At 38.5% G+C, this 144,179-nt stretch overlaps 1 protein-coding gene across 10 annotated transcripts; it reads left to right on the forward strand.

Annotated features, from left to right (window-relative positions):
• The first annotated feature begins 25,468 nt into the window (after positions 1 to 25,468).
• LOC149224924 (uncharacterized) lies at positions 25,469 to 99,646 on the forward strand. Of its 10 annotated transcripts, none has more exons than XM_089386339.1 (10): positions 25,472 to 25,758; positions 26,300 to 26,591; positions 27,068 to 27,816; positions 28,785 to 30,060; positions 30,190 to 30,298; positions 30,649 to 30,731; positions 45,832 to 45,903; positions 46,022 to 46,111; positions 46,427 to 46,603; positions 99,246 to 99,646. In XM_089386339.1, exons 3-10 carry the CDS (start codon positions 27,326 to 27,328, stop codon positions 99,282 to 99,284), a joined length of 2,337 nt encoding a protein of 778 aa, XP_089242465.1. In that variant the 5' UTR covers positions 25,472 to 25,758; positions 26,300 to 26,591; positions 27,068 to 27,325; the 3' UTR covers positions 99,285 to 99,646. The 10 variants fall into 10 exon arrangements, with proteins under 10 accessions (XP_089242463.1, XP_089242462.1, XP_089242464.1 ...); XM_089386340.1 differs by having other exon boundaries at positions 25,473 to 25,758; positions 45,838 to 45,903; XM_089386337.1 differs by lacking the exons at positions 45,832 to 45,903; positions 46,022 to 46,111; positions 46,427 to 46,603; positions 99,246 to 99,646 and adding exons at positions 36,237 to 36,378; positions 36,495 to 37,016 and having other exon boundaries at positions 25,469 to 25,758; positions 26,300 to 26,643; positions 30,649 to 30,747.
• Positions 99,647 to 144,179: the final 44,533 nt, after the last annotated feature.

Consider the following 144,179-nt stretch of genomic DNA (forward strand, 5'->3'; position numbering starts at 1 on the left):
TCAGTTTGTAGGCCCCACTTCCTTAATTGGATCTTGAAGGTCAGGTCATATCATAATTACACTCCTCGCATGTTTACCCTGACAAGCTTGTCAATTGGGTAAATGTGGGAGCGGTGGTTTCATAGCTTTCAAGTTCAAACACTTAGATTGGATGGGCTAGGTGTGATTGTTATGCGTGCTTGTTAGTTGTCGATATGTTTGTTATGCATGCATGGTGATGGTCATTGTTGTAGTATTGTGTCATCACGTTGATATTGAGATGATTGATATGTTGATGTCATTATATATGCATATATTGTGCTAATTTGGATTGATTTTGCAGACGAGATAACCTCCCCTGAACATCACTAAGGTATGATTTTGATTATGTTTATATTTGGTTTATCTAACATGGTATGTTTACAGGAAATAGAAGATCAGATGATGAGCAGAATGGTGGATTACAGTTCACATGAATCTCCTTATAGATCAACTGAGTAACAAGGAGATGAGTACTCTCCTAATATAACAAATACACAGAGAATTTTAAAGGCAAAAATTAGAAGTAATAAGGCAGATAATGACAGGATCATTCAGTCACAAGAAAGACTTGCCAGAGCTAAAAAAAAACAAGTAGAGTTCAATGCAGTGATCCTTCAGATTTTATCAAATTTTCAAAGACATGATAACCACGGATTAGTTATGGATGGGAGGAAAGGACTAATGGGGTGTATGGTAGTAGGTCTCATGGAGGACACAAGTTGGATAGGGATGACATGGTTAGAGGTGGAAGATGATTGGATACACCTAACATGAGAGGTAGTGGTTATGGGGTCTATTCTAGTTCTGGATTAGAGAGACATCATGGTCATCACCTCTATCATCCTTATAGGAGGAGTGAGAATCAATATTTGCCTAATGGGTTGAAGAAATCCAAGCCTTATACATTTGACAGAGAGTTGAAGAAACCAAAAGATGTAGAAGCATGGTTGCTTGGGATGAAGAAGTTCTTCGAGCTACATGGTTATTCATAGAATATGAAAGCCAAGATAGTTATTTTTTGTCTCAAGGGAAAAACATATATCTGGTGGGAAGATGTGAAGCATGTCAAAGGCATCAAGATAGAGGAGTTGAGTTGGAATGAGTTTAAGAGACTCTTCAGAAAGAAGTGCTTATACGAGAGGCATTACGATGGAAAGGCTAAGGCGTTATATGAGCTTGAGATGGGGTCTATTACAGATGAAGAGTACACAACTAAGTTTCTAGAGTTGTTGATGTATTTACCCTACCTCAAGGATGAGAAGACAAAGGTTCAAATATTCATCAGTGGGTTGCATATAACATTCAAGGATCAGATCGAGTATGATGAGCCTCCATCAATGGAGGAATTCATTGGAAATTTGAAGCATTCTTGTGAGCAGTCTAAGCATAAGTATGAGCCGAAATGTGATTGGAAGGGGAATGCCAAGACTAAAGGAAAATGTGATAAGAAGCGAGGAATACCTCAAGATGTAAGTAACAAGGAGAATGCAATTTCATATAGTAAGTTCAATGCAGTTGACATAGGACATGGGTCTCAACCTAAGGAGCATTGCATGAGAGATTGTCCACAACATCATGGTGGAAAACCTCAGATTTATAGTGCCTAGGAGGCACAAACAGTTGGAGATGTTGGGTAGAGTATTCCTCGGATCTATGCAACACTTGATAACAGCGAGGCAGTCCATCAATCATCCATTATTGAGATGGAAGGTAAGATTTGTGACCAATTTGTTTCTATTTTGATTGGCATTGGATCAAACAATAGTTATATCAGTCCTGACTTGGTGGATAAGTGTTGCTTGAATAAAAACATGCATGCAGAATCTTGGTTGGTATAGTTGGGTACCGGGACCAAGAAAATAGTTCATCATTGAGTGAGAGATTATGCATTTGAGTTTAATGTATGTCTACTTATTGTCGCTATGACAAACACGCTCCAAAAATTTTCCTACACTCAAATTTTAGATCCTACTGTGGATATTGCAATCGATCATTCTGTGGTCACTTCTTAGTCAGCTAATGCTTTTAAGCTCCCTTCTTGGATTAGTTGTGTCGAAGTCACTTGCTCACACCTACTCAGTCAGCAACAAGTCCATGAACACATTATTTTACGCAAGCTTGAACAAGTATAACACGTTCCATCAAGACTGTGCCTGTGCGATGTCCAATCCATGTCGATAGTTAGTCGCACTGACGTTGACAGTTTATCACTTCTAGTTGCATTTGTACTTCTATTTCATTGTTTTGAAAACTGTCGCTTTCCCACAAGTTAGTTTTCATGAGCATCGTTTTCATGTTTTCAGTTGTCTCTTTTGCTTGTTTTCACTCTAATTAGTGTCGTTTTCATGTTATCTTCGCTCTTGCATGTGTTGTTTTCATTGTTGTTCACAATTTATCACTTGTCATCTTCTGTCATGTTAAGCATCTCACAATGTACATAAGTTTATTTTGGTGCTTTCAAGAGGTTCCCTTACGTAAATGACTCAATATTACCATGTAAACCTCAGTCGAATTCATTTCCAAAGTTTTAAGCATTGTCGTACAAGTGTCGTCACAGTTGTCACAAAGTGTATCTTTAGAGTCACACTTGTCATAAGTTGTTGTAAATGTTGTCGCACTCAGGGAAGTATGTTGTTAATGTGTTATGGATGATTTGTGTTGTTTCTCCAAGCAATCTAAGTTTGTGATCACAATCAGGTCATATCACTATTCACATCAGTTTCACTGATCCCACACATAGATAAATTTCAAAAAAATCCCAACAACTTAGCCTCATTTGGCCTTCCTAAACTGCGCATTCCCAACCCTCAAGTTGCAACCCTGCCTCTTAACACTGTGCAATGTGCAATTCTTGGCTTCCAAGACTGCGCACTGTGTAGTTTCAATGCTCAATCCTGAGCCTTGGCATCCAAAATTGCGTACTTTATCCCTCCAGCCTAGCCTAACTGCACACTGCGTAGTCTCTAAGCTAAAACCCATACCCTGAGCTCTTGAACTACGCAACTGTGCAATCACCAGGCTTTTTGTGCCTCCCAGAAACACACAGTTGATAGAAACAGTGTAAAACTCTACAACTTGACTTATTGAACCTCAAAATTGTGCAATCTTCCTGCATAGTCCAACTTGAACTACACATTGCGCAATCTCAAGGCTCAAGCTTTAGCCCTTAGCTCTTAAACTGCGGAATCACCTCGGCTTCTTTGTCTTCCAAAACTACGCAATGGGAAAAATCAGTGTTCAAGCCCTCAACCTGGCTCCCTGAGCTCCCCAACTATGCAATATTTTTGCTCAATCCAAGCCTGAACTTCTCATTGCGAAGTCTGAAGAGTCAAGCCTGAACCTTGACTGCCTGAGCTATGTAGTTGTGCAGTCACTGAGCCTCTCCCTTAGCCTACCACCCAGTTCTGGTTCATTCAGTGGATCATCATGCAACATCTTAGACTAGGGGTTTATTGGGTTGATGTCGTCTTGTCATGAGTGGATTGAAAATGCAGGAACTCTATCATGCTATGGAAAGATGATGGAGAAGGAGGAAATGCTAGAAGACACCTAAGGAGATGAGGAGATAACATGATCATTAGACAAGAAGACGAAGGAACGCTAGATTGCAACAAAATACCAAAGATCATGATTGCATGAAGACTCCATCCGATTCACAACCCTTTGGACGGTAGATAAGAACAACAAAGCATCTCTCATGAAGATGAAGCATTGGATACATCTCTTATTGAAGACAAAAAGAAAGAATCAACAAGAAGGACACCTTTGCACTGCCACCTCATCATGTAGTCCATGTCATCCGTCTCATGTCATGTCCTCTCACAAGTCATCGTATGCCACATCATTATTGTGGATTATGTAATTACCTATTCAAAATGTATTGTAAAGTGGAAGTCCAAAGGACACATTTTGAATTTTAAGAGTCATGGAAAGTTGAAAAGTCATAGGAAGTCAAAGAGTCATGAGGGTAGTCAAAGAGTCACAAGGAAGGTGAAACATCACCTTAGGATTTTTTCACCTTTGCTCCTCTAGCAAGGCATTAGAGAGACAAGCTAGTTCTTTTAGGGAGAAAGGAGTGGCTCCAATGCTCCACTATCGGGGCTAGTTATGTTCATTGTATACATGTGTCTTGTGACTTAATACTTGAACCCTGATGGCCAACACATTTTCATGCATGGATTGTGAATATTTATAACACTATTATGTGAATATTTATGATTCATGTTTGCTTTCACTTGTACTAAAGTAGCTAAACTATTTCGACTATTTTAGTGCTTATCTAATTGAGAATGTATTATAATGGTTGTTATAACTCTCGCATCCTTGTGGACTATTCCGCTGGATGTTAGACAAATCTTTCTTGTTTATAATGGTTGTAATGACCGTCGCATCTTTGTGGACTATCCCATTGGATATTAGACGAATCTTTTTATGTGTGTGTGTGTTTCTTTACTAGGGTGGTACTATTACGTCTCTCTTAGAGGCTCACCTTCCTTTCCCTCCAAGGTAGAAGAATCTTAACACACATACAACCGAACACGCACCAGGCATACTCACTTATTGATCCGCGATTACCTGTGCATAACTCTCTTGTTTTGAACTTTGTAGCCAAGGAAAACCTATAAGAATATATGGTAGTCAGGTTAATATCTTGGATGGGGCTCCTATTCCAAATATTGTGAAGTCTAATTGGGACTTCAGATCGGGGAGACCCCCTTGGTTAATGGATTTCAAGAACCTTCAACAAAATGGCACTAAAAGGAGGGCCAAATGACAAGTTGTGCCTATTGAGTTTGTTTTGAATCTCTTATCATAAATGGATCATCCTCAAATCATACTCTCGGGATGTTTTTCCAACCTATCTTCTGGTAAACTGTTAATCCTCGATGAGCCTCTTTACCACTTGTCTCAATTTAAATTTAATTGCGAGGATGGAATAGCATAATCGAGCACATTTCTAATTTTCTTAAATTTTGTAAACATTACGAAATCAATAATGAAGATTTTTCTTGTGTGGCTCTCTTCCTCACCCTTGAAGGTCGTGTTAATCGATGGCATCATACCTTACCATATTCTTCCATCCATTCTTTTCATCATTTGCTTAAGGAAATTTATCAATCCTTCAATAGGTATGATTACCGAGATGTTCTTAAAAGAATCAATCAGTTAAAAATGAAGCCTAATGAATCAGTTAAGGATTTGTTTGATCGATTCCTTCACCTTTGTTATGAATTTCCTGAAGAAGACACAGATTGGGATTTATTTAAGCAAAATTTTGAGTGTTTGGTTCACATCTCTTTGCACGGTGAATCTGAACCTCGTGATGTTTCTACTTCCCAAACCATTGTAAATCACGAGACATCTCTAATTTCAGAGGATGAATCTATAATGCCTTTTGTTCCTTGTCCTCCTCCCTTTTCAGTTCGAATGTGGGTGCCTCCTTGTGATGATAATAAATTTGGGAGATTCACAAATCAAATTCCTAAGCCATATCTTCATCCTCCTACTTCTCATGATTTAGATTTAATAAAAGAAACCCCGAAGTGGCTCATGGAGCCTAGGATGAAGGCTAATCCTTTCATTCCTCAAGATGACATTGACACTCTTAACATCAATCTTGAATTTGGTTCCATTGAAAGTGTTACTTCTTCAAGGTACATATTTCATTCTCTATCATCTACATGTCATGAATTTGCATGTCCTAATCTGCATGATCAATTTGCTCCACCAATTAGCTCTTCATGCTCTCCTGATTTTTGAGTTGTTGGTTCAAATTGCGATCAAATACAAGGTAGTCACATTACACTGATAGAGGAGGAGGAATGTGAAGAGACTTTTGATCTCTCTTCTCTTTTTCAAAGTCCCCCGTGTTAAGATGATGCAATTCCATTTTTTGATGATTTTCAACCTGATAATATGTCTAGTGAATCAAATGCAATCAATTATTCCAATAAATCCATAGCCTAGGGCAAAAAACATTCTAATGGTGATAATTTGGTTGAGGTAAGCGATGACTAATTCCCAAGTGCACCAGTTTATCTTTCGATTTCTCATGAAGATTTTAATTTAGATCTAGAATTTCATTATGTCAAAGAATATTGTTTTATCGAAACTTCCTCTTCCTCTCACTATCCCTTGTGCTCTACAGTTTTCAATGCATCTACTTGTGACAGATATAATCCAGGCTCTTCAAATTATTCATATGATGAGTTAACTTTTCAATCAACAAAAGGTGGGGAGATTATATATGATGAAAATGAAAATAATCAAATCGTTGAGTACTAGTTCCATCGCTCGTCATCTCTTCTCTAGCATGAAGACAAACCTTCAAATTAACTTGCTCATGAAATTTCTCCAATTCATACATCTTCAGATTTGCGATCAAAATAATCTTTCAACTTGAGTAATCTCGTTGTTGAAGTTGAGAAATCGGGTCAAATGAGTGACATAGATTGTTTCCATTCAGTGAGTAGTGGTCTTATTGAAACCAGTGGTAGCAACTATCCTCACACCATACACGATCTATTTCAATTTTCAAAATGTGATTTTACAATCTTTAAAAGTTCTGGAACTTGTTAGGAAGTCGAGGCACTTCAAATTTCGTTGATGGTTATGTGAGGATCTCGCAACTTTGGTGATCCCCCTGAACTAAGCCAGATTTGGTTTCTCTTGCACCATCGTTCTCTTTGCATGGTTTCACTCGATGCAAATTTATTTTTAAAAGATGCTTGGTATTCCAGATGTATTCTTTCAAATTTTCAAGATTTTACTTATGATCAAATTCAATATGTTCTTCGGTTGATTCATCTTCATGCAAATCTCTTGCATGAAACTTGGGCTTGGAAAATGTTTCTCTCATAGAGTCATGGAATTGCGAAGTTGATCATTTCAAAGACTATCTTTGATTCAAGGAATCATTCCTATTAGATTCATTTCTCCATAGTTAGCTCCTGGTTTCTCTTGCGAATGTTATATTGCAAGCCTTTCCCTTCATCGTACCTGAAATTCTCTTGAGTGCGAATGAATGCATGAGTTATTGTGCAAATCAAATTCTTCTTCGTTCACTATGTCATGACTTGTCTCATATGTTTGTTGTGATGGCATCCCTTTTAAATTCTTTCGATGATTACAACGCTTGTACAATTTGTCATCAGTTACAGGGAAATGGTTTGTCGCATCTGACATGCGAGGAAGTTGGTTCTATTATTCAGATCATTTGCAAAGCTGATCATTTTGATATGTCTATGTTAACTACAAATTGGGAATCTCATGTTTTAATCAATCCATCTGATCGTGATTCTGGGTCTAATCACTGTCATTCATCTTACCATTTTTCATCACAACCAATGACAATTATTTTACATTCTTTGATCTTCATGGTTTCACATCTCATCCTTTGAGTACTTGTCAAATGGTTGAGGCACTTCAACCTTCGTTGATGGTCATGTCGGGCCTCACTATCTTGACAAGTCTGTTGAATATGATCAGGTCAACTGTATCTCACAAGATTCTCATCCTGATATCATGCTTTTAATTGCAAATTCATATTTTCAGATATTTCAAAATTTTCAAGAGGATTGTTTGAAGTTTGATGATCTTATCTATCATTACCTAGAAGCATCTTACTTAACAATTCCTTTTGTAATAACAAGTTTCAGTCTTTTCTCGTGCTTGCTAAAATGGATGACATAGATGATGTTGCATTCACAAGAAGTTTCCAAGGTTTGTTTAGTTATGATATTCATCAGAAAGGTAAGAATATGAATTGCTTAAAAGTAGTAACTTTGACATATCTTTCTGATGACAGGAAATACCTTCATTTTTTTGTGCAAGTTATACAAGCTCTTATCTTTTCCATTGCACATTGTTTTATATTTGTTTTAATCGATCACATCTTTGTGATTTCAAGTTGGGAACAATTACGGTGGCTACATTGGAAATTCCATTATACATGACCCCGACCTTCTAGCTAGTTAGGTTAGGAGTAGGTTTAGTTGCATTTTAGTTTACCTGCACATTCATCCTGCATTCATTTCCTGTAGTTTGTCTTGTGTTTTCTGGTTTTGGTTTCACATCATGTTTGGTTTAGCCACTTTCTGTCTTGTCTTTTGGTTTTGTTTCCTTGTTATGTGTTGTCTTTCCTTTCGTTTTGTGAGACCTTGCATGAAGGTGTTTTGTTGGCTCAAGAAGGCAATGTGTAAAAATAGAAAAGGACTTTGTGAAACTACAACATTTGGCTAACTCTATGTCCTTCTTCCTTGTCTTGGTTACATCTTTTGATTAATGATGTTCTGACGTAAAATATGATCCTTCCGTTAAGAAATCCTTATGTCAAACCATGATCTCCATGTCTATTATGGAAACCTCATGCCTACACTCGGCCTTTAGAGAAGGGAAAGGGGAAAATCTAAACAAGTAAACCAATATTAGAGGTCTTATATATGATGCTCGGAAGGGACAACCTCTCGTGCTCTCAATACATCGGGATACCTATCCCGCCCATGAATTAAATACATTTCAATGCACAATCCTATATAAATAAATAAATAAAGGTGAAAGAAGAGAAAGCCTTCCTGCGCAAAGAGGTGAAGCAAGCAACTCTGCTGGTGTAATGTTCAGGATCGCTAACAATGGAGCAGTGTTTGTGTTCCTGAAGTGACTTCGTTGGGGTACTGTCCAATCCTGTTAGCAACAGAGCAACACCAAGGATGAAAAACTACACTCTGAAAATATGAAGCTCACAAACTTCATTACCCTTTCCTTATTTGAAACATTGTGTGATCATTGACCTTATGTTTATGTATAACTGAGTAAAGGAGTGAAGGGGACTATGTTTATGCATGGGGAAAATGGGGAAGCCATGATAATCTCAACAATGAACCAATACGCCCTAAAGAAATAGACCCTACACAAAATAATTAACTAAGGTAGAGAAGTTGGAGTTCTACCAGTGTGTCACCAAGTGTTGTCGCTACAACAAACACCCTCTAAAATTTTGCCTACACTTGAAGTTTGGAGCCTACTGTGGATCTTGCGATCGATCGTTCTATAGTCACTTCTTGTTCAGTTGATGCTTTTCAGATCCCTTCTTGGATTAGAAGTGTCGAAGTCACTTTCTCACACCTGCTCAGTCTGCAACAAGTCCATGAGCACATTCTTTTATGAAGCTTGAACAAGCATAACACGTTCCATCAAGATTGTGCTTGTGCGATGTCCAATCCACGTTGACAGTCAATGCGCACTCACATCGACAATTTCTCACTTCTAGCTGCGTTTGTACTTCTATTTCGGTGAGTTTTGCAAATTATTGCTTTCACACACCTTTGTTTTCATGAGTGTCGTTATCATGTTTTCGATTGTTTCTTCTGCTTTCTTTCACTCTAATTAGGGTCATTTTCATGTTACCTTCACTCTGGCACGAGTTGCTTTCACTGTCATTCACATATCACAGGTGTTGTTTGCACTTTAGTACTTGTTGTCTTCTGGCATGTTAAGTGTTGCACAATGCACATAATCTTGTTTTGGTGGTTTCAACAGGTTCTCCTTGTGTAAATGAGTTGATATTACCATGTAAACCTTCATCGCATTCATTTACGAAGTTATAAGCATTGTCGCACAAGTGTTGTCATGGTCGTCACAAAGTGTATCTTTAGTGTCACACTTGTTGTAAGTTGTCGCACCGAGGTAAGTATGTTGTTAATGTGTTTTGAATGATCTATGTTGTGTCGTCAAGCACTCTAAGTGTGTGATCACAGTCAAGTCCTATCACTATTCACATCAGTTTCACTAATCCCACACTTAGCCAAATTTCAAAAAATTCCCAATAACTTAGCCTCATCCGACCTTCCTGAACTACGCATTATGCAGTCCTAGCCCTCAAGCTGCAACCCTACCTCTTGACACTTTACAATGCATAGTTCCTGCCTTCCAGGACTACACAATTTTAGTGCTCAACCCCGAGCCTTGGCCTCCAAAATTGTGTAATTCAGCCTTCCAACCTGGCCCAACTACACACTGCGCTGTCTCTAAGCTCAAGCCCAAACCTTAAGCTATTGAACTGTGCAATCACTAGATCTACTTTGCCTCCCATAACTACACAATTGACAGAAATAGTGCAAAACCTTGCAGCCTGAATCACTGAGCCTCAAAACTACACAATCTTCCTGCACAATCCAACTTGAACTACATATGTCGCAGTCTCAAGGCTCAAGCTTCATCCCTAAGCTCTTGAACTGCGCGATCACCTGGGCTCCTCTATCTTCCAGAACTATGTAATGGGAAAAATGTTGGAAATAATACTGAGAGGGGGGGTGAATCAGTATTATCAGATCAATCAAACTTTTCAATTTCATACTCAGAAACATATACGCTACTTCAATTAAGTGAACCCGCGTGTACACGCCACTGTGTCTAATGAAACTCGCGTATATCCAGAGATCTTATAATTCAGTTAGCTTAATCTTCAGTAAATGCATCAGATCATTATTAAGCATATTAACAGTAAACAGGTGCAGAATAACAGAACAGAACATCACACAAGAGCCACACACATGAACACAAAGATATAAGGTGGAAACCCAATGTGGGTGAAAACCACCTGCTGCAAGTCATCTCAATCTTCTTCTTAATAAGAAAATCCTTTTACAATATTTGTACTGGTGCAGTCTTATACCAGTACGGGAGCTACAACCCCCTTTTCTCTTGTACTAGCCGATTCATTTACTAGTACGCAGGCTGCTACCTGCTACAATGCTCCAAAGATCTCCTTTAGCTTTTGTACTAGCTTAGATACTAGTACGTAGGTGCTTGCCTACAATCTTCTCACCTCCAGGTACCACGTTTCATCAATTTTCAGACTGGATACACTGAAGCACAACACATAATCTGAAAGGCCACATTTCATCCAATTTTCATACTGGACCCATAAATATCATTGAAGCTCAAAACAATCATCAAACTCTGAATCACTGAAACCCTGTTAACAACACCGTCACCAGAACACAGAGCAGACACAGAACTCTGTAATAACCATCAGACCCATCTGCAACTTCAAGTATCAAGCTTTACAATGTATACGCTACTTTGATGAATCAAACCCGCGTGTATACGCGCTTTCGCCAAAGACAACCCGCGTACAGATCTAAAAATAATTTCTCATAACTTGCAGCTGTACCAGACATCAATCATACTCATAATACTTATAGAACAATACATGCGTCAGTATGTAGATCTAGAATAAGCATCATAAAGATAGTTCATTTCAAACCATTTGATCCCGATCTCTCCTTAGATCTAGTTCTCCATCAACAGGTGAGATCTCTCCTTAGCTCAGATCAAGCAATGCATCATCAACCCATAACCCTACATACTGGATCTAATGCTTCATCAGATATTCAAGACATTTCAGATACACTTGCCTAATGATTTCCTTCTCCTTATATAGCCTTAGGCCTTGCTCAATACCAAGAGCCAAAACCATAGTAACACAATACCATCAACTTCAAAACTAGGGATCGACACGCCCGTCGAGACACAATGGTCCGAAACCATAGGCACAACTTCCAAGGACTAACCGCCATGGACCAAAGGTACTTTTCCACATACACGCGCTTTTGATGAAGCCAACCTGCGTGTACACGCGACTTGGGCTTAACGAACCTGCATGTATGAACTTTCTCTTCTTCTTATAGTCTGATCATCAATTCCTTGTTGCTGACCTTCTGTACTATGATTTGTCATCAGTGAGGTTTGCCATCAAGGACAACACTTATCTCATAATGCCAACAAAAAATTATTGTTAAAGCCCTCAGCCTGGCTCCCTGAGCTCCCCAACTGCGCAATCGTTTTTCCTAGTCCAAGCCTGAACTGCGCATTGCGCAATATCAAGTCTCAAGCTTGACCCTTAACTGCCTAAGCTGTGTAGTTGTGCAGTCACTGAGCCTCTCCCTCAGCCTGCTACTCAGTTCCGACTCATTCAGTGGATCATCATGCAACATCTTAGACTAGGGGTTTATCAGACTAATGTCGTCTTGTCATGAGTGGATTGCAAATGCATGAACTCTATCATGTTATGGGAGGACGATGAAGAAGGAGATGGAGAAGGAGGACATACTAGAAGACACCTAAGGAGTTGAGGAGATATGGTGATCATCAGACAAGAAGAAGAAGGAACACTAGATTACAACAAAAGACTAAAGATCATGACCGCATGAAGACTCCATATGATTCACAACCCTTTGGAGGGTAGATATGAAGAACAAAGCATATCTCTCATGAAGAAGAAGCATTAGATACATCTCTTATTGAAGACAAAAAGAAAGAAGCAACAAGAAGGACAATTTGGCACTGCCACATCATCATGTAGTCCATGTCATCAGTCTCATGTCATCACCTATCACAAGTCATCACTACTTCAACACATCTAAATGTGCTCCTTTGGGATCATATAGTATGCTTTTGTGCATTGAATGGTTGTACATTCACATGACTAAGGTAGAATGCTATGACAAGGCTACTGAGTGCCTGGATGATGATGGGGAAAGAAGACTCTTGCAGGGAAAGAAGAAGCCTACATTAGTGAGAATGGTTATAGCTATTAAGGCAAAGCGCAGTTGCAGGAAGGGATGTGTATTATTTTCAGTTCATATTTCCAGTGATGAAGGGAAGGATGTCGAGGATGCTGAAGTCTTGAAGAGGTATCATGTTTTGCAGCAATTTCAGGATGTGTTTCTTGCAAATATTTTAGAGTTACTACCTCATAGGGAAGTGGACTTTTCTATTGAAATGGTGCTAGAAGCAACACCATCATCAAAGGCACCTTACAGGATGAGCACTACAGAGTTGGTGGAATTGAAGTTGCAACTTAAGGAAATGCTTGATAAGGGATACAGAAGGCCAAGTGTGTCATCTTGGGGTGCACCAGTATTGTTTGTGAAGAAGAAGGACGATACTCTTAGGTTATGCACTAATTACAGGCAGGGTAACAAGGTGACAATCAAGAACAAGTATCCTTTGTCATGGATTGATGATTTGTTTGATCAATTGAAGGGAGCAACAATGTTCTTGAAGATTGATCTAAGATCAAGATATCATCAAGTGCACATCAAATAAGAAGATATTTACAAGGCCACATTCTGTACTAGGTACGGGAATTATGAGTTTGTGGTGGTTCCTTTTGGTCTTACAAATTCTCCAACTACCTTCATGTGTTTGATGAACAATGTGTTGCATACTTATCTGGACAAGTTTGTGACAATGTTTACTAATGACATATTGATATATTCTAAGAATGAGGACGAGCATGCAGAGCACCTGGAAACAATGTTAAGAGTGTTAAGAGAGCATCAGGTGTATGCCAAGCTCAACAAGTGTAGTTTATTTTAGGCTGAAGTTCATTACTTGGGCATGTTGTTTCCAAGGAAGGTATAATAGTGGGCCCGAAAAAGATCAGAGCTATCATGGAGTGGCCAACTCCTAGGAATGTGGATGACGTAAAATCATTCATGGGATTAGCAGGTTACTATAGGAGGTTCGTCATGAACTTCTCACAGATTTCCTATCCTATTACATCCTTGGAGATGAAGGGAAGAAGTTTGAATGGACTAAGGAGTGTGCAACTAGTTTTGAGAAGTAGAAGCATTTGCTTACAAATTCTCCAGTTTTGAAGATTGCAGATCCTGATAAGGAGTTTATGGTTTGTACAGATGCTTGCAAGGAAGGACTTGGCAGGGTCCTGATGAAGGAAGGGCAGGTGGTATGCTATGAATCAAGGAAGTTGAATGATCACGAGCAGAACTATGTGACTCACGACTTTGAGTTGGTATCTATCGTTCATGCCTTGAAGATGTGGAGGAATTATCTTCTTGGCAGGAGGTTCGTCTTGATGAGTGATCATAGTGGATTGAGGTACTTGTTTGACCAACCCAATCTGAATGTTAGGCAAGATAGATGGTTGGCTACCCTTAGTGAGTTTGACTTCAAGATCAGGTACGTCAAGGGCAAGGAGAACAGGGTTGTATATGCTCTTAGTAGAAGAGTGAAGGTGAGTCATATAGCAACAGTGAGCTCTTATGGGACAAACTTGCAGAAGCGGATCTTGAAGGTAGGACATCATGATGACAGGTACTAGTAGTCAAGGCACAGGTTGTAGTAACAGGGTGAAGGTGATAGGGATGAGCAGTATCACCTCATGAAAGATGGCTTGGTCATATTCAAGAACAATATTTATGTGTCAAATAACAGTGATCTTAAGAAGCTTATCTTGAGGGAGTTTCATGTCAAGTCGTATTCAGGTCAACCAGGATATCAGAAGACCTTGACAGTAATTAAGAAGTTATATAATTAGCTGAACTTAATGAAAGAGGTGGTTCAGTCTGTTATGAGATATTTGGACAGTCAATAGGTAAAAGCAGAGTGTAAGCATCTAGGTGTTTTATTATAGCCTACTCCAATTCCAGAGTGGAAATGGGAGGTCATTTCCATGGATTTTATTATAGGTTTACCGAAGACATCGAGACAACATGATTCCATATTGGTTGTGGTTGACAAGTTAAGTAAGGTAGCTCACTTCATTACAGTTAAATCTATGAATTCAGCTAGTGAGGTAGCTCAGATCTTCATCAGGGAGATAGTGAGGTTACATGGTGTTCCTAAGAAGATTATATCATACAGAGATGCCAAGTTCACTTCCAGGTTTTGGAAGGATTTGTTTTCAGGATTGGGAACAAAGTTAGCTTTCAGTACAAGTTATGATCTGCAAACAGATGGACAAACACAAAAGGTTAACATTACTCTTGAGGATATGTTGAGGATGTATGTTATGCATTAGCATAGGAAGTGGAAAGAGTACCTTTCACTAGTGCAGTTTTCATATAACAGTGGATATCAAGAATCCTTGAGAATGAGTCCATTTGAGGCTCTTTACAGGTGGATTTGTAATACTCTTATCAGCTGGAGTGATCCAGTGAACAAGCTATTGATTGGACCAAATATGTTGGTAGAGATGGAACAAGAAATACATGTTATTAAGAGGAATTTGAAGGCAACGCGGGACAAGCAGAAGAGTTATGCAGACCAACATAGAGCATTCAAGGAGTTTTAGGTTGGGGAGCATGTGTACTTGTGCATCAAGCCCAAGAAGATCTCCTTGAGGATTGGGTCATGTGCCAACCTGGAAAATTGGTACTACGGGCCTTTTGAGATCCTCGAGAGAATTTGACCAGTGTCCTACTAAGCTTCACTGCCTCCGAAAATGAAAGTCCATGATGTTTTCCATGTTTTATTGCTTAAGAGATATGTCCAGGATGTTGATCATATGATTGACTAGTTTGTATTGCAGGTGCAACCAAAGGGAGAATTCCAGCAAGAACCATAATGCATATTGCAATGGGAACAACTCATGCTCTGCAATAGAGCAATCAAGCATGTCAAATTGCAGTGCAAGCACTTTGGGCCCGATGAAGCTACATGGAAGATGGCTAATCAGATGCAGGCTTTATATCCTTCAGTAGTTACTGGTTTAAGCAAATGAGTTTTGGTATATGTATATGTATATCTATATGGATGTTGTTGTAAATATTGCAATGAGTTGTGTTATAAAGCTCCAATAAGCGATATGTTTGTTTTTTATTTTCAGTAGAATGTCATTGTAAACACTACATCGAGCTATGTTCTAAAGATCCATGGGCAGTATGTTTTGTTTTCAATGGTTTGCTGGTCATAGGTGTCATAGAACACCGAGGATGGTGTTCCCCTATGGGGGAGGGGTTTGTAGCAGCCCCTGGTTGATTTTTCATGCAAGTAAAATAATATCAAGCTCATGGGACACATAGTCCAAGCTGAATGTTGGGAAAAACACTTTAATGGGCATAACTTGGATTAATTAATGGCTATGGAAATTGGGAAAGGCATTGGTAAAGGCAATGAGGAAATAATTGACATTTATTTATGAAAATACAGGAAAATAGGAGAAAAGGAAGGTGAAGAGACACATATTTGCATGCAAGGGAAATTAGAGGGAAAGTGAAGAAAATAGAGGTATCAATGATAAAAAGGCTTCAGAGAAACTATTTCTAGCTTTTTGATAGTTTTGGAATCGAATACACTCTCATCCTCTCATTCCCTCATACTCTTGCATACTTAGAGCATTATTGGAACATGCTTGGAGTACTCTAATATTCACTTGGATTTGGAGAAAGAAGGCAAAGGAAAGCAAGGAGCACAAGGAAACAATTGGATTAGCAGCTACAGTTGGATTGCTCTGTAGGTAATATGTTGCATGTATGATTTCCTTGTTGATTTTTGGATTCATGGTAAATGCATGTGATTCTTTGGTTGTGTGTTGTCATTAGCATGGAGATTTGCCTGGATTGACAGTGGTTTTAGCCTTGCCTTGCCATTTCCCTAATAGACATGGTGTTGTGGGTTTTCCACTTGTTGTTTTTCTGATTGGTGCTCATGTTCCCTATGGATGTGGGTTGGAACAAACGCTCTGGAGCCCTTAATGGGTTGAGTTACTAGTCTCTGGAGCCGTTGTTGGAACAAATGCTCCAGAGCCCTAGAAGGTTGTGGGTTGAGTTATTAGTTCTTGGAGCCCTAAACAACTTGGGTAGAGATCGACCTAGTTGATGTTAGTGATTTTTAGACTATAGAGGTGGAATCACTGTGGATGAGGGTTGAGATGGTTTGGCCTATGGAAGCCCTAGTTTGGTTTTGTTTGGGTTATTCCATGAGATCTCACATTCATGCTTGGAATATGGTGTGGGGGTGATTGGCTAAAAGAGAGATTTGGTTCAACCTAGTCTATGGTCGGGTGATACGTGGAAGTCCTTGACCTGGTTGGCATTTTCATATGTTAATAAGAGTTATTTTTCCTATTGTGATTTATGAGCACTTGTATCGGTTATCATGTTGACTCATGGTTGATTTGCCATGGTTTCTATGTTGGTTAATTGTTGGTTATTTGATGTATGTTATCTATGGCTCTTGTCATATTTGTTAATCTATCGAATGGTCAATGAATACATGGATTAACAAGTGTTGTTGTAGCTAGTTGGAGAAGGTTTAGAGCATTCTTATTGATTCTCACATGAAGACTATCAACTTATGATAATATATGCATTCACGACCTGTAACTTACATGTTTTCCATATGTTTGAAAAAATACCTGTTATGGATTAGGCATTTTTGGGTCAATTTCTTGCTTGAGTTTTGATTGAGTCGCCTTGTCATTACCTTTGATTGCACTTTGGAAAGTTTCAAGCAATTTTGGCTAGTGGTCTCGAGGTTGGCCTAAAAAGGTGGCATAGATTTTGGGACTGCATGCTCAGGTCTGAAGGATTTAGGCCATAACCGCATGGAAGGAGGCTTGTGCATGCGGTTGGAGGCCTATAACCACACCCTTACCTTGTTTTGTGTGCGGTTGGGGTGCTAGGTCAGAGAAAAATTGTTCTACCTCAGGGATTGATCACTTGGGGATGGTTGTTAAGCTCTTTAGTGATTTGTAGTCCCCATAGGATGTCAGTATGTGTTCAGTTTGTAGGCTGCACTTCCTTAACTAGATCTTGGAGGTTAGGTCATGTCATAGTGACACTCGTCTCATGTTTATCGTAGCGAGCTTGTGAAATTAGGTAAATGTGGGAGGGCTGGTTTCATTGTTTCATTGAATATCAAGGATTAAATTTCCCCTTTCGCCAAGCAAACTTACAACCTAGACCCAATATCCCCAATGCCTAAAGGGCATGAACGTACGAGAAAAATTGAACCAATATCTAGAAGGAATAGACACCAAATAACCTGCAAAGCATGAAAAGTAACACCTAATTCTAGAGCAAATATTTTCCACCACATAAATTATAGGCCAAATTATTGTGACGTGGCACACTCTACTCCCCTTCTAACTCACTAGAGGAAAAACAACAAAAATAGAATAACCTGCTTCCCCCAGAGAACCAAAAAAGAAAGAGGGTATTCCCCAAAAGGATTAGATAAACAACAACACACACATAGACAAAGTAGAAAGATTCCAAACATTAAAATGAAAGTGACCTTGAGAGATGGAATTTTGCCTCATTTTCCTATGTCGGCCATCCCTTTTCTCTTCTTATTCCCATATTTCACGTTCTAACTGCATCCCAAGGAAATCTCCCTCATTCACACATTCATTGTGAGGTTCAATTATCCAACTACAATCCCCCCACCAACGATAAACTCCATTCCTCCTTTGTGTAGGGGTCGTAGACAATGGGTGTCTCTGCTCTATGTTAAAATCCCTAATTTTATCCTTCACCCTTGCCGATAATCTCTTTATGTCACCCTCAACCAAACCTTCATTACATATTAATTCTAATGTGTGGTGGGTTGTGAACTCCCCCTTCTACATTAATTCTGTCATGATTGATTTCACAATCATCCTCCTCTCATGCTCAAAGCCACACTCCTTGATTAGTTGATGTCCCTTTATCTATCATGGAGCTGGCGACTTTCAATGATAATTGCATGTTATGCCATTTGCATGGGCTGTTTACCATGCCACCCTACCTACTAGTCAGGTGGGATAGTGGCAGACGTTCCGCTCCCCCCAACTAGTCACCCCATCCAAGGGCAACATACGATACATAGATGGATGAGAGATTAATTGTAAAATTGTATTTTTATAAATTTTTATAAATCACAATTTTTTTTACATAAATGATAAGGATTTTCCATTATTTTTGCGCCTCGTCGTAACGGAAAACTACAGGAGATTTACATTTTGAGTAGAAGTACAAAATCTTCAAGGCAAAAAGAGAGAGGAAATTTAAGTTTTACATTTAGACTTTTGCTAATAGCATATTTAGAACAAAAACAAAATTTATTGATAGTATAGACTTTGTAGTGTCGTCAGCATAACAAAATACATTTACTAGGAACCGTCATATCTTACGCTGGAGGGTCGATGGACATTTTGTCATAGGGTTCTTTGAGGGTTCTCGCAGGGTGATCCCATATACATCCCACCTGACTTGGTACAAATATTGATACTGGAGAACAAAGGAGTCCTATGTCAATCTGTGGCACATGTCAAACATAAATGTTCCCAATGCCATTATTAATGGAGCCCGCTACATCTCATGATTTGTTCAGCCAAGAGTGCCACCTATTGATCCTCAAAATGTACTTCAATTTTCCCAACATTGATGTCTTGTGTGGGAGGACGATACCATAGTTTATGCTTTGCTTATTAAAAAATCTATACAAACCAAATTCAAAATTTCCATATTATTTAGAAGAGAGGGACTATTATCTTTCTTTGAGACTATCATGGAATTATATTGCAATTAATGGAACCATTGACATCGGATTTCACTTCTTCCAGATGGCAGACATGGTTGGCTTGAGCATCTACCTCTTTGTTTTGCCCACGAAGAATATGGAAATAGGACTTGTGAGAGAAAGATTACAATAAGCAGTTGATTCTTCTAAGGAGGAGCATAAGGAGGTTATTCTTAGGAAGGGGGCCTAGATCAAGATAGGGGATTGTGATGAGAGAGTCCCTAGGGATGACAATGGAAGATGTACCCTTATTTATGGCCAAATGAAGTCTCATGTAGAGGCCATACATCTTAGCTAGATTATTCCATTTTCTACCCAAACCCCAAGCGAACTTGATTTTCATATTTCCATGAGGAGTTATCAAAATCCCTCCCCCTCCTGCCACCCTTGGATTCTTTTTAGACTTAATCGAAGAAAAATATCCACTTTATCTGCATGATTTGCCAATTTTTAAATTTTGCATCATTGAAACAAAGTTTCTAGTTTGCACATGTCGGTTGATAGGCAAGGGAAGAAAGAGGAAGTTGAGTCAACGGGTCACAAGCAAATCCATCTAATGTATTTCTTAGCCATCCAATAGAGTATCTATGTCTTTTATTTTCCCCATGTTAGTTTCCACACCTAGTGAGAGAGCTTTAGCTATTGTGATCTAGGGAGAGATAATGACATTCTTGAAGATTATATTGTTTCAAGAGAGCCAAATTTGCCAATAGACAAACTTCAGTAGGGAGGTCTAGATCCATTTGAAGCTAGGCATGCCAGAAAAGGATCGAGTAAAGAATTTTCGCCAATTTACAATAAGATAAGAAATTAAGAAAGTCTTTCGGTTGGTTCGAAACACGTTGGCCAATTTTTTTCTTCTGTTATGTGATTTCTACCAAAAGACTTTTCTCAATTCATTGTGGATCACAGAACGCTGAATTATGATAAGAAATGTCATTGGGCATGTTTAAGCGAGCAAACAAGGGGCCCAAAGCAACTTCCCAAACTTTAAGCAAATATGAGCATGATACAAATATATGAGGGATAGATTCTTCATGCATGCAACAAAGGGGGAAATTTGATGGTCCACTAATCTCTCTTCTTTTCAGATTTTCAGATTTTTTTTATAGAGAGTCCAACAAAAGGAATTAAGTTTGGGAATAACATTGCTTAGCCAAAGCTTTTTTCTAGATGGATGATTTGGATGGGATTTGCTGTGAGAACAATAATTCTTCGTACCCTACTTTCACTGAGTACTCATGTGATTTCTAGCCCAACTTATCTTCCATTTGGCGATCTGTTAGAGCACATCCTGACAATTTAATTTTGAGCAAATCCACTAGATTGGAAAGACCTAAGGGGATACCTTTGAGAAGCCATCTGGACCATACTCCATCATTGATCTAGTTACAAATTTGAGCTAATGAAGAGATCCCTTGATTAGTGAGATGGAGACGCAACGACTTGAGTATTTCACACTCTTGATGACGGGGTCGGTTCATGATTAAGTCTGACCAAAGATGAATGTTAGAGCCATTCCCTGGGGTCCACCTTAGATGGTTATTTATCAGATTCATTCTGGCATAAATGAGTCTCTAAGCAGGCGAGCGAGATCTTTGAATGGAGGGAGGTTCCAATCTATTCCCAATGCTCGAGTGAAAAAATTTGTTGGAGAGAACTTGAACCCATTAGGAGTTTTGGCTTGTTTTCATCTTCCAGGAAAGTTTAGCTCCCATAGCCTGATTCATTAGGGCTAGGTCCTTGATCCCTAATCCTCTGTGATATTGAGGAGCTCAAGTGGTAGCCCATTTAACCAAATGATTTTTTTTTAAGAGCCTTTGCTTCCTTCCCAAAGTAACTTGCGAATAATCTTCCCCAAAGCCAGAAGGGTATGTTGAGGTGCCAAAAGAGCATAAAACTTAAGAGAGGGATGGCAGATAACACAAATTTGATGACAATTACGTGGCTTGCCAAGTGAGCTATATAGGTCCCCAAGGTTCGAGCTTATTTTTAATCTTAGAGAGGACAAAGAGCCAAGCATGGGGAGAAAGAGGTTTTAAGTAGATAGGAATTCCTAGATACTTTAAATCTTTCCAACCTTCCACAGTGTTGAAGACAAAAATGCTACCAATTTGAAGACTTTTGGTCACCGTGATGTTCCATGTGTATATTTTTGATTTGGCTAAGTTAGCTAGTACTCCCAAGGCAAAAAGGCAGTAATTTAACACTAGTTTAAATTTGTGAGCTATGGTCGCTGAGGATCCTCAAGTAGGATAGTATCGTCAATAAATTGGGAATGGTTGGCACTTTTGATAGTTGGTGTGAATATGAGACCAGGGAGGTGCCATGAGCTTTGTTCATATTCAAGTATTTTTCTCAATGTGTCTATTGTTAAGATGTAAAGGAAGGGAGATAAAGGATAGCCTTGATGAAGTCGTCGATAAGCATGGAAGACGTTGGTGACTCTACCATTAACCAAATCCAGGGAGAGCTTATACAAATTGAAATCCACTAAATGAAGGTGTTGTTGAAGCCCAACTTGCTCAAAAAATTGAAGAGGAAGTTGTGCCTAACTCTATCGAAAGCATTGGCCATGTTCAACTTGATGGCGATTCCCTTATCCCGTCTCTCTCTACTGGAGAAAATTGCTTCCTAGACCAAAATAATATTGTTAAATATCTGCGTCCCGAGGATAGTGCCTCCTTGATTTATAGAAATAATATTGGGGAGGAGCTTTTTTAATCTTTTTGCAATAAGTTTGGAGATTATCTTATAAGAGACATTACATAAAGATATGGGCCATAATCCGAGTAAAGAGGAGGGATTGTTTTCTTTAGGAACCAAAGTAAAAAATGAGGAGTTTATTGCTCCTCCCATACATCCATTTTTCAAGGAGTAACTGATCAATTTGCATAAGTCTTGCTTAATTTATTCCCAAAAGTGTTGGTAGAAATGAGCTGAGAATCCATTTGGACCTAGGGCTTTATTAGGGTGGAAGGAATAGACAATGTTGCGAATCTCTTCTTCAAAAGGAGGTCGAGTTAATTGGTTGTTCATGCCTTTAGAGATAAAATGCGGAATGTGTTCCAACATGTGGTTCTCTGATTCCTCATAAGGAGGGTCACTTTGAGAGTAGAGGTTGTTGAAGAAATCAACTATCTCTTCCTTTATAATATGAACGTCATCAACCTTGGCCTCATTGATAAATATTTCTTGTATGTTTTTTTTTCCTTTCCCTATTCTTAGCTTAATTATGAAATTATTTTGTATTTTTGTCGCCTCCCTAAAGCCAAGTGCTTTGGGACTTCAACCTCCAATACTCTTCTTCCTCTTCCAGCTACACATGATATTTATCAAACAAGGTCTTTTCCTGGTGTAACATTTCCTCTAATACACGATCCTCTCCGATAGCGGAATGAATTTGGCTTAGAGTGCACTTCATATCTTGAATGACTCCCTAACTATCTGGCTTTAGAGATTGAGCCCAAGATTTGAGGCAACTTTTTAATCTTTGGATATTTTTCTCCAAGATCATTATAGGACTACTATCTACACAAGGGAGCCAAGACTGAGTTACGACCTCGTGGAAGTTTGGGTAATTGATTCAAATAGGATTTAATCTGAAAGGGATGGGGCCATAGTTCACCGGAGGAGAGAGATTAAGAGGAATAGGGGGATGGTCAAACCCATTCCATGGAAGAACTGAGGATTTTATTGAGGAATTATTATGAAGAACATCGTTAGAGATTAGGAATCAGTGCAATCTAGCAGTTATATGATGGGGGCCAACCCACTTGTTATTCTAGGAATATTTAAATCTTGTTGGTTTAATGTCTAGGACGTTAGCCCAGGACATCAAATCTTCCATTTGTTCTTGGAAGGGATCTTTGACATATGATCCCCTTTTTTTCTCCCACCTATTTAGGATGGTATTGAAGACCCCCCAAGAATACAAAAAGTTCCAATTTTAGAGGAGAAAAGACTGTGAAGAGAAGCTCAACACTCTTATTTTTCTCTAAAGTGAACCGACATATATACATTGACAACTAACGTACTTGATTTGAAGATAGATCAAGAAAAGATGTTGCGAACCAATGCACATTGGAGAAAGAGTTAATGAGACAAAATTGAGATGGATACCAAAGGGTATAGAGTCCCCCAAAAGCACCTTTTGCACTGACTAAAGAGATACCACTGCCATACCATAATTAGAACTGTTGTGCTATAATTTCATGTTCCTCTAATTTAGTCTCCTGGAGAAGGGCGATAGAGGGATTTTCCTTTATGATCAGAGATTTCATTTCAAATGTCCTTTTTAATGACCCTACTCCCCTATAATTCAAGGAGAGAACAATCATTATTTACTCTCGGGGAGGGGAGCCCTCTTAGACGAGGTTGTGTTTGTATTTTTTCCAGCGCCTTTGCTTCTCGCATATCCTACTCGTATGTGTTTAAGAGTTGTTTGATGGCTCGAGTCTTTCTCTTTTTTCAATTTACTCCTTAATTCTCTATTTGATTTCCTTCAAGATCTATGGGAGTGACACTCTTTCTCCATGGCTTTGTCAGCTTCAAATCTCTTGTCTGTATAACTTGTGAAAGGTCCCCCACAGTACCTTCTCTTGGTGAAAGGAAATCTTCATATTCTTCGGAAGATTCATCTTGAGTGGGCTCAGTCTCGTCCTTGGATCTTGACCCATAGATGTGTTCAGTGGTGCTTATGGGAGCATTTTGGTTGGAGGAAGATCAGGAATCAAAAAATTTGGATGTGGGATCTCACCTTTCTTAGGTTCATTGGATAGAGCGTCGAACTGATTGCTAGTGTTGCCATGAGAAATAGATTTACTTGATCCTTCTTTGTTCTTGTTCGAGATGGCCTTGGGGGAGGATGGGCCGAGTTCCTTTGATGGATCTTGATTCCGCTGTTGAGAAGGGAGAGCTTGTTACTTTTGAGTTCCTTTCCTTCTTTTGGCCCATTGTCATTGTTCTCTCGATTCGCCTTGCTTTTCAGGTTCCTCTGGCTTCTCCGGGTAGTTTATAGCGAAGTGACCATAGTCATGACAAATCTTGCATTTAAAGGGAAGCTGATCGTAATCCACCTCTTGGATGTGTGACCAACTATCCAAAATTAAATTGATTGTTGCAGGAAAACCCTTTTCTATATCTACCTGAACACATATTCTAGCACATGAAAAGAGCCCATCACGAGGCTCTGCACAATTCACATATTTCCCTAGGGCATTTATGTTCTTTCTAAAAGTAGCGTCATTCCAACAATGGAGAGGGAGAAAGGGAAGCTTAACCCACACTAGGACGAAGGTTGGAACGTCACGGTCCATATTGAAGTTAGGGCTCCAACGATCCGAGGAAAGCCCTTGGGATCCCATAAAATACGAACCCCTTTGGAATATTTTGTCTCGATCTGCTTTTTTCTTGAAGAAAAATGTGAAGAAACCCTTGCCACAAAATGAAGAAGTGACTTGCCCATGAATATTTTGAACAATTGAGCACAATTTTTCAATTGTTCAAAATCCATTGACAAATACATCTAGGGGAGGCCCACAAGCCCATCTATTGAGCTACCAGACCTCGATCTGTTAGTTGAAGTGCACAGACCCGGGCCTGTGGAGTAGAGATCTCAACCTTAGGGATCTCATCTAGTTTTTTTGACAAAACAAGAAGCCGATCCATTTGAGACAACGACGTTAAAGGCAACGATCAGAGGCCAGATTGGTCATGATTGATCACTCGGCTAGATCAAGATCCCGCAGGCAAGAGGCAACATAAGAAGGGAGCGAAGGCTAAAAGAGGGGAGGCAGAGTATAAGGAAGGGAAAGCACAACGAGAGAGAGGTTGGTAATGCAAAGGTCTGCAACATCTGCAACAAGGCTATCAGAGTGATTCAAAAGGGAGCTCTGGGTTGGGTTGTAGTGCTGCAAATGTGCAAGGATTTATTATTAATTTTTTTTCACAAATTTTAATCTTATGGAAATTTTGTTTTTAATTTAATTTAAGATAACTAAAATCATTAACATTAAAAAAAGAAAAGAGACAATGGTTTTATAAAATTAATAAATTAGAAATTAAAAAAACATTTTCAAAAACTTTATGTCGCTTGAAATAAGAACCTTAAAATAGTGAAGTTTATCACCTCGCTAGTTTGGCACGTCCAAGGAGACTGACCCCACTTCAAAAATTGAAAACCAAGAAATATTGGAGGTGTGCTCCAGACATGGGGATTCTGACCGTCTCCGACACGGATCCCCGCATAGACCCTCCAGAGTTCATGTAATAAGCGGGGATCGCAATAATGGAGGTCACAGGCGAACTCGTTGGTTCTGGGACTGCATTTTTGTGCCAATTTTAGGGCGAATGGCTGAATATAAGGTAAAAACTGGCATCTGAAAATTCTACCGGTGAAACGCTGCGGTTGGTGGTTCTTCCCTGGTATGGCATTCTGCTAGCGAGATCAATGTTTTCTGGCTTGAAATTTTTTATGCATTTTGAGCTCAATGTCTGAAAATTTTATGCTGTGGTAAGCCGTCTGTTTCTGGATGGATGAAAATTTGGGCCGATTTTACATATTTAGGAAAAAATTTAACGGAAAACTGTAGTTTAATGATTAGAATGTTAAAATTAAAAAGGAAGAGCGCCGATCGAAGATGTATCGTTAGTTTTGCATCAAAGCTTTTAGAATGGTTGCGAAAATGACAGTTTTCTTTACAGCTTTGGAAATTTAGAATTTTTTACAACCATTGCGTGCTTTTTTCCAGTGGATTATTTAAATGCTGAGGAAACACCTCGCTTTAAAAATGATTTTGTTGACCGAAATTGCCGGGGGTCTTCCCCGCACTTCCGAAGTCTGTCAGACGCTTAAAGAAACGCTTTTATTTTGCATTTCCTATCGTATTTAGTTTGTATGCTAAAGTAACCTGTCAGATAAACTCGAAGGAGTGGTTTTCTTTTATTAATAATCTGCATTCGACAGGCTTTTGCACAGAAACGGTTTAAGATTTCATCGAATGTGGGAAATCCTCACGGAATTGTTTCATATTTGTGGTTGGACGAGTGTTAGCTGTAGAGAATCGTTTTGTTTGGCGTATTCGTTGGGCGCAGTCGGATAATATTGCAACTCGTCCTTATATACTTCGCACAGAGCGGAATAATATTTCATTTTTCAAACTGAGCACAAAACATCAGTTCTGCTTTAGGAATGCGCTGAATAGAAGAGGTCGAGGCGAGTTTTGAACCGGAAAAGCTCTTTGATGTACTAAAGCACGGTAAAAACCCTTGAAGTTCAGTTTTAGATGGTCCGTTATTAGTTCATATCAGGTATTTGTTTCTTTTAGTGATAAAGAAATATGCTTGTTTTATTTGAAGGGTTTTCAGTAAAATATATTTTTGTTAAATGATGGCCGTGATAAATAACGAGAACGATGTCTGATGGCCAAGCATCCAAAAGGACTTGAGCGTTATTTTGCATTATTTTGGTGAATATTTGCAAATTTTTGCAAGTCGTCCTTTATGGTCCCAGAATATTTGCAGCTGGACAGTATTTCTTTAAACTGAATATCATTGCATTACCACAAAACCGATGATTATGCTTTGGTAATGCGCTGAGAATAGAGTTTAATAGGCGATTTATAAATGGATGGTCAAAGCCTAGTTTATTTTAGGCGTCTCTTTAATGGCGCAGGAACATTTTGTTTAATTTGTTGACATTTTAATGAGAGGAATGTTTTTGTACTATTTGAAGGGTTTTTAATGAAGTATAGCTCAGAGGCTGGCTGAGAAGGAAAGCGCTGACTGGAGATTGGATCGACCGGCATCCATGGGGCCCTTGATATCGTTTCCGTCGCGTTCTTCGTATTTACGACTCACTCTGACGGCTCTTCCTCCGATTATGCCATTGTGGCATCTTTGTATTATCCGTTAAATCCTTTTTTAGATGAATATTGGAGCTGGGCCAATCAGATAAGGACCTTCGGATCCTCAAAATCCAGCCATAGAAAAGATGGAAGATTACGAGTTTTCATATTCTGATAATAACAGAAGACTGAATTATAGTTTCCTGAAAAACTTCGGAGCAATGAATCTCGATCCAAATGTATCACCCAAGCTTTCGGCCCGTAATTCATACACAGGAGATTCGGCCGACGATTACAACGATGTGTTTGGAGGCCCCCCAAGGTATATCTCTTTTATGCAATCTCCCAAAGAGCATGGAGAAGGGCGTTTGTTGTTAGCACCTTCCAGTGGGTTTTCACGTTTACGACTATTTGATGAGATTCCTGTATTTGGAGAAACAAGGAGGAAATATGTTAACGATGAATTTTACAACGATATCTTCAATCCAGATCCAGTTTTTAGTGCAGGAGAAACATCTGATAAGTGTTCAGTAACTTCCAGATCGACGCCCAGAAATCTCAGCCCTCCTCGGACTCCTTTATCCAGAATTGCTGAGAACAAAGCCTTCGGTACTGGATCTCCATTTGTAAATCTCAGGTTTGAATCTCACCAGGCCTTTTATGGCCGCTCTGTTTTTAGCTCTGATTTGCATTAAATAGAATTGCTATGAAAAATAAAGAAAATTCTCGCTTAATATTACTTCATTGCCACAATTATGGCTGCGTATTACATTATTGATGCACTCGATAGCTCTGATGGGAGTGGGGTGATCCATCAATTGTCGTGCTCAGGTGTGCATGCGTGTAATGGTTTATTGGGTTAAACGGTGTATTGGGTGCATGGTTTCGTTGAATATGAACACCATTGTAGATCCATATAATCCTGCCTCTGATATATACCTCTAGATTGTAAAGGTCAGGGATGCCTATCCTAGTATCTTGATTATATCAATTTATAAGTTTATCCTAATATTTAAGTTCTACCGTTTGGATTGGGTGGGGATGATTATTTTTTGCGTGTATGTATAAAGGTAGATTAAACTTGAATAAAGAGGGCTCTGGTATATATCTGAAGAGGAAAGGTTGAGCATGCCTATCCGCTATCTTTATCGTATCAAATGTTTATATAAGTCTGTGTTTAATATTGCAACTTTACAGTTTGGATAGGTGGGAGTGATTCAATTTGTTTCTCGTGTACATATGTAAAGACGGACTGAATCTGGACAATATTTATATAAGTTTGTATTTAATATTACAATTTTACAGTTTGGATGGGTGGGGATGATTCATTTTGTTTCTCATGTATATATTGATACATTGAAAATACTTTTTTCCCAATTGTGGACTAGGGATTTTGAAGTTTCAGACTTCAAATTATAATTTAGAACCTGAGGTACACAAGTTCAACGTTCATAAAGAAATACAACACCTCGGTTTATACGGGTCTATGCCAATCAAGGCCTAAACTCAACCTTTCAGCAAGTTTATTTTACTCTTCTTTTAGCAAGTTTTTTTTACTCTTCTTGGATTCCTTGAATTAAGGTGATGAATACCTTGTCTGTACAGGCAGTCTGGAGTCTCTTCAAAGCAAACAGAGTATCCTCTCTTTGGCACCTCTCCTCACCATGGGCCGAACAAATGTTCGGATCTTACATTTGTATCTAGCGCTCAGTCGTCCCCACAGTCTGAGACTTCTCCACAAGCTCACTCTTCAGATTTACTGGAAATGCCTTTTGGAAGCTCTAGTAAAGCCAAAAAAATATTGCAGGGGCTTAAAAGGAATCAGGACCTTAGTGGGTTGCCTCCACGGACCTCTAATTCTCGTTTCCAATCGTTCCTGGAAACCAGGGAAACTATTTTACAAAGCCCAGTTCGATTGAACAATGAGAAGCTGTATTCTACTCCTCAAATTCCCTCTTGCAGCAATACGTCAGATGACGAATGGGGAAACAGCATCCACAGATTGCATACGCGTATAAACAGGGGAGCTTCTAAACCGGTTATAAAAAGGCATAGCTCCTCCGACACTGCCAAGTCGGTCAATTCAATAGAAATGGCGGATGATGGTTTCGAAAAGGCACGTTTGTCATCAGCTAGTGATGTGCCTTTTACGGAACACAGACGCCTAGTGGTTTCCTCTCCTTCTCGGGCTCTGCATGCACAAGCCAAGTTAAAGAGTTGGAGAGATTGGGTTCCAGAGTCCAAAGGTGGGTTGCATTCAAATCAGGGGAGCGAATCACCTTCCGTGGTTTCATCAGAGATTTCCTCAGCAAAGGAAATTCAGACTAATGCCGGGGCCTTCGTTGCACAGGAAGCAAGCCAAGACATTGGATCGGAACCACCTGTTGACAGTGGGGAAGAATCGGATGATCTTGGATCATATGTTATTGAAATTAATGCCCAGAAAGGGGAGACCTTTGCTTTTCTTCCAGAGAAGGACATTCAAGTAGATACTAGCAATGCATCTGATCCTGAAACAGTGGAATGGGCAAATGAGAAATTCTTAACAAGAAGGATAGCAGAAGGATTGGCTCATCATGCCAAAGGGGGTAAATTAAAAAGACAAGATAATGATGTTGATACTTTACGGTATGTAGAAGCCAGGATGCAAATTACTAAAGAAAGCGTCAAAAAGAAAGCGTCCAGTAAAAGGTCTACTGACCAACAGACTACTGAAAGATCTACAAGTTCAAATCCAGTTACAGAGGTCATTTGCAGCAAAATAACCATGGAACAAAATATTTATTCCGCCGCCTCTCCTACAGTTCCTAAGGAAAAGTTGATAAGTGACGTCCGAAGGGAAACTCTGGCGAATCCTTATTCAATTGACATACCAAGCATGGTATGCGTGAAATGAATCATCTCGTTGTTTAAAAAATTGCGTTTAGTTTTGTAAATACTGTTGTTTAGCTTTTAGCTTTTAGCGTTTTGCTTGAATTAATTTATTTGGTCTCTTCCATCAAATATGCAGGTTCAGGAAGTCTCTCAAAGGATAGAGAGATGGCAGTGTGAGAAACCTGTAGTTTTCCGTGAAATTTCAGTAGCACCGGAAAGGAAAAACAGCTTAGAATCATTTTCTGGTAATTTTTGTTTTTGGGTATTAAAATTGACGTGGAGGACTAATTAAATTTCCATGGGTACATTGTTCTTATCACCTAAATTCGATGTATCAGTATTACAACCCTTGTCATTCTTATTGTAAAGCAAACGTTTCTTTATCCCAAAAGGCTCAGGAAATATTGATTTTTCCTTCCATACAGTACAGTATTAGTTTGATGCCGTTAGAAAGAGCATAAAATATACAATCAGTACAGTACTAGAATCCAGTTTTTAATCAAAACACAGTTTTAACACTTTGGATACATTTCATGATCGTTATATCTGGGGAAAGTACTCTGTTTTCAAATTTATCATACTCTGTGCTTGGCAGATGGAGCAACTGCGAGGAAGACTCCTGAAATTATGAGAAAAGGACCGGAGATAGAACGCCGGCACCAAAGTGGTGAGCGTTTGGTACGTTATACAACCAGTAAGTGGAAGCACAATTTTGCATAATAAAGTTTCTTACAGGCTGTGATCCTTTAGGAGTTGATACGTCATCAGATCTTTGAATTTAAGGAAGAATAAAATGTGCTCTGGAAGAAGGCATATTTATAAAATTTCTTACAGGCTGTGATCCTTCAGGAGTTAATAGTTCATCAGATCTTTGAATTTAGGGAAGAATAGATCTGAATTTAGGGAAGAATAAAATGTGCTCTGGAAGAAGGCATAGCATATTTTTATTTAGTTGCAGTCAGAAAATAATCCAAATTTCCTTATTAATAAAGAACATAAAAATGATGAAAACTGCGTGCATTGAAATTAATATTAATTTATTGAATGCATTAAATAAAATTAATTATTTTATCTATCACGATATCTAGAGTCGTTTTACGACCCAGTAGGAAAGAGGTTGTTTATATAAAAAAATAAAAAAATCAATCCCAATTATAAATAAAATAATTTAAAATTTTATATGGATAAATAAAGTAATTGAAAGCTAAAAATGATATTGATTTTTTAAGAGGTTGTTTATATAAAAAAATAAAAAAATCAATCCCAATTATAAATAAAATAATTTAAAATTTTATATGGATAAATAAAGTGATTGAAAGCTAAAAATGATATTGATTTTTTAAGTTTAAAATAAATAGGGAATTGTTTTGGCTAGTCCTCCCGTAACTAACTCAAAAGTTATGGATAATAGAAGCTTGTATTCAAGCATTTTAAAAAATTTTAAATTTTTTTATAAAATAAGTAAAATTTTTAAAATGTTTTATAAAATAAGTAGAATTTATTTAAAATATTTTATGATGTTTTTCAAAATGAGCATTGATCCATTTTAATTTCAAACTTATAAAAACAAAAAAAAATCCATTCCAATTTTAAATTTATAAAAAAAAAAATCTAATTTCTCTCGATATAAACCTAAATTCTGCACTCCCGAAATTTAATCGGAGTTGTCTATAATGCGATTTTTTGGAGATTCCGGTGACGGAATCCGGCGGAAGAAATTGAGGTTAAATCTTGATTTGTCGCAGTTAAAATGGGTTTTTAACTGCTTATTTGGATTCAGCACCCTCGAAAACCCCTGGGACACTTTCATTGTGCAGAAACTAACTATCAAACTTGCGATTCCAATAAATTCCTGCCGGATTTCGACTGGAAAAACCCGCCAAAAAGACTTTCAAAAAGTCGCGTTATAGACTATTTCAATTTAATCCATCTATCCTACTATTATTTTAAAATTAAATATTTAAAAAATTAAAAAAATAGGGTTGAAGACCTTAATTATTTTATTTTAACGTCTCTTAAATCAAAATCAAATAACTTTCGAAGTCACCGGGTTCTTTGAACCAGAATTTGAAGTCGAATAAATTTATGATGAAATTAGCTGGAGTCACGTTCAAATTCGTTGACATTCATTTCAGGGGTTATTTGAAAGTTAAAAAAACAAACTTCTTGTTAGGCCTATCTTTCCTCCGCCCAGCCCGGCGTAGCATTAGCACTCCATCCAACCATACCATCTGATAACTAGTACTCTAGCATCAGCAGTCCGAGCCCCCAATAGTTCCTCACAGAGAGGCTCCAAAGTTCGACGACGAGTCATCGCGATTCCCAGGATGCCCTTCGTCAATATTCACAGACCTGACCCCTGCAGCCTAGGCCATGTCCACACTGCACGGTGTTAAAACTCAAAGGTTCGATGCCAGTTTGGAGTTCGACTCTCATATTTCACGTTTACGAGTTGAAATATATGTTTAATCATAGTGGAATGCTATATTGTTAAAGAGTATTTATGCTACTCTGGGCTCTGAGGCTTCCATTGTTGCGTTCTCGGTTTAGACAGTTCTCTGTTTGAATATGGTCTGTCTTTAAAGTGCTCCCTTGACATTGACGGGTTTTTTCAAAATATTTTATTTTAAGGAAAAAATTTATGTGTTTGTTTTGATTCCTGGTGAATAACAATTTTTTTTTTTTAAACTGAATTTAATCACATATATATATATTTATTTATCGTTTTTCTATAATTTATAATTTTCTATGGTTAAATATTTTTTAAACTTAATTTATAATATTATTATATTTGTAAGACAAGGATTTAATTAATGGTGGTTTATATCACAGAGTTCTTAAATAAGTAATTTATTCAAATTGTAAGAAAATAATTTCTGGAAAAAATATTTTGGAAATTATTCAAATTGTGTTTAGCAATTTTGATATTCTATTTCATGATTTTGATTTTTTTCAGTTTAATTCCAAAATGCGTTTAACGATTTTGAAATACAAATATTTGTAACGCAAATATTTAATTAATAGTGGTTTCTATCCAAGAGTTTTTAATTAAGTAATTTATTCAAATGGCAAGAAAATAATTTTTGGAGAAAAAAATTGTATTAGGAAATATTCAAATTGTGTTTTGGTTTTGATTTTTTAAAATAGAATTAATATAATTTTATCGTAATTTTGGATTTATTATAATTTAAGATAAACTAAAGTTTTCCAAGTTATATATTTTTATTAATTTTTTAAAATTAAAATTAAAAAAAAAAGCTTTAGTGTAAGAAATTTGAGAAGGAGGTTACAATATTTTATTTATATTTTTTAAAATTTAAAACAAATATTTTGAAAGATTTCATCATTTGGGTGTATGATAATTCCACAAATTAAAAATAGATTTACATTCTCTCTTTGTCACACACGCACTAGTTTTCATACAGGAAATGCCACCTCTAGAGTACACACGCACTAATTTTCATACAGGAAATGACGCCTCTAGAGTACACTTCCAATTTGTTTTAGGTAACGAAGAATTGGCGACAACAACTATATATATAAACTACTGTAAACATTAGCAATTGTTTCAAGCTTGTAAGTGAATATACTATATAGTGTTATGCAGTGTTGTTAAAAGCGCGATTAAATCGTGTTTTTTTCAAAAAAGTGCGTTTTTTTCCTAAGTCGATTTAATCGCGTTTTTTATGGGAAAAAAGTGTCTAATTTTTTTATTTTTTATTTTATTTTATTTTTTTTGTTTGAAAAAAGCGCGTTTTTTGTTGTTATTGAAAAAAGCGCGCGTTTTTTTTGAAAAAAGCGCGTTTTTTTCGCAAAAAAGCTCGGGGGCGCGGGGCAGCGAGTTTTATAATGAAAATTTAGATTTTTTTTTGGTCATTTGGACAGTGGGCGCGCGCGGAAGGAGGAGAAGGTGTTGGAGAAAGGAGCTGGAGGGTTTGTGAGCAAATCTAAGTGCTTGTAGGACAAATTCAAGAGGAGACCACCAATTTCACCATAAAAACGGTATGTAGATTAATTTTTTTTTGTTTTCCTTGTTTAAAAACTTTGTTTTTCATTGTTTTTTGTGGGGAAACTTCATAGGGGCACCATTTTCCTTTTGTTTTCATTGTTTTTAAAGAATTTTTTGTATTTTTCATTGATTTGGGATGGGTAAATTGGTATGACTATGGAAACCAATTTTTTATTTTTTATTTTTTCATTTTTTTAAAACATTGTTTATGTTTTTTCATTGTTTTTGGCATTTGCCATTTGATTGGGTAACTTGGGTTTGGAACTTTGGATTCTGGAAATTTGTAACTTGTAATTTAAATTTTGTAAATGCTAAATTGTAATCCTAAATTCCTATTTCCTAATCCTTATTTAATATTTTCCCATAGGTTTGCAAATTCAAAATTCAAAAACAAACATGCCAAGGAAATTGGATCCTTTCTGGGAATATGGTGAACCTCATGCTCCGAATGATAGACAAAACTTGAATTGCAAGTTGTGTGGAAAGGAGATACGCGGGTGGGTGTACAGGTTGAAGTTTCACCTTGCACAAATCCCTGGACATGATGTGGGGCCCTGTATAAATACAAATCCTGAACTTATCCAAAGAGCCATGAGAGCATTGAGAGAATTAGAGCACACTAGAGAGGCCAAAGAAGAACTCAAAAGGCAACTAAAAAGGTCAGCTGAAGGAAGTGGGCCAAATGGCACTGGTTCCACTGCAGCATAAGTCAATCCGGTAGCTGCATCATCATTTTTTGTTCCTCGAACCACACTTGGTTCACAACCATCTATCGGTTCAATGCTAAAAAGAACTGAAAAAGAACAAGCTGACAGGTTGATGACAAAATTTCTCCTCTGGAGTGATATTCCTTTCAGCATTGTAAGGAATAATCCATTTTTCCAACCTACTGTTGATGCTATTGCCAGTGTTGGCCCAGGGTACAAAATCCCTTCTTATCATGATTTCAGAGGCCGGCTTCTTCAAGATGAAAAGCGTGACTGCACCCAAAGATTGGAGGATTTTAGGGCATCATGGGCACAAATAGGATGCACTGTTATGTCAGATGGTTGGACTGACCAAAAGGGGAGAACCCTTATAAACTTCTTGGTTAGTTGTCCCAAGGGGACTATGTTTATCAAATCTGTTGATGCATCTCATCAAATCAAAGATGCAAAAACTTTATGTGATTTGCTGGATGTGTTTATTTTGGAGGTGGGTGAACAACATGTTGTCCAAGTCATAACGGACAATGCTGCAAATTATGTTGCTGCTGGTAGAATGCTGATGGACAGGCATCCTACTTTATTTTGGACACCTTGTGCTGCCCATTGTATTGATTTGATGTTAGAGGACATAGGGAAAATTCCCTTTGTCAAAGATATTGTTGACTCATCAAAAAGCATCACAAAATTTATATATAATCATACATCTGTGCTTAGCTTGATGAGAAAATGCACCAACAACAAAGAGTTGGTGCGCCCCGCCATTACACGGTTTGCCACGAGTTTCATATCTCTTCAATCCCTCTTGAATTCTATGTGGGATGTGAAGAGAATGTTTCTTTCAGAGGAGTGGCGTGCTTTGCCAATGAGTCGCAAACCAGAAGGAGAGGCCGTATGCAGACTAGTTTCATACCAGGAAGACTTCTGGGCGGGAGTGTAGGAGGTGTGCGTTGTTACTGAACCTTTGGTAAAGGTTCTTCGGTTGGTTGATGGTGAGAAGCCCGCAATGGGTTATTTGTATGAAGCCATGGACAGGGCCAAAGAAGCCATTCGGGCCTACTATGATGATAAGGGAGATGATGGGTTTCAGAAACAATTCCTTCTATGGGGAGTGATTGATGAGCGATGGAACAACACACTCCATCGTCCCATTCATGCTGCTGGGCTTTTCCTGAACCCTGCATTTTCTTATGCATGTGGATTTGATTTTGATGGTGAGATCATGGATGGATTCTTATCCTGTGTTCAGAAGATGGTGCGATCTCCAGAACAACGTATAGAGATCTCTAAACAAATTGAGACGTATAAGATGACAGGTGGCACATTTGGCTTTGAGATGGCTGTCACTGATAGGACGATTAAAATGCCAGGTATTTTTTAGTTTGTAACTTTGTTTCAAATTTCGTTGTCTCTTCAAATTCCATTTTTTTCTTATGTTTATTTAAAATTTTATTTGTAATTTTGTTGTAGATGCATGGTGGAAGATGTATGGTGGCAGAGTACCCCTTTTGCAAAAGCATGCCGTACGCATCCTCAGCCAAACATGCAGCTCCTCAGGATGTGAGCGCAACTGGAGTGTATTTGAAAAAATACACAACAAGAAGCGCAACAGGTTAACACTTAAACATTTAAAATATTGCAAATTTCCAAATAAATTTTTGAATTCATTAAACAATATTTTTTTTTTAATATTAATTATTTAATTATTAATTCATGATCTTTGTACAGGTTGGAGTCCCAACGACTTAATGACATGGTCTACGTCTACTACAATCTTCGATTGTGGGTGAGGCAACTTGAGAGGACACCTGATGTGGATGCCATCTCATTGGATGGGATTGACACCACTGCTGCATGGAGGGTTGAGGCCGAGAGGACTCTCATGGATTCTACTGATGATTGGTTAGTGCAGGATGAGGGGGAGGAGGAGGAGGAGGAGCAGCAGGTGGAGGAAGAGGAGCAGGAGGAGGAGGTGACATCGCCTACCCGGGCTACCACTAGGACCAGTAGAGGACGTGGTCTACCAGTACCTCCTGTAGCTCATACTTCTAGTTCTTCAGCTTCTAGAGCACATCAGACTCCATTGCCATTTCCACCAGCACAGGCACCAGCATCTACATCTAGAGAGAAAGAGAAAGCTGTGACATTTTCTCGCAAGAGGGGCAGAGGAAATCAATAGGATTAGACTTTCATTTTATTGTATATGAGTCTATGACATTATGACATGATGAGATACATTATCATATTTTTTGTTGATATTTTGAGGCTGAGCTGGGACTCAGGAGTCAGGACTTACTATTCAGGACATGATTCAATGTTATGTGTGATTTTAGCGCTAGAAATGATATTAAACATCTTATATATTAGTTTTCTTATCATATTTATGTGTCAATGTATTTATTTTATGTTGTAGATGGTTTAGATATTAAAAAAAATGAAAAAAAATGAAAAAAAAATGAATATTTTTGTACCAAACGCTTTTTTCCCGTTTTTTTCCGCTTCATTCCCGGCGCCGATTTAATCCCGTTCGCGCTTTTAACAACATTGGTGTTATGCACAATTTTTACATTTGCTAGTTCTTAAGAGCAATTACAAAAATGTTGAGTGACAATTTATTATGGACGGTTAAACCCACGCAAAATGCATTTTGGCTTTTAAAAAACTAAGTGTAACTATTTTGAATTTGCAATAAGGTCTATGAAGGGTTTATGAGAGAAAGAATTGTTTCTATAACAACACATTTCTTATTTTTTTTTTGTTATTTATGAAAGAATTCCCTTCTCAATAGGTTTTGCAGAATTTTATTCAAAATCACTATAGAACACTTTGATTATGTAAAGAGATTAAATTTCTACATTAGATTAAAAAGAATTTATTCAAATTATTTAGTACCCAATCCAAGTCACTATTACTATATGATTGTTTCACAATGTTTGAGGTTGGGATGGTGCAAGCACTCTTGAAAACCAAGTACAATATGTAAAAGTTGAGATGACCAAAAATTGTGAAGAACAAGAGCAATAGCCACAATGATAAGTCTTTTGAAATGTTGTATTTTTGGTTTTCTTAACATGGAGGCTTAGCTTGTTGTAATGTTGTTGCTGAAAATACAATGTATAAATCATCAAAAATTCAAACTTAATACCATCATACAAACTCATCTTTTGAGCAATATTTTGTACAACAAATTTAAATTCACTGAAATACAAAAATAATAGATGAGAAAAATTATCGTATGTCCAATCATCAATGTCTATGGTTGTCAAAATGGAAGCTAAATGACTAAAAACTCTCTAAAATCTTTGAAATCTCCATAAAATCTCTGAAATCTGCTAGAAACATCTTTGAGATCTGCCTATAACATTCCTGAAATTTGCTCGGAACGTCTTGGGGATGGCCAACAAATACTTGAGTCTCCAATGAAGTCTTGACGAAGTCCTTATCAATTTGGGGATATTTAATAAGGGTCCATAAGTCCCCAAAACACAAGAAGGTAGGTACAAGATTTTTTGGGGAGGGATGGGTCGTCATGCGACATAGTATATGTGTGTGTGGGTGTCACTTCTCAAATCCATATTGAGGATGGAAGGAATTATACATCTCAATCGGTGTTTTTTTTTTGTCTGTTTGTTTGTTAATGTGATGAGAACATTGTATTATATCAAAATCCACGCCTGGATCGTGGCTTGTACAATAGGTGAGTATAATGAAAGTCCTTCGAGACCAGCGATACATGTAACCTCAGGACAATCTTTATTTTCGATATCTATTAGCTGTTTTACTTTCCTAAAGGACCTAGTCTGTCTCCCAGGAAAGGATCTGAGACAACACTGCTGCTGAGATCTCATGTGGCAAGGTGAGGTCCCACGGATCCTCACTGATTTGGAGTCTGGATACGTACTTGTATCAATCGATCTCTTGGTGCTCTTGTCTAAAGGTAGTACCCTGAACAATGTCATGATCCTTTGTGTGGCGTCTGGTTTGATGGGGCTGAAGAATATGCGCTTGGAACCTAAGAGCCTCCTGCATATATAGGGCCATTTATCTCTGATCGGGATACTTGAAAAAGTCTGCGAGGGTTCGAGAATCTCTAAACAAGCAATCAAACCTTCCTTTGATCTCGTAGTAAACAGGTCATCCAAGAATGAAATGCACCTCGGTCTCCACTTCCTGTAAATGACATACTTGGCAGAATTTATCTAGTCTATCCACCTGGTGGTCTGTCTCTACCCGAAGTCTATGAGAACCTACTCTCACTGGCCTAGAGGAATGCGAAGAGCATGCATCTAGTGGTGAAACGTATACTGGGGTCGAACAATGACCCCATCTCTCAACTCCAAGAAGTGTTTAGCGTAGAAGGCCATCATTGGGCGCAATCCTCTTGGAGGATTGACCCAGGTGACTTGGACGAACTGCCTGTAGATGTCCTCCCTGATGATCTTGTTTAGCTCCTGTCTAGTAGGTAAAAGGTGACCAAGAGCATCTAAGGAATATCGGAAAGGAGGGAGACGATCCAACTGAATTCCCACTGACTCTAAGAGATTTGAAACTCCTGTAAACCAACATCTAGCTTGGCCTGAGGGAGTAGAACGGACAATAGTCTCAGAAGAGCAATATGCCAAGTAAGGATATCGGTCCCTACTCTTTATCGAGTCTACCAAGCCCTGGACACGATGCAAGAATGAAACCAATCTAAAGACCGTCTCAAGCCGAAAGGGCTGAGCTCCAAACTCTGCAAGGATGATGTGTTGTGGCACTATCAGTTTGCACCTAATGATGCGGCGGAGAAGAAGAATCTGGACTCTCTCAGCTGAAGCCTAATCTGACTCAAGTAAAGATGGTCCCCAAATCTCTGAGCCATATAGAACAATGGGACGGATCAAGGTGTCCATGAGGCTCATCTTGGATGAGATGTCCTGGAAGTGATGTCAAAAGCACTCTCTCAAGAAGGGATAAGGATCCATATCCTTTGTTGATCCGAGGCTGAAGTGCTGGTCACAAACTGAAGCGGGGACCTGAGAATTGCACCCCCAAGTAAGTATACGTGCTGGTGATCTCAATCTCCTCCCCTCTGAATAGAAAGTGAAGGTCTGAGGTTTTCTTCACCCCATTGAAGATCATAACCTTAGTTTTACCCAGGTTGACCGTCAGTTGTCGATGATCACAAAACAGAGCTAAGGCATCCAACTGCCTTTGTAATCCTTTTCGGGATGAGGAGAGGAGGACCACGTCGTTAGCAAAGAGTAGAATAGATATCAGAACCTGGTGAAGAAGGCAGCCATCAGTGTCCTGGATATGCTCGTGTAGAAATGCTTCCAACTCATCAATATAGATCCCAAACAGGGTAGGGGACAGTGGACAACCCTGTTTAACCCCAATAGTGCTTCGAATGAAATCAGACATCCCATGGGCGGTGTGAAGATAACCAAGAATGGACTCATATAAGCGCATAATAGCGGTCACTAGGGTTGTAGAGATGCCAATATCTTTGAGTCTCTGGAGCAAGGCTTCCCTCGGAACAGAGTCAAAAGCTTTCCGAAAATCTACGAAACAACAATAGACTTTCGAAGAGCGGTGTCGTGCCTCCTCAATCACGACGTGAAGGGTGAAGATGTGGTCAATGGTCTAATGAGCCAGTTGAAAACCTGCTTGTCCCCTAGCTCTGGGTTGTCTCTGCTCAAGGTCACTGGAGAGCTTCTTATGTAGAACAATAGCATAGAACTTCGAGAACGTGTGACCCACCATGATTGTTCTGTAGTTATTGGGATTTGAGCTGGAACTTGATTTGTGGATTGGATGGATGATGTGGTGTGACCATGTCGGTGGAAAACCTTCACGGACTACATGATTGAAGAGATCAACAAAGTAGCTAACCAAAGCACAGAAACCGTGCTTAATGAACTCTGCTTGGTAGCCTTCCTCATTGGCTGCTTTGCTGCTGTTCATCACCCAAATGGCCTCTCTAATATCTCTATCTGAGAATAGATAACAGGAAGAGGGTGGGGAGGTAACATGAATTTGGCCCTGCTTGGGAATATCATAAAGGTTGGAAGTGTGAGAGAACATGGATGTAGGGTCGAGGTCAGGTGGAAGAGGGGAGCGTCGGGGAAGGATTGTACGCAGAATTGTTTAGGGGAGTGGGCAAGGAGCACAAAAAGTTCTCATCTTCTATGGGAGACAAAGAGTCGTTTCTTGTGACGAAGGAGACGACGATAAGTAGCTTTGAGGCCGAAGTAGAAGGGTTGAGAGTGAGTGAAAGCATATCGAAGTTCTCAATGTAGAGTCTTGCATTCATCATCGTACCATTTGTTCATGGGGCAAGATCTAGCTTTAGGGGAGATGCAAGGGGAACGAGTGGAGTGGGGGAAGGATTTGAGTGCTGCTTCACAAATGGTAGCTGAAAGACAGGTGTATTTAGTAGAAGCATAATCAAGCAAGGAGAATTAGCTCTTCGATGGGAGCATCTTGCGTAGGGTAGAGGAGAAGATGTCAGGGTCTCCTTCGTCAAATTGGAAGGTAGTTCAGGGTGGGCGCCAAGGGGAGCGATGGGGTGATGGAAGGGGAGGGTCAAACCGGAGAGAGAAAGAAAGAAGTGCATGATCAGCAAGGGGGGTGGGGGAGACTGAGAAATAACGAATAAAAGGGAGCAAGTTATGGCTAGAGAGTACATAATCAACTACACTTGCACCCCCGCCATATGGCCGGCATGTGAAAAAGTGAGAGTCTGAGAAACAAGAGAGACCATTTAGAATCCACAACTCCTCGGATTCCCCCAACTGCAATAGATGCTTACCATAAATTGTAATGGGCCCTAAAGCATCATCTGACATCCAGTGAAGCCCTACTGAATCTGGATCTATGCCTTGGGTACAAAACACATCCTCTGATCGGTCGTGGAGAGGGATCTGGAGATATCTAGTGCGAGCATTGAAGTCACCTAGGAGGATGACTTCCCCAACAACACAGTACCGTGTGATGTCGGTGTACAAGTCGATAAAGGGGTCCCCATTTGAGCCATTATGGACAACAAATGGTGAAGAGGCTAGGGGGAAGTAACAAACTGCAATGTAGATGTCCCTCGGAGGAGAGATTTCGATGCTGATCCGAATCCACATAAACCTGAAAAACTCATCTTCGGCTACCAAAGATACCGTGTTCCGAAGTGAGTCACTAGTCAAATAAGCAACTCCAACTGATTCTCTTATCCCTCCTGAGCTCCTTGTTTCCTGCCTGCAAATTGAGATCCAATGGTAACCTGCAATATCTGGGAGGGGTAGAACAACGCTCGCATGAGTCTCGGTCACGAAGAGGATGTTCGTTGATTCGAGAGCATCATACAAGAGTCTCGACGATGACTAGAAAGATCCATTGCCATTCCAACAACAGATAGAAATGCTTGTACCCTGTTGCCTCCCCAAGCGGGCCCGTCATTTGGAGCCTCTAGTTCGGGGTTCCCACCTAGGTGGGAAGGAGTCCCGAATGACTGCTCGGGGATTCCTGATAACAACCCATTTCCTTGCCTATTGTGCTGCCATAACTTGTTCTCTGGATTGTTTAAGTTCCACAAGTTGTGCTCGAGTGAGGTCCTCGTCCAAGAAAATCATGTTGGGAAGAGAAAGCAACTTCCACTCAACCTTGAGGGCACAGAGTCGATTAGATGCAGTCCGAAACCTGAGGAAGAGAGTGGAGTCGTAGCCTAGCCAGGCTCTGTCCAAAGCTATATCGGGGAGGCTAAGGGTATCCCGAAAGAACCTTGCCCCCATTTCTATAGGATCTGGAGAGGGGTGGGGTAAGGGGAGACCTCTCACCTTGAGATTCAATTCTCTTGCCCGTCTGTTGCGTTCTTCCACAAGTTTTGCTTGCATCACCTCCTCAACTGCTGCAAGAGGGGTAGGAGTTTTATCCTTCCCTCGAACCACCTATACCCAAGAACGTCTTAGTTTCTTGTTTGAAAGTGGTTTGTTGGGATCGGATTTCTTCTTGCTTGCTTTTAAGGTCAATAATTTCTGCATGCAGTGCACTGTTTGGAGGATGGAGAATTTCCTTCCTTTTAGTTTCATGTAACATATTCTTAAGGGATAAATTATCCCCCTCCACCTCTGAAACTCTCGCAGAGAAGGTTTGTATCTCTGAATGGAGCTGCTTGTTTTCAGTTTCAAGAAATTCCATTTTCCGTAACATTTGTTTTACCAAGGCTGTCCAGAATGAGAAATCGGACTCTGGGCTGACTACCACTTGCTTTTGCTAGTTTTCAACCACTGATAATTCAGCAAGGCTAAACATGTAATCTTGGCACAACTCATCTTGTTGCACTGATCCAATCCCTGGATTTGGAACCCATTCTTTTATCTCTGTCTCTGTCTGTTCCTCTGCAGTAAAATTCATTTGTCTGTTCCTCCACAGGGAAATTCATCAAAAGATTTAGAGAAAACTCATCTACCGCCATCTTGGTATTAGAGCCACTGTCAAATTTAGTGGACAGATTCCGTCAAACGTGCAACGTGCCTTCTCGGACTGCCTGTTCTGTTTCAGTGATCTGCCCTGCTCTTCACTGCTGCTCTGCTGTTGCTATCCGCTGCTTGCTCGGGGAACTCTGCCTGCCTGCTATCAGCTGCCTCTGACTGCTGAGAGTGGTTTCACTGAGAAATCAAGGCACAGTAAACGTCGAAGCATCAATCTACCATACGAATCCCTTGTTTCGCTGTGCAACTACAGCTGGGCTGTTTTGTTCTTCGACAGCTTTGATCGACGTTTGCTGTATGATATAACAAATGAGATAAGATGTAGACTGAAAATTATTCCAACAGTGACGTGGAATATGAAGTATGTTGACCACTGCTACAAGGTTCTAAATTAGCGAAGCAAGTTTTGTGAAGCTACCCTTATGATAATTTCAAGAATCGTTGAGCGCCTGACAGTTGTGTGAACCCTCCCTGAAGGTTATTTAAAACCTGAGACGAATGCGAAACAAAGAACACAAAAAAATACCAGATCGGAACGGTTTTCCCTCTCTAAGTCCTCTACATACAGAATTCTCAAATTCCAGATAGATTTTCTTGCATTTGCGGTATCTTTTCTTGGGGCAACAACACTTGAAGGGATTGAAGCATTTTGATTCCCTTCAAACCTTTATCTTGAATCATCACCAGAGCCATTGACAAGCACAATTAAGCACAGACAGATCAGAGCCACCAGAAGGCCTTGCATTCCCAAACTTATTTTTCCCCATTTTCTTGCCTATTCTACTTTAATAGCGTAGTCGATGAAGACCATTTTTTCCCTGATTTTTACCAAGCTGTTAAACTGGTTTAGCTGGGCATCTTACCATCCCGTTGAATCCCTCTTTCCCTTTCCTTCCCCAATTACCCCATCATTTTCCTGTACAATACACTGATGCCAATATTTGTGATCTGTCAGGAAATGGATGCTTTGGATGCTTCCCTTTGAATGGAAAGCAAGTCTCTCAAGGCTTGATGGTTAGGAGGCAGAACTAGAAGCCATAGAGAAGAGCCAGCGAGGAGGTGATGCAAAAACAGGTCTCTGAGGACGTGTAGAAGAAAGAGGCAGGCAGTAAAGGAAAAAGTCAAGAGAAAAAACGAAGCCAAGAAAAGCACTTGCAGAAAAGCAAGTAGGATGCATCAGAACGTTGGCATGAAAAAATGACAGTGCGCCACTCTGCTCTCATTGGTACTACGAAATAACCATTCCCTTGTGCTGCAATATTCACCTAATAGAATGAATGACTGTCCCAGCCAGCAATGGCGATAATGCATGTGAGAGCTGGCCAAGACTGGCACTTCAGCGGTTGCCAACATCGAAACTCGCGCATCATTGCCATGATAAAACTCCATTGAAGCTGAGCATTAAATCGTTACAAACTAGTGTCAATCCATATCATGAATACATTAAATCGCCTGATCCGCCATGCAGGGGCATTGAAAGCATGGTAGTGGCCTTGGGCATGGTGTCTGGTCCCATCCACAGCGGAAGTATACATTGTAGGACGATGGCCATGCTCTCCCTTAATTGTCGTGACTTGGACACCCCATGGAAAAATCTGTGACGCCAGTTGTCTGAATGGCATGTACTTTAGTGTGTTTGGAGAGATGTATTATTGAGCGGAATTGGTTCAACTACAACACTATGAGAAATATACTTAGCTAAATGGTTTAGATTAATTTTAATGTCAGATTTATCGATTATTATTATTTTTTTTAATTTATTATTTTATTTTAAAAGAAGTTGGCATATCCAAAAAATATAAGTTTCTTCATTTTAAAAAGAAATTTGTATATTAAAAAATTAAAATTGGTATATCAAAAAATTTAATTTAATTTTTTATTTTTGATAAATTTAAAATTAAGATGAATTAAATTCTCTTTTAAATCAATTTTAAATTTTTAATACTATAAACTATTTTTATTTTATTTTATCAGTTTTAATTTTATTTTAATCCAATTAAATATTTATATTACATTACAACATTTCTATCCTATTAAATTGGAGAGCCTCTGGCTTTTATAAATTTAAAATATTTTGAGAGTGGACAGGTAAATAGTTAATAGCCCTTTAACAGCCATCTCCTATGAAAGGGGAGAGTAAATTATACCTCGAAAGGAAAGTGAGATATTTTGTCATTCACGGAGTAAGCCGTCTTGGCCTTCATATTATTTTTTGTCATGCGATAGGAGGATCGCGCATCGCCTTTAATTTGGCGAGCGAATTCCTAACTTAAATTTCGTCCCATCTTAGTTTCTCTTTGACTGAATCAAGAGTATCGAGGAGACTGTCATGCTAAAACTTCTAGATTTACACGAGGACACAATTCTACGGCTAATGGTTTGCAATATCTATTTTAATGTTGTCCTTGAATATGGTTTTCATGAGCAGTTGATCAGTGGTCGGGAATATATCGTGCTGCAGCTGCCCTGAAATCTGTCACAATTTCTTGTAACGTCAAAGAACTGGCATTTCAATGAAAGCTTGCTTTAATTTAGTAAATAAGTGATATATTAATTTTGATACCTTTCTGCAATGGTATCTCTTACCTTTTTGGTTCTTGTAGCTGCAGTCAAAAAGCGTGGTCGAAAAGAAGCAAAATGATTTAGAAGCAGAACGAGAACAAGCAGAGAAAATTGTACGTTAAGGGGTTCCTTTTCAACTATACAGTACTGTGTCATAACATGGCATAAAATTTTTCCATTGGAATTTCTTGTATTTGATAATATATAACAAAGTGTAAGGTTGGTTTGCAGAAAAGCCCAGAAACACTGGATAGCGAGATAAAACGTTGGTCAGCGGGCAAGGAAGGCAATATTCGTTCCTTGCTATCAACAATGCAATATGTAATGTTCTGTCCTTTCAGATTGGGATTCTAATGCTGTATAAAATTCTTAGGTTTTGAATTTGTTTAACAAGGCAATAATAATTTCTCTCATGGGTTTCTCAGGATTTTTTCCAAACTTCGATAGAATTCTATTTTTCCTGATGTAAACATGTCTTCTGGGTCTATGAAGCCAAATTGCTCTACAGAGAAATATAAATTTTCTTTTCCCAACATTATGTTTATAATGATATCATCTGGGATCATTATATGCATAATTTCTACAGCTTTGTGTTATCTCTGATCGCTTTGCCATCTTAATTGTCAATTGTGTTAGGTACTTTGGCCAGAGAGTGGATGGAAGCCAGTTCCCTTAATTGAGATTATTGAAGGGGTTGCTGTGAAGAAAGCCTATCAAAGGGCAAGGCTCTGTGTACATCCAGATAAATTGCAACAAAAAGGTGCAACCTTTCAGCAAAAGTACATTGCTAAGAGGGTCTTTGACATTCTACAGGTAACAGAGCCGGATTAGTTAACAGGCTGTTGTTTATGAGCATAAAAAGATAATAGTTGCAGTATTTCCTTTTAACGTATAATGATAGTTTTTTAAAAACCTGGCCAGCCTGCTCGATTTACCCAAGACCTTCTATTGTTTACTTATCATTAATAAGGTTATAAAACTAATGGAAAATTAGAAATAAAATTTCCGTTTTTTACTTATCATTAATAAGGTTATAAAACTAATGGAAAATTAGAAATAAAATTTTCGTTTTTATACAGAATATGCCTGCAAAAATATCAAGCCTTTTATTTTAAGTTGCGATAAATATCTCGGAAAGAAACAACATTGCTTCTGCATGGATCACTCCCTTATCATACAGCATATGCCTGCAAATCCCGCCTTTTAGGTGTGAACGATATCTCATCAATCAACCTTATGTGGAAACTTAGGGCCTATGTCAAACCTGGCCGAGTGCTCGATTTACTCTCAAGATCTTCTATTGTGTGCTTATCTGTATCATTAATAAGGTTATAAAACTAATGGAAAAATTTGTCTTTATACAGTAATTCCTCTGCAAAAATATCAAACCTTTTATTTTACGTTGAGACCAAGACTTCTGAAAGATTCAACACTATCTATGCATGGATCACCCCCTTACCATACAGCCTATGTCTGCAAATCCTGCCTTTTATGTGTGAACGATATCTCTTCAATCAACATTATGTGGAAACTTAGGGCCCAAGTCAACCCAGGCCTCTACAATTAGAGTGAGTATGGTACCTTTTCATTAGGATTTTGACAAAACAATTTGTAGCATTTCCATCAATTAGGGCATCTCCATTAACAAGACCAAGACCCATGAAACAAACAACATTGTTTATGTATTGGTCCTTCCCTTTCCATACAGCATATGCCCACAATTCCTGCCTTTTAGGTGTTAGGCATGCTATATATTCCTTGTCCAGGGTGCTTGATCTGCTCTCAAGACCTTCCGGTGTGTGCTTATAAAATCATAATGGTAAAATCAGAAATAAAAATACTGTCATTAAACAGTAATTTGTCTGCAAAAATATCGAACTTTTATTTTAAGTTGAGACCAAGGCCTGTGAAACAAACAACATTGTCTATACATTGACCACTCCCTTACCGTATAGCATGTCTAAAAATCCTGTCTTTAGGTGTTAATAATATCTCGGTATTCAACATCATGTGGTAACCTTAGGACCTATGTCAATCAATTCTTCTTCAACTAGAATACAACAGACCAAGACCTCTGAAACAAACAACATTGTCTTATGCATTGATCACTCCCTTACCGTATAGCATATGTCTAAAAATTCTGTTTTGTGGTAAACTTAGGGCCTATGTCAATCCATTCTTCTTCAACTAGAGTACAACAGGTTATCGTTAGGATTTTGCTAAAGCAAGTTCTAACATTTCCATCAATTAGGGCACCTCCATTAGCAAGACCAAGAACTCTCAAACAAACAACATTGTTTATACATTGATCACTTCCTTACCAGTGTTACCAAAACTGAACTAGACTGAACTGGCCGGTCCGACCATTTTCAAGGGAAAATCGGTCTGAACTAGTGTCACAGATTGGAAAAGGTATACAATGCTACCAAGGACCCGTTGCAGCAAATCTAGCAGGCCTTGGGGAGGGCTACCCTACAAGGCTATTACTAGACCAAGAGACAACAATGATGTTGTCGTCCACTGTCACCGCAACCAAAATCCCTTGCTCTTTATGGACTTTCACCAATGGGAGGAGTATCGGTATGTGTATGGTCCCTTAATAAGTATTCTAGGTTTGAGGTATGAGGTGACCTAAGGGCTTCTAAGGGAAAGACACAACTTAAATGCAAGGCTCCAAGCAAAGAGTTAGGGCAATTTGCTTTCATTAGATAGGTCAATTTTATGCACACAAGACCTAGGGCTTGATTAATAGGTTGAGAATTGGTGTGGCCAAAGGTCAAGGTGAAGAGAAAGGGTTTCCAATAATATCTATCAAGAAGTTCAAGGCACATGAAACCCTCAAGAAGCCCCCAAGTTGAATCTAAATTTAAGTCAGGGTTACCTAGGGCAAATGAATTTATGGACGAGATTGAAGTGGATGCTCACCAAAAGGAGAGATTTGTGGCAAATACTATCCTCTTGATGTTTAGGCTCTTCAATGTTGAAATACTTCCTCCCTAGAGATTCATACCAAGACCTAGCTTGGATGCTTGGCCTTAAAGGGGCTTAGGTCAAGAGAAAAAAGAGAAAATTTATGGATGAAAAATGAATTTGATCATCAACAAGATAGGCCAGTGCCTTACTCCTTGGGAGGATGGAGTCTTTGAGTTGATTGGATAGCTAAAAGTTTCTAAGGAGGAAGGATAATTGATGCCCTAACATAAAAAACCCTAGTGATTACCTATGTAATAGATCAAGAAGTTTTATGGGAGAGCTAATCAAAGTTCACCACTAGGATTATCATTCACATGTTATTCATGAGTAATGTATGCAACAATGATATCTAGATTCTATCAAATAAATTTTCAATAAATTAGGACACAATAGAAAACTCTAGATTCAAGATATTTCATACATTAGACATAAAGAAAAGATTGATCCAATAAAATGCTCACTTACAAGATAACATGCATGCAATTCCATTCGTTGATCCAATACAATAGCTCCAAAGATAAGCAAATAGCTTCAAATATCAAAATGCATTCATAGATCCAATTTCCTCCACAAGACAAAGAGGCTGAAATTCACAAGAGGCCGAAATATCCAAGTCCAAGTGATGATGAGAATTCAAGTGTCCTCTCCTCTATTTATATGAGTAGTAGATACAATTAAGCCTGAAAGCCCCTAATCAACAAGTAAAATCACAATGATGAGGTGGGTTACAAGCCAACCCACTAAGTTAGACAATAAACATAAGAATTTGCGCACATGTGTGAGTTGTAAGGCTAGAATTGCTTATGTCATCCATGCATAGGGCTATATGAGCCATGCGTTGAGGCTTCATGGTGGCAAGCTAGGTGTAGAAGCCTTCTAAAATCATCCTCTGAGGGTTGTCCCTCAAATCTCTGTCAATATCCCTCTGTGGACCCCAAATTTCATCTTGGGGCACAAAGGTTGTCTCATGGGTCTTGAAATGGCCACACTACATAGTGTCAATCATTGATCCAACATTGAGGGTTTCCAAGGCAATGCTAGCCCTTCCATGTCTCAAGGTGTGAGACCATCCTCATCCATGCCCTGGATCAACTGCCATCCCTCATCAATTGCTAAGTTGGCTGGGGGCTTGCTGGGTCTAGGTGTATCATCCCAAAAAGTGATCAAATGTAGGGCAAAGTGTCATAACATTGTGGGTGCTAGAGGTTGCCAAGGGTGTGTATGATGCTTTGCTATTGCTTGGAGTCCCATGGCTCTCAACGCTTCACTCGTGTGTGTCATTGACTCAATATGCTTCTTTGGAGGCGTGGGCCCTAATTAAGTTGCCTAGGTCATGGTTGTGGAACCACCTAACAATCACATCACAAAGTATAGCGAGTAACAAATCATTAGGTACAATGATCATTTTGCATCTAAGTGGACCAAGCTTGCGAGTAAAGGGCCATTTGACACTTCAAACAAGGTTGCCCTTCCAAATTTGGGGCTTTGAACTTGCAACAGTGTTTCCTCCCTAGGTAGGAGTGGCTAAAGGACCACCCTATGAGGTGTTTCCAACTCCCAAGGGGAAGTGACATTTCCTCAGTCCACTCTTCAATCAATAGGTGTTATGTGAACAATGATGGTAATGGAGTGGAGAAGACTTCATGGTCAAGTGCCATGGTCAAAGGGACCAACTTGATGGGGATCCACATTTTGAGTGTATATATGTGAGGAGGGAGCAATCGTGGATACATGGGTTACCGACTGACCTTTCTTTTCCCACCCCTCTTGTGTGCCTTTTAATTTTTTCTTGATTTTTCTTTGTATTACTGTTTGTAGCTCAAAGGGCTAGAGCTTGCTTTATATGATGTATAACTGTTGTATTACCTCTTAATGATGAGGCAACTCATTGCCATTTGGTGTTGGGACATGCAAGGGTTCCTTTCATGATATATAGGAGCAATATGGTGCTTAGGAATCGGTTGATGGCCATAATGGTTGAGGTAGAGCTCATGCTAGGCTTTTGCTCACTTGCTAATGTGTATGTCTCGACCATCTTTTGTATTTTGATATTCTTTTGATTTTTTTTTCTTTTGTGGCCATTATTTAATCTTTCCTTTTCTTTTAGTTGCATCAACCTCCTAGGACCAAGTTCTGGGCCCTATCAAGGTATGAGGATGTATGGGTGCCAAATCCTAGAGAACCATTGGTCAGTTGAACCCAAAGAATGGAGGTGGAATATATGGCTCATAATGTTAGATGGAAAGTGGTAAGTATGGAATCAAGATAAATGAAACACGTTATCTTAATGAGGGCTTCTTGAGTAGTGCCCCTCCTATACCCATTGGGCCATTAGGGGAGGTCCCACTGGACTAGGGTTGAATATTAACCCCCCATTTAAGGTGAGGGAACAAGATCACGGTCAAAACCCCTCCTTTTTCTAGGTCACCCCATAATCCATATCAAAATCCTAAAGTACAAATCAACATAAGCACTCTATTGCAAAATGAATAAAGTACCTTTTGATTGGAATCCCACCTTCATTCATGTGCTCTTGCGAGATGGGTGAGAGGCCTATGACTAATGTAGGTGGTGGAGATGAATAGTGGCATGTCATCGACTAGTGGTCGCTGTTAGGGGCTGTTGGCTAGCCGACTGGATCCGAAGTGTGGGAGAAAAAAATTCTCCTATGGGGTCACCCGCTTTTGGTGGGTAACAAGACCCTTTGAATGCATTTTTTTTTTTTAAAAAGCAATAATTTATGAGTGGGGAAGCCTAATATTTGACCATATTACCGTAATAATGCTATGCAATTAATTGTAATGTTTTTTTTTATATTCATTTTTATTCTTTTACTTAAATTTTTAACATTACCATTAATTGGCTCAGGATGTTTGAGAGTGGTTCTGACCTAATTAGATTTCATATGGAGAGTAGAATTTTAGATCCCACTCAAAATCCGATAGACTTAACGATTTTTCAGGATTTAAAGATTGGGGGAATTGCAACATTTCCATTGGATATTTCCATGTACGAGGGTATGGAACTAGCATTTAATCAAGAGCACCAAACTCTTTATATACTTTGATGTTAGTGGCATTGATTGTTGAACTCCTCTATCATGACCTTACTAAAAATATACCCATCACTCAAACAAAATCTTGACTTGACATGCTAAGCTTTTTCTATCTTATTTTAATGCTTAGAGGGTGATATTGATGACGAAGATCCCATTATAGGCAATGAATTTGATGATGTGTAGGTATTTGTTGTAGCGTGATTTTTTATTTGGATGCTAGAGGCTATCTAGTGCCTATTTGTTAATGTATTTTTGGTTCAGAGATGGATTGCACTCGGTTCTATTTTGGTTATGTGCACTCATACATGCTATATAAATGAGAACTTTTTTTTATTTGTGTATAAATGATTTGGATTCATATGGGTGCACATGAATATATATGTTTTTCTTTAAAATGTGAATATTTTATGTGTTTTTGGTTGATCGGTTTTGGGTCCAATTTTTTTATCGGCTTCTGGTTCAGTTCTAAAAACATTGTTCCTTATATTACAACATATGCACGCAAATCCTGCATTTTAGGTGTTAACAATATCTCATCAATCAACATTAGGTGGAAACCTTAGGGCCTAAGATCTAATCTTCTTCAATAAGGATATGATAGGATATTGTTTTCTCTAGCATAAGAGTTGCTAGTGCATGCATTGATTGCTACTGTTATGCATGGCCATATTGATGGTTGTTGTTGTGCATGCTCACATCAACATTTTGTAACACTACCTATAGTTAGCATTCATAGTTGCCACTTATTGAAAGATTGTAACTCATCTTTTCTTGTATTCCTGTAGTATGTAAATTGTATAAATATTGTATGTCACCCTCATTCAATGATATGTGAAACTGTTAATAGCTAATTTGTGTTCTATTGTTGCGACTCTCATTTTATATTCTTGTGTTTTTCATGTGCGATTGTTTATTATGTTTTTGCAAGTCATTTCTATATGGTATTAGAGTCAGGGTTGTCAACTTTTATTTCCGAGTGTTTGTGCATCTGCCCAATAGTGAGTTTGAAGGTTTTGTCGGATTTTTTTCATCCAAAGAGGATTGAGATCCTTTTTCCTTCAATCATTATTGAGAAGGAACTTGTCCAAAGAGGGATTTCTCCATTGCATAGCAGCAGAAGGCACAATTTACCATATTGTACTCACACTAGATGTATCTTTTAGTCCCATTTACTTACTTTTGTAGTCATTCATTGGAAATTAATACAATTATCTTATCTTATCTTTATCTTATTTATCAAGTTAGGAACATTGCATAAACTATCTTCCTTGGGTTGCTTTCTTTTTCTTCTTTTCTATATATTTGTTAGCAAAACCAGTAGTTTAAAACATCTGTTCCTTTATACTTTTTTTTGATAAAATGTTCTCTTCTATTATCGTTCATGAATATAAATTTAATAGGGAAAATTATGCACTTTAAAATTGAAACTGGAAGATTTGTGGCATAGCAGAGGTTTGTGGCAAATTGTGGTAGGTGATGAATAAGAACTATAGTGAATAGAAAAGAAAAATACTTCAATTGGAGGGGTCAACTCATTAAGCTTTCATCAAGTAACATGACATGTTCATACAGGGCCCATGTTTGGTATCCTACATGTCGGACATGTTTTTGGCACATGTCATATTCACAAGACACGAGCCAAACACGTGTCCTCATTGTGCCCCCCCTGTAAAAGAGGCCCACAACCCATAAAAAGTTAAAAACGCATTTTCCCGTTCTTTTGAGCTCATTTCACTCAATAGTTTGGAGGTGTGAGACATTTTTGGAGTGTAGCAGAGGGTTATTGTGTGGTGTTAGAAGGGATTTCAAGTGTTGGGCAAGTGTATTTATTTTCGAAATTCAAAAAAAAATGAATCTTCATTTGTATTTCATGTTTTTTTTTTTTCCAAGTAAAAAATCTTAATTTTATTCAACATAAAACAAGGAACAAAATTACATTCTCTAGATGCTTGTAAGCATTCAGTCATGTCAACTTGTTAGTTGATGCACAATAAGAAAAAGAAACTATGAAAATTACATAGTTTTGTCGAAGCTAAGTGTGATAAAAGTCACTTAACTTCCCCTTTTTTCATTTCTTTTTATCCTCCTTTCACCAAACTCCTTGATTGGCAACAATTGTTACTATTGCCATTTGATTGCCATCTACCTTCATGGGGTTTTCTATGTTTGAGTTCGAGCTCTAAGATACATGGGATCTCTTTATGCCCCCTGTTTCCTTTTCAATGGGTGTTTCCGCTTTATGTTGTTTTGATACTATGATATTTGCTAATTCAATACTCTTCTGGCTATGAACCACTGTTCCTGGCTGATTCCCAACTTCGCCATTTGTTTGGTTACCAGGTTCTGTTTGTGCTTCTATATTTGGAGTATTTTCCTTAGTCTCTCCAGTTGTTTCACTAGATCCATGCCCCAGATCCATCGGATAATGGCCTTCCCATTTAAATTCTTGACAAAGATATGGTAATTTTCTCTCTCTATCTGTCTTTTGTCCATAGAAGGGCATATTTGAAGATAAGAACTGAGATTTATCAATAGTGAAGGCTGGATCTGCATAGTGGTTCAAATCTGCTGTAAATTGGGCTTTTGACAAAACCTGACTTTGAGAAACTATTATACCTTGGAAACAACATGTCCTACATAATGAATTTCTGTCTGAAAGAAACTGCACTTACTAAGCTTGGCATACAATTGATGCTCTCTCAATAATCTTAACGCTATCGCCAGGTGTTTTGCATGCTCTTCCTCATTCTTAGAATATATCAATATATCGTCAACGAATACTATCACAAACTTGTCCAGATAAGGACGCAACACACTATTTATCAAACACATGAAAGTAGCTGGAGTGTTAGTCAAACCAAAAGGAACCACAATAAACTCTTAATGCCCATACCTGGTTTGGATTGCAGTTTTGTAGATGTCCTCTTCTTTGATGCATACCTGATGATATCCTGATCTCATGTCAATCTTCGAGAACATTGTTGCTCCCTTCAACTGATCGAACAAGTCATCAATCCGTAGCAAAGAATACTTATTCTTGATTGTCACCTTGTTCAACTGCTTGTAATCAATACATAGCCTGAGAGTACCATCCTTCTTTTTCACAAACAATAGTGGTGCACCCCAAGGCGACACACTTGGCCTAATGTACCCCTTATCGAACATTTCCTTAAGTTGCAACTTTAATTCCACTAACTCTAGAGTTCTCATCTTCTACGATGCCTTTCACGCTGGTGCTGCTCCTGACATCAACTCAATAGAAAAGTCCATTTCCCTATGAGGAGGTAACTTTGAAATCTCTGCTAGAAATACATTCTAAAACTGCTGCAAAACTGGATACCTCTTCAAGACTTCCGCATCCTCAACATCCTTCCCTTTGTCACTGGAAATATGAACTGCAAACAATACACACCCTTTCCTGCTATTGCGCTTTTCCTGCATAGCTGTAACCATTCTCACTGATGTAGGCTTCTTCTTTCCCTGCAAGATTCTCTTTTCTCCATCATCATCCAAGCACTCAATAGCCTTGTCATAGCAATCTACCTTAATCTTGTGAATGTATAACCAATCCATACCCAACAACATACTGTATGATCCCAACAGAAACACATTTAGATGTGTTGATGTAGACATACCGTTCAACTCAAATGCACAAGATCTCACCCAATGATGAACTCTTTTCTTAGTACCTGTAGCCAACTGCACCAACCAAGACTCTGCATGCACTTCTTTATTCAAGCAACACTTATCCACCAGGTCAAGATTGATATAACTATAGTTAGATCCAGGGTCAATCAAAATAGAAACAACTTGATCACAAAGCTTACCTTCCATCTCGATAATAGATGCCTGATGATCAACCTGCCTATTATCCAATGTTGCATAAAATCCGAGGAATGTTCTATCCAACATCCCCAACTGTTTGTGCCTCTTGAGCATTGTAAATCTACGGTTTGCCACCCTGATGTTGTGGATAATCTCTCCTGCAATGATACTTACCACAACCCTAACACTGCAAAGGCTTCTTGCCATCACCCTTGTTTTGCTTCAGACGCTGAAATCCTTGTTCTCTATCAATTGCATTAAATTTCTTGTACGACACTACATTCTCTTTATTACTTGCACCCTGAGGTCTTCCTCGTATCTTATCCCACACTCCCTTAGTCCTGTCATTATCTTTCCAACCTATCTTAGGTTCCGACTTACACTTAGACTGCTCATAACAATGTTTCAACTTCCCAATTACTTCCTCCAATGTCTGAGGCTCATCATACTCAATCTGATCCTTAAATTTTAAGGACAATCCACTAACGAATCTTTGAACCTTCATCTTCTCATCCTTAAGATATGGTACCTACCTCAATAGCTCGAAGAACTTAGTCGTATACTCTTTCTCTGTCGTCAATCCCATCTTCAACTCGTAGAACTCCTTAGCCTTACCATCATAGTATCTCTCGGATAACTACTTCTTTTGGAAAAGCCTTTTGAACTCATGCCAACTCAACTCCTTTGTCCTGATGCCTTTGACACGCTTTACGTCGTCCCACTAAATGTCCGCTTTCCCTTTGAGACTGAAAATGGCTATCCTGGCTTCCATATTCTTCGTATAATCATGTAGCACGAACTTCTTCATCCCAAGTAACCATGCTTCTGCATCTTCCGATTTCTTCAACTCTCCATCAAAGGTATGAAGTTTGGCTTTCTTGAACTCATTCGGAAAGTACTATTTCTCGTTCCTCCTGTAAGGATGATAACGATGATGACCATGTTGTCTCATTGATCCATAACTACACTAGAATCCATAACCACTACCTCTCCTCCAGGTGTATCCAAGAACCTACCATCTCTGTGTCATCCCTGTCTGACCTGTGCTCTCCATCAGACCTTCTACCATATGCACCATTAGTCCTTTCCTCCTATTCATAACTGATCCATGGATGTCCTTGTCTTTGCAAATTTGACAAACTCTGAAGGATCACTGCATTGACCTTTGCTTGCTTTACCTGGGCCCTGGCAAGTCTTTCTTGTGATTGAATGATTCTGTTGTTGTCTGCTTTGCAACTCCTAATGTATGCGTTTAAACTTCTCAAAGTATCTGCTATGTCGGGAGAGTGCTCATCTCTGTGCTGCTCATCTGATCTATAAGGAGAGTCACATGAACTATAATCCACCATTTTGCTTATGATCTTTGATCTTCTACTTCCTGCAAACGTACCATGTCAGAGAACCAAATATAAACATAATCAAGTGTATGCCAGTGAAATTCAGGGGAGGATATCTCGTCTGCATAGTCAATCCAGATTAGCACAACATATGTATATATAATGAAATCAACATATCAATCGTCTCAACATACCAACATCATCAAACTCTACATGATGACACAAAACCACAACAATGACCATCATAATACATGCATAACAAACACATAGACAATCAACATGCATGCAAGACAAACACATTCCGCCCATTCAGTCCAAGTGTTTGAACCTGAAAGCTCTGATACCACTCTATGGTATCATACATCACCCAAAGAGAATGAAACCTGCTTTGATACCACCTTGTAACCACCCCTCCCACATTTACCCAATTTCACTGGCCTGCTAGGGTAAACATGAGACGAAGAGTTACTATGACATGACTTGACCTCCAAGCTTCAATTATGGAAGTGGGGCCGACACTGACAACTCATAGACATCCCTTAAGGCTTACAGGACACTTAGGGGCCAAAGAACCACCCTAGGTGACCAAACCCTGAGCTGAAGCTACTTTTCTCACAACTTAACCCCAACTGCACGCACAAGCCTGCAAGGGTGCGGTTATAGGGCTCCAACCGCACACATGACACTGATTCCATGCGGTTATAGCCCAAAATTTCCAGTTCAGAGGGTGCGGTCCCGAGATTTGAGCCACAATTCCAGGCCAGCCTCTAGACCACTGCCTAGAATTGTCTGAGACTTTCCAGAATCATTATTGACATGAGGACAAAGCTAAACATTCAAACTCAAATCAAGAACTTGACCTAGACTGCTTAGAACACACTAGACATTTTGTCAAACACATGGCAAACATAGAAGCTACAGGTCATGAATGCATATCTGATCATAATAGTCTGAGATTCATCTGAGAATCACCAAGAAGGCTCTATGCCCTCTCCACATAGTTGCAACACTTATTAGTCCATACATTCATCAATCAATCAATAACTAAACGATTCATGACAAGAGCCATAGATGGTACACATCATATAACTAACATATAACCAAAAAATAACCAGCATAGAAACCATGGCAACTCAACCATAATATCACCAATATAATACTACAAATGCTCATAGATCACAATAAGGAAATGTCTCATATTAACATAGGAAAATACCAACCAAGTCAGGGACTTCCATGTACCACTCGACCATAGATTGGGCTGAACCAAATCTCTCTTTCAGCCAATCACCCCCGCACCATATTCTAAGCATGAATATGGGATCTCATGGAATAAATCAAGACAAAACCAAACTAGGGCTTCAAGAGGCCAATCGCCTCAACCCTCAACCAATGATTCCACCTCACGATTGGACATCATTAACACCAACCAGATCGATCTCTACCCAAGCTGTCCAGGGCTCCAGGAACTAGTAACTCAACCCACAACCTTCCAGGGCTCTAGAGTGTTTGTCCAACCCGGCTCCAGGGACTAGTAACTCAACCCACCAAGGGCTCCAGAGCGTTTGTCCCAACCTAGGCTCTAGGACTAGTAACTCAACCCAAGTTGTTCCAAGGCTTCTAGAGTGTTTATTCCAACCCACAACCATAAGGAACATGAGCACCAATCAGAAAACAATCAAGTGGAAAACCCACAACACCATGACTATACAAGAAATGGCAAGGCAAGGCTAAAACCACTGTCAATCTAGGCAATCCTCCATGCCAATGACAACACATAACCAAAAAATCACATGCATATACCATGCATCCATAAATCAGCAAGGAAATCACACATGCAACCTGTTACTTGCAAAGCAATCCAGTTGTAGCTGCTGATCCACCTGTTCCCTTGCACTTTCCTGCTTTCCTTTGCCTTCTTTCTCCAAATCCAAGTGAATACTAGAGTGCTCCAAGCATGCTCTAAGTGTGCAAGAGTATGAGAGAATGAATGAGAGAGCCAAAGACTGAATTGACAAAAGTTGTGAACTGATCCTCATAAGCCTTTTTATCATTGAGGCCTTTATTTTCTTCATTTTCTCATTTTTTGTTCAATTTCCCTCTCATGCAAATCTGTGACTCTTCACCTTCCTTTTCTCATATTTTCCTTTATTTTCATAAATATATGCCAATTATTGCCACTTTGCCTTTGCCAATTTCCATAGCCATTAATTAGTCACCAGTGATACTTATCAGTATGTTTTTCCCAACATTCAGCCTGGAATACATGTCCCATGACCTTGGTCTTATTTTTATTTACATGGAAAATCAATTAGGGGCTGTTACAAAACTACAATTGCATGCTAATGCATTCTAATCTTTCAATTTTATCTTGTCTCTGTGAAACGTGAATTTACATCTTGACAATGCCTTTGTTAAGATGTCAGCATCTTGCTCCTCTGTGGGAATGTAATCTAACAACATGATCCGCCTCAATACATAATCTCTGAGATGATACCGAATATCAATATGCTTGGACCGATCATGAAAGATTGGATTTTCAGAGAGTTTGATACAACTCTGATTATCACAATAAATCATTGTCGGATCCATCTGCTGACCAAACAAACCAACCAAGATCTTCCTCATCCAAATAGCCTCACATGCTTCCTGACTTGCATCCATGTACTCTGCCTCTGTCGAACTGAGTGCAACTGATCTCTGTTTCCTGCTGTACTAAGAAACTGTTGCTGACCCAATACTAAAGATCCCTCCTGATGTGCTCTTCCTGTCGGATGGACTCCCTGCCCAATCTGCATCGGTGAAGCCTTGAAGCTTCACTCCCTCTGTCTGTCTGTACCATAACCCAAATTGAGTAGTGCCTCTGAGGTATCTCAATACATGCTCTGCCACCTTCCAATACGACTTGGTAGGCCCAACCATCGCTTAACTAAGTTGGTTAACTGCATAGCACATATCCGGTCGTGTGTTCACCAAGTACATGAGTGAACCCACAAGCTGCCTGTAAACAGTAGCTTCCACTACTTCCCTTGAATTAGCATCCTCCTTCCTCCAGTTACCAGCTAGAGGAGTCTCCATGGGTTTACTGCTCTCCATGCAGAATCTCCTGAGTATCTCGTTGGCATACTTTCCCTGATATACTAACAACTCTCCATCTCTCTGCCATACCTCCATGCCAAGAAAGTAATGCATGAGTCCCATGTACTTCATCTCAAACTCTCTTGCAAGGTCCTCCTTGCAAGATTTGATGAGCTTCTCATCACCTATCGGTATGAGATCATCTACATAAAGTACAATGATTAACAACTTACGTTCCACCACTATGTGATACAGATTCGCATCCGCTTGACTCTTCGTGAAGCCCAACCTAGTGAAGTAGCTATCTATCCTAGTGTACCAAGCACAGAGTGCTTGCTTCAGCCCATACAACGCTCTCTTGAGTCGGCACACATGCGACTCACGGTCCAAGGTTTCAAAACCTTCGGGCTGCTCTATGTACACCTCTTCCTCAATCATGCCATTGAGAAAGGCAGTCTTCACATCCATCTGATGGATCTTCCAACCCATTTGTGTTGATAGTGCCAAAATAGATTTGATTGACGAGTACCTTGCAAGTTTGCAACAAGAGCAAAGGTCTCATCATAGTCAATCTCCTCTACCTGTGAAAAGCCACGGGCCACAAATCTGGCCTTATGCTTCTCCACACTACCATCTGCAGCTTGCTTTACCTTGTAAATCCAACAAGAGCTCACAATTGACTTGTCCTCCAGTCTCGGGACCACATCCCAAACACTGTTTCAAACTATGGAGTCATACTCCTCCAGCATTGCATCAACCCAAACCAATTGCTGCACTGTTTCCTGAAAGGAAGATGGTTCTGTCACAACACATGCACCCATAAGTGCCATGTATCTAGTGTACCTCTCTGGTGACCTCCTCTGTCTGCACTGAGAAGAGGGGGCTCCCACATTCTCCCGTGGAAGACTCTTTCTGAGTGGATGTCTCCACTCGTTGAACCTTTGCATGTGGATGCTCCATATCAATCTGAGGCCCCTCAACCTTAGGAGCTAAAAGCTCCTCATCCGCATGTAGCTCAAGCTCCCTCTCAAGAGATACTCGCATGGCCTTCTCCTCATTGAACCTGATATCCCTGCGAACCACTATCATCCGACTGGTCGACATGTACACCTGATAGTTGTGGGGTGTATCAGTGTACCCCATAAAGATCCCCAACTCTGCTGTTGGCTCAAGCTTCTTCCGTGCATCTTTGGTCACATGGCAATAAATTGATGACCCAAAAATCCTGAAGTGACCAACATTTGGCCTCTTACCGGAATAAGCCTCCTTTGGTGTCTTCATCTCAAGTATCCGATGTGGGCTACGGTTCTGAACATAAACTATTGTGTTGCATGCCTCAACCCACAAGTGTAGTGGTAGGCCTTGATCATGCAACATCGCCCTTGCTGCCCCTACTATGCTCCTGTTCTTCCTCTCGGCAACCCCATTCTGTTGAGGGTTATGGGGTGCTGTCAACTCTCGTTTAATCCCTTCCGTTGCATAGTTCTTAAACTCATTGGAGATATACTCATCACCATTATCACTCTGTAGAGCTTTAACCTTCTTGCCAGAGTCTTTCTCTACTGTAAGGGCTAAACTAATTTAAAGAACCATTTCTGAAACTATAAAGATTGACTGAACTGTAAATATTGTAAAGGAGTTTTATAGAGCTATCTATCCGGAACAAAGTATGAAACCTTAGAAATTTTTTTGTTCTAAATTTATACAAAACCTCATATAACTAATTGATTGATTCGATGATAAGTACTTACTTGGTCTGCTGTGGATGTCTGCTGCAGATGAAGATGTTTCAGAACTTCTCCAGTTCGCTCCGTTTACCAAAAGACCGAAACCACCCAGCCAAACTGAGCAGAACCTTGCTACTCAATCCAATAAGCTTCTCAGTTGAAGCAGACTGTTCCCCCGTGCCCAGAAACCTCAGAACAACCAGCTCTCCTTCTGTTCGTAACTCAAGTTTATAAAGTTCCGCCCTTCTTCAGTATCCCCTTCGTTCTTTCTTCTTCTTCACCGATGCCCTCCCAAAACTGTTCTCTCTAGTTTATAAATTGTTTCTTGGCGGTGGCCGCCCTTCCACCAGCAACCCACCGCTTCACCTCCTCGTGACACCCTTCCCATGTCACGTCATATATATTTCTTTTAAAAGGTATATTGATTTTTTTAATTAAATATCCTTTGTTTGATTTTAATATAAAGGTTTAGGCTTATATTAAAATACTTTATCATTAATTTATTTTTATTATTTTATTAATTGATTAATATAATTTGTTTAATATTTATTTTATAGATAGGTCGTTACATCTACCAATGCTTTGAACTCACAAAACTTTGTGAAAGTTTGATCATTTTTCTGCATAAAAAATACCCAACATTTACAAGAATAGTCATCAACAAATATAACATAATACCTGTGTTTGGTCGTGGATGCTGTCGAGAATGGTCCACACACATATGAATGGACTCTCTCCAGAATAGACTCTGCTTGACTGTCTCTGTCTCCAAAGGAAGACTTGGTGTATTTTCCCAAAGTACAACCCTTGCATGTATCAACTTGCTCAAGCGTACCTTTGGGAAGACCGGTAGAGATTTGTTGCAATATCTTCAAAGCCCCATGATGCAAGTGGTCCAATCGCCTGTGCCACAACTCGCCGACGTCTCGGCTCAACATCTTTTCCGCTTTTGAACTCAAAGCAACACAATCTTCTACCTCTATCTTATAGAGATTCTGAACTCGAATCCATATCTTCTTTACTTGACCTGTGGCTATGTGTCGAAGGAACGCCTTTCCTTTCGAAAAGATCACATCATAGCCTCTATCCTCAAGCATGGCAACATATACCAAGTTCTTCATTAGTTCGGGTACATGCATAACATTCTTCAAGGTGAATGGAGCTGCATGCTCCCTCTGAAAAGTAATAGTGCCCACACCAGTAACAATATACTTATTGCCATCACTCATCTCGATATGCATCTTGAGATCTTTCTTCTCCAGTTCACTGAATAACTCTTTGTCGCCAGTCATGTGGAAATAAGCTCCATTGTCTAAGTACCAGACACTTCCCATCATTGAAGGCACCATGCATGCAATGAGGGAAAAGTCCAATTCGAATTGGGAGGCCAAAGCCTCACCCGCCAGTCCTCCTGAGGACTTATCCTTGGACTTCTTCAATGGACAATTTGCAGCAAAGTGACCCATCTTGTGACAATGAAAGCATTTAACTTTCGTCATGTCTTTCTTCTTACCTCCATGATAAGAATCTGATTTAGAACGAGAAATTTTACCTTTCCCCTTCCTCGCCTTAATCGCTAAGGCACATTTATCTCATCCTGCATCAAATTCAACCATAGTCGTTCCCAATCTGGTAGCTTCGCCCGACCATTGACAAAGTCCTGATAACTATGCCAACTCTTTGGGAGTCCAAGAAGAGCAAAGCTCACCATATCCTCCTCGGCAACCGTGATTCCAACACTTCCAAGTTCATCTCGACATTGAGTGAACTTGGTCAAGTACTTTGGAATCGTCTCGCCTTTCTCCATCTTGATTTTACAAAGTTTATCCTTCAGTGCCAACTTCCTTTGATCACTGCTATTCTGATACAAGTTCGACAATGGTTTTCACATAGCATGTGAGGTTTTCTTTCCATGGAGACTCGAGACAGTATGATCTTGAACTCCCTCAAGGATTATTCGCCTTGCTTTCGCCACAAACTTCTTCCACTCGGCCAAGTTTTGTGCATCAGTAGCTGCTGGCTTAGAAATTGCTTGTTCAACAAATTCCTTCAAGCCATTGTCTTCTAGCACAACCTCCATCTTGTCCCTCCAGGCTATGAAATTCGAGTTGCCTTCCAAGGCATACTCAAGCCTCAACCCATGGAATGCCATTTGCCGATCCTGAAGTATGTATTGCAAATTTGACTTTCACCTGTAACCCAGAAACTCAAAACTTCAAAATCTGCTCTAGAGAGCTGATTTTAAATTAGTGATATCTCCCTCATCTGAACTCCGATTCGACCGATTTTTTTTTGAATTTGGGTATCTTTTCCCAAGGAATCCAAATTTGATCAAATTGCAATTTGATCAATTTGCAATTTGTGTATAATAATTTGGATTCATATGGATGCACATGAATTATATGTTCTTTTCAAAATTTGAATATTCTATATATTTTTTGGTCAACTAATCTTTTGCTCCAGTTCTGATAGCATTGTTGAGGATGATGTGACCATTTTCTGTTAAGCAAACAAGGGGAAATATGTTGTTTTCATCACCATGATTCATCTCATGAGACACACACACACATATATTTGATATGATTTTGTATCATTCTATTAGATCTTACGACTTAAGACAAATATCATTTTTTTAAGGGTGGTTCACGGACATTGAGTGACCGCTACATCCATGAGAAAATCTAGGTAGATCAACCCGATGGGATCTACCTGTCTGCCAAACTAGCAAGACCTAACCCCAAGGGTGTCGAGGAGATTTAACCCAGTGACCTCTTGATAAGCGAGGTACTTAGCAATAGGAACTCGACCAACTGAGCTATCCCTTGGGGCTTTTTTTTTTGTAAGCTTGGTAGGACTACATCTTCATCATATCCAACTTCTCACCTGGATCGGGGGGATAATCTTAAGACAAATATCATATTTTAATATTGACATCTGTTGAATCGATTTCAATTTCATTTTCATATTTATGTAGCAATGCGTTTGTTTGATGTTGATGTTGTTTTATAAGTTAAAAAATGGAAAAAATGATTATTTTTTTATTTTTTAAGTTTCCCCATAATTTCCGATATTTTCCCCCATATTGCCTATAATTTAAATTTTGGACCCTTGGTGATAAATTGGCAATAACGATAAATGTAACATTGTTTTGTTGCGCTAATGTTGAATTGGATCTTTGGCGAGCTTGATGGCATTTTTATTGTCACACTAGAGTGTGATTGGATGTTGCTACTGAGTGCAAACTCTCAAAGGTTTTGTTGAAGTCGTAGGGTGCATTAACTACTGCTTCATACTGTGCTTTTGCTGGAGAAAGAGCAAGAGCTTGTTTCTTCTTACACTCCTAAGTGATATGTCTGGAACAAAGATTGAAGACATAACCTGCAGTAGAATTCCGATCATCAAGGGTGCTAGTCCAATGGGAATCAGTGAAACCAACCAGCGAAGAAGTCCTCCTTGACTTGCAAAGTATCCTAAACTGAACTATACCTTGGCTATATTGAAATATCCTTTTGGCTACTTTCCAATGGCTCCCATGGGGTGTTTGCATATATTTGGCAATACGATCAACAACAAAGGAAATATTAGTACGAGTAGAAGTCAAATATAAAAGACTACCAACTAATTGATGGTCCAAAATGGCATCTACTTTGGGTGTAGTACAAGTGGTAGCAAGTTTGACACCAAATTGGAAGGGAGATGGGGTTGGTTTACAATCTTGCATGTGAAAGCGATGAAGAAGGGAACATGCATACTGCGACTTGGAAAGGTAAATTTCTTCCTTGGTTTGCAATACTTGGAGGCCATTAACCTAAGTCTATCTTTTCAATCTTCTTTTTACGGTTGGATTTCACATGGTTTAAAGTTTTGGGTCATTAATAGTGAGAGTAATGTTATTTACATAAAAAACAAGTATTATGAGATGATTACTTACTTTCTTGTTATAGACAATCGGGTCAGAATGACATCTAGAAATTCCATTGTCAAGAAGAAAGCTATTTATTTGAGCATACAAAGCTGGATGAGCTTGCTTAAGACCATAGAAAGATTTCTTAAGGTAGTAAACAATGCTAGAGTCATTCTAAACATAGCTAGGAGTACTCAGCCACCTTTAGGTTCAAGCTGACCCTCGAACCAGAGGGGGCTCCCTCAAGTGTTACAAGGCTTTAATGTTGTTCACTGTCACTGAACAACCACATATGAAGCACAATGGCCAGATCTAGGGTTTGTTGTATAGGTGGTTGTTGATGAGTTACAAATCCTTGGTTAACAAATAAGGTCTTCTCTTGCAGAAGCTTGATCAAAGTGCCAACATTCAACTATGACAAAAAAACATAGCCAGAAAGGCTTTGATAGAGGCATAGAGGAAAAATTAGAGAATCAAGTATCCTCCCTGAATACCTAATCATCTAACAAGAGCAGAAACATATAGAAGTACCTCTATAGTGAACACAATTACCTTCAAGTAAAGCATAGAAGCAACAATCTAATGATTTTTGTGTGACCAATTAAACAAACTGTTCAATCTTTTATTCAGTATAGAAAATAACATTGCATTAGGGACATTACGGAGGTTGATACTCAACCTAGCGCTTCCCAATGTCCTACACTATCTCAAATATATGCAGAAAAGATTATGTAATTTAGGAAAAGACATACATAAAAAACAAATTTTGTCATTAACTCAAACTAGAAGACCTTGATTAAAAATCCGTAATAGCAGACTTTACAAAAGTATGAGGGTCTTTCTGGGCTCAAAAGCCAACACTTCTACCTTACAAATGAAACAATATATAGAAAAATACATCAAGCTAACTGTGTCTATCTTTTTGGAATAAAAATGTAACTAATAAACTAAAAATAAATATAATCTTCAATTTGTTGCAGGAAATCTGAAACTGATAGAAAATTTTCTACCTCCAAATCTACAAAATGATCCTTTGAGTGCTGATATTCTGCCTTCCAATCTAAATTAACAGCTGATATTTTGTTTGAATTGTTCCTGAAAATCTGTCCACCTCCCATTAAATGAACCTTTGATTGCCAAGTATTCTAATCTTCTGACTGGTATTTTGTTTGAATTGTTCCTGAAAATCTGTCCACCTCCCATTAAATGAACCTTTGATTGCCAAGTATTCTAATCTTCTGCCTGGACATCTGGAATATATTCCTTACAATCTGCAATAATGTAGTTGATTGATTCTTTTAATAGAATTGATTAATCCTCTATCTTTTGATCAAATCCTTTGATGATTCAATTTGCCTTAATTATTCTTGCCGTAAAATTTGAAAATGATTTGGAAATCAATGATTTTCTACCATTCTTCAATTTTCAAAAATATAAATCTTAAATATATGAGAATAAAATATTTTGATAAAAATATTTTCCAAATATTTTTTAACCTATAAAGTCATATTTTTGTACTTCCATAGAAAATAATTTCTGCTTGTGGTTTTTGAAAAACCATGTCTCCCGTAGAAAACCATGTCTGGTTTTGCGCTGATTTTATACACTTATGAATAAATCAAATTCATAAATATAATCCATAAAACCATCAACTGTTTTTTTTTTCCCGCGGTCTTGTAATCCCAAAGTTTGGAAAAATTTAAAATTATTTCCATTTTAATCAATTAGTTTATACAAACTCTATATAAGTTAATTGCAAGATTGTTAAAATTACAATTTTACTGTTAATTACCAATTAATTAGTTTTAGATTAATAAAATTAAACCTAAGATTATTCCCAATCCCAATGTAATAATCCAAATTCCACCCACATGTTTAAAATAATCAACCGTTAAAAAAATTGGTGAGCGAAGTTTTAAATTTAATTTTAATTTTATATTTTATTAATTCACTTTTAATTCTAAATATAATTATCACCCGTAATTAATTTCTTAACTTTAATTAAGTTAAATCATTCTAATTCATATATATGTACATATATATTTGATTTATTTACTTATTTTGATCTTTTTAATTTTATTTGAAATGTAGATTAAGATTTAGTGTAGAAAATGGCTTATGAGACAGGGTTAATGAGCGAAGGCCAAATTTTTTAATTGTAACATTTTTGACAAGAATATGTTACAATATAAGCTCCAACTGAGGACTGCTCCCCCCTGTGGGACACAGAGAACTAAGATTAGGTGCCTTGAATCTTTTGGGCATGGAGTCACTCTAGTCCCATCTGCAATATGGAAACTGTAATTTGTGGACTGAAACCTCTAACCTTCCTGTTAAATATGTCTGTCCAAACCTTCAACATTTGATTTTTTAAGAACCCTGCTACACTTTAGAACCATATGAAGTACTAGGTCCAAAGGCTTGAGCAAGAAATATGAATATCCAAATAGAAATGAAAGAAACTGACAGACCACCAACTGAAAAATATAAAAAAACAGTGCACAGTCCATTGGGCATGGAGTCAGTGCCTTCAATGAATTCTGCGATTTTCAAATAGCTTGCAACTTATTCTTCTAAACTAAAATTATTCACACTACAAACTGAAACAACTGAAAATGAGCAACCCAATTGATTTACTGCACACTGGAATTTGAAAATAAAGTTATTCAATCCCACACACCTCTACCCGATTAAGCTGAAACTTTATCTTGTTAAGTATAGTTTGACTTCTAGTGCAACCAAGTGAGCGGTGGATTATCTAACAGACCACCTTGCATGCAGATGAAAACTTGAAAAATATTTACAATATGAAATTCAAATTCCATAAGCAACTGATACACTCAGGCGCAGGTTAAAGGCAGAAAAGGCACAGTTTATCAGTCAGACCAGTGTTAGGGTTTTCTTGAAGCAACTTTGCGCTAGGGTTTCTGAGTAGTTCGAACAACAACATGGCATATTTGGGGTTGAGATTTGAGAACTGCTTGGATGGGGCCTCAAATTTATGTTCTTGGAGGGAAAGGATTGGTGTAGTGCGAGAGGAGCAAGGAGTTTGGGAGCTTGTGGACAGTCCACCAACCCAACCAACTGACCCATAGTAGCTGGCTGAGCTCAACAAGAAGGATGCAAAATCCAGAAGAATTATCCTTGAAGGAGTCAGGGGCCACATTATACCTCACTTGTCTAGGAAGAAGACTGCTCAAGCCATGTGAGCAGCCATCATAGAACTGTAACAAGGTTGGAGTGAGGCCAGGAAATTGGTACTTAGGGACAAACTCAGAAACATCGGGATAGCGAAGTCTGAGTTTGTGGTCTTATACCTTACAAGGTTCACTCAAGTGAGGGATGAGCTAACAGTAGTTGGGGAGAGAGTCTCAGACAAAGACCTTGTCATTGTTGCACTGTTGGGTTTTTCCAAGTCATAGGAGAACTTCACTGATGTAGTGAGTGGCAGAGAGAAGCTTCCAGATTAGGAGCAAGTATGGAGTGTCTGTGTTCAGGGGGAGATTCAGAAGTAGACTAGATATGAGTCTCATGTCAAGAAAGCAGAAGAGGAAAACTTTTCCTTAGCTGGTAAACGGGGCAAGGCCAAGGGCAAGAAAGGTGCAGGCGGGGTCGAGTCTAGCTCCAGAGGTGAGAAGAAGAAGAAATATCTCAGCAAGATAAAGTTCTTCTCGTGCCATCAATTTGGGCACTACTCCACCGAGTGCTTGAACAAGAAGAAAGCATCCAAGAAGGACCAAGTGGCAACATCTATAGAGGTGGAGGAGTTCTCTTCTTACTTTCAGAGGGAGTTCTCGCTCATAGCTTGCATGGAGAGCTCAGTGGCTAGCAACGTGTTGTATATTGATAGTGGAGCATCCTATCATATGATCAAGAACAAGGAGTATTTTAGCTAGTTGACCGAAAAGACGCAATTTCACATGAGTTGGGAGATGATGGCAGGTACCTAGCCAAGGGCTTGGTTATTGTCCAGTTTGAGAGGGAGTACAATTACCCTTATACCTTAGAGATGCCTTCTACATCCCAGGTTTGAAGAAAAATCTTGTTTCAATCTCAAGAACCTCTATAGGCTTCAGTTTGAGACAGCTGCAACCTTGAGCAACAAAGGAGTCAATGAGTAGAGCCGTGACCTTGGGGAGCTTTGGCATAGGCATATGGGTCACTTACACCATGGAGCACTGAAGATTCTTAGGGAGATTGCCACAGGGCTACCACAATGCAGTGTAGACCAGCATGACGTATGCAAGGGTTGCACACTTGGCAAGTATGCCAAGACATCCTTCCGCAACTAGTTCATTCAGATGTCTGTGGTCCATTTTCCTTTCCATCCCTTATGAGATACAAATACTATGTTACCTTCATTGATGACCACTCGAGAAAGACTTGGATCTTCTGAATGAAGAAGAAAGATGAAGTGTTCTCAAAATTCGTGGAGTTCAAAGCCTTGGTGGAGAACTAGACCAGTAAAAAGTTCAAGGTGCTCAGGTCAGAAAATGGTGGGGAGTACATCTCCAATGTCTTCAAGGATTAATGTGCCAAGGAGGGCATTAGGAGACAACTCATCACACCATACAACCTTTAGCAGAATGGGGTGGTTGAGCGCAAGAACTAGAGCATAGTTGGAGCGGCTAAGGCCATGTTGCATGACTAGGGTTTGCCAATGTTCCTTTTGATAGAGGCATCCAACACTGTAGTCTTTTTGTAGAACAAGAGCCCACACAGGGTGCTAGGCAGAGTTACACTAGAGGAGGCTTTCAAAGGGAAGAAGCTTAATGTATCTCACTTTCAGATTTTTGGCAGCCTTGTTTACTGTCACGTGCCTTCAAATAATTGGAAGAAGTTGGAGCCCACAACAGAGAAGGGCATTTCTGTAGGCTACAACGAGATGTCTAAGGCATGCAAGGTGTATGTCCCAACACTTAGGAAGACCCTGATTAGGTGTGATGTGAGATTTTAGGAGGAAAGGGTTCTTAAGAAGTCCTTGGAGCGTGAGCAGGAAACAACATAGGGTGAGGAGCAATAGGCTCAGCCAGCTCCACATATTCAGTCACAACCAGTTGTTGGGTAGGTTGAGCAACACACAAATAAGGAGATAACACAGGAATAATAGGAGAGAGTAAAGCGAGTGGAGCCCACTCAGCCAGTGACTCCTAACATAGGGGAGGATGAGTTAAGTGGGTAGATCAGTTGATGAGAGGGGCTTAGGAGAGAGTTGGAGCCCCCAACTCCACATTCAGACATAGTAAACAATCACAAAGATATATGGGGTGCATGGCATTGATGACTGAGTTGCTAAACTCAGAGCCTTCTTGCTACGAGGAGGTAGCCTCTTAGCAGTTATGGCGACATACCATGGTGGAGGAGTAGTCATCAATCACGATGAATGATGTTTGGTCAATAGTGCCAAGACTAGTTGGAAAATCAATGGTTGGATCATGCTGGGTCTATAAGATTAGGCATAGAGTTGATGGGAGTGTGGAGAAGTGCAAGGCTAGATTTGTGGCCGAAGTCTTCTCTTAGGTCAAAGGGATAGATTACAATGAGATGTTTGCACTCGTGGCTCGGTATTCATCCATTAGGACCATATTAGTGATTGCAACATAGATGGGGTGGATAATCCGCCAAACAGACATAAGGATTTCCTTCCTTAATGAAGTTGTTGAGGAAGAGATATGCGTTGAGCGACTTGAGGGGTTTGGACCTTCAGTAGAGACACACGTTTGTAGGATGAAGAGAGCTCTTTATGGGCTCTCAAGCAGGCACCAAGGGCATGGTATGCCTGGGAAGACAACTACCTTTTGGGATTGGGATTCACTAAGAGTGAAGTAAGCCTCAACCTGTACTACATTGTGGTTGGAGGTCTTTCGCTCATTCTAGTGTTGTATGTGGATGACCTGATATTGACAGGAGCAAACAACTTGATCTAGGACTGCAAGAGAGATCTTGCAAGGGAGTTTGAGATGAAGGATTTAGGGTTGATGCATTATTTCCTTAGGCTGGAGGTATGGCAGGGTGATGGGGAGATTTTCTTCGGACAGGGCAAGTACATGTTGGAGATTCTCAAGAGGTTCCACATGCAAGATTGTAGGCCGGTGACCATGCCTCTAGTCACAAACTAGAGGAAGGTGGATGCTACCAGAGTAGTGCGAGTTGATGCCACACCTTATAGGTAGCTTATAGGGTTGTTGATGTATTTGGTGAACACACAACCCGACATTTGCTTTGCATTTAACCAATTGAGCCAGTTCATGGTTGAGCCTACCGGAGTGCATTGGGTTGCTGCTTAGCACGTGTTGAGCTTAGGGGCACAACAAATTATGGGTTGTTGTATAGACAGGTTGATGGCGTGAGGTTTTAGGGCTTCATAGATGCAGATTGGGTAAGGGTTTCCATAGACAGGAAGAGCACTGTTAGAAAATTGTATATTACGGAGCAATGGAACACATAAAATATTGCAGAAATATAAACACATAAAATGCACAAAACAAGAGAGACACAGATATACGTGGTTCACCCAGTTTGGGCTACGTCCACCCCGAACAGCCAGTCCTTCCTTTCTATTATCCAGCAAAATGAAGAGATACAACCTACAGCAAATCCGCTGTAATATCCTCTGTTTTCTCTCACAGTCTCAACTCTCTGTTTCTCGCTCTCCGAATACACATCTATCACACAGCCTCAAATACAATGCCCTCATACAAAGAGAGGGGTTACCTTCTAGGGCAAAAAACCCTAAACTAAACGTAAGTTCTACCGTCAGATCATCCGCCTAATGAACGGCCCAGATTGACTAGAAATTACTATACTTTTACAAGGCAATTTTACATTTATTTTTGGCTTCGGGGGCGCTGCCCCCGGTCCCCCGGACCCCCCCGCATGGAGGGGTGTACAAAACTTCCTGGGGTATACATCTGACTGAAACAAAGACCTCTGAACAATCATGCTCCACACACAACAATCTCCCACTTGGAGAATGATTGTAGCAACTCCACCGCTGCTTCATTTGCTGGACAATGACTCCTCTTTGGACCTGGCTGTTTCTCATCTTCATCGTCATCCTTGAAGACCAATTGAAACTGAGCATGTTCTCAGTTTCTCCCTAGTTACAACTTTTGTTAGCATATCTGCAGGATTCTGGCTAGTGTGTATCTTTTCCAGCTTCAACTCTCCATCTTCCAACACTGATCGTATGAAATGGTACTTGAGCTGTATGTGTTTAGTCCTGGAATGAAATGCTGAGTTCTTTGCGAGATGAATGGCACTTTGGCTATCACTGTATAACGTGCTCATATCATGCTCCTTACCCAATTCACCCATAAACCTTTGTAACCAAATCATTTCTTTACTAGCCTCTGTAGCAGCAACATACTCTGCTTCTGTTGTTGAAAGTGCAACAACACTTTGGATTTTTGAAACCCAACTGACAGCTGTTCCTCCAACAGTAAATACATATCCTGTAGTGCTCCTCTTGTTATCTCTGTCACCTGCCATATCTGCATCAACATATCCTTGTAGGCAGATGTTTGAACCACCAAAGCATAATGCTTGATTTGTGGTACTTTTCAAATATCTGAGAATCCATTTCATTGCCATCCAATGTTCCTTTCCTGGATTGTTCATGTACCTACTTACAACTCCCACTGCATGTGCAATATCAGGCCTTGTGCAGACCATTGCATACATTAAGCTTCCAACTGCTAATGCATATGGAGCTTTAGACATATAATCCATGTCTTCTTAGGTCTTTGGGCACATTTCCTTGCTAAGTTTGAAATGGCTAGCAAAAGGTGTACTAACTGGTTTTGCATTGTGCATGTTAAATCTTTTCAACACCTTTTGTATGTACTCATTCTGAGACAATGTTAATTTACGATTTTTCCTGTCTCTAGTTATTCTCATACCAAGGATTTGTTTTGCAGCTCCCAAATCCTTCATTGCAAATGAATTTGCCAATTTTCTTTTGAGCACATTTATTTCCTGCATGTTAGATCCTGCAACAAGCATGTCATCTACATACAATAACAATATAATATAGCTGCCATCATTTTGCTTTTTCAAATAAACACAATGATCAGAGTGACATCTAGTATAACCTTGTTCAGACATAAACTTGTCAAATTTTAGATACCACTGCCTTGGAGCCTGTTTTAAGCCATACAAGCTCTTCTTCAACCTGCACACTAGTTTCTCCTTCCCTTTCACCTCATATCCTTGTGGCTGCTGCATATATATCTCTTCCTCCAAATCCCCATGGAGAAAGGCTGTCCTTACATCTAACTGCTCAAGATGCAAATTTTCAGCTGCTACAAGACTTAAAATAGTTCTGATTGAAGTCATTTTAACAACAGGAGAAAATATTTCATCAAAATCAATACCTTTCTTCTGTGCAAACCCCTTCACCACAAGTCTAGCTTTATACCTCTGTTTTCCTCCATCTTCTTCCTTCAGCCTGTAAACCCATTTATTCTGCAATGCTGTTTTACCTGCAGGCAACCTGACTAAGTCCCAAGTCTGGTTATGTGCTAAGGAGTCCATCTCTTCTTTCATGGCTTGCTCCCACTTCTTCCTGGTTTCTACCTGCACTGCTTCTTCATAACATTCGGGTTCACCAGAATCAGTCAACAATAAATAATATAATGAAGGAGAGTAACGTTCAGGGGGTCTACTTATCCTGGTAGATCTTCTAACACCACTTTCGGGTGTTTGGGGTGCCTGTTGCTGTTGTGGTGGTTGCTGTTGTTGTGGTTGTTGATTATTATTATTTTCAGGCACCTTTACTTTTTCAGTGATTTCGTCAAGAACTGCGTATTCCTTGTTTTTTTTTTCTTGCTTCTTTTCCTGCAACTGATTCTTATACAAGACCTTTTCATTGAATATTACATCTCTGCTCCTAATGATTTTGTGATTTTCATAATCATATAAGCGATAACCAAAATCATTAACACCATATCCAATAAAGGTACATTTCTTTGACTTTGCCTCAAGCTTTGTTCTATTTTCTTTATCAATATGGACAAAGGCCTCACAACCAAAAGGCTTTAAAAAAGAGTAGTTTACCTTTTTACCTGTCCATGCTTCCTCCGGAACACCACCATCCAAAGAACTTGAAGGCCCTCTGTTTATTAGATAAATAGCAGTATCTACAGCATCTGCCCAAAACTGTAAAGGCAATCCTGCATGCAATCTCATGCACCTTGCACGCTCCATGATTGTTTTGTTCATCCTTTCTGACACACCATTTTCTTGTGGTGTTCTTGGAACTGTCTTCTCTCTGCGAATTCCATGCTCTGAACAGTACCTATCAAACTCTTTGCTGCAATATTCACCTCCATTGTCTGATCTAAGACACTTCAATTTCTTTCCTGTCTCAATCTCAACCAAAGCTTTCCATTTCTTGAAAGTATCAAATACATCAGATTTATTCTTGATACAATAAATCCAAGTTTTTCTAGTTGCATCATCAATAAAAGTAACATAATAATGAGAGCCACCGAGAGATGATACCTGAGCAGGTCCCCATACGTCTGTATGCACAAGCTCTAATTTTTCGTTCTTATTTTCTTTCCCAACTCTGAGAAATCTGACTCTCTTCTGTTTTCCATAAATGCAGTTCTCACAGAAGTCCAAATCAACATTCTTCGAACCCGGCAACAAATTCCTTGAGTGAAGAATCTTCATCCCCTTTTCACTCATGTGTCCGAGCCTATGATGCCATAATGTTGCATCTGCTCCTTTGGAAGTTAAAGCATTAACAGAGTTAGAAATACCATTGCATAAATACAATGTATCAACCTTTTCGCCTTTTGCTATTACCAGGGCTCCTTTAGTGACCTTCCAAGCTTTATCTGTGAAAGTTGTCACACAACCTTCACCGCCTAACTGCCCTGTTGAAATCAGATTTTTCTTTAGATCTGGAACATGCCTTACCTCCTTTAATAGCCATTGGTTTCCATTCTGCTGTTTTACAAGAACCTTACCCATTCCAACGATTTTACAGGGTTTATCATCACCCAGACGAACTTGTCCAAAATCTCCTTGAACATAGTCATGAAAGTATTTCTTATCAGGTGTGGCATGGAATGAAGCCCCTGAATCTACCACCCAGGAATCAGTAATATTTTCGAAAGAAAGAATCAAAGCATCTTGTAACACCTCACCTGTCACATTTGCTTCATGATTGTTTTCTTGCTGTGCATCTCCTTTTCCCTTCCGAGATCTACAACCTTTCTTTAGGTGTCCTTTCTTTCCACATTTCCAGCGCACTATCCCTGATCTGGACTTGGATCTGCCTTTCCTTGATTTACTGCGATATCCTGAGCTCTTTACGACTGAAACAAAGACCTCTGAACAATCATGCTCCACACACAACAAGCACTTCGGGTTGCACTTTCAGTGTTGGATCAACAATTGTTTCCTGGTTCAGCAGGAAACAAAGATCAGTCGCACTGAGCTCAACGAGGCTGAGTACATGGTTGCTAGCCTGGCAGCTTGTGTTGCCATCTGGTCGAGGAAGCTACTTGTTGGTTTGTTTAGTCAAAGTTGGAGCCCACAATCATACACTCACAATCAGAGTTGCATTAAGCTCTCTAAGAATCCGGTGTTTCATGACTGCTCCAAGCACATCGAGATCCGGTACCATCATATCAGAGATTGTGTGTAAAGGGGTAAAGTCAGACTCCAGTATGTGCCGACAGAGGAGAAAATAACAGATATACTCACCAAGGCATTGGCAAGGGGAAAATTTGTCTACATGAGAGCTAAACTGGGCATAGTATAAAGCACTTTCCTCTCTAAGAGGGAGTGTTGAATGGGGTTAGAGCAAGGGTTCTGTCTAGTCCATGATGCCTAGACTAGCATAGGGACCCATGGATTTCCACCTTGCAGTTTTTAATTATTTCCTATGTATTGACTTAGGGAAAAATTATTTTTTTGAAGTCAATTTATAATTTGATCTCAGCCTAACATTAAAAAGTATTCTCAGCTTTGTGAGTGCTTAGTGGGGCCCAAGTCAAATTATAAAGGGGAGATAAAGCAACTAGTGGAGACAGTTCATTGAAGGCATAAGGAGTGTGTGTGTTTTCTTTAGCATATGCAGCTAACGAGTTTAGATCTAGGTATCACTTATAACATAGAGGAGCAGAGGAAAAGAGGTCGTATGATCCTTATATTTTCCAATTCGGCATTTCCTTTAGTGGGCTAAGTGTATCTATTTCAAGGCCTGCTTTGTAGGCCATACGACTCCATACAAATTCTTTACTATGCGTAAGAGGAACAGACTGAGAGGGCTAAGTCGACTCCAACTTGGGCATTGAGGGGTTGTCAAAGGTTGCTGATTGTTAAGGGAAGTTTTCCCTCATCCTTGTAATTTTTCCTGAAAGGAGCAGATTGTTGAAGAATTAATAAAGAACACACAATTTTTAGGTTTTCCCCAGTTGGGGTTTCCTAGGTAATTTACGGTGCTATATGTTTTTAATGTGTTTGTGTCTTCAGAGTTTATTTTCCGCTATAAATGTTCAGTTAGAATACTTAGTATATTTAGTGGATGCATTTGAAAGTTCAGTTTCAGTTTCTTTCACCTTAGAAAATTCATTAAATTAGTTACTGGATATTTAAAATCTAACGTGGTATCAAAGCTCAGCCTCTGATTGAAGACCAAAAACAATGCCTATTTCCTCAGGAGCAGGTTCAAGGTAGAAACGACACAATTTATCAGTTAGGACCAGTGCTAGGGTTTTCTTGAAGCAACTCTACGCTAGGGTTTTTGAGCAATTCGAACATGTCATATTTGGTGTTGAGATTTGAGGACTGCCTGGATGGGGCCTCAAATTTCTGTTCTTGGAGGGAAAGGATTGGTGTAGTGCTAGAGGACTAAGGAGTTTGGAAGTTTGTGGACAATCCACAAGCTTAACTAGTTGATCCATAGTAGTTGGTTCAACACAACGAGAAAGTTGTGAAAGCTAGAAGAATTATCTTTGAAGCAGTCAAGGACCACATCATACCTCACCTATCCGAGAAAAACATTGCTTAGTGTTGATTTGGGGTAGCATCGAATGTGCTCCAGGCCTCAAATTTTGCAAGGAGGTTTGGGAACATGCATTCCAAAGAACCTAGAAACCGTTCTGGGAAATTCCAGCCAGAGACCATTTTATTAAAATAATTAATATTTTTAATGGGGTTCCTAAGTCTAAACTTAGGAAAATTAGTGAATTTTCTACATAAAGACGAAGATCAAGTCAAAATGATCTGAGCCTTTGATTAGGAGTTAATCTAGGCCATTGGTTGTTTAACAAGAAGATATAAGAAGGGGCTTGAGGGTCATTTGGAAAACACACTGAGAGATCAAGAGATTGAATTTTTGAAGTGAGAAGTTCTCTGAAGGAAATTTTGATTGAGTAGATTTCTTGCAGTTGAGGCCCAGGGGATAGTTGGGTTGGAGTATCTTCTCTAGAGCCCAGGATACGCAGCAGAGAGAGACAGAGAGACACCAGAGGGGTTGATGTTGAGCCAGAAGGGCCCACGCAGAGCTTGACGTTGAGCCTGAAGGGCTCACGCAAAGGAAACTTAGTCACCCACGGAAAAGTCTGAGTTTTGCAGAGGAGCTGACATTTCTGAGCTGGGAGGATTGGAAACTGCTCTAGAAGGAAAAACAATTCTCAGTTGAGCTAATGCAGAGCCTCAAAGAGCTCCACGTAGGCCCACACAGTTATTGCGTAGGGGCAGCGTAGTTGTAGTCGGGGACAGTTGATTCAACTGTCAGAACAACCGAGATTTGCCGGGTAGAGTGAGGTAATCTCACAATTCTTCTCTGCTAGTTGTATTTCTCTGTAACTGGATTGTCGGGAGGGCATCCAGAGTTGTATTTAGAAACTACTGCTTAATAATATAAAACCCTTAGAGCTGCTGCACCGATTTTCCCGCATTGGGTTTTTCCGAGGACATTTGTCCAAAAATAACGGTGTCTATTGTGTTGTATTTTCTTTCTTGCTCAGTCTCTTGTTTTCGCATAATATTTAATTAAGTGAAGGCTGCAGTGTATGTATTACAATATTTGCTTTAGGAAACTGCAAGTATTTTGTTTAAGGGAATTTAACAAATAGGAGTAATATCATCAGTTGCTATAGTAGAAATTCCGGGTGTAGGAATTTTCACATGGTATCAGAGCAGTGCAGGTGAAGCAAGAAGAGCAGAGCCAATAGATCTAGTGATGAGCAGAAGAGGGTTCAAAAACGCTGTTGGAGGCCGCAGTTCGAAACCTCAGAGGGTTTGCGCAATTCTTAGCCGGAGGGCTGAAAATTCGAGGCAGTCTCACTCCAAGTGAGTCAACAGAGAGAAGGGCTTCCAGTTCAAATTTTTGCTGGGGCAGAGGGAGTAGCACTGAAGCCTCAGTGTAAGGAGAGCTGGTGGGACGCAGATTTTTTTTGCAGGCAGTTTGCTAGGTAGAAGATCGTTAGAAAAAAGAGGAGAAGCATAATGGAGGGAATTTCTTCCTCAGAGAATTCCTAGCCAAGGAATTCAAATTCTCTAGAGTTGAGCAACAATAAGGGGCAACAATTTTATTAGCTTCAACAGGGAGTGCGTAGGCTAGCAACGCAAAGGAGAGAGGAGGCTATTCGACATTTCTATTTGGCAGAGATGGCAGCCGCATCTCTACGAGGGAGGTGGGGAGATTTAGAGTTGTAGTTAAAAAGAGCTACAAATGGGCTAGATCCTTGAGGAGTCCACCTCTTGGATCAATACCTTGCTACGGGAGCCCAGTTTTGCGGTAGCAGGATGGACTAGTGTCGGATGGTGCCGAGGAGTGTCGGAGAGACAGTTGCAATGGCTAGGAGCGCCAAAGTCTGAACAACGCAGAGCAAGAGTTGGCAACAGTGCAAATGACACAGAGAAGAGGTCAGTAGCAGCGCGGTATATTTAAAGGGTCAGTGCAAAGACTAGCAGCAATCAGGCTTCAACTTTCACGTGGTATCATACTGAACACAATTAGTTCAGTAATTTTGGATGTTTTTCCATTGCTATACGCAACAGTTTGCAGTGCAGTGGCAGTACTAGCAGCAACACAGATGCAACACTTGAGAGGGAGCTGTAGTACGGATGCAGTGTTGACAGTGGTGGTGTCAACATCCATACAATTACAGCAGCAACACAGTAGTTGGTGGACAACATGTGAGACATCAACAGCGCAAAGGACGATGCTTCAGAGTCAGATAAGTATGCAACAATGTATATTGCTAGAGCACATTCCTCGCTAAGAGGGAGTGCTGATTTGGGGTACCATGGGATGTGCTTTAGGCCTCAAATTTTGCAGGGAGGCTTGGGCACATGCATTCCAAAGAACCCAGAAATCGTTTTGGTAAATTCCACCCAAAGACTATTTTATTAAAATAATTAATATTTTTAATACGATTCCTAAGTCGAAACTTAGGAAAATTAAAATATTAATGGGTATTAATCTAATTGTGGGTGAATCTTCTAGATAAAGATGGAGATCAAGTCAAAATGATTTGAGCCTTTGATTAGGAGTTAATCTAGGTCGTTGGTTGTCCAACAGGAAGATATAAGAGGGGGCTTGAGGGTCATTTGGAAAACACATTGAGAGATCAAGAGTTCAAATTTCTGAAGTGAGAAGTTCTCTGGAGGAAATTTTGATCTAATAGATTTCTTGCAGTTGAGGGGCAGGGATAGTTGGGTTGGAGTATCTTCTCTAGAGCCCAGGATACGTAGCAGAGAGAGGCAGAGAGACACTAGAGAGGTTGATGCTGAGCCAGAAGGATTCACGTAGAGGCAACTCAGTCATTCACGCAGAAGTCTGAGTTTTGTAGAGGAGCTGACATTTCTGAGCCAAGAGGGCTAGAAACTGCTCCAAAAGGCAAAATGATTCCCAATTGAGCTGATGCAGAGCCTCAGAGAGCTCCACGCAGGCCCACGCAGTTACTGCGTAGGGGTAGCGTAGTTGTAGCCGGGGACAGTTGATTCTTCTGCCAAAACAACCGAGATTTGCGGGGTAGAGTGAGGTAATCTCACATTTCTTCTTTGCCAGTTGTATTTCTCTGTAACTGGATTGCCGGGAGGGCATCTAGAGTTGTATTTAGAAACTACTACTTAATAATATGAAACCCTCAGAGCTGCTGCAACAGTTTTCCCGCATTGGGTTTTTCTGGGGACATTTGTCGAAAAATAACGGTGTCTATTGTGTTGTATTTTCTTTCTTGCTAAGTCTCTTGTTTCCGCATAATATTTAATTAAGTGAAGGTTGCAGTGTATGTATTGCGATATTTGTTGTAGGAAACTGCAAGTAATTTGTTTAAAGGAATTTAACAAATGGGAGTAATATCATCAGTTGCTACAGTAGGAATTCTGGGTGTAGGAATTTTCACACCAGGCCATGTGGGTAGCCATCATAGGACTGTACTAGGCTTCGAGTGAGGCTAGAAAACTGGTACTTGGACAAAATCAGAAACATTAGGATGGTGAAGTATGAGTCTGTGGTCTCTTACCTTACCAGGTTCACTCAATTGAGGGATGAGCTAGCAATAGTTGGGGAGACAGTCTCAGACAGAGTCCTTGTCAATTTTTCACTATTGGGTTTTCGGAAGTCACGGGAAAACATAACTGATGTAGTAAGTGGGTAGAGAGAAGCTTTCAGATTGGGAACGACTATGGAGTGTGACTGTGTCCAGGAGGAGATTTCAGAAATAGACTTGATTCGGGTCTCATATCAAGATTCAAGACAAAGGAAGAGGAAAACTTCGCCCTAGCTAGTAAAGGGGTCAAGGCCAAGGGCAAGAAAGGTGTAGGAGGGTCGAGTCCATCTCCCAAGGTGAGAAGAAGAAGAAAGATCTCAGCAAGATAAAGTGCTTCTCGTGCCAAATTATCTTACTTTGCTTTTGAATGAAAATGATCTTTGGGAAATTGTCAACCAATTAGTTCCTTCATCTACAAATTTGCAACAATTGGTAGTTTATGAGGAGGAGTTTAGAGGCCAACGGGTGATCTTGGATGCAATGAAGGATCATCTGATTCCTCACTTGTTTGAGAAACAATTAGCGAGGGAGTTGTTTGTTGTCGTAGTAGGTCTCTACTAGAGTGACAAGATGAACATGAAGATGATATTGAGAAATATCCTCAGATTTGTGGAGTTGTCCATATCTGACAATGGTACTAGTTACCTTGTGAAGATCACCTAGATTTGTGATTAGCTTGCAACAATTGGGGAGGAGGTGGTAGATGCACAACTAATTAATATGACAATGAATGGTTTCTCGAAGCCCTGGGAACCATTTGTCAATGGTTTTTGTGCCTGGATGAAACTTTCCAATTTTGAGTGGCTTTGGGATGATTTCATCTAGGAAGAGACTCGAGAGGAGTCCAAAGCAAACAAGGAGGGAGATAATGAGAGCCTAATCCTTGCCAATTAGGCGAAAGAGGGCAAATGAAAGGGTTCTAGCAAAAAGGGTAAAAGTGAGGGTTTGCCTCAAATATGGGGAAGGAGGATTTTTGTAAGGTCAAGTGCTTCCCATGTCACAAGAGTGGACATTATGCATCTTAGTGTCTAGACAAGAAGGTAAGGGAAAATAGCAGAAGGTAGCAGCATCAACAAAACTCAATTGGATGAGTTTGCAGTGGAGTTTGAAAATGAATTGTCATGAGTTTCCTACCTTTCTACAAACACAATCAATAGGAGTGCATTTTACATGGACAATGGTGCATATTGTCACATGATAGTAGCACAAGATCTCTTTAGCAGTCTGACGGAGAAGGACTTAGGTGTTCATGTAGCTTGGTAATGATGCCAAGTATGCAGTCACAAGGGTGGGGACAATTTTGTTCCAACTCGAGTTGGGTGGTTTGTTGGAATCCAAGGACGTGCTATATGTTCCAAGACTTAGCATGAATCTCCTCTTAGTCTCAACTATGGAGGATAGGGGTTTTGTCGTTACGTTTCAAAAAGGGCAAGTGCTCATTTGTCTGGAAGAACGTAAGCCTTGACACAATAGAGGTCATTGGGGTTAGGGGGGGAATCTATCCATGTTACAAGGTAAGCTAGTTTAAGCATTGGTTCATAACAGTAAAACTTGTGTGAGTTGTGTTCAACGCTATCAAAATCGAACCATTGACCGAATTGGCAGACCCCTTGAACTGAGAACCAGTAAAAAATTTAGACCAAAAGAATGATCAACTAAAAACACATAAAATATTCAAATTTGAAAGAAAAACATATATATTCATGTGCATCCATATGGACCCAAACCATTTATACAAAAATAAGTAAAATTTCTCATTTATATAGCATGTAAGGGTGCACATAAGCACAAGAGCACCAAGTGCAAGCCATCTTTGAACCAAAAATACATCAACAAACGAGCTCTAGATGGCTTCTAACATCCAAACAAAATCATGCTACAACAGATACCTACACATCATCAAAATCATTGCCTATATTGGAATCTTCGTCATCAATATCACCCTCTAAGCATTAACATAAGATAAAAAAGTTTAGCATGTCAAGTCAAAATTTTGCTTTTTGTGACAAGTACATTTTTAGTAGGTTCATGATAGACAAGTTCAACAATCAATGCCATCAAGGTACATAGAGGGCTTGGTGCTCTTGATTAAATGCTAGTTCCAAACACTCGTAAATGACAAAATCCAATGGAAACGTCGCAATCCCCCCAATCTTGAAAATTGTTTAGTCTACTAGATTTTGAGTGGTATCTAAAATTCCACTTTATCCATATGAAATTCAATGAGGTTGGAACCAATCTCAAACATCCCGAGTCAATTAATGGTAATGTTTAAACTTTTACTTTAAGTATTCAACATTACCAGTAATTGCATAGCGTTAGTAGGGAAATATGGTCAAATACTAGGCTTGCCAACTCATACATTATTGTTTATTTTCAAAAAAAAAAAATCATTCCAAGGGTCCTTCGTAGAATTGTACGAAACCATCTGGTTCGGTTAAAAAAGGCCGGTTCCATATCGAACTTGCCTTTTTCAGTCCGTGACACTAGTTCTAACTGATTTTCCCTAAAAAACGATTGAATTGGCTAGTTTAGTCTGGTCAGGTCCGGTTGTGATAACATTGGTTGTGGCACAAAAGGATGAGGCACTTGCACTATAGAGTGTTGCTGATTGTGAGGGAGATTGTTATTGGTCTTCCATATTTCAACATCGAGCAACAGGGAGTGTGTAGAGGTCGTGCACTTGGCAAGAATGCCAAGGCTGCTTTCTTAATTAGCGAGCATAGGTCCAAGGGGATCTTGGATTTGATTCATTGAGATGTGTGTGGATCGATGTTAGTAACATTAGTACATGAAGTCTTGTACTATGTGACATTCATTGATGACTTCTCTAGGAAGACTTGGATTTACTTAACGAAGTCAAAGGATGAGGTCTTTAGTTGATTTTTAGAGTTCAAGGCCCTTGTGGAAAACCAAATAAGGATGAAGATCAAGGTCTCTAGGTCTAACAATGGGGATGATGTTATGAATATAATTAATAACAAATAAAATAAATAAAAAATGTAAATATTAAATAATCAGGATAATGGTTATGTTAAGTACTCATTAAGTTAAGTGAAAAGGCATGTCTAAAAGATATGCCCAGTAATGAAAGGGCACCTACCTAGGTATATAAGTAGGGCTTCATTGTAACATTCATCACCACTTGTACATTTTATATATAATAAATTATTATTACAAATACCTTTGTGTATTTTTAACATTTAAAGTCAACAAGCTATAAGTTTTGTTGCTTCAGTCAAACTCTGTCAACCCTGTTGCCGTATTCCTTTTCGACAAGTTCCGTTCGCTCAATTTCTGACATCACATTATGTCCACTCACCCGTCTAAGCGCTACGCAAGTCGTCTACGTCCAAGTCGTTGCCATTGCCTGTCTGCCATCCGACACACCCTTCTCTTCCGCTATTCCGACAAATAAGATTCACGTTGTAGTCTCCGCTGTCAAGCACTGGTCCGAAGGTCAACAGTGACGTCGGTTGGTCGATACGATGTTTGCCTGGCTCCACCTTCTTGTGTCTCCACCAATCATCGCATCGTTCCAATCACATACCATCACGTTATTTGTTGACCAGGAGAGTAATAATAATACATTGTCATATATATATATATATATATATATATATACTTATACATATATATAGATATATATATATATATATATATATATAGTTTATTATATGGTAAATTTTTTAATATAATTATATATTAACTAATTTAATAATAATAAAAATATATAATAATAAATGTTATTCAATCTTTAAAAAAAAAGAAAAAAAAGGGAAAGATAATAGATAAACGCTAGTTCAAGACAACATTACCAGAGAACCATACATGCTAAGGTACCGGTGACGAATTACATATGCCAAGATGATAAAATCAAGGGGAAGAAAAATGTTAGAAATTAAGCTTTGAGGACAAAGCTTTTCGAAGAAAAGGGCAATGTTAGGAATATAATTCATAACAAATAAAAAAAATGTAAATATTAAATAATCAGGATAATGGTGATGTTAAGCAGTCATTAAGTTAAGTGAAAAGGCATGTCTAAAAGACATGCCCAGTAATGAAAGGACACCTGCTTAGGTATATAAGCAGGGCCTTGTTGTAACATTCATCATCACTTGTACATTTTATATATAATAAATTATTATTACAAATACCTTTGTGTATAATTAACATTTAAAGTCAACAAGCTATAAGTTTTGTTGCTTCAGATGAGTATATTTATAATGATTTCAAAGATTTCTGCAAGGAGGTACGAATCAAGAGGGCACTGATAGTCTCATATAACCCACAACAGAATGGGGTTGCAGAGAGGAGGAGTCAACTCATCATCAGAGCTTCCAAAGCTATGATTCATGACCAAGATTTGCCAATGTTTTTTTAGGAAGAGGCGTGTAATAAAACAATGGATGTCCAAAGTAGGAGTCCTCATGGGATCTTGGGGGACAAGACTCCAAAGGGAGGATTTATTGGGGTGAAAGTAGAGATAGGGTGTTTTCACATCTTTGGTTGCCCACTATACATCCATGTGCATGTATAGAAGAGGACAAAGCTAGGGCCCTCAGGTGAGAAGGGCATATTTGTAGGGTACAATGAGACTTCAAAAGCATATATGATCTTCATTTTAGCATAGAGAAAGACAATTGTGAGTCGAAATGTGAAGTTCGAGGAGAACTTGGCATCTAAGAATTCACATGAGCCCCTATCAATGATGAAGGACGAGGAGCAAGAGGCTTTGAGGGTTGAACAATGTTCATGTAGGGCATGAATTTCACCCACAATATGACAATCAAAATTTAACCTAAAATTTACCAATTTAATTGGAAATACTTACTTGAAAATCCCGTTTGAAGTCGATTCCGACTGTCGTTTCCCTTGATCTGCTCTTGCTACCAAACTAACTGTTTCCTCCCAACCTATTTGGGATCAACCTATCCGGTTCCCAGATCCAAAAGACTTCGAAATTGAGGTCTTTTGGCCCTCGTACCCAAAACCCTAAGAACAGTGCTCAAATCTCGATTTCACAATTAATTTCACTTCTTTCACTGTGGCTCTTCCTCTCTTTCATTCCCCTCTGGTTCACCAAAAAATTTCCCCTTTCAAGCACCCTTGTTCAAGATTCAAAATTTTCCCTCGCCCTAAATTTCTCCTCCCCTTAAAAGTCCTCCATCAATTCCCTTATATTCACGAGGTGCCTTCCCGCTCCCACAATTTGTCCACTGCCCTCCATTACTTCACTGCCCTGTCATTAAACTATTCCCAAATTCTCAGGCGGTGACCGCCCTTTGACATGGTAGGTTCATGGTTGGAGGCCGCCGCCTACATTTTTATGACAAGTCTTTTATTCCTCTCATTTATAATCCTCGTTTATCTTATTTATAATGTATTCCTTTGATTATATCCTAATATATTTTAGTTCCTTTTGTTAATATAATATATATACTTTATACGTTCTTTTTAGTTTGTATAGTTTATATTATATATACAATTCCCTTTTTATTTTGTATATATAATATATATTATATTTGATTTATGTTACTAATAAGAACAATTAAGTAACAAGTTATAAGTATTAATTCTATTAAAAAAAAATAATATTTACTATTTTGTTTTGAGAGTGTTATGTTTAGGGAAAGATCTATCTTCTTAATGGTTTAGGTATTTAATCTAGTATTTTTAATAATTAATTCGTTTATCCTTTATTTAGACATCCTTTATAATTACTAAGTACACTAATGCAATGCACGTGATGCATGCCTATGTAGCTATCATATATATGCCTCGTATGCATGCTAATACTCCTATTCTTCCCATAATTCGGGGTGGGTCGTTACAGTTCAACAACTTCCAGTTTATGGATTTAACCGTCAAGTGAATATGAGTCGTCAGTAGCTTCTTCTATTTCTATCAGGACACGACGATGGTTCACACAAACATATAGGGATGTTGAAGCTCCTATGAGCACATTCAAGAAGAGTAGGCCTTCGAGGAAGTTTCCTAACTATATGTCATTGATGATGAACACATTTTCTCCAGTCATGAAATATGCTTCCATTCAAGATGTTATGCCCATTGCCTAGTCACAGTATGGAGGATACATTAGATGGATGTGAAGACAACGTTTGTCAATGGGATCATTGAGGAGGAAGTGTGCATAAAACAACCTTAGAGCTCTGAGGTAACATGGAATAATGTCTCATGTGCGTAGACTTAAGAAAGCCTTGTATGAACTTAGGTAGGTATCAAGGGCATTGTATTCCAGGATGAAATAATTATTGTGTGTGGGCTTCACCAAGAGTGAAGCTGATCCTAACTTGTATTTCATACTTGTTGGGTTTGATCTACTTATCTTGGTGTTGTACGCGGATGAGTTGTGGAGAAGCTCATAGTAGGGCACAAAGTTGACTTAGTTGTAGAGTTTGAGATGAAGGACATTGGCTTGATGCACTATTTATTTGGGTTAGAGGTGTGGTAGAGGGAGGGAGGAATATTCCTTGGTCAAGGGAAGTATGTAGTGGAGATCTTGAGGAGATTCAGATGGAGGATTGTAGGCCTATAGCTACGCTTATGGTCACCAATCTGAAGAAGATTGTGCCTTCATATTCAAAGTTGGTGGATCTCATGTTGTATGGACAACTGATCAATTCCTTGATCTATTTGTTCAACACCATGCCATATACATTTTTTGCTGTGAACACCTTGAGCTAGGGAAGGTGGCACATATACTCAATAAGAACATATATATATATATATATATATAACTGAATGATGATAACAAATGTGGGAGGCCCTTGGCTTAAATACTACCTTGGGTGCCTCTTGGTGAATGGGCATGATCTTTGATCATACCCTTTGCCTAATTAATTAATAATTACAGACTTGATTTTTATATAACATTGTCTTCCTCTTGGAAAGATGCTTTGCCCTCAAAGCATACGTAACGATGAGTGTTGTTGACGAAACGCTTTTGTCTCCCAAGAAGCTTCTTCTTTCTCAAAAGTGCATTTGAACTTCTTGGCATAGAACTGATGCTCTTCTAATACAGTAAGAACTTGCTCCAAATGTTGTAGGTGCTCTTTCCATGTTTTACTATAAATTAGAATGTCATCAAAGAACACTAACACAAACTTCCTTAGATATGAACGAAATATCTTGTTCATAGTAGCTTGGAATGTTGTTGGTACATTGGTTAAACCAAAAGGCATTACTTAAAACTCGTAATGACCTTCATGTGTTCGGGACACAGTATGTCTTCCAACCTTATTCTGATTTGGTAAAACCCTGACCTTATGTCCAATGTTGAGAAGTATTTAGCTCCATGTAGTTCATCCAACATTTCATCGATAAAAGGGATTGGAAACTTGTTTTTAATTGTTATTTTGTTTAATCCTCTATAATCGACACATAATTTGAACGAACCATCTTTCTTTCGAACTAATACAACTGGAGCAACATACAAACTTATACCTTTTGTGATAATGCCACATTTTAAAAGATCCTAGACTAATCTTTCAATTTCGGTTTTTTGATGATGTGGATATCGATACGGTTTGATGTTGATGGGATTTGATCTTGATTTGACTTCGATTGTATGATCGATTTCTCTTTTAGGAGGCAACTTCATTGGAAGGACTTGGAACACCTTTTCATGCTTTTGAATTAGTTCTTGAGCTTCAGTTGACTTTTCGTTAATCATAATTGAGGTTAGCATTTCTAATTGATGACACTGCACTAAATAAGCTGGTGCTCCCTTCCGAATCATTTTTATCATTTGAGATGATGATACAATTTGATTCTCAGGGGGCTGGAACCCATATAACTTGTATGTCTTCCCTTCCCATTTAAATTTTATAAATTGTTTTTGATGATTGGCAGAGTAAGTGCCTAGGGTTTGTAGCCATTGGATACCTAGGACCACATCAACTCCTCCTAATGGTACAACGTAGAATGAAGATTCTAGATTATAATCTTGAATATGTAATTTGACTTTATGGCATTTCCCTACCTTTTCAATTTCCTTACCGTCATCTACCATAACTTTCATGTTGGGTGTAGGAAATGTGAAAATGTTGAGCCTTTTCGCCATAGTTGAGTCCAAGAAGTTGTGCGTGCTACTGGTATCAAATAGAACCATTGCAAGCATTGCTTTTTTTGATATGACCTTTTAACTTTAATGTCTGAGGCTGTGATATACTTGTCATGGCCGATAATGACACTTGCAAAATATTCTCGTTATCTGGTTTTGGAGAAAATTGTGGAGAATCTTCGATCTCTTCTATCTCTGATTCTTCATTGTCTGAATTATTAGTTGCCTCACACTTATACAAGTTCTTGGTTTCTTTTCCCTTAGCACATCTATGTTTAGGGTCCCATTTTTCGCCACAATGTTTGCACTTGCCTTCTTTCATTCTTTGCATTTCCAAGTTATTTTTTTCTCCTTCACGAAGATGTGGTGGAACATATTTTGTGTTATCCATGTTTGCAGCTTGGGGAAATCTTCGTCTCGAATATACTCTTTCAACTTTTGGCCATTGCATCTTTTCGTGCTTCTTTTCAACAACTTTGTCTTCTGTCTTGCTACTTCTATAGAAGTGATGTCATGAAGCTCAAGCTCAGGTTGGAGATGGGTTTTAATTCCCGTGGTGTGTGATTGAATGAGATGAGTTTCTGATAACCCAGGTACTCATGTAGCTAAAGTTTGCCATTCTTGAGTGTATTCGTCCACATCTCCTTTTTGCTACAGTCTGGTGAGCATTGAGAAGAACTCTTCTTCATTGACGCCTTGGAACCTTTTAAAGAATGCATTTTTGAATTTCCTCCAATTGATAGCAAGTGTCGTCTTTTTCCACCACATATACCAATATACACTTCACCTTCCATTTGCATGGATGCATGCCTGATTTTTTCGTCATCATTGTCAATACTGTAAAACTCGAAATATTCTTCTGCTTTATTGAACCATGCAACACTGCACTTCTCGTTATTGTCAAATTTGAGAGCTCAAACTTTGCTCTTCGTTGATATACAACAACTGGTAAAGTGAAGAAGGGGTATTGATTCGCGAGCTGCATATTTTGAAAATTTGTGTTACTATTTTGTTGATGGGAGGCATAAATGATGTTTTTGGAGACTCAGGTTTCTCATGTGAGTATGAAGAGTTTGATGTATCCAGAGAATTGAGATGTTGAGTAGCTTCATTATTTTGGGGTATTTGATCTGGTGTAATCTTCAATTTGTCACAAATACAGGTCAACATCACCATTGCTTGATCATGATTTTGATTCACTGTATTTGAAAGGATTGCATGATCCTTTTTAAACTCGTTATGGTTTTGCTCGAGCTGACTCTCTATTCTCTTTGATGTATCCTGGAGTGCCTTGATTTGCTCGCCATGTCTAGTCACCTTAGTATTAAGATCTATCTATCTTTTATTAAAATTGGCCATCGACATTGACGAAGTCATTGCTAAGGTATGTGGTGGTGTATATTTATCAACATGACCCTAATTTTTTTTTATTCCTTCGTTTAAATAAATTTGTAAATTTATTTATTTATTTAACTAAGTAATTATAAACAATATAATTATTTTTGTAACTATTAGACTAACTATATAATTATAACCTTAGCCTAATTAAATAAAAAAAACACTACACGCTGACTGAATGGGAAAACGATGGCTTATTGCAGTCGAAGGCTCGAGTAGAAGACGTGCTTCCGGGTTGGAGTCGGAGCCGGAGATGGTGACCGATGAGGAATCTTCGCAGTCAGTTTCGGGTGCTGTTAGAAATAGTGATGAGAGACGAGGGCGAAGGAATGACCTAGATAGTTGGATGGTGATCAAAGGAATACAGGCATGGAAACAGGGCGACAAACAAAAGTTGGTCACAATGGTTGGGAGAGATACAAATATTAGAGTTTGGCATAAGAGACCGGTGGTGGACACAGAGTCAAACTGTGGCGGAATAGTGAGAACATGGGGATGGTGTTTACGGTGGGCAAAACAACGATGGAAACCTGGGTAGTGAAGGACATGGCAGCAGAGAGATGAGGGTGAACAATGATTGGAGAAAACCATAATCTTTCTAGCAATGAACCGATGAGCGACCCGCTCTGATACCAAATGGAGCACATATACGCGATAAGAACACACACACACACACACATATATATATTAAATAACTGAATGATGATTACAAACGTGGGAGGCCCTTGGCTTAAACACTGCCTTGGGTGCTTCTTGGTGAATGGGCATGATCAAAGATCATGCCCTTTGCCTAATTAATTAATAATTACAGACTTGATTAATTTTTATATAACATAAGGTGCATTGGGTAGCAACGAATCATTTTCTCAGGTACTTGAGAGGTATAATGGAGTATGGTCTAAAGTATCTTGGAAACGATGGAGCGAAGCTGCAAGGATATATAAACTCAAATTGGGTTGTGAGTGTAGCAGATAGGAAGAGCACCTTGGGATGTTGTTTCATCTTTAGATCGACGATGGTATGTTAGTTTAGCAGGAAGCAAACTTTTGTAGCTTTCAATTCGGTTGTGGCAATGCATATGGAAATGAGTATGGCAAGTTATGAAGCCATTTGACTTTGCAAATTACTTGCAAGGGTTGTTTGATCAAGAGCTGGATCCAATAGTGATCTACTTTGATCAAGTATCACTTTGTACTAGATAGGATCCAAAAGGGAGCGGTCAAGCTTCAATATATCTCTAGAGTTGAGTAGGTTGTAGACATTTTGACCAAACCCTTGGTTGAAGGGAAGTTCGTGTTTTACAAAGACAAGCTTGGAGTGGTGTAGAATACCTTCCTCGCTAAGAGGGATTGTTGATGTTGTAGTTCAGACAAGTAGTTTTGCACAGGTCCAAGTGTCAAACAAGTGGAATTTCTATAAAGTCTTTACCTTAGTAATTCACTTGAATTAAAGGAATTATTAAAGTGAGGTTAGTATGTAATGAAATGTAGAACTTTTACATCATTGAATTAGATGAATCTAAACCATTTATCGAGACTTAATCTCAACCGTCAATCTTATTGAGAGATTAGGGTTATGAAGACTTTATCATCAATGGTTATTTTTTATTCTGTCAAAAACTAAAACTTATTAAGGCAAGGCTAGGTGAAGACGAAAGACAAAGGACCTAGAAATAAAGAACAATATGACAATATTGTTAGTAAAGTACACCTCCCCTACATCATGGGAACTACCGACAAAATTGCTCACATTCTATGAAAGAACAATATTAAGTCTACCTTCAAACCTATGAACACCATTTGCCACTGCCTGAAATCTGTTAAAGATCCCATTGATCCCAAATGTCAAAAAGGTGTTTATCTTATTCCTTGTTCATGTGGGAGACTCTATGTTGGTGAAACTGGTTGTTCCATTTTGACTAGGTAACATGAACACTCGACAGATATAAAGCATGATGATTTAAAAACATCTGCTTTGGCTAAACATTCTAATAATACCAAACATCAAATTTGCATTGAAAAAACTTGCATCATTGCTAAAATTGATCACTATCACCATAGAAAATTTAAGGAAAGTATAGAAATAAGTAAACATCCTAACAACCTTAATAGAGATGAAGGATGAAAAATAAGCGAAAATTGGATTCCCACCTTGACCTCCAAATCTATCTTTAACTAACTTCCTTATGACCCAATTACATAACGAATTAAAAAAAAATAAAATTCTTCACATTTAACATTAATTATTATCATACCATTTCACTTAATAATAATATTAGTTCTTCCAAATTAATGTTTTATAATAATAATTACTAACATACTAAGTTCACTTAATTATATTATTTTACACTGACTTTTCTTTTTTAATATATTACTTTACATAATTAAGCCTTACATTTACAATTTTTTAATTATTTATTTTCATATTTTCATGTTACTTTACATTAATTAATGGAGTTGTTTTTAGTGCGACTTTTTGGACTTTCTGGGAATTCGGTAGAAAAATTTGAGGTGAAATTTTGATTTGTGTTATTTAAACTGGTTTTTTCACTGTATATATGGATTCAGCACCCTGAAAAATCTGTAGGGCACTTCGATTGTGCATGGGTTACCCATCAAGCTTGTGATTTCAATAAACTCTTGCCGGATTTTAGAAAAATTACCCCAGAAAAACCCACCAGAAAAGCTTCCAAAAAGTTTTATGAAAGACAACTCGTTAATTAATTAATTTTACTTTTTATATTACTTTACATTAATTATTCCTTATACTAAAATTGATTTATTTCCACTCTTTCTTTCCAATATAGAAAATTCATAATTTCAAGGAGAAATTACACGCTGTAGATTCCCGAAGGCATATGCGGTAACTGTGGCACTCGTCCACTGTCTAGTAACCAGTTCAGAAAGTAATCCAGAGGGTGTACAGTATTGGTGCAGAGACCATCAAAAGATAAATAAGAGTTCAGATAGTATCGGCTATATACAGAAGATGTCCTAATATAAGCAAAATTATAGATTATATACAATAATCATAGTCAAAAAGTTTCTGATCAAAAACTGTGCAATTGAGGCTGCTGCCTCACTGGATAGCCCCATCAATGTAGGGCCTATGAAAGTACTGGTATGTCCCTGCTGGGGAGAATTCAGAGATCATCCATTCGCCTAGAGGACGATGTGTCGCTTCCTTCGATAGCCGGTCAGCGGTTCCATTCCTCTCCCTGTAGATGTGGGAAATAGTGATTTGATCAAAAAATGTTTTGAAAAAAGCAATTTCTTCCAAGATATTCTTCAATGAGTATGCGGAACAAACAGCATTGTTGTTAAACCAATCAATAACATTTTTTGAGTCGCCAAAGATTTGCAAGTTTCGGCAGTTTTTGTTTATGGCAAAATATAAAAGATGTCAGAGTGATATCAGCTCCGCATGGTTGTTTGTACCCAGTCCTAGACCCATGCTAATCTGAAAGTAATGGGATTCCGATAGGTGGAATAGAATGCCGCCCCCATAGCCCTGATGTTGGGCGTCTCCATCAAAATAGGCCCACGACAATTCCTTGTTTATATGCTCCTGTTGGATGATCCTAGGATGTCCCTGCCGGGGAGAATTCAGAGATCATCCATTCGCCTAGAGGACGATGTGTCGCTTCCTTCGATAGCCGGTCAGCGGTTCCATTCCTCTCCCTGTAGATGTGGGAAACAGTTATCTGATAAAAAAATGTTTTGAAAAAAGCAATTTCTTCCAAGATATTCTTCAATGAGTATGCGGAACAGACAGCATTGTTGTTAAACCAATCAATAACATTTTTTGAGTCGCCAAAGATTTGCAAGTTTCGGCGGTTTTTGTTTATGGCAAAATATAAAAGATGTCGGAGTGATATCAGCTCTGCATGGTTGTTTGTACCCAGTCCTAGACCCATGCTAATCTGAAAGTAATGGGATTCCGATAGGTGGAATAGAATGCCGCCCCCACAGCCCTGCTGTTGGGCGGCTCCATCAAAATAGGCCCACGGCAATTCCTTGTTTATATGCTCCTGTTGGATGATCCTAGGCTTGTTCTGTCTGTGTTCAATTGGCAGTGCCGCGTAGGCTGCGCAGATGATAGGATGGAGAAGATTCCAGTTGACTTGTCTATCTTCAAAAATGATAGAATTCCTCTCGATCCATATGTGCCATGAGATAAGGAGTGGAAGGTTTCGGGGTCTTTCCTCCGCCGAGGTGCGCCCCCAGAGTTCCCAAGCTGCGTCCACTCTTTTTTTCATTCTTTGACTTTTATTTTATATTATTTTATTTTAATCAACATTAGTCAATGTCTTCGCTCCTTTCTCTATCTCTATCTTAATTATATTATTATTTATTTATAAATGTATTTAACTTAATTTTAATTTATATTATATTAAATATTAATAACCTTTTAGTTATTCATATATTTCATTAAATTTTCTTGATAATTTTTTTAGAGTTTTTAGAATTCTTATTTTCCTTTTCTTATGGGCTTTCCCATCATCACTATATATATATATCTATATATAAGCTTTTGATCAAACCTTCACATTTCTTTCTGAATCTTGATATGAACCACATATAATGGTTCCAACCTTTGATATAACCACCATATATATAACCTTTTGATCATATCTTCGCAACTTTCTTTCAATCCTGATAATAAACGACGTAATCATGATGATAAACCATGTATATATATATAACCATTCGATCAAACCTTAGCATCTCTTTCAATCCTGATGATAAACCACATACAATCCTGATAATAAACCCTACATATATATAAACCACATACAATCGTGATGATAAACCATATATATATATATAAACCACGTACAATCCTGATGATAAACCATCCATATATATATATATAACCTTTTGACCAGACTTTCGCATAAATTCTCAAGACAGAGTGATTTGAGAAACACAACCATTACTCAAGCAGAACACAGTAAGGGTGATGAAGGATCTTCATCCATTGTTTAGTCTAGAGAAGACAAAAAGCAACGATTAGCAGCAGAAGTTATCAGCCAGCAATCTGATCTACTGGAGGCCGTACACTTCAGAGAGAGAGGGCCGTACTTAATAGATTGACTAATGGAGGCGACCGTACAGCACGCCGTATAACAAATTGAGGGCGGCAGAACTGCAAGTCGATGGTGGCCGTACAACAGAACACGTGGGATGTAAAGGCTGAGGTCGGCGGGTGATTCAGGAATTTATAAAGGGTCGTAGAGGTGCCTAGATTAACTTTAGAAATTTACTGTAGCTTGTATGGTTTTCTGAGAGGGCCATTTTCCCAGTAAGGGAGCCCTATAAGCTTGGAAATATTTGAATGAAGAGCTGATCTGAAAGGGCAATTTGCTTCGGCTATTTTTATTTTAATTTAGTTTTTAAGCAAGGAAATAAATTACCTGGGATTCGAAAATTAACAATCCTGAATTACAATTGATTAAGTACATCACTAAGAAATGGTTGGTAACTTTTTGAGTGAGGAATGCATTGTCTGATTTGTAGACATATTCTATTGGCTTAAGACCTTAAATAGCATAAGATGTATAAAAGTTTGTAACGGGATGCTCATTGTCCAACGTATCCATACTAATAAGTCGAAAGCTTATGACTGTGAGATTTCTGGTGTGGATTAGATCATGGGAGGATATCTCAATGGACTAAATAGGGGATTCACGGACTGCCTCAAAACAAAAATTCTATGTGCTAATTTTGGACTTTAGTTGATAACTTTTCCAAATTCATACCATGCAAGATGATCATGACAGGGCAACATACTACAAACTTATTTTTTGAAGCAACCTACATCCATTTTATTACACAAAAACAACATATAAATTCATTTTCAAAATGCATTAAGGTAACTCATGCATAGGAGAACATACGCTTTCCCCACAGACAGATGGTTAAGAGAAATGGTGAACAAGTTTGCTGTCTGGCTCATAAGGACGTATGGTCATGGGATCCTAAACATGAAATTATTAGTTGTCATAATGTCATGGGAACTTAAAATGAAATTATTAGTTGTCATACATTTGGCAGAACTATAATAGAGCAATCCACGACTCCATGAGCACGTCACCTTTTGAAGCATGCTTGTTTTTCCACAGTCAAGCTCAACTGATATTACAAGATGGAACTCAGTCAAGAAACTGACAAGAGGAGGCAGCTCAACGGCAGGCTGAATGATTCATTTAGCATATTGAAAATTTGCATTGGCAAGTCCATGGGAGATTGCAGAAGATGCAGAAAAAAGTACAACGATTGTCATGTCAACCACCAAGTTGATCATCAATTCCAACTTGGAGACAGTTTGTCGCTACGTTTGCGCAAAGAACAGTTTAAAGAGTAGAACCTAAAGTTGAAACCAATTTGGTATGGATCTTCCTAAAGTTTGAAAGAGAGAAGCCTTAACGCTGAAGCTAGATCTGTCGCTCTACTCAGGTATCTGTCACTCTACTTTGGTATCCGATGCGGATAAACTCAAGTTGTTTGAGCAACTTATGCTAGACAACAGCAGAGAGAGTAAAATTAATTTATTGGATGTGGTGATTTGGATCACAAAAATTGACCAACCTTTAGTGTAGAATACCTTCTTGCATGGTCGTCCGAGAGGCCAAAGTTTCTGATTTGTGAAACTGCTCATCGGATAGGGAAAGTTTTTCTTGTTTCTTTGTTTCCGCAAACATATCTGTCATACTCTTTGTTTTCTGAGTCGTATATCTGAACTACACATGCTCACATGGCAGACTAAACTAGAAGTATATTATTCATAGCAATAGGTGGTTTAGATTTATATCTTGATATCTTTGCCACAGGCTACAATTATCTGAACGTTGTGGCAGATTAGTTGATCTCTTTCAACTTTGATGCACGTAAGAAGACGAGGATGGAGATTCTTAAGGAACTTCCAGTTGATGCATTACCTTTTTCTAGTTGTCATGGTAGTATGTTTACTGCCTTTGGTTTACTGTGGCCACTGGCCATCCATTTAATTTCTACCTTCTCAATCTACAACTATCATTAATAACAAATCCTTTTATATCTTCTGTAAAGGCATAACTTTACCCTTAACCTAAAGGTTTTACAGGGAAAAAATAATACTTAGAAATGACAGTCACCCGTTCTGTCTCAAAATTAAAGGGGGGTCCAGCAGTTTACTTTTTATCATAATTTCCATGGGTTCAAGTAATCTCATCGGTATTTAAATTTCTGGCGTCTATAGGACTGTAGATATATCTCAGTCTACTTACTGCAAATGTAGCCGATGAATGTCCAAAAGCTTGACCCATCTTTCCAACAGATGAAATCAGAGCCACCGTGGAAACAAACAAAACATAAACAAAGAAAAAATACGAAGCAAGGGACACCACAGGTTATGTTCAAAATCCCTCGAAGGGGAATTATACTAACAAACCCTTCCCGTGTGTTTCATTTAGTGTACATTGGTCTTATATATAATAATAATAAGTGACCATAACAACTATTTCTTAAGTTCAACCATTGCCATAACTATGACTATATTTCTTCGTTCAACAATCTCCATAATTATCTCCAATAATAACTCTTAAAATCTTCCATGAATCTTTCAACCAAATCTTCATCCTTAACTGCCGTCATTTCTCCTCATCTCTATTCATACGTAGATATTTTAGAATTAGTCTACCTGATTCTAAATCCCATTGTGCGTAGATATTTTAGAATTAGTCTACCTGATTCTAAATCCCATTATATTATCACAAGTAGTAGTTATTTCATCATACTCCTAGTTAATGAGTAATCATGATTTCAACATGCACTCTGGTGCCATCTTCATCTTCTTTGCACCTTGTCCTCATCTTAGGTCTTCTTTCGTCTTCTCCCTCTGTCATCTATAATCTTCTTCATTTGTGCCTGCAAAACATAAACATGGTTAAAATTCATATAAAAGAATAATCATCCACTGTATCTTTTACTTCCCCTACATCATCATCCTTATCTGAGATTATTGATTTACCCGTAATCATGCTATTGATGCTCCTGCATCACCAAGTACCTTTTTCCCATGGTGATACATCTAAAGTAAGATATTCCCAACCATTTTGCAATCGATCAATAGAAAATTCCTTTTAGTCAGATTTATATATATATAATATCAACCTGGGAACCATTTGAAATGCTTTCACAAAATGGTTACTTGATTGTTACATTGACAATTTGGATTTTTCCCTGAATAAAAACGTAATGTTCCTTTTTGAAGCGTAAACAGGTTTCTATGTGACATGCCTCCTAAAAGAGATGTGATGTCTTCTTATTCTTATTTGGTGTTGGTTTTAATTTGTAATGCATTGCATGAAATGTAAATAATAATATCATAACTATTTTCGTAGAAAACAATTTGTTTGGGAAAGAAAACACTAGTCATTAGAAAATCAAAAGAACGGAGGCAGGCTGACTTTGACTTTGAGCAATGTTCATGAAATTGCAGAGGACTGAATAGATATAACATGCAGAAAATATCGCCTTGTAACCAAAGTTCTGAAATTGTGAAACAGGAAGCGTGGACGATCTTTAATTCATTAGATCCCTTCTAATGTTTCAACAGCATGGATGATGAAGCATAACAGCTGTGGCGGGATTCAATATTTTATTTTGTGAATAACATTAGCAGTTTTCTTACTCCCTCCGAAATCTTCATATCCTATTTGCATTTCCTTAGTGCATAAATATGGTTCAGTGTTTGTATGGTGTGAAGCGGACTGCTTTGGTGTATAAAAAAAAAGTCATTTTGTACCATGCCTTTGTAACTTGGTCAGATAAGGCTGAATTTTGCAAAAGATAACATCATTTTGCTTTGATCTGGATTGAAACTGTACGAGTGTAGAGTTTTGTAATCTGAAAAACCATAAACCATTTTCTTTGCCGAAATTAATCTTCTGTTATTTGGTTCTTGAAATCTTACCCATTAAAAGGTTGTCGTTGAGAGACATTTTAAAATCCAGTAGACATTGACTATGATAAGTGGGTAATCCTCAATCCCAATTTTCCTTATTGCACACTTACGTAAGTGCTAAATAAGGATGAAAGAAACACGAAGGCTAAGTAGTTGCACATCTCTCTTGTGCTTTTCTGAAACTTTCACTAATACAGAGGTATGCTGAGTTAGACAATCATCTCATAAACTGTGCTGATAACCATTGTTATATGCACTTCTCTGAGCTAAAGCTGCTGCTATACGTTACTGTTGGATATTATGTTACACTTCAACAGTTTGCAGGACAGTTAATATATGTTGTGCGTGTCTCTGTTTGGGAGATAGTGTGTGTTCTAGCAGCCTTGATGTGCTAGAATCTAGAGGACCTTGCCGGTAAATATATTTTATTGTAATGGGCGTTCATTCTGGTTACATCGAGGCTCAATAAGGTGGTTATTTAGATTACCCAGATTTCATTTGACCATGCCATTTATCAGAAGGTATAAGGTATATTTAAGGGAATTTTACACAAGATAGTTTGAAGCTATTACAATAATATACTCAATATGAAATTTTATTACAATGGCTATAGCTACATAGTAGTCAGTTTTTGTTTCTTAATTTAAATATAGCTAAATTAAAATAGAAAATAATAAAAATACAAAGATTAAAATTTTTAAAATGTTATAATTAAATTAATTTTAAATTGTAATTAAATGTATTATTAAATTTTGTAAATTAATATTATTTGTATTGCAACATAGAAATAATTATTAATAGTTTATATTTGGCTTTTTTATAGTTTGTAGATATGGTCTTATGAAAATCTTATTATTATACTAAGGTATAGAAGTCCTATCATAAATTTCTATTATACCTTGGTTTGTAAATATGAGAAATTTTATATTTATTCGTATTACAACCATCTTATTATTTTTAATATTTTCCATTCATTAATAGTGTAAAATCTATCATGTGGTTAAGCTCGCACAAAGACCTAAGTGACCTCTACCACTTAAAAATATAATGTAAAAATAAAAATATATCGCTCACATACCATTAATAAATCTTTTTAAATACATATGTGATTTTAAATAATCATTTTAAATTATGTATGTAATTTTAAATAATATATATTTTTATTCGATTATATTAATCATTAGCCATTTTTATAAATAGGAATATAAAATAGCTATACTTATTAGCAATAATTTTATCATCTTCCCAAAACAAATTGTATCTAAATGCCTATCCTACACCTCTTGATGTGATCTATGTACTTCTAGTTGATTAATTAATGGAGGTAATGGGCACATTAATAGAGACAAAGGGCAATATCATGTTCAATTTGATAGTCAATCAAATTGAACATAAATAAATTAAATTATTTAAAAAAAATCATATATTTCAATGTGTAATGTTATATTAGAGATTTTTTTGTAAATGTTTTTGGTCAAACCCAAACTAATATGGGTTTGATAAAAAACTGTCACATACCCCGGTAACCTCGCATGTAAAAGTAGGGAGTTAGAATTTTTTTTATACAATTACCACAAGTAATTAATCAACTCACAACTCCACAAATCATCACTAACCATTAGATATACTATTCATTAGCACATCAAGTAAATTGCCATCAAATACTGTAAATTTCATAACCATTGCATAACCTTTAACCATCACTGTAATAGCAAAAACTGTCTCATGAATCCATGCATCCATTTCTTGATATCCTTAACCATGTTAGATAATCATGTACTAAGACATTATGGTTGTTACATCAAATAAAGAACCATCATCGTTAAGGACCCATCATTATCAACAGACACATAAGGCAATCACATCAATCACACCATAGAACACAGATATACCCTGGAAACCCCGTAGGGTGAAAACCAGCAAACGTTTAATCTTATTATTAAACGCTCGTGAGGGTTTTCACCCCTCACTCAATGGTTTGTAAGGGATTCCATCCCTTAACCATTGTCTTAAAATCTTTACAATGAATTATCATTAAGCTGTCACATAACTAGCTAAAAGCTAATACAATTTACATGTAATCTTTTATTCACATACCGCCACATGCAACATTCCTTGTGGCATAATTGTTCTAGCAATGGACAATACTGCAGCTTGACTTCATCTGCATGGACGAAAAATCCTTTTTCCTGCCATAATGTTAAACATCACTTTCCTTGGCACCATCTGCCATCGTTTCCTGTCAATGCAGTGATCAACAATCTTGGCAATAAGATTAGTTACAATATTATTCAAACAATAATCAACATCTACTGTCAATGCAGTCCTCAACAATCTTGGCAACAAGATTAGTTACAATATTATTCAAACAATAATCAACATCTACTGTCAATGCAGTCATCAGCAATCTTGGCAACAAGATTAGTTACAATAATATTCAAACAATAATCAACATCTAAAGAGATCCTTTAACATCTACTCATATGCATGAGTACGCATAACATACTAGCTAACTAGCATATATATACCCAAATAATACTGTTTGACCTCCACAATGTTTACTAATGCATAACTCTCTTTAAGAGTTCTAACTCGTTAGCTCATGTAAACCAAGGAAAGAACCAAGACCAGGTTCCTATTTTCCAAGATAAATCTTCGTAAATAACAGCCATAATGATAATCTTTCACCGCATGCATTATCATGTGTTTTCTTCACCAAGAAAATACATCAAATAATCATTTCTATCTGCATGCATTAACAAATTCTCTACTAAGAAAACATATAATTTAAACATTCTTTTACTGCGCATAAACAAAGAGTGCTACACGAGGTCAACTTATCTCTCTTTCCTTCGATATCTTCGTCGCCATAGCGCATGCTGAGGTCTTGTTAACTTGCATATCTGAACTCAAGTCTGCAGACCCGGAAAAATCGTTGAAAGAAATGTTGAGAAAACAAGATTCTGAAGCTGAGCAAGAGCAGATAAATTTCCAGAGAGCAAATTGTGGGAATGATCTAAAGATGCCAATTTAGTAAGACCGGAAAATTGTGCCGGAATGGAGCCGGAAAGATTGTTCCAGCTCAAATTCAATGCAATTTCCAGCGCTTGCATTTTTCCCATTTCTGGAGGAATTTGCCCTGAAAATCGATTTAAGCTCAAGTCTAGTAACTGCAAATTGGTACACCGGCTGATCTCCCATCGTATAGCACCAGACAGAGCATTTCCATTCAAAGTAAGCTTAGTCAGGGCAACCAGATTTCCAAGATTTGCCGGAATCAGCCCGGTCAATTCATTAGCAGACAAATCAACGACTTGCAAACCGTGCAAGAACCCAAGAGCCCTCGGAAGTTCACCGCCTAGTCGATTTCCCTGAAGATCCAGCATTTTAAGCTGAGAACATCCTCCAATCTCTATTATTCCCAAGACGCAAGCGCGACAGAGTCACACAGTTTCCAATCTCCGGCGGCAAAGCTCCGGTGAGCTCATTCGACCGAAGCAGCCACTTTGTCAGATTCTTTATTTCAAATAAACTCGGCGGAATGCTTTCAAGTTAACCGAATTGTTTTCTTGCCCACCTATCCTCAGATTCTTTTTTTCAAATAAACTCGGCGGAATGCTTTCAAGTTAACCGAATTGTTTTTTCTTGCGCCACCTATCCCTAAAACCTCGCAGTCCTTCTTGCCGTCACCATCCCAAGAGATCAGCTATATCTTTCTTGAAGGGTGCGGTGGTTGGAGGGTAAGTTATCCAAAGCTTCTTCCATTATCTAAGCTTTTACGTAATTCAAGAATCAGTTTTTGTAACTGATATGTAACTTTTATTTATCTATTTACCATGAGTCATTACAAAAACCCATTGCAATATCCACTACCTTGCGGTAGGGATAATAATATGAAACATGTTTTGACAGATAAGAAAGATAAGAAATATACTCAATATGAAATTATATTACAATAATATACTTATTATGACAAGAAACATGTTTTGACAGATAATACAATATACTCAATATGAAATTATATTACAATAATATACTTATTATGAGATGAAACATGTTTTGACAGATAAAATTGATTTCGCATGAGAAAGATAACAACATTTCTCCACCAACCTCAAGCTATGTCCAATTCACTTTCTTAAAATTAATTTTGTTTTATGAAAAAGCGACTATTGTATAACTCTTACTACATGATGCTTTCTCCAGTGACCTATTTTGGAAATTAATAATTTCATTTTCAGTTTTATAGAGATATAAGATTTGACTAGTCACTGGATACCCTACAATCAAATAATATCTTTGGGGACACAATCCATCCTGATGTGGTGTGACTTCCATGTCATTAATTCAAACTTCCAAAAATTATTTTTTTTCTTGGTTATTATGTCAGCATAAATTTCTGATTCATTGATATCAAATGTATGTGCTTTACATATTTTTTTCATTATTATCCTTCTTTTTAACATAATCTTGAAAAACCTCGATGGGGTGATAAAATAAGGTAATCAATGAGGTATAGCTACATAAAAGCTCACACATTGTGGCACATCTGTCAAGGCGAACTCACTTGGAAAAGGGAACATTGGGGAATAATTGTTTGTGGGCAGTTCTGGTGTGGTGGGTTGGTATACCGTGGGAGATGAACTGATACTCTATGGATTGGAGGCCTCATCGAGGGCTTTGGAAGGGTTGTGTGAGTAGTCTTTTGGTGGATGGTGACCCAAGGAGAATCTGCGACAACGAGACTGAGGTCATGAGTAATTTTCATAGGGAGATTTTGAGCTTTCAATCCCGGGTTTGGGACCCTAGTGAAAAGTTGGTGGGCTATTCGTCAAGGCAGAGTTTGTTAGTACAGATTTCTAGTTCGAAAGCCCTGTGGGCGGTCTATGTTCAAGAGGCAGTGCCTTCGTCTTCGACTAGAAGCGTATTTCCTGTCAAAGGTAAGTGGATTCACTTTAATCATCTATTGGTTGTGTATGCTAAGTATGGAAGCAAGGAAAGTGTATGGCAGGGGTTATTGTCTTGGTATTGGTTGGCGTTTAGGAGTAGTGACAGCTCTGGGAGTAAGCCTAGTCCAAAGCTTCTGTGGTAATTTACCTTGTTTTCAAGGGAGGTATTTTTGTTTGAAAGTGACAATGATATTGGTGTCTTGGGTAGTCATCTTGGTTGTTCAGTGGGACTCAATGTTGGGGGGCTACCTCTCTAGTTGTGTAGCCTTCATAGCTTGTGTCAATCGTATTGTTACTTGTGGAGCCGAGGCGGGGGAGTTTATTGTTTGAGGACCCCTCTTCTTAGTCTTGTTCTACGTTCTTTGCGGTGGTGCTCTTTGTGAGAAGTCGAATTTTGTAGGGGAAGATAATCAGGAAAAGGAGTTTTTTGTCTATGTTCTTTGGATTTTGAAGATTTGTGTGGGTGGGGCTTTTACGATGGGAAAGTGTCTTTGCAACAATAGTTTCAATCTTGGGGTTAAGGAGGTCTGTGATATTTCATCGAGGAGAGTTGTTGTGTCGATTGGGGTTTGTATATTGTATTTGGATGAGAGGAGTGCTGGGATATTTCCAGCTACTTGGGCGGTCTATGTTCAAGAGGCAGTGCCTTCGTCTTCGACTAGAAGCGTATTTCTTGTCAAATGTAAGTGGATTCACTTTAATCATCTGTTGGTTGTGTATGCTAAATATGGAAACAAGGAAAGTGTATGGCGGGGGTTATTGTCTTGGTATTGGTTGGCATTTAGGAGTAGTGACAACGCTAGGAGTAAGTCTAGTCCAAGCTTCTGTGGTAATTTACCTTGTTTTCGAGGGAGGTATTTTTGTTTGAAAGTGACAATGATATTGGTGTCTTGGGTAGTCATCTTGGTTGTTCAGTGGGACTCGATGTTGGGGGGCTACCTCTCTAGTTGTGTAGCCTTCATAACCTGTGTCAGTCGTATTGTTACTTGTGGAGCTGAGGCAGGGGAGTTTATTGTTTGAGGACCCCTCTTCTTAGTCCTATTCTACGTTCTTTGTGAAAATTCGAATTTTGTAGGGGAAGATAATCAGGAATAGGAGTTTGTTGTCCGTGTTCTTTGGATTTTGAAGCTCTTTGTGGGTGGGGCTTTTACGATGGGAAAGCGTCTGTGCAACAATATTTTCAATCTTGGGGTTAAGGAGGTCTGTGCTATTTCATCTAGGAGAGTTGTTGTGTCGACTGGGGGTTGTATATTGTATTTGGATGAGAGTGCTAGGATATTTCCAGCTACCTAGGCACCTCTCTTGCCAAATTCTTTGGTCTTGGGTGGTATGTGGTTGAGTGTAGGTATGGAATGACAACGTGGCAGGGCTTGCTGGGGGGAGGCGGGCAACGAAGAGAGCCATGACCTTTGCCCCAACCTCCCATCATGGATGATGACGGGGATATGGACGATGGTCTAGAGGACGAGAGGGGTCCAGTTGGAGATTTGGGGCAGGCTGATCAAGCCCCATCATTGGAGCTGGTAGTGGAGCAGTTAGGCCTCTTGCGGATTTTGTCAATGGGCTTCACAGGAACTGTCTCGAGGACAAAATTGAGTTGACTGCTTATATCAACGACTTGCAGAACTCTCAAGAAGAAATCCTTGATCGTCTTCTCTCCTTGAAGCGCAATATCCACCGTATTTGGGAAAAAATGAATGATTTGGAAGCAAGAATTGATCATTTGGAGTTCCATGTGCATAGGGGTCATGGTCCACTAGGAGGATTGAATGATGGAGCAAATATGGTACCATAATGCCGAGACAACTTAGTGGTTTTTGGATGGATTATATTCCAGTCTTTTTGTATCAAAGATATGTACTTAGTCTCTCTATGTTATGTTGTCAAGCTCTTGTTTTTTGTAAATGTGTCTTGGAGTAGTCCTCTCCTCACCCAAAAAATCTGGTCAGAGTGAGGTGAGGAGAGGCTACAATAGAAATCACGATATAATCATTAGATTTTTGAAGAAGTAATAAAACCAAAATTGATCGAAAAAAAACATAATCTTGAAAATTTAATTTTACAACAATGTTACATCTTTGCTTAGAGTTTCTTTCCACTTAAATATAATTATCTTTATTATTATTATATGTTATAAAATATTATTAAAATCACAGGAAAAATTTATTTATTTATTAAACATTATAATTCTACTTTTATATAAATTTAATCTCGAAGAATATATTAAAAGTATATGATCAAGATGTTACAATTATTTAACATAATAAAATAATTCATTTTATAAATTAAATTTATATTTATTACTTTTAAGATTTATATTTATTAGTATTAATATAATTTTTTTTTTGTGTAAGTCAGAATTTTGTATTAAAAGGAAAATATAATACAAATCAGCTGCAACTGCAGCCAACGGGCCGCTGAACAGCAGGCCGAGCGTCCGAAGACTAAAAAGAATGGACAGCACACCACGCAGGGCGGCATAGACCAAAAGACCTGAGAAAAGAACACTGGGAAACTAGAAGGATCTGTTACAGATCCCCGCAGACAGAAGGGGCAGCCGGAAAGGATAAGATATCCACCTCGGCTCCCAAGAGAAGATAGGACGAAAACAAAGCTGAACAGAAAGAAACTAAAAGAAGAGGGACGCACGAACAAAACCAAAGATTTTACACAGCGAGGGTGGAATCATTTGGTCGACCTTTTTTCCCTTTCTTTTTACCAACTTTGACCCAACCATTTGGACACTGTTGGTCTTGCACGATTTGTAAACTGCGTTGGGCTGAAGGCGAAAGCTCCTTGTCTGAATCCGAAGGAGCAGACTCATGAGTTCGTTTCTGAGAAATGGGAGGGACTGTTGCTTCCTCGTGACGAACCGAAGGTGAAACCTGAACTGGCATTTCATCCATGACTTCCTCATCTTCCTCCTCGTCCTCTTCATCTGAGCTGGAAAAGACATCCATTGGGGGAGGATCATGAGGTTTCCAGCTTTTGGATTTTGGCTTGGACTTGGCTTTCTTTTTTTGGAAAGGCATTGAAGGACACGAACTTTGAAGGTGCCCTGTGAGATGACAATTTCGGCAATGAAAGGCTGTATTCTCGAAATCCAGAGGTTGAGTCCAATGGAAATCTCCTATTTTGAGAATGATCTGATCAGGAAGTCCTTTGCTTATGTCTATTTCTGCGCAGATTCTGGCGTAGGTATAAATTCCTTTTAGCCCTCTTGAGGTATCTGTGTTGAGGAAGCGACCTAAGGAGTTGCCGATAGCTTCAAATACAGCAAAGTTCCATAAATGCGCCGGAAGGTTAGGAAGTCTAACCCAGATCAGGAGTTTGGTGATGACTGCTGTGGAAGGATCGAACTCTGGGAACCACGGAGTTAGGAACAGACCCGTAGAATTCCAAAACCATGGGCCTTCAGTTAAGACTCTTTGGTAATCCTCACTGTCAACAAACAGTGTTATAAAGAAGCCTTTTGAACAGAGAAGAACCTTGCAATTGTTGGTCCAATTTGCGTGAATCCATTGGTACAGATCTGCTGTGCTAGGCCATAGACCATTGAACCTGCAGATGATACCAAACTCTGCAAACAGCTGTAGTATTAATATAAATTAGATTTATATCTATTATTCTTTTTATTATAAGTTAGATTTTATCTATTATTATTAGATATAAATTAGATTTATATCTATTATTTGGATGGATTTTTGGAATTTTTTTTGTTAAGAAAGATGTATAATTTATTTTTTCATTATTATTATTTAATATTTTTTTAATTAATTATAATAAAAATATGTTATAAATATAAATATTTTAATTATAATTAATTTATACCCATTTTTAAAAATGCAAATTTGACCATTTGTCTTTCACATAATTGTGACAACTTTATATTCCTTTGACAATTTGTCTTTCACATACTAGTGATAACTTTATATTCCTATCCATTTACAATGCCATGAGTTTAAAGCGTCTTGGCATACTTTATTGCACTTATCTTAAATGAGATACCCTAGTCAAATGTGAAATTTATCAGCATCATATAAAAACATTGCATTTTGAATACCAGTATAAAAACACATTATTACTTTGAAATCATCAAACAATGTTAGATAAGTACAATTCCCTATGCTAACATGATTTCTTTGTGTTAATTATTTTTTATATAAAATATAAAAATAAGAATTGCGAGTTACGAGAAATAATTTCACATTGGCAACCATTGTGAAGTAATGGTGGTTTATGAAATACTATATTCATTGAATTCATGAATTCTTTGTTATTTTGGAAAAGTTTTAGTTATGATTGGTTTGTTTTTGCTGTGAAATTCTTTGTTATTGTGGAAAAAATTTAGTTATGATTTATTTGTTTTTGTTGGGAAAGAAATCATTTCACATTAATATTTTGTGGGAGTTATTAATGTTTCTCTATATATAAAAGTAATTGGTGATTTGAAAAAATATTGATGTGAGGTATATTTAATTTTTAAAGATACGTAATATATTTTTTTTTGATAAAAAAATTATATTTTTATATCTAAACATTATAAAGTTGATGTACACATTACATTTATTAAAATTTATGGTGCCTTAGCTTGCTTCAAATTTATGATTCAAATAAATAATCAAATGTCTTTCTCTTTCTTGATTGAAGATACATATAGCCAAAATCATGGTCTTACTTTTCCCTTTTTCTTTTCACTTCAACCCACTCTTTGTCAGTGACTTAATCCTCCATCAGAGGTGATTCACTCGTTATAAAATATTTTATAATGACATGATTCCATTCCTTTCTCACTCTAATATGAAAATTTTCCTTACATACTCAGCTTTGGAGGTGAGAATATCAACACATCTTGCTTCATAGGGTTAACTAATGCTTCATCTTTATCTAGCGTATTGTCTAGATGCTAAACATTTCTCCTCCTTTAGGGATCTCTTCTTTTAAGGGAATCCATTCTTTCTATCAAATGTTGATGCTATTTGACACCTTGCTCCAAGTGGGCCACTAAATATTCTACTTCTTGCTCCCTAAAAAAGAATTAAGGGGACTCCTTGCTAATTCAACATTATGATTTGGGGAAGATAACATCAAGTCCCTGTAGGCAAATCATGTCCAACATCTAAAATACCCATTTATAGCTTATTTTTTGTTTCAAGTGATATCAACTTCCTTTAACTAGATTTCTTTACACAAGCCTTTTTTATAGTTCATTTTGGATCACAACCTTGGAGAGATTTTTATGTCTTTGACTCTTTTATTAGTTTTTGGAAAAACTAAAATAAAACTATCTAGAGCATGCCCATTGGCTCCCAGGGATTACAAGTCCTCCAAATCCATGAAAATAAGTTAGGAAGTTTAACTTGCATTGGAGCTGAAGATAGAGAATAAGTGAGCTTGTGTGAGGGTGATGCAGGTGCATTAGACTGAGCTCGAGAGTTGAAGAGATTGAGCAGAACTTAACAATGTGGTGGACTGACCACATGTTAATGCTGGCAAATGATTTGTTATTTTGCTAGAGTTCTCAATATTTAATTTAGGTGTAGGATTGGAGTATTCCTGAATAAGTCGAAGAGTTTAGAATTTAGGAGTTATTTCTCATTGTAATGATTAACTCACATAATTGTCTTTTTGACTTCCCTCATTTGGGAGAGAAGGGGAATCAAACCATTTTCTCAAGTTTGTGAATAAAAGGGACTTCGAATGGGAGGAGGAGCGCTCTTCTATTGCCTTCGAGTATGTATGTTTGAAGTAAATGAAAGTAAGGTTTTGCATCTGTATATTATTCATAAATCTATGTTCATTTTTTCTCTCATCTGGTTCCAATCGAACTGTGCATGCATTTATTTAAGATTTTGAATGTGCCGTGACCATTTCTGAAATGATATATGCCTGTCAAACTTAGACATTGCACTGGAGTTGTTTATGTGTCTGTCTATTTCTATGACCCATGGATTCTCTGAGTGCTTTAATGCTTTAATCTTGGAAACTGAGACTGTACCAGTACTTGGGGATTTGAGAATCATCGTTACTGTGGGTGTATATTGAGCCGAGTGTTAAAACAAAGAACCATTGTTTCAAATGTTGTCACGCCCTTTTGATTGGAACGCAAACCATTAGTTTGGAGTGAGAGCGTAATTGTTGACAAGGAAAGGTGAGGGGGGAACATTCCTTGAGTTGGGAGACGAGTCAAGACTGTGTAGAATCAATTTTGTAGAGGGGCGAGTCATTTCACCTTCCTAAAATTTGAAAAATAGATTTTTAAGGAGCGTTACAAAATTATTTCGTAGTGCCTACAAGCATAATTTTGTGGATTGCATTTTGGCTTCTAAGACTCCTTTTGGTCTGTCCATTGCTACCCGTTTATGGTATCAGAGTAGTGTTTGACATTGGTGTTGTTGTCTACAACATAGGGAGATGGATATGCGAGCAAGGAGAGCACGAGGTCGAGGAGGGAGACCCATAGCTAATGCAAAACTCTAGGAAGAGATACAAAGGCTACAAGCTCGTTTAGAGGCCATGGAGGCAGGTAGGCAGCGAGATCCTGAGGCTGGAGATGATAACGGATCATAGGAGGAAGCTGGAGTAGAAAGAGAAACACCTGTGGATGAAGCTCCGAAAGTTAAATTATTGAGGTCGGTGTTAAGCTCGAGTTCAAGACGAAAACTTGAATTGTCCACCTATGATGGTAGTCTAGTAGCTGAGAATTTGATAGATTGGATTAGTGAATTAGACATGTATTTTGAGTATGAGGAGATTGAAGAAGACAAGCGGGTAAAATTTGTTGTAACTAGGTTGAAAGTTCATGTTGCATTGTGGTGGGACAATGTGTAGGCTGAAAAGAGAAAACGAGGGAAACTATTTATAGAGACTTGGGATAGGATGATAGTGAAGATGAAGGGGAATTTTTTGCCGAAAGACTATTAGCTATCCCTCTACAGGCAGATGCATAACTTCAAGCAAAGGTTGCTGATAGTCAGAGAGTATACCGAAGAGTTTTACAAGGTGAATTTGAGGGCAGGTTATGTAGAAGACACCTTGAAGAAAACTGTCAGGCCAGGCAGTAACTCTCCAAAGGCAGAAAAACTGATTCGTCTGATTATTCCATAGGTAGGTTGTTGTTATATACATTAGGAGTGATTGTTCAGTTCATCTCCCAATGACTGTTCACATTCCTGATTTATTTATTTACAAATTCCCCCAATCATGAAGATTAGGTGTCAACATTCCCCCCCTTAATATGAAGGGATGTTGGTGAGTCCAAGCATCATTCTGAATCGTTCAAGCTTTTCCTTTCCAAGTGCTTTGGTGAAGATGTCTGCAATTTGCTCATTTGTGGAACAATGACGGAGATGGATTGTTTTGGCCTCAACATGATGTCTAATCAGATGATATTTAGTATTGATATGCTTTGTTCGATCATGGAACTTTGGATTCTTAGCCAACTTTATTGCAGAGGTGTTATCAATCATGAGTGGAGTTGATTGTACTTGTTTTACCTGCAAATCTTCAAGAATTTTCCTGAGCCACACAATTTCTTTCGTTGCTTCAGCTGCTGCCACGTAACTTGTTTCTGTTGTGGAATCTGCTGGAATTGATTGTTTGTGTGATCTCCAGGAGACAGCTCTTGATCCAAGACTCATAGCATATCCTGAAGTAGATACCTAGTTTCTTTGTCTCCATCGAAGTCTGAATCAGAGTATCCAATCAAGCTGAAGTCGTCCACCTGTGTATACTTGATTCCAAGATCTCGAGTTCCCTTCAAGTACCTTAGAACTCTTTTTGCAGCAGACCAATGTCCCTCACAAGGCTTTTGCATGAACCTGGAGAGGATTCCAACAGTAAATTAAATGTCTGGTCTGGTAGTAGTGAGGTAGATGAGACTTCCTACAAGCTGTCTATACTTTGTTGCATCCTCAAATTCCTTTCCTTCAATAGATGTGAGCTTTAAGTTTTGTTCCATTGGAGTAGAAAGAGGATTGCACTCTGTCATGCCAAATCTGTTTAACAAATCTCCAATGTATTTCTTTTGAGAAAGAAATATGGATTTTGGATGTTGGGTTATTTCAATGCCAAGATAGTAATGAACATAGCCCAAATCAGTCATTTCAAAACTTTTCCCCAATTCCTTCTTTATGGATGCAATGTAGCTTTCATTGTTCCCTGTCATTAAAATATCATCTACATATACCACAAGATACACAACTGTTTTGCCAACTTTCTTGACAAATAAAGTTGCATCATCAAGATCAAAATGATTGAAGTTGAGTTTCAGAAGATGCTCAGTTAGTTTTTCATACCAGGCTCGCTGTGCTTGTTTGAGGCCATACAAGGTCTTCACAAGTTTGCATACTTTATGTTCATGTCATTTCACAGCAAATCCTTCAGGCTGGGACATAAAAACATTCTCTTTTAGATCTCCATTCAAGAATGCAGTTTTTACATCCATTTGATGGACTTTCCAACCGTTATGAGTTGCTAGTGCAAAGAGTGTCCGGATGGTGGCCCATTTTGCTGTGGGGGCAAAAGTTTCCTCATAATCGACCCCTTCCTTTTGTGCAAAACCTTTTGCCACAAGCCTAGCTTTGTGCTTGTCAAGTGAGCCATCAGCTTTGTACTTGTTCTTGTAGACCCACTTGCAGCCAATTGTTTTGGTTCCAAATGGAGGATCAACCAGCTTCCAAGTGCCATTCTTTATGAGGGCATCATACTCCTTTTGTATCGCTTCTTTCCATTCATCATGAGAAGCAACTTCTTTGAAGGAAGTTGGTTCAAAATCTGTAGACAAGTTCAATTCACAATCATAAGTAACATCCATATCAACAGGTGAATTAGAGTCATCTACATCACCTCCATTTTGTCGGTTTGAATTTCTGGTTCCTGTTTTTCCAATTTCATCAAGATGAACACTTTCAAGTGTCTTTGTCAGCCTCTTTGGGGGACCTTTCTGAGATGGTCCAGGCTGCTCTGTTGATTGAGTTGGGACTGAATCAAGATTGAGTCTTCCAATTCTATCAATTACATCACTTAAAGCATCATTCGTTGTTGGAGTTTCATGCAGAGGAGATTGTTCTTCAGAAGAAGATTCCACATGTTGTTCTAGTATAGGAATCCCCCCTTCAAGATGTGGAATCTGATTATCAAACTCTTGAAATGATTTCGTTTTTGTGAATCTATCCAAGCGATCAAGTTGCCGCTCAACAACATTGTCAGATTTGGATGATTCAAGAAAAATTACATCTCTAGATACAACAAACTTTTTATTTACTTCATCATACAGACGATATGCTTTGGAGGTGTTTGAATACCCCAGGAAGATACACTTACGACTTCTAGCACCAAGTTTGTTTCTATGTACCTTTGGTATCAAAGCATAACAGGTGGAACCAAAGATCCTGAGATGTTTTACCGAAGGAACATGTCCATACCACAATTCATAAGGAGTCTTGTTTCTTATAGCATTAGATGGACATCTATTCTTTATATATGCAGCACATAGAACAGCATCAACCCAAAACATTATCTTTACATTTTTGAAGAAAAGCATGGATCGTACCATATTCAAGATTGTTCTATTCATTCTTTCAGCTACACCATTCTGTTGTGGATTATAAGGAACAGTTGTTTGATGTTTGATCCCATGTTGGCGAAGATAGTTTTCAAATTCATTTGATGTATATTCTTTTCCATTATCAGTGCGAATAGACCCAATATGAGATTGTGCATCATTTTCAATCCATTTATGAAAATTCTTGAATGTTTGAAAGGCATCAGATTTGTTCTTCAATAAATAAACCCAACACATTCTGGTGTAATCATCAATAAATGTCATGATATATTTATTTCCATTTGCAGAAGGAATAGGCATTGGACCACATAAATCTGAATGAATGAGTTCAAGCTTTCTATGTGCTCTTGAATGTGAATCATGAAAAGACTGTTTGTTATGCTTTCCTAGAATGCAAGCATCACATTGCTTATGTTTCCTAGGAATTGTAGGCAAACCAGCAACACCATTTTTCTTCAATAAGCGGACACTGTCATAGTTTAAATGTCCAAATCTAGCATGCCATAATAAACTTGATGGAAGTGTACCTTCTTCATGATGAGAGATATATGAGAAATGTTGTGCATGAGCAGAGGTTCCTTGCAGTTTGAGAAGCCTTTCTTCTTCTATTCCCCTCATGACAAGTGAGTGGTCAGATGCTTTTCTTACCTCAAGCTTGCCATCAAACATATGAATGGAGTGACCTTGCTGGTGGATGTGGACCAAGGACAACAAGTTTCTCTTGAGCTGTGGGAGATATAGAACATGATCCACAAGAAAGTATGGAAGACCAGGCAGTTTAAGCCTGATTGTGCCAAGCCCTGATGGCTTGATTTTTGACTGATCTGCAAAGTATACTGCTCCATCAACATTGTCAGTGAAATCTTCAAAAAAATCTTTTCTATGAGTCATATGACAGGTTGCTCCTGAATCAAGCAACCAATCATTTTTCGAAGAAGCAAGTGAAGCATTAAGCAAATCTTCATTTACTCCAATGTTACATTGTGCCTCAATATAGTGAGCGGATTCAGGTGCTTTACCTTTGTCTGTATCATCAGTTTTACCTTTCTGCTGGTTTCTTTTCTGCTCAATTTTGTCCCATGGTAGCTTGCATGTAGAAGCATCATGTGATCCATTTCGTTTGCAGCGAATGCAATGCAGATCTGCTTTTTCTCCTTGAGAATGTCTGCCCCCCCTGCCTCTGAAGTATCTTCCTCTTCCTCTTCGTCCACCTCTTCCTCTTGTAGAATCTTGAGCAAGATGCTTTTCTTTATGAGCAAGGAACACAGTCTCTTTTGAACCAACTTCCTTCAAAGAAGCTGCTTCTCATGATGAATGGAAAGAAGCGATGCAAAAGGAGTATGATGCCCTCATAAAGAATGGCACTTGGAAGTTGGTTGATCCTCCATTTGGAACCAAACCAATTGGCTGCAAGTGGGTCTACAAGAACAAGTACAAAGCTGATGCTTACTTGACAAGCACAAAGCTAGGCTTGTGGCAAAAGGTTTTTCACAGAAGGAAGGGGTCGATTATGAGGAAACTTTTGCTGATAAAAAAACTTCTACTGATGTACAGTGAAATTGCACTCAAAAAGGCATTCTCAAAGGATTTCAAATCTCTTCCTTACGCTACAACTTTATGCACTATATTTTCTTCAAATCCCTCTAATGTTAGATAAAAGCATCCAGAATAATACCAGATGTTCATCCATACATTCACTCATATAATAACTTCAATACTTACAAGATTATCTGAATACTTATTACAATGATGCAAACTCGGTTTCACCTTATAAATTTCTGGGACAAAACGTAGACACTAATCTTTGACTTTGAATCATGATACCATAAAACAAAACTAGCACTTTCAAAATGGAGCACCCAAAGTGCACCCTACAACCTTCTTTCTCCCAGACATGGCTACGATTGTCCTGTGAAAACTGCAAGTCGCTTGGTTGAAGACAACCGCTCGTCTTCTCTCTCTCTTCAATTTTGCAAAGCCTCCGAAAGAACCTACGATCTAAGTCTTCCACTTTCAGCCAAAGAACACCCAACCGGAGTATGATCTTACCCGGATGTGGATGAAGACCCACGTTGAAGAAGCGCCTTCCCACTGGGTAAGGCTGAGAGCCACAATATAATTAGTGTGAGCAAACCACAATATATGGAAAGACTGTCGTTTCCACGGTTTATGCACATTAATATAGTCCACGGTTTATGGTTTATGCGCATTAATACAGTCCACGGTTTATGGTTTATGCACATTAATACAGTCCACGGTTTATGCACATTGAAATACCATCGCCTTCATCCGCTTCAAATCTTCACACAGCTACAACTCTTACATAAATCACGATTCACCACCGGTGAGGCAGAGAGACGCCATCAATATGCATAACGAAGAAGGACAGAATATCGATCTTTGCATTCCAAGGAAATGCTCAGGTCTACAGCTGCAGTTTCCAGAGAGCCAATGTCTGGAAAATTAACCCAATCGATTCATTCACGTAGCGCAGCAAACCGTTTCTCCAACGGAATGTACACAGAATAATCAAAGGAGGAATAGCGCCCTTTTTTTTTTGAAACGTTTATGACATGGCTCTGACTGTTCATAGAGCGACAGACGCAGAGGCAGAGCAGCGCTCTGGACAGAGGCAGTGGCAGCGCTCAGGACAGAGGCAGTGGCTGCACTCAGGACAGAGGCAATGCTCAGGATAGAGGCAGTGGCAGAGATGAAGGGAGTTACAACTATTTTTAGAACTAGCTCTGATACCATGTCAGGCCAGGCAGTAACTCTCCAAAGGCAGAAAAACTGATTCGTCTGATTATTCCATAGGTAGGTTATTGTTATATACATTAGGAGTGATTGTTTAGTTCATCTCCCGATGACTGTTCACATTCCTGATTTATTTATTTACAAATTCCCCCAATCATGAAGATTAGGTGTCAACAAAAACAACAAGGTACATTAATGATTTGAAGCTGGAGATTCAGGATGAAATCGACATTCTTTCTCCCAGGATGATGGAAGAAGCATATCCGTTTTCCTTGAAGGAAGAAGAGAAGATAACAAGGAAGCAAAATTCAGGTAGAGGTCATGGTTTTGCTAGAGGAAAAGGACAGAAAAATAGAAGGGGGAAGACTCCAGCTCAAAAGAATGATGTAATTAACCCAAGGCAACAAGGGAAACGAGAGAGAGAAGGTGACTCCAGAGGAGGAAGACCTTATCAGAGAGGTAGAGATATAGGAAGAGGAAAAGAGACTGTCTATCAGTGTTATAAATGTGGATAGCTGGGTCACAAATATTTTGAGTGTCCTGAGAATGAGAAAGTAGGGTAGAGAGATGCATATGTAGCTCAACCAGAAGCAGAAGAGGCACATGCACATGTGGCAAAAAATGTACCAGAGATGAGAGAAGCTTTAATGATGAACAAAGTCTTGTTGAAACCAACCAAGGAGACTGCTGAACCAACACAAAGAAGAACCTTGTTTAGGATTGTTTGCAAGGCTAGAGGAAAGTGTTGCAAAGTGGTGATTGATAGTGGAAGCATTGACAATCTAGTTTCCATAGAAATGGTGGAAAAACTCGGATTGAAAAGGTTGAAGCACCCAACACCATATAAAGTGTCATGGCTGCAGAAAGGTCACCAATTGTTGGTGAGTGAGCAGAGTGAAGTGGAGTTCCAGATAGGAAAATATAAGGATAAGATAGTTTGTGACATCATGCCAATGGATGTCTGCCACCTCCTTTTGGGTTGACCTTGGCAATTTGATAGGAAAGTGGTGCATGATGGAGAGAACAACACAAGTTTGAAAAGGATGGTATCAAGCATGCTATTGTACCATTAAAGGAGAGTACAATTGGGACAAGTAGCTCGAAAGCACTACTATTAGGAGGAAAATAATTTCTGCAACAAATGGAGAAATAAGAGGTCAACTATGTGGTGGTCTGCAAACCAAAGGTAATACTTCTACACACTGAAATTGTAGATTTATCTATTGAGATTCAAGAGATGCTGCATGAGTTTAATGATATCGTAGTAGACGATTTGCCAGATAAGAGAAGTATCAACCATCATATAAACCTAATATTAGGAGCAAGCCTTCCGAATAAAGTTGATTATCGAATGACACTTAAAGAGAACGAGGAAATAAGGAAATAGGTTTAAGGATTGCTGAACAAAAGGGTTGATAAGGGAGAGCTTGAGTCCATGCATTGTCCTTGCGGTACTTAGTCCAAAGAAAGATGGAGAATGGAGGATGTGCATAGATTCTAGAGCAATCAACAAAATCACAATTAGATACAAATTCCCATTGCCACAGATGGACGACATGATGGACTGTTTGAGTGGAGCAACCTACTTTTCAAAGGTTGATTTCAAAAGTGGTTACCATCAGATCCAGATCAGAGAAGGGGACGAGTGGAAGATAATTTTCAAGACCAATGGTGGACTATATGAATGGTTGGTCATGCCATTTGGACTAACAAATGCACCAAGTACTTTCATGCGGTTGATGAACGAGGTCTTGAAGGAGTTCGTTGGTAAGTTTGTTATTGTTTATTTGGATGATATTTTGATTTTCAGCCAAACAAAGGAAGAACACCTTAGGCATGTAAGGTATGTTCTAGAAAGGTTGTAGCAAGAGAAATTGTTGATTAACCTAAAGAAATGTACTTTCATGAAGTTTGAGTTGGTATATTTAGGCTTTTTCATTTCAAAGGATGGATTGAAAATGGATCCAAAGAAAATAGAGGCGATTGTAAGTTGGCCTTCACCCAAGAACATTTTTGAAGTTAGAAGCTTTCATGGATTAGATAGCTTCTATCGAAAGTTCATCAAGAACTTCAATGGTATTTGTGCACCCATCGTTGAAATGATCAAGAAAGATAGACAACCATTTTGTTGGACAACAACAACAGAGAAAAGTTTCCAGCTCTTAAAGAAGAAGATCACTGAGAAACCGATGTTGAAACTACTCGACTTCAATCAACTTTTCCAAGTCAGATATGATGCTAGTGAAACACCATTGGAGTAATATTGAGTCAAGAAGGTAAACCTGTTGCATATTTCAGCGAGAAGTTGAATGATTCAAAACATAAATACTCCTCTTATGACAAGGAATTCTATGCGATGGTTCAAGATTTGAAGCATTGGAGACACTATTTGATGCTCAGGAGTTTGTTCTGTTCTCTGACAATTCTGCATTATAGTATATAATGCAACAACACAAGTTGAACCATAAGCATGCCAAGTGGGTGGAATTCCTACAAAGTTTCACCTTTGTTCTGAAACATGTGAGTGGACAAGAGAACAAGGTAGTCGATGCTTTGAGCAGGAGGATTTTGATCATGCAGGAGTGCCATGTACAAATTTTGGGCTTTGATTATTTGAAGGACTTGTATGAGGATGATGTTGATTTTTGAGAGGCCTTTGAAGCATGCAAGAACCCTGTGAGCAGAGATAACAACCCATGGAAGGAGTTTATGTTGCAGGATGGTTTTTTGTTCAAGAACAATCAATTATGTATTCCTCGTTGCTTAATGAGAGAGAATCTGATACAAGAAAATAACAATGGAGGATTGACAGGGCATTTTGGTGTGGACAAGACACTTGGACAACTAGACCATTTTTATTTATGGCCAAAGATGAGGGAAGATGTGCAGAAATATGTAAGCAAATGTAGAGTGTGTCAGCATGCAAAAGGGAGGAGTCAAAATGCTGGACTATATACTCATTTGCCCATTCCCAACAGACCATGGGACTTGGTGAGTATGGACTTTGTTTTGGGTTTACCAAGGATGCAATGAGGTAATGACTTCGTACTTGTAGTTATCGACATATTTATAAAGATGGATCATTTTATCCCTTGTTGCAAGAGTAGTGATGCTACACATGTGGCTAATTTTTTTTTCAATGAGATTATCTGATTGCATGGCTTGTCGAAGGGTATAATCTTTGACAAGGACACCAGGTTCGCCGAACATTTTTGGAGGACCTTGTGGAAGAATTTTGGAACAAATTTGAACTTCAGGTCAACTTATCATCCACATTATGATGGGAAAACTAAAGAGTTGAACAAGAGTCTCAGAAACATATTGAGGAGCCTTGTAGGTGAGCATCTCAAGTAGTGGGATTGTGTATTAGCTCAAGTTGAGTTTGCATACAATGATTCGCCCAATAGGAGCACAGGGAAGAGCCCGTTTCAAATCTTATATGGAATGCATCCTAGAGGAGTTTGTGAACTGAGAGATTTGGGCAAACTTGAGTAGAGGAGCGATGGTGGGGAATATTTTGTAGCAACAATGAGTGACTTACATGAGGAGATAAAACAAAAGATATAGGACAACAACTACAAGTACAAACAAAGCGCAGATTTAAGAAGAAGAGAGATAAACTTTGAGGTAAGGGACATGGTCTTAGCCCACCTAAGAAAGGAGATATTCCCAAGAGGGGAATATAATAAACTCAAAATGAAGAAAATAGGACCTTGCAGGATACTTAGGAAATTTTCTGCAAATTCTTATGAATTGGAGTTACCTACAGGCATAGGTATCTCACCTATTTTTAATGTGGCTTATTTGTATGCCTACCGAGATGGTGATGAAGGTGCATCTACAACAAATGAGGCCAGTGGAGAATTCAGTGAACAAAGTTGGATGAAGTAAATGCCTATGAAAGAGGGTTTAGAAGTTGAAAGAATTTTGGACACTAGAGTTGCAAAGCATACTAGCAGAAAATAGTATCTAGAGTTTTTGGTGAAGTGGAAGGACCCTTCGATGGAGGATTCTAGATGGATGAGTGTTGCAACTCTACAGGTAGAAGGTTGCTATGTAGAGGACCTTATGAGCAGGAGCTCATGAATTTTTCCTTCCTGGGAAGTCTGATGCAAGTGCATTAGACCGAGCTCAAGAGATGAAGAGATTGAGCAGAGCTTAACAATATTGTGGATTGACCATGTTAATGCTAGAAAATGATTTGTTGTTTTGTTAGAGTTTTGAATATTTAATTTAGGAGTAGGATTGGAGTATTCCTAAATAAGTCAAAGTTTAGAATTTAGGAGTTATTTCTCATTGTAATGATTAGCTCACATAATTGTATTTTCAACTTCCCTCATTTGGGAGAGAAGGGGAATCAAACAATTTTCTCAGGTTTGTGAATAAAAGGGACTTTGAATGGGAGGAGGTGCGCTCTTCTCCTACCTCTGAGTATGTATGTTTGAAGTGAATGAAAGGAAGGTTTGGCATCTGTATATTATTCATAAATTTATGTTCATTTTTTCTCTCCTCTGGTTCCAATCGAATTGTGCATGCATTTATTTAAGATTCTCAATGTGTTGTGACCATTTTTGAAATGTTATATGCATGTCAAAATTAGACATTGCGCTGTAGTTATTTATGTATATGTCGATTTCTATGACTCGTGGATTTTGTGAGTGCTTTAATGCTTTAACTTGGAAATCAAGACTGTACTAGTACTTGGGGCTTTCAGAATCATCGTTACTGTGGTTGTATATTGAGTTGAGCGTTGCAACAGAGCACCACTGTTTCGAATGTTGTCACGCCCTTTTGATTGGAATGCAGACCATTAGTTTGGAGCAGGAGCGTAATCATTAACGAGGAAAGGCGAGGGGGGAACATTCCCTGAGTTAGGAGACAAGTCAAGACTTTGGAGAATCGATTTTGCAGAGGGGCAACTGATTTCACCTTCCTAAAATTCGAAAAACAAAACTTTAAGGAGCGCCACGAAATGACTCGTAAATCCTATAGGTTTTTTGAGCGCTACGAAATTATTTCGTAGCGCCTACATGCATAATTTTTTGGGTTGTATTTTGGCTTCTAAGGCTCCTTTTGGCATGTCCATTACTATTAGAGGGGAACCCCTATTTCATGTGTATGCAAACACATCCCAAGAACTAGGGTTTGATGTGAAGGATGCACTCCTTGTCCTTGACATAATTGAACTCAACAATGAAGGAACCATGAGAGTAGGATCAATATAAGTTTTTTTCAGAATGGGTTTTCAACAATGGGAAATCTATGGATTAAAGTATGAGAGTGGAGGGAAGAGCCCACTGTAATGACATATTAGGGCATTGTTGAGTAAGAATTTCACTTGTTTAAAGCCTCTTGGCCAAGGGATATAACAAGGATTGATGTTTTTTCAATGAGAGATCATCCATTAAAAAAATAGTAGGAGGTTTCCCAATAATTTGTACATGACATAACTTCCTTGAAGGTTTTATAAGGTTCTAAGAGTGATTTAACTACTTGAGAGGAGAGTGCAGGTGCCATTAAGGTCATGTAAAGTGATTTGGGTATAACTGTTACTTTAATTTTTGCATGGAAAAAAACTTGAAAACCTCATAATGTGTTGCACGAAGACAGTGATTCATTTTATAGGTTAGGGTTGTTCTTGGAGCACCTTTTATGAAATAGATTTTAATTATGTGGCTAGGGCTCAAGGCAACCACTATATGTATGTGTGAGATTACACAATTTTTTTGGATAGGGATGCAAACCCTCTTGAAGCCCTACTTGCGACCTTAAATCGACTTCAACAACCTTATTTAGTTTTTCTAGATTACCACTAGAAAATTACACCAATGGAGAAAACTTATTTATTTTCATGGATTAGGGGCTCTCCGAGATACAACAAAATGAAATGCCCCTTTGTTGCTTGGATTAGCAACCCGACATGCTTGTTACCCTAACATGAATTGATCTCGCGTGTAGGAGCATGCTTAATGCACATCTCCTTAATAATCATTCTTGAAATCTCCAATTGACCCATTGGTTCAACTCCACTTCCCCAATCATCTAATGATTCAATTCCGCCTCTATTGACACACACACACACAGACACACACATTTTAGCTACACCAAAATGCAATGCTCCTTTGTTGCGTGGATTAGCTACCAACATGCATTTCCCCTAACATGAATTGATTTCCCATTTAGGAGCATGCTTAATGCACACCGCATTAATAATCCATTTCGAAATCTCCATAGGATCCATTGATTCAACTCAACTTCCCTAACTCATTTAGTGATTTAGCTCCACCTCATTCATGTATATATTTTTTCTATGTGGTTCATGGGCCTTGGAGATCGGTGATCACTATGTCCATGGAATATTTGTACCAGGAAAGTCCACCCGAATGGAACACTAATTGCCGGCTCAACCATGGAGTCGAGCCCCGAAGGTGTCGAGGGAATTGAACCTGTGACCTATCAATAACAAAGGTGATTTAACCATGGCATCTCGACCAATTGAGCTAACCCTAAGGGCTACCTCATATATATATATATATATATATATATATATATATATATATATATATATATCTTTGTTACAAAAGATATTTCTACAACGACATCTTCCAACAAAATTTACCAATTTTTTCATGCAATAAAACATGCATTTAGCTATTAGATTACTTCCCATATAGAAGTATGCTTAATGCACACCTCCTTAATAATTGGTTCTTGAAATTCCCAGTTGGTCCATTGATTAAACATCACTTCCTCAACTCATCTAGTGATTCTCTCTTTCTCTCACACATACACATTATTTTTCTATAAAATATACTTCTACAATGACATCTTCCAACAAAATTTACCATTTTTTTAATGAAAATAAAACATGCATGTAGTTATTAGGTTACTTCTCGTGTAAGAGTATATTTAATGCACACCCCCTTAATAATCCTTCTTGAAATCACCAATTGATCCATTGATTTATCTCCACTTGCCCAACTCATTTAGGAACAAAATATCCATTAATTTATATCCACTTGTCCAACTCATTCATAAACAAAATATTTAGGAAGGTAGAGTGCAATTATTGGATTTGGGGCAGCTGAAAATGTTTTGTGTTTCAAGCTAAGGTTTGGCATGAAGGTAAAACTTTAGAATATTGACTGGGTAAATGGGAGAGGTATGCAATGGATTCTCAAGAACAAAATAATAAAAGGATAAACCTACCATTCTAGTGACCCAAGAAACTAAAAATGTTACCAAAAAACTATGATTAAGATGAAAAAAATATGTTGGAAAGGCCATGGAATGATGACAATTAGTGTAGACAGTTTTTTGGGAGGTTTGGAAATTCTATGGAACACTTCCCAAATTACTTATATGTAAACTGATGTGGTTATTCCACTAGACAATTCATGATAACATATCTACTAAAATAAACTGAAATCTATGCTATGAAGGTTAAATTCTTTTAGATTCTAAATTTGTTATTTACCGATTCCGTGTTTATGCACAAAATAGATAACATGCAAGAAATAAAGAATAAAAAAATACAATCACACATCAACCACAATGAACACAAATATGATTTGGGAAACCCCTCTAGGAGAAAGCTTAATTGGAAGGTGGGACTGCACTGCTCTCTTTTTTTCGGAATGGAAATAATTCAAGTACAATGGGAATTCACTCTCTATGGAGTCACCTCAAATCTGTCCCTTGATAGGAATTACAAAACACTAACCCCTCTGTTAATCTCTCTCACTCCTACTCCTAGTTACTCTGCTTTGCTATGGAATAAGAAACAATCTAATAGAATAAAATGTTGTTTTTCCACGGTACAAAATCACAGGCTTGGGTTCTAAGCCCACAAACCATATTTATGTGCCCATTCCTCCAAACGCCTCTAGCTTAGGGCTTCGAATAGCTCCCAAGCTACAAATCTCAACATGCGCAACCCCATTTTCTCTCGGTGGCCTAATTATAACATAGCTCAATGACCAACTAGGTGTCAAGTTTGACTCCAACTTTTGACTAGAGTTACAACATTGACCCTTCTAGAGTTTTCTTGATCGTTCCCATGTGCCAAGCCCCACATGAATGAGTAGCAGGAGTTGATGTGGCATCCACTAGTGCCATGGTTGTCAAACACGGTATGTCAACTTCCAGAAGGCATGACTTGTTCATATGAACTTAGAATGACGTGATTATTACATCATTGCAAATGTCTCTAAGTGTAGAACAACATTCTAGGGTCTTTCACTTAAGTAGCAAAGTTTAGGCCACCCAAAAAGTATTTAAGGTCTTAAAATTCCCCCAAAAGGTTTGAGACCCCAATTCACCAAATTGGGTCCCATCGATGAAAACTGCTCCTATAAGATGATTCCTCCATTTTTTTCCACTCTAAAAGCATCAAGATAGATGAAAAAGTATAGTGATCCATCTAGATCATACATACTCGTTTTGGGAGGCTTTTGGTCCCAAAAAGATTTTCTAAATGAGCTGAGGAATATTTTCCTCTACCTTCTCCCTAGAGTACCATTTTGCTTTGCCTAGAAGTTGTCATTTCAACCTAATTTTCCAATGGTCATGATGCCCTTGTCTTGTAGTCCTGGACCTCTTCTAGAAAATTGTATTCTCTATCAACTCTGTTTAGGCATTTCGAGCTAAGTCCTATATGGAAGGTAGGACCTACTCCTCTTCTTGATCCAACATGGAAGGCTCATAGAGTTTGATATTTTCCACATTCAACTGAGTAAATGCACATGTATGGGGGTATACTAAGTTTGTAGGCATTATCTCCAACTTTTATTAGCACCTTGAAAGGACCAATCACATAGCCTTGATTTTATTACCAAAACTCTAAAGCCTCTCCTTGTTCAATTGTAACCATACTTTGTCTCCCACTCCGAATGACTTCTATTTTGTGTTGATTATGCTTGGCCTTGTATTTTCCCTATTATTTATTCAGTGCTGACTATAATTGCAAATGGATATGCCTAATTTTCTCAACAATTTTTTCTACTCTTAAAGCATCTTGATGAGAGCCTCCCTCAATCCTCCTTACTACCCATATACAACATCCAAAGGTAAGAGGGAAAATATACAAAAAAATGTTTCAAATGGGGACTTAGTAGAAGTGTGGATTGTTCTATTATAAGATTGTTGTATATATACCATATTTTCATCCTAAGTCTTTACATACTTGTGATTTTAGCCCCTCAAATGCTGCACCAAAGTCCTATTGACTAATTTTGTTTGTCTATCTATTTGTGGATGGAATGATGTAGACCTATTTAACTCTGTGTCCATCTTCTCCCACGTATTCCAAAATGTAGTGAGGAATGTGGTGCAACTACCTCAAACGATGCTCCTTGGTATCCCAAAGTTCACCCAGACATGTTCAAAGAATATGTTTGTTGCCTCTTTCCCTCTAATGGTATTTCTATAGAGCATGAGAATGCACATCTTGTTGAGCTTGTCAACTACCAAGAAAAGGTAGTCATGTCTTTTCTTGGTTGTTGGAAAAACTCCTACAAAGTCCATGGAAGTGCTTTCTCAAGGATGTGTGGGTACAAGTAAGGGATGGTATAGACCTTGTCTCTTGTTATTAGGCTTGTAAATGTTGAATTTTGTTCAAAATGCACTGTAGAATACAATTTTCTGCTAGATAATTACTTCCTAATGATTTTCACATATATTCTATGCCACTGATATCATTGAGCAATTACACTTTAGAAAATATCAATAATAAATGTAGTGGAAACAATAAATATCATAGAAAGACAACCATGCACAATAGAGACAATAGTTTTACTTTAGGAAGCCCAACCTTGGGAGAAAACCCAACAAATTTTCTTTAGGAGAAAGTATTCTTCAGTGAGGTTTATAAATAAGTAATTTGTCTAGAAATATGTGCCAATATCCAAGTCAAAATACCAGTAAAACCTAGTCAATCTCCAACAAGTCAACACTGGTTAAACCAACCAAAAGTCGAAAGTCAATGTTGGTCAAACTACAATCTATGGTAAACTCAGCCTTGTGATCAACTTTTGCGGTCAAACCAGAATGTTCAACCTTCAAAAATTAGTCAAATAGACCGGTCAATGCTCGATTAAACATCTTAGTCAAACAATAGATAAAATCGGTCAACTTGTTGTGCTTAACCTCAATCAATGTCTCACACATGCGACCTCAAAGAAACTGGTCAAACTTGTCCTCTTTTCACACGTGTGTCTTCAAGAGAGATAGAAAGAGAAGATGAATAAAGATAAATCTTGTTCTTTCTTGATGGAGAAAATGAGAGGTCACATCATGTATTTATACTAGTCGAATGGGGTGAAATAACCCACTAGACACGTCCCTTCACCCTTGACTTGTCATTCAAAAACTAAATTTTATTTTAATTCTTCATAATTATTCTAGGTTGACTTAGGGATGTGGAAATACCTTCTAATGCTATAAAAAATCAACATTCCATTTTAGCGAGAGAGGTATTCTCCTTGGCTACAATAAATTTCTCCTTTGTTGAAATTCTCCTCCATAAGAAAATTTCATGAGCTTTCTATGTTGATGTAGTGTCTTTTCACATGCATGTTTATAGATCACTCCATACTGGAGTAGGAAATGTGACTCCTCACATGCAGATCTATTGATCTCTCCATCCTGGAGTAGGCAATGTGAGTATCCTGGGCTATTTACCCCTAGCGAAATCAGCATGGCCCAGCCGAATCAACATGACTCCTTAGGTAAATGTATCAATCTCCTTTGGTCAAATCAACATGACCCATTCAAATTCCTTCATGGCTTCTCAGGAGAGGATCTGCCGTTGGACCATTCACCCCTAGCCAAATCGGCATGGCCTAGGTAAAGTTCTTCATGGCTTCTCAAGTGAATTACATCAATCTCCTATGGTCAAATTAGCATGACCCAGCTAAAGTCTTTCATGGCTTCTCAAGAGAAGATTTGTCTAATCCTGTAGTTTCCCTAGGCCATTCACTCCTGGTCAAATCAACATGACCCAACCAAATCAACATCACTACTCAGGTGAATGTATCTATCTCCTATCGTCAAATCAGCTTGACCTAGCCAAATTAGCATGGCTTCTCGTGAGATGGTCTACATGATCCTTCAAAGACATCAACACTCCTCAACGAGGGTGCCAAGCTTCTTATAACTTTGCTTTAAATAGAGGCTTGGTGAGAATGTCAACGATTTACTCGTTTATGGATATGTATTGGAGCTTCATTTCTTCTCTCTGCACCATGTCTCATATGAAGTGATATTTGATCTCAATGTGCTTTGACCTGATCAAATAACCTTGCAAGTAGATTTTGAACCCACATTGCATCTTGACTTATGGAAATGGCTGTGATATACCTTGATTCTGTTATACTAAGTGCTATAGAAGTCTACGTCTTGCTAAATTAAGATGTTATATCTGATCCAGAGTTGAAGCAACACTCCCGAGGTGTTGTTTTTGTCCTTTGCACTCACTGCTCAATTTGAATCTATATATCCCTACAACCTCACTTCAAAACCCGAGATATATCTCAAACCATATCCAACTATACCATGCAGTTACCTCAACACATGCTTTGCTGCAGCCCAATGTATCTGCCTTGGCTTGACCATATACTAGCTTAGGGTGTTCACTGCGAAGAAAATATCCAACCTCGTGTTAACTAGGTACATCAAGGATCCAATCAACTTCTTGTACATTGTGGGATCCACCAAATCTGAATCTGAAGTGGAATCACTCAACTTCTTTAGATTGGTCACTATAGGTGTAGCCATGGACTTGTAGTCCATCATACCAAATCTCCTCAAAATATGAACAATGTACTTCCCTTGTCTGATCAAAACTTCATCAGGTCTCTACCACACTTCCAATGCCAAGAAATAATGTATCAAGCCAAGATCCTTCATCTCAAACTTCTGACGCCAACTCACTCTGACACTAAAGCATATTCTTATGTGTAAACCAGGCTACTCCCTTTTTCATGTAAGCAAGTTCTTTTTCCACTGTTTCCTTTGTCACTGAAACATACTCTATTTTCTAACATGGTCCCCTCATAGAAGTCATACAAATCCTAGAGACCTCTTGTCTATGAGCATATTTTCTGATAATCTCAACCCATAGCATTTCCTTGGAAGGTTTGTCCTTCCATTCTTCTTGATTTCCCACTTCCTTGTAACTGGAAGCTCTTTCGATCATCTGGCATGGTCCTGGATGTCCTAACAATTTGTACAATCCTCCCTCTCAAACATCAATCACTTCCTGCTGAGTCTATGCTTGAGCCCTTAGGCCATACAAGAACCTGACCATCTGGCAACTGGAGCAAAAATGTCCTCATAGTCAACTCCCTCTTATTGGGAGAACCTTCTTGCCACAAAACTTGCTTGTTTGCTGCCATCTGATGCGTGAATCACCGCCTTGACATCCTCCACAATGGACCTGTTATTCCTTTCTCCATTCAGGAGGCCATAGAAAAGAAAGGAAAGAATCATGACCAAGAAAAATACAAGGACAAGGGCTGACTAAAAAGTAAAAGTAATAATAATAATCAAGGGAGAAAAAATATAGAGTACTTATCTATTGATTTGAGGATTGTAGGGAATTTTCAACTTCCTCTCCGACAAATCTATAAAAGAGTCTCAAAAACATGTCATATGCCTTGTCCAAAAACCAATCATCACTACTAGTGGTAATTTCTTCTAAAGGAAAAAATCCTTTGACTTTTTTGAGGTGGATTCTCATCATCATCATCATCAACATTGGCTATTGATGCATGTTTCCCTTCCTTTTCTTCTCAGGAAAGTGGGAGACATAGTGTCCAAAATCATGATAAATGAAGCACTTGATCTTTGACATATCCTTCTTCTTTTGATCTTGAACATGAGCGGGTATTCTACTTGTATTTTCCTTATCAACCTTTCCAAACTTCCTAATTCCTTTTTTCTTTCCTTGGGTGAGCTGCAAGAGCTTGAGTTTCTCCATCCTGTAGATTCTACAAGGTATTCCTAGACAACAATCTAGTCTCCTCTTGGACACAATCAATCCATAACTTATCAAACTTGGGCATTTTTTCTTGTGCACAAATTCCCTTAATAAATGGCTCTCATGAGGAGGGATATCCATTGAGAGTCATTGTAACAAGCTTTGTATCATTAACGATATCTCCAATGTCTACAAGCTCATCTATGATCTGGGAGGCTCTCATAAGATATGAGACAACAAAATTTGATCTAGTCATCATGGAATTACAAAGACAATTTCTCAAGGTTAACTTCCTACTAGTGTTTCTACTCTTATACAATCCTACAGAAGCATCATATACTTCCGCAACATGAGGAATCGAGTGATCATTTATGGAATCTATCAAGATTCTCTTCGCCTTGGCTTCATTCATTTTATACTTGGATTTCACCATGGCTCTCTTTGGCTCTCAAATGAATTTTTCCACATGATCTTGAAGCGTATTCTCTTCCAAGATTTGAAGTCGATGACACCATCTAACTTGTCTTCACCTCTGAGGCTTGGTGCCATTTTGACAAGATTTCAAAACTAAGCCGTTGAACACTTGTCTCTTAGGTTGAATTTTCTACAAGATGCACAATAGAATATAATTTTTTTCCAAATAATTACTTCCTAATATTTTTCACACGAAATTCTATACCATTGATATCATTGAGCAATTACACTTTAGAAAATATCAATAGTAAATGCATCAGAAACAATAAAGATCATAGAAAGACAACCATGCACAACAAATACAATATAATTACCTTGGGAGAAAACCCAACAACTCTTCTTTAGGAGAAATTATTCTTCAACAAGGTTTACAAATCAACAAATTTTCTAGAAATCTGTGCTAATATCCAAGTGAAAATACTAGTCAAACCTGGTCAATCTCCAACAATTCAATGTTGGTCAAACCATCCAAAACAATCAAAAGTCAACGCTAGTAAAACTACAATATGCGACCAAATTTGGCCCTGTGGTCATCTTATGCGGTCAAATCCATACATGTGTCATGTGGTCAAACCTGCACGTGCAACCTTAAAAAATTACTCAAACAAATCAATCAATGCTCAATCAAAAAATATATAAACTTGGTCAATCTATTGTGCTCAACCTCAGGCAATGTCTCACATGTGTGACCTCAAGAAGCTGGTCTAACTTGTCCTCTTTTCACACGTATGGTCTCCAAGAGAGATGGAAAGAGAAAATGAAGAAAGATAAATATTGTTCTTTCGTGGTGGAGAAAATGAGAGGTCACATCATCTATTTATACTAATCGAATATGGTGAAATAATCCAAGGGAGAAGTTCCTTCACCCTCCTGGGCCGACTTGTCATTCAAAAATCAATTTTTTTTTTTAATTCTTCGTAATTCTTCTAAGCCGACATATGCATGCAAGAATACCTCTCAATGCTACAAAAAATCAACAACTAGTAGAACGAAGCATACATTCTACATTCTACAATCGTTGAAACACCTCCTTGAAGTCCTCATCTTCTGTATATGTTTATTTGTATGCATCATGGGTGAAAGGCTCCATGTGCATCACAGTTAGAAAAGTTGTAATTTTGGACGTGGGTGGCCTTGAAAGCATGTCGACCAACTTGTTTGTGTTTCCCTTCTTATACTTGATGACTAAATGAAATTGGTGTAAGAATCCCATCGACTTGTAGTGCATGGTATGTTGTAACTTACTCTGGGCCTACAAGTATTATCGCTGTTGGTGATTTGTGTGGATGACAATGTCTTTTCCCATTATATTGTGTTTCCAATTTTTCATAGCTTGTACCAGGGCATAGATCTCCTAAGGTAATTGAGAATTTCCCCATGAAATACTTCAAAATGGTAGCATCTTTCCTCCCAACATCAAGACTACTCCCATCACATACCCACTCACATTTGTCTCCACCTTGAAGAGTTTTTGTGAGTTTGATAATACAAGAATCGATGCTTAACTTATTTTCTTATTGAACTCTTCAGAGGTCTTCCATTAACCCTTCCTTCACTGGAAACTCCTTCCAGTCGCAATAATAACATGTAGTGGTGTAGCTACTACGGGAAAGGAATCTATGGATTTCCTTAGGTATTGTGCTTCTCCAATGAAACTCCCAACTTTAGAGCCATTATAGGCACTGATCACTTTATGATGGCCTCCATCTTTGTAGGATCTATCCTGAGCTCCCCTCCATTAATCACATAGCCTATATATGCCAATGAATGTTGTGCAAACTCAAATTTATTAAGTTTTGCCAGTAGTTGTGCTTCTTTAAAGTCCTTAGCACTTGCATCAAGTGTGAGATGTGCTCCTCACAAGTAGCACTATAAAACAATATACATCCTATTAAACAATAACAAATGAATTTAGATAAGGGTGCAACACATCATTCATTAATCTCATGGATGTAGCTAGTGCATTGCATAGACCAAATGACATGACTAACCACTCATACACACCTTGTCTAGTTTTGAAGGCAATCTTCTAAGTATATTCTTATTTAACTTAAACCTAGTGATAACTTGATTTTAAATCCAACTTGAAGTATTTCACTTGCAACAACTGATCTAAGAGATCATCAATCCTAAGCAGGGGTACCTATTCTTGAGCATAGTCTTGTTTAACGTTCTATAATCGATGCGCATTCACCAAGCCCATCCTTCTTTGCCATAATTATGATGGGTGATCCACAAGGTGGGGTAATTGGTTGAATCAGACCCCACTCTACCAGTTGCTACAACTACTTCTTCAATTTGCTTGCATCCATAATGGACCATCTGCATAGTGTAATATTTGGCAATGTAGATCAATACAAAAATAATTGGATTTCATGCTTTAATCCCCTCTTATGTGGTATTCCTTTGGATTTCTAGAACACTCCCTTGTATCCCTAAAAAAACCCTTCCAATTGTTTTTATGGTCTTTAGTACACCCCTTAGGAGATTCCTTTTACCTTATTGACCCCTCACTAGATTGATTTTCCGTTAAAAACATATTTCTTGCTAGAATTGATCAATTTCTTGGCTTATTTGGCACTTACCAGTGAAATTTTGGACTTGCCTTTGTGTGTGTTGTTGATGAATGATTTTCCATCCTTTGGTATTTTTTGGCTCTTTGCATGAAGATTTCATCCCACGTATACATGGAGGGAGCCTCAAACACAACTCCACATACATCAAGTGGAACTACATCCAAATCTATTTCATCAATAAAATCAACACTGCTAGCAAATTGTATTCTACATTGTTTTATTACCTTTGTTTCTACATCCTTGTTTACCCACCCTAATGGATACGGGCTAGGATGATCTCGAACCTTCAATCCAAGTTTGTTGGCCAGATTTACTGTTACAATATTAGCATATGAATCTAAGTCAAACAAGGCATTGACCTTTGTCTTCTTGACCAAGATATTAATATGTTATCTCCTTCCTCTTAGTGATGAAAATTGCTCAAATTCATCTCCTTCTACACTAATGTGTGGAAAATATTCTCATCCACAATAAAGCTACTTTCCACCTGAATGGTCAAATTTGTGGCGAGAAGATTTTTTTTCTTCCCATGTTTCTTCCAATTCTTCAAGTTCAATTCTAGTTGCAATTTCCAACACTTCTCTATATGTCCATCAATGTTGTAGCGGTTACAATGATTTTTGGGATCCTTGCATTGATGTGCAATGGGTCCTATCTTCTCTTACTTCCCCCCTTTACACTTCTTCTTACCTTCCTTGGAATCTTCTTGGTGCTCCTTTTGTTTCGAACCACTTGAATGACCTTCCTTTTAGCCTATGTTTTTTGGGTACTATGCTTATACATAAGCATTAGAGAAAATTTGAGGTAAAAAATGGGCCTCAAAACAAAAATGTACAACAAAATCAAATTTATAAGAACCAATAGGATTCAAGATGATGATATCAACCATGGAGAATGATTCACCATTTTCGGAGTAAAAAAGTAAAAAGATTAAAAAATAAAAAAATAAAAAAGTATTTTTTCAACTCTTATTTTCAACTTATCTCTTTATAGTTTTACTCACAATTTGAGCGGGAGCACTCGTTGTATGCATAATTTAATTCCTCATCCAAGAATTATCCATGTTGCATACTTTCGATGGACCTATTGATGGTGCTAAACCCGCCAACGTTCAGGGGATCTCCCTGGTATGAAGTCCCAACTAGACCTTACAACGTTTGGTGTAGGAGTCCCATCCGGTACGATGGCCCGATTGACATTATCTTAAAGATATGCCTTAGCTCTTGCTTGTCATCACATGAGAGTGGTATACTTAGTCTTCAAATAGCGAGGTTCATGTGCCTGGTGAGTGCTTAGTGCCGCTTGTGTCAAAGTTATTTCACTGCAAATGGAGAGGGTGAAAGTGAATCTCAAGTCAAAAGGGAATATTCCCAACTCTGTTAGAGACACACAAAACAACATGATCTGTGCAGCTTCCAACGGAGTAGTCCACACAGATGCGATAGTCACAAACACAAAGGTGAACATATAGCACGTACAACACCTAGCGGAGTTGTCCACATGAGTGCGACGGTCGTTATAACAAGTTTACGAGAATTAATATGTTGAGTGATCGACGGAGTAGGCCACACGGGCGAGACAACGATAACAACTGATACAACACATTTCCAACAAAATATGCACTAAAACAACCGAAATAATTCAACTATCTTAGTACAAGTTAAAGCAACATGCATTACAAGCGTCCAAAGAATAGTCTTACAAACAAATACAATATGTGTAAAAATGTGTTGGCCTGATAACAAGCTTTTGAATTAAGCAAAAGTTCCAAGACACATTTGTACACCATACATCACTAACCCTGATAGCGGGGCAATGGAGCCACTGCTCGCTCCTCAAAGAAAAGACTACAGACTCTCAAGGCTATGTGGGAGGAGTCAAAGTGAAAAGTATTTTGCATGTACAAATGAGGGGTACATATAGCCAAGGGTGAAACTGACCCTTGTGACTGTTCGACTTCCCTCATGACTGTTCAACTTACATGACTCTTTGAATTCATTCGTGGGTCTCTTGGACTTCCACATTACATTACATTGATTACAAAATTATGATCAAATTAGTGATGTGGCTGAGGTGACTCATGACACAACTCGACATGACACCGCTGGTATGCACATCCTAGTTGTGTTGTTCCTATCAAGCTGTTGTGATGCTGAGAGATGAGTGTTCCCGTGGTGTACCATATCTTCACCTCTACATGGCAATGTGTGCAGAGTCTCCAATGGTCTTGGTGTTCGCTTGATGGTTCATGCATTTGCATGTGTCTCCTTTGCTTGCTATTTGGTATGCTTCATGTGTTCGTCCAACCGTGAGCAAGTCTTTTAGCATGCGCTCCTTGTTCATCCCATTCGTCATCATGCCATGTCTCATCCATGTACCTATTTCTGCAATCACTCATGACGAGATGGCATCAAATCCAGAAATCCCCTCGTCTACCTTGACACATTGTCTTTCATTTTTGGGTGCAGGTGACTGGGAGAGAGGACAAGGCTCTAAAACAACATAGAGCACATGTCAAGTCGGGATGCGAGGCTTCGACGCACTGTCAGGTAAAATTGCATAGAGGTCACTGAGAGGATGGGTTGAGCAGTCTGGGACAACAATGAAATCTACGGGATCTAGCTCGGCTGGGAGGCAAAACTATGCAATTTTTTTGGGGAAGGCAATGTGGGAAGCAGGAGGCACTTGCAGTGAAAACTACACAAATTTTTAGAGGAGGTAGAGAGCGGGTTGTGGGATATTGCTGGCAAAAATTGCGCAGATCTGGGAGGTAGACATGTAGGACATGTCTGTGCAGTTTCCAGGCTGAGTGGGGTGTCGAGTAGCTGATGGATTGTCCAAGAAAACTACATAATTTTCAAGAGGAGTAGCAGGCCGACCGACAGGGGGATTGACTGATAAAACTACACAATTTTCAGAGATAATACAATGACAGGAAGCGCGCGCCTGTCCCTCTTGTCTGTGCAATTTCTTCAGTCAATGCAGGCAGGCAGGCTGGAAGATTCTGCGCAATTTTTGGGAGGAGTGAAGCCCGGGGTCACTGCCCATTGAAATTCTTCGGTTGACCACTGGGAGGCTTGATGGATAGGCTTGTGGGAAGCGCAGTTTGAGATAGATTCTTGGGCAACTTTTGCGCTTTTCTTAGTGCACGGTGTAGAATTCCTGGGAGGTAACCTCAAGCTCTGCGCAATTTTGGGAAATAATGCTTGGTCACTGAGGGCTGAGACTGCGCAATGCAGCTCAATGGGGGTTCGACTGATGGAGGGTGGTCTCGTCAACATATTTTTGGAAAAATGGTTAAGTGTGTGAGCGAGTGAACTCGTGTATACATGACCTTGAAAACACACACTCAACATGACTCGACGACAAGACACCTCAAATCAACAAGACCACATGTCTTAGTGTGACTGACTGCGGGACTGTCTAGTGGTGAAGGCGACACTTCGAATAGATCTTCGGATGACTGTGATGACACTTGCACGACAATGCTTACAACATTGTGTGTGAGTGTGACAGGTGTTTACATAGTCGAAACAACTCATGCACATGAAGACAAACCTTCGATATCACTAGAACAAGGTCGCAAGCACAACATGGAAATCAACATGCCGAAGATGACAGTTGGTCAAACAAGAAAAAGGAAGAAAGACATGTAGAAGAAACACATGAAATGACTTTTTGTGTTTGCACACATGCATGTTACTGAAGACAGGATGATATGACAATGAAAAGCAGTCCTGCAAACTCAACTAAGAGGTGTACTTCGAAAGGTGTTCTTTACTTACCATACTTACCCTCGAGATGATCATGCATCTGATGAAGTTTGCATGTGGTCCTGATCTTTTTCCATCACTTAGTCTCTTGGTCCTTCTCCTCAACTCCTTGGGAGTGATCTCAACATGTCACCTTTTCCTATAGTCACTAAGAGGTAGATCAACATTGTTTCAGTAGGTAGTGACTGCTGCCAAGATGAGGCCATGGGAGGCCCATTTGCGCAGTGTAGGAATGCAAGACATACAAGGTAGCTTGGACAACGCTGTGCAATTTTGAGGCACAGGAAACTATTGCGGGATGGGGTCCTAGAAGCACACCTCTGCGTAATTTGCTCTCTTTTGTCTAGAATGGAAATAATGGAAGTATAAAGGAGAATGCACTCTCAATGGAGTCACCTTTGACCTGTGGCATGATAAGCTACTACAAAACACTAACCCATTTTGATATGCTATCTCACTTACATTCCTAGTTTCTTTGCTCTACCATGGATCAACAAAAAACCTAATAGAATGGAACCCCTTTTCCTACTAGTGGCTTGGTTATAACATAGCTTGATGGCTAACTTGGGTTTATGATTGACGCTTTCAATTCTCAACTAGAGTTACAAGTTTAACCCTTTTAGAGTCTTCTTCATAGACCCCACATGGCTAGCCCCACATGCATGAGAAACAAACACTAACATGGCATCCACTCATGCTATGGTGGTCAAACACAATAGATCAACTTCTTGAAGGCATAAATTTTGGATATAAACTCTAATTAGTGTGATTTTTACACCATTGGAAAGGTATCTAAGTGTAGAAGAATGTCAAAGGGTCATACACTTACACACAAAAGTTTTACCCCCAAAAAACGTCATTTAAAGCCTCAAAATGACCTTGGAAGGTTTTAGACCCCAATTCTTCAAACTAGGTCCTATCAATAAAACTGCTTTTGTAAGCTAATTCCTTTAAAATTTCCACTCTCAAAGCATTGAGATGGATGAAAAATTATATAGTGACCCAATTCATATCATTGATGCTATGGGATATCATAGAAGCAGGTCGATTCATCTCAACGAGATTAAAAAAAATGGTTCCGCAAACATATGAACAATAACCAATGTTTAAAGTCTCAAGAAATCAACATTCCTTGATTTGCTATAGATTTTATGAGACACTATGGAGGATAAGCCTTGTATCAAAGGAATGTATTTTAATCTACCTCACTTGATAAAAAATGTTGGGGCATCTACAAATTGGAAGAAGATCAGAAGATATTTAAATGTACTACATAAAAGCTCAGGATAGTCGATATGGTGACTTGAAATGGTTTCCATACATGGAAGAATTAGATGGGGAGAACTCACTAGATTGCAATTAGGTTCGATTGATTTTTAATATAAAAACCCTTGTTAGAAAATGGGTAAGGATGGAAGCACAAATCATATTGAGTACAAGATTTAATCATTAGTCAATTATTTTAAGTTGAATTGCATGACCATGCTAAGCTCAAACCATTACACTCCGAGAAATTTTCCTTAGATTACCTAAACTTTTAGAATAATAATGAAACCTAGTGGGTAGAACTAGAAAAAGTGAGGGGTTTGATGATGTCCTACTTCAAACAATACATGAAGAAGGTGAAAAGTCATCTTAAACCATGAAAAAAGAGGTATTTGGAAACATTTTTAGGCTCAATGAGTACTAGAGAACAAAATGGAAGATCCATATATATATTTTTTATTTATTTTTTAATAACGGAAGTCAAGACTATGGATTTGAAAAATAAGCAAGAACCATTGAAGGATAAGTTGGACGTGGGAGAAAACTAGGAAGAAATATTATGGAGATAGAAGTTAAGGATAGTGACAAGAAAACAAGATTCTTCTATAATTCAATGACTAATTTTAGGCACCAACATTATATTATATCTCTTTAAAAATACTTAGGAGAAAAGTTGGAGGCCCATGCAAGCATATAAAATGAGCTACAAAACTACTACAACCAACCTCTATTAAAGGCTACAATGGGAAGACAAGAGGCAATTCAAACTATCACAATTTGCGTTCCCATGATTATTGCATTGAACAAAATGCTAGCGTGATGAAAGAAATATCATTGGAGGAAATAGAATAGATAGTCATGGAGATGACACTTGAAAAGTTACTAGGGCTCGATGGTTTTATAATAGACTTCTTCTATACCTACTAGTCAATGGTGGTTAGAGAAATTTGGAAGTGGTGGAAGAAAGACATGAGGATTTCTTCAAGCTTTGAATTCAACCTTCCTCGCTCTCATTCCAATCAATGTGGATAAATTTAGGCTAATATTTCTTTGTAATTTATAATACAAAATAATCATCAAGGTCATCATTAATAGATTGGAGCCTCTTGTGTCACACTTTACTTCCCAAGAGCAAGGTGACCACATCTAAGGTTGTCAAATGTTGGATGGTATCATTGTGGCACATGAGGTAATTCACTCTTTAAAGAACAACAAGAAACTTCAAATACTAATCAAACTAGATATGCCCAAAGCTTTTAACATATTAAATTGAGAGTTTCTAGGGAACATGTGAACAGCCTTTGGATTTGGTGAAAAATGGATCCATTGTGACCTAGGTGGATGTTGGTGGCCACCCGCCTATTCCACTTGGACCCCCACCGCTATCTCTTTCAGTTTTTTAGTTTCCTTAATTGTAGCAAAATTTACTATTTTTGGCAGTTTTTCGGGTCTTGAACTTCTGACGCTGTTTTAAGGCCCTAAACAACGATTTTTGGGAAAAATGAGGCAAACATTAGTTTTGAATCGACATTTTCCACTCTAAAGTTGTAGTCCTCGGATAAATGTTTCTAACGAGTTATTATGTGCATCAAATAGAGATCGTATGCCAAAGTTACGACCGTGGGAAATTGATGTACCAATTTACCAAAACAGGGCCCATAGTGTTGGTGCTTCATCTCCTAGGGTTAGGTTTTTGGATGTTTAGGGTTTTCCATTATTTCTCAATAATAAATATGCCTTTGAGCCTCATTGTAACACGGTTCAGAGGCATGTAGCCGCCACATCTCTTCTCAGAGATAAGCTACCATCACGCGAGCTAGTCTTATTTCCATTATGTTTGTAAGAATATTTCAGTATTTGATATTAATGAAATGAAGTGTCATTTTTGCTTCATCCCTGTATTATGGTTATATTTGTAATTTGCTGCGATCTTGTTTAAGTTCGGATCAGTGGTATCAGAGCAGTCTGTTATTTCTTTGTTTTTCTTTGCATGTCCCCAATGAGGTCGGGATATAAGAAGCTAGGGCTCGAACTGGTCGAATATTTGCTAGACCAGCCTCGCAAATACCAACAGCCTCCCATGGAAGAAGAGAAGAAAGACGAGGTGGCAGGAGATCCTTTCAAAATATTGCTCGAAGAAGCCCTCGAGCGATAGAGCAACGTGATGATGGACAACTCTTCCCAGATCCTTCAACAACTACCCAATGGCGACACATCTCCTTCCAACAGCTACTATGGAAGCGCCACACCCTTTAAGGTACAAGTTAACCTTGACATCCCCATATTTGAAGGTTATATAGATGTAGATTCCGTAGATAAATGGTTAAATCTGCTAGAAGGATATTTTCCTGTTCATGATTTTTCCAGCGAGGAAAAGATTACTTTTTCACTTCTCAAAGCCACCCCCCATGTCAAGGACTGGTTGGATACCTATTGTGAGAAGGAGGAGGAAAGTACACCCTCACTATTTTTAGCTGCACCCACTTGGAATTTGTTCTAGGACACCATCAAGGAGAAGTACTACCATGTTTGGAGCTATGAGGATAAATACATAAAGTGGACCACACTACGGCAGGGAAGATACCAAGACGTGCCAACGTTTACCAATGTTTTTCATACCCTTCACACGAAGTTGGGTATCAAGGATTCTGAGCGAAATTTAGTACTCAAGTATCGCGACTACCTACACAGGTACATCTAGGACGAGATGGAGATCCTAGACATGTCCTCGCTTGACATGGCGTACCGATACATTGTCAAGATCGAACAAAAGTTTAAATAAAAGAAGAGAGACTTTGGATATGTGAATCCGAAGCAAGGGAAAAGTGCCCCCAAACTAGAGAACAAAGGACAAAGTCAAGGCAGGGTGACCCAGGACAAACCGTCAAAGCCACAAGAAAAGAACAACACCATGAAGACAAAGAAGGACATGAGAAAGTGGTGTGAGTTCCATAAGAGATCCACTCACAACACAAGTGAGTGTCAGACTAAGCAGCCGTTGGTGGTTGAGCTGAAGGCTTCAAAATCATATGCATGTTCTGACCCTGAGTCAAAACCCAACAAGGGGAATGATAAAGGGAAGCAAATTATTGATGCGGAGCCCAACGCCATTGTTGCCACCACCAAGATCCAAAATATTAAGCCTGAAGATCCAGAGGAGGGGGAACGCCTCTTCCACGCACATATGTGGGTGAAGGGTTCTCCGTTGTAGTTCGTTGTCGACAATGAGAGCTAAAGAACCTCATTTCAGAAGAGGTCATGAAGTGGTTGTGCCTACCAACTACAACACATTTGCATCCATAAACCATCAGGTGGCTTCACCAAGGACAAGATCTACGCGTCAGCCAACAGTGTCACCTTCCCTATAGCATCAAGGCCTTCACGAATGAGGTATTGTGTGATGTTTCTCCTCTTGAAGTTTGTGATGTATTATTAGGACAACCATACTTATGGAAGCAACATGTTGTATATGAATCTAGGCCTCGATCTGTTATTATTTATTTGGGTAGTAAGTTATACAAGATACTGGAGGTAGCCCCGCCTACTGCCATCTCTTTGATCTCTGCTAAGTAATGTAATAAGAGCATTTCCCAGACTGGGAAATTTGTTTTCTTTCTAATTCACTCTCAAAGTAAGGGGAATATCGTAGCCACATCCATGGCCCCTGGGAAGGGTTCCTCCACACAACATAAGTAGGTGGATACAGTGATGGAAGAATACAAGGACATCTTCTCCTCACCCACAGGGGTAACCTTTCATTGTTAGGTCAAGCATATGATCGATCTGACTCTTGGAGCACCTCTACCCAATAGGCCGATATATCGCAGCTCCATTATGGAAAATGAAGAGATCAAGCAACAAATCCAGTAGTTGCTGCAAAAAGGACACATCAACCAACATGTTCACGATATCTTGGAGAAGTCAAATGCCTAGTACAAGAAGCGACATGATCAACATTGAGTGCCACACAAGTTTCAAGTGGGTGACAAAGTTTGGTTGCATTTGTAGAAAGAACACCTTACTGGAGCCCATCGGAAGCTCATACCACTATGATATGGTCCTTACACCATTACCAAGGTTGTGTGAGACAGTTCTTTTGAGCTCACCATTCCCCCATTCCTTGGCGTGCACCCAATGTTCAACGTGGACCGCCTTCGACCATACTTCCCACCATTACTGCAGAAAAAGTCACACCAACAGAGTTAAACCCATACTACATGGAATGAGCCACAACTAATCGGATTACGGACACAAAAGTCAAGAACACTCTCCAACAGAAGATCTAACTATATTGGGTTGTCAAATATGGCCAACTCCTGCACCAAGGCAAGTGGCTCACCAGGGACCAAGTTCAACAGAAGTTTCCCCATCTCATGGAGGCACTCAAAAGAAATGGGGACCATTGCTTCCTAAGGGGGTAGGACTAATGCAGGTGGATGTTGGTGGCCACCCACCTATTCCACTTGGACCCCCACCACTGTCTCTTTAAATTTTTTAGTTTCCTTAATTGTAGCACAATTTACTATTTTTGGCAGTTTTTCAGGTGCTAAAATTCTAGAGTCGTTTTGAGGCCCTAAACGACGTTTTTTGGGAAAATCGAGGCAAACATGGGTTCTAGATAAAGTTCTGCCACTCAAAAATTGTAGTCCTCAGATAAATATTTCTAACGAGGTATTGTGTGCGTCAAATGGAGATCGTATGCCAAAGTTACAATCCTAGGAAGTTGATGTACCAATTTACCCAAACATGGCCCATAGTGTTGGCGCTTCATCTCCTAGGGTTAGGTTTTTGGATGTTTAGGGTTTTCCATTATTTCTCAATAATAAATAGGTCTTCGATCCTCATTGTAACACAGTTCAGAGGCATGTAACCGCCACATCTCTTCTCAGAGATAAGCTACCAGCACCTGAGCTAGTTTTATTTCCATTATGTTTGTAATCATATTTCAATATTTGATATTAATGAAATGAAGTGTTATTTCTGTTGCATCCCTGTATTTATGGTTATATCTATAATTTTTTTCTTTCATGTTTAAGTTCGGATCACATTGGGTGAAATTTTTGGTATATTTATTGTTATTTTGGGTTTTGATGAATGATTCCCCCTCTCTCCCCTTTGATCCATCACAAGGTAATACTAGGCAAGGGGCACAATTATTTTAATTTATGTTCATTCTCATGGTACAGGGCTTGGGAAGGAGTCTCAAACAATCTATAAAGGGGGTCCAACTAAAGGTCCTTAGTATACACATGCATGTGGACTCGCTCTCCCATTTGTGATTTGTGGATAACACAATGCTTTTAGAATATTCTATAATTAAGGAAGTCTTGGATACATTTCCATTGTCATCTAGGATGTTGATTAATAAAGGTAAATACCTCATATTATTTTTCAATAATGTGTTAAATATCCAATACAATATTGGCTCGAATCCTAGGTTTCAGAAAGGCTCTCTTTCCTCTAGATATCTAGGTGCACCTTATAAAAAATGCATTGAGAAATGTCCCTTGGGAGGACCTATTAACCAAAGTAGAATAAACATGTAGTATACCTTTTGATCCCTTACATCGTTGAGCAAGGTGCTTTTAATAAAATCATTCCCACAATTTACAACTTTGTATCTCTTCTAACTATTCATTTCTTTGACCAAATTTCTCATGGTTAGCAAGGGTCTCCAATGTGCCTTTCTATGGGGAGGTCTAAAAACGAAAAGGAAGTGGTCACTTGGGACAAATTCTGCGTACTTAAGAGCTCAGGAGGGTCAAGTATAAGGGATATACCCACTATGAGTAAGGTTATAGTAAGGAAAACATAGTGGAGATAGTTAAGTGGAAAATTAGAGTTATGGTGAAAGACCTTGAAGATCAAATATTTAAGGGATGAAGTCAAACAATATCTAATAAGTATGTAAGGCACAAGACCATGATTTATGATTTGGAACAATTCATGGTGAAATAAAGGGTTGGTGAATGCACATTGTTTTTGGAATGTATGATTTGGGACTTTACCATTATTTTGGGATGATTTATGGAAACATTAATCAAACTTAATTGTACATTCTCCTCTTGGGGAGGCAAAAACCTTATACCACTCCATTAATTGGTGGTGCATCCATCACTATTGGGAGGACATAGTAGAAGGACGAAATAGAGGAAGTCAAATTTTGAAATTTAAAGAGGAATGACCAACAAGAATAAGGA

Source organism: Pinus tabuliformis, chromosome Q (assembly GCF_031772625.1).
Source record: "Pinus tabuliformis cultivar Carrire ecotype Pingquan chromosome Q, CPIR1, whole genome shotgun sequence".
NCBI lineage: Eukaryota > Viridiplantae > Streptophyta > Pinopsida > Pinales > Pinaceae > Pinus > Pinus tabuliformis.

Excerpts from the sequence above, each read along its gene's own strand:
- LOC149224924 (XM_089386337.1), top strand. The coding sequence starts at position 27,326 with ATGGAAGATTACGAGTTTTCATATTCTGATAATAACAGAAGACTGAAT. Across the intron at positions 27,817-28,784 it reads TCTCCATTTGTAAATCTCAG|GCAGTCTGGAGTCTCTTCAA; the intron begins GTTTGAATCTCA and ends TTGTCTGTACAG. Across the intron at positions 30,299-30,648 it reads CAGCTTAGAATCATTTTCTG|ATGGAGCAACTGCGAGGAAG; the intron begins GTAATTTTTGTT and ends TGTGCTTGGCAG.